The 144179-nt window shown below is 38.6% G+C and overlaps 2 protein-coding genes across 5 annotated transcripts; both read right to left on the reverse strand.

The window, feature by feature from the left end:
- Positions 1-3157: 3157 nt before the first annotated feature.
- On the reverse strand, positions 3158-12132 carry LOC128316350 (NKG2-D type II integral membrane protein-like). The gene is made up of 4 exons (XM_053225824.1): positions 12023-12132; positions 9573-9730; positions 6623-6732; positions 3158-4184 (listed from the first exon to the last, which is right to left on the reverse strand). The coding sequence occupies exons 1-4, from the start codon at positions 12093-12095 to the stop codon at positions 4058-4060; spliced, it is 468 nt and encodes a 155-aa protein (XP_053081799.1). The 5' UTR covers positions 12096-12132; the 3' UTR covers positions 3158-4057.
- Positions 12133-36884: 24752 nt separating this feature from the next.
- On the reverse strand, positions 36885-93341 carry LOC106965723 (NKG2-D type II integral membrane protein-like). Of its 4 annotated transcripts, none has more exons than XM_053225827.1 (7): positions 93141-93341; positions 91248-91388; positions 90887-90970; positions 46453-46560; positions 43989-44146; positions 40390-40499; positions 36885-37935 (listed from the first exon to the last, which is right to left on the reverse strand). In XM_053225827.1, the coding sequence occupies exons 2-7, from the start codon at positions 91279-91281 to the stop codon at positions 37809-37811; spliced, it is 621 nt and encodes a 206-aa protein (XP_053081802.1). In that variant the 5' UTR covers positions 91282-91388; positions 93141-93341; the 3' UTR covers positions 36885-37808. The 4 variants fall into 4 exon arrangements, with proteins under 4 accessions (XP_053081802.1, XP_053081801.1, XP_053081800.1 ...); XM_053225826.1 differs by having other exon boundaries at positions 91248-91347; positions 93141-93340; XM_053225825.1 differs by lacking the exons at positions 90887-90970; positions 91248-91388 and adding exons at positions 51233-51316; positions 51598-51721 and having other exon boundaries at positions 93141-93338.
- Between the last annotated feature and the right edge of the window lie 50838 nt (positions 93342-144179).

Below are 144179 nucleotides of genomic sequence, written 5' to 3' on the forward strand. Positions count from 1 at the left end.
CTAAAAATAACCTATATTTAAAAAAGTAAAATCAGCATGTAACTGACGACCAAAAAGAAAAAAATGTTACTTGGTTTCAGATTTGAATTGATTTAATCTTAGATTACCTTGGAAAATCATAGCCATTTTGAAGCTTCCCATCTACGACCATAGATAGTATAGTTATCAACTTACCTGTCTTAATTTCTGTTATGAGTGTTTCATAATTTTCAGCACATAGATGGTACATACATTTTGGCACATGTACACTATTAATTTAGTGTGATACTGTAACCAAATCAACATGAGTTTGCTCCTTGGTGAGTCACAGAAAGGAACTACACCATGTGAGTTGTCACAAAAAGGAAACTTTATTTGCAGCAAATGAGGAGATCGTGGGAGTAACTTCCAAAGTCATGACTCCCTAAGCAACGGTGAATAGGTTCCTTTTTTCATATGAAAAAAAAAATTTTAAGGTTTACTTATTTTTGAGAGAGAGAGAGAAAGAAGAGTGTGAGCAGGGGCGGGGATGGGCAGAGAGAGAGAGGGAGACACAGAACTCAAAGCGGGCTCTAGGCTCTGAGCTGTCAGCAGAGAGCGCGACTCGGAGCTCGAACTCACAAACCATGAGATCATGACCTGAGCCGAAGTGGGACGCTCAACAGACTGAGCCACCCAGGCGCCCCTCCTTTTTTTTTTGAATTAGGATGAAAAGGAGGATCCACATCACCATAGGTAGAGGAGGGCCTGAGGTCACACATGCACCTTAAGGAAACAGGCCTCCACCCACGCCGTGTGTTGTGTAAATAAGGTTTGTGATAAGGCTCCAGCTCCTCCTTGGGTAGAGATTTTAGAATTATAATGAGGTAAAGGTATCATCAATCACTCTAGAGGTCACTCCATGGTCCATCTGAGCAGGTGTGAGTCAGGATGACACTCAAACTGTCCCCGGGGGATCTGGGCAGGCTGAAGGTTTGGTCAAGACAGTCACTATTGTTTGAGGGATGCTATTGCTTTCCACTTGCCAGAGTTAAGAGAGACACTGGTAAGAGGATTTGCTTAAGGAAAACTGTGGGACGAAGGTGGGTGAGTATAAACTGGTGGGCAGTAAAGGTCACATCTTGGGGTCTAGCAAGTGACAATACTAATGTAAATGATATTTTTGTTTATTTCAATTTCCAATAGCTTATTTTTAGCACATAGACACATTACTGAATTTCACATACTGTCCTATATCTGGAACCAAATTAAACTCACATATTAGTGTTAGGAGGAATGAGGCGAAAAGCTGGGATTTCTATGTTGGCAATTATGTCCTTTGCAAATGGGGGTCGTTCCTTTTTGCATTCCAATCTGTATCCCTTTTTTATTTCTTGCATATCGAACTGAAATGGCCTCCCTTGGGATGGTCAAGAGGGGTGATGAGTCCAGATATCTTTGCTTCTTTACCGGTGTTAAGGGAAAGCACTCAATTTTTCGCTGCTCAGTAGATTACTAACTGGAGGGTTTGTTTCTTTCTAATGTCATTATCATATTGAGGAAAATCACACTTATTCCTACTTTACTTATTCCTAGTTTACTGAGACGATTTATCATGAAATGATGGCGACTTTGGGGTGCTTTACCTGCATCTACTAAGGCTATCATGTGGTTTTCCTCTCTCAGCCTATCATTCAGGTAAATCACCCTAATTCATTAATCTTGCACATGTGGAATAAACCCCACTCCATCATGATGTATAATCTCAATAAATTGCTCCATGCAATTCGATGTGCAACTATTTGTTAGGAATTTTTGCTTGTTTGGTGCACATGGGCTGTGGATTCTTGGCTATCTGGTTTCACTATCCAAGTAACACTGGCCTCACAGAAAAAGTTGGAACATTTTCAATTTTCTTCTGTCTCCTGGAACACATTTTTTTTCCTTTTTAAATTTGACTCTTTATTCAGTGAATATTTACCAGAATTCACCAGAGAACCCATCTGGGGTTCTGTCTGGAATGTTTTAACTACAAATTGAATAACTCATTTTGGATATACAACAAGTTCAAGTTATCAAATTCTTCTTAAGTGTGTTTTGAAAGATCAGTTTTTTCCAGAAATCAATGTCTTTCAGGTTTTAGAATTCATTGGCAAAAAATTCTTCATCGTGTTCCCTTATAATCATCAGTGAATCCTTCAATGTCTGTAATAATGCTGCTCATTCATTCTTCAAATTGGTCATTTAGGCCTATTCTTGATCGGTCCAGCTGGAGGTTTATCACTGGATCTTGTCGACCTTTTCAAAACTCACTGTTATATTTGTTGTATTATTTCTTTTATCTCCAACTTCACTGATTTCTGCTCTTGATTTTGTGATCTCCACCTTTATTTGATTTGGGTTTATTTCGTTTCCTTATTCGACTTTCTCAAGGCAGAAGTTGTGATTCTTGATTGGAAAAGTTGTTGCCATGTAAGCATTTTCCCTGTAAACACTGATTGATCTGCCTCCACATATTTTGATCGCTTGGTGATTTGCTTTCATCCAGTTCAAACTATGCATATTTATCCTTTAAAACAAACAACAGCAAAAACATTTTTTTTAATTTTCTTCATGACTTTCTCTGAGGCGATGAAGAATTTATTCCAACAGTAAACTAAAGGGTTTCAAATGGAGCTTGACCTTGCCACCTCACTTTTAAACTTCGTGCCTACACAACAATGAAAAAATAAATGTATGTTGTTCAAAGACACCCAAGTTGTGGTAGTTGTCATGGCAGCCCAAGGGATCACTACAACACCCTGTAACCAGCACCCAGATTGTTACACTCCATATTATCAGCACCTGAGATGCACCTTGGGCATGGTTTCTTTCCAAGCATAACGTTGCACGATGGTAAAGACTAGTCATTTCCCATTACTATTCGTTTAAGGAATAATCCATATGGCAGGAAATTTTGTCCTCATTTCTAATAGCATAGGTTAGACTTACCTGGTGTAGAACCTTATAAATAACTGGAACGTTATAGGAGGAGCGATTTTGTGTCTGGGCTTTTTTCTTGCTCAAACTTAAGTTTGTGATATTAATCCACAAAGACAAGGACAGAATGAAAAGAAATACCATACACAGATGCTCAGAGATACAAATAACAGGACATCGTAAATTGAAGTGAATCAAATAAACATTTTTTTTAATTGGTGAAGATTTTATTGGCAAAACCAAACAGACTGATAAAACGTTGCGGTGGTTACCAAGGGAGGAAACAGGAATTCTTGAATGCTGCTGACTGCAGATACAGATGTAGAGCATCTATTGTAATATTCAATGTCTATGCAAATTTCATGTGGACACATTTTGACATAGAAATGACACTGCTAGACATTACCCTATGTATATGCTCTATGGCAAGTAATACAGTACTAAGTGCTTTCATTCACACAATTCCAAAATCCTGGAAAAAACCGAAACATCCATTGGAAATAAAACATTTATCAGTGTGACATTTGCAGAAATTTATACAAAGTAATGCAGCTACCTATGTACTGATATGGAACACACGCATGGTACATTTTCAACAGAAACATAAAGGATCGTTACTGTCGTTTGTGGCACATAACATTTTCTTTAGCAGACGGCCTGTGTATACTTGTACTTTACTAGAATACCTCTGGAATACTATATAAAACAGTTACATGTGTGCCTCTGAGGTGGCAACTAGGTGAATAGAGCACAAAATGGGTTGAGAGGATGCGTTCATCATTAAGGACCTCTTACACTGTGAACATTGCAAATGTATTCACTACCTATTTAAATCAAGATCTTTTAGTTATATTTTAAATGTAAAGTCTTACACTGAAACTTTTTTCACATTCTCTGATGGAATGGTTCTTGAAATCTCAAAAAAAAAAAAGAAGCTTCATTTTTGGATGGATGATTTTACTATTTCTAAAACTTACTCTTTTATCCATGCTGAGGGATGTGTGAAAGATCATAATCCTTCATACACCATGCATAGTTGACTAATTTGAGTGAATACCCTGTGTTTTTCCTTACAGCTGTTAAAGAATGAAAATAGTGATCATTTGGTCACAGTGCTTCTTTAATTATCAGGACCAGAGAACTCCTTTTCACAAATGTAACGGAAGCTTTTACTACAATCAGCACTATAAATAGCTGATGGTCTCAGGTGTCCACATTTCACATGAGATAAACTCCGTCGGAAACTCCTGCACCAGAAAATAAATTCATTTTAGAAAGACATTTCTCAGGCAAAATTTATCACAAATTGAAAACATATGTGCAGTTATTTCAATGGCCTTACAAATGTTGAGAGGGTCATATAGCGTGAAGATTAGGAAGCGTAATTGTATCTAAACCTAATGAAATGTTGCCAATGGACCATTGGAACTAGTGAAGAAGTACAAAGGGTAGTGTAGACTGGGAGGTCTAAGGAGTTATACATATAGACTTGAAATATGCTCCTAAGACTCCTGACACGTCTGGGAAGTGATCAAATAAAGAATGTGTATGAAGTGATACAATGCAATTACATATAAACATATTTCCAAGCGCCTATAATTCAGATTGATGTGCCCAGAGCAAGCAATTCCACTGCTAGCCTCACTTTGAGCAAAAAAGGTGTTGATTTGCACTTAAAATAGAGTGCACTTTTTCTCCACTGAGCCTAATGTCTTCCACACCAAACGAAGCATTAGACTTCGGTGAAATTGGGCCATGAGCCTAAGGTACCTGGAATTTAAATGTGAAGGCTGGGCTACACTGTCCAGAAAAAAAACATTTCTTAGTTTTAATTTTCAGAATTTGATGGGAAGTAACCATTTCAAGAAATAAAATGGAGGTGTCCCCAACTTTTTACATTCAGCTGTTGTTTCAGTAGAACTTTTTGTAGGCGGTTCCATTGCCCTTGCTGCCCCTTCATGGGTTTCCTTCTGTCTCTTGGAGCACTTTTCTCGGTGATGTTTTCTGGTTATCCTCTTGTCCCCTTATCTTAACATGACCTTAAATATGAGGGTGTCCAAGGGCTCAGCCCTTAGATTCCCGAGAATCAACCCAGCCTCTCACTTGTCACGCTGTCTATTCACTGCTGCACACAACATTTGCATTCCAGGCACAGATCTCTCACCTGATCGCCATGATCATCTATCACCAGGCCCATGCGACACCCCCATACATACCTAAATGCTTAACAGTTTTACTACCATTGTATCTAAACCTGAATTCCAAATATGCCCTATTAACGTTAATGGGAACGTCATTCTTACCACTCTTGGACCAAAACCTTGACACCATCCCTGATTTGTCCGTCTCACAACACATCTTTGGAACAAGTATAGAATCTGGCCACATGGCCTTTTCAGCTCAACAGACTGTCCAGAGTGCGTCTCCAAAGCAGGAGCCAGCTTTTGTCCCTCCTCCGCTTAAAACCCTCTAATAGCTTCTCATGACCCTCATGAACCAATCCAAGGTGTTACATTTTTCTCATCCCCACATGCTCTCACCGTCATTCCCTCTCTGACCTACTTCTCTCCACCTCGTTCCCCTTGCTCCAGCATCCCAGGCCCTCTTGCTATTTCCTCAGGAATACTAAGGACACTCCTACCTCTGAGTCTGGACCACAGCTGTTGTTACTGCTGGGATGCATTTGTATCAGCTAACCCACATCCCAAGCTCATTCAAGATGCTGTGTGAACTTCATTTCTCAAGGAGTCTGTCCTGACCACTCCACTGAAAGCAGTGAAATCTCTCCTTCTTTCCTTCATACACAAAAGGCACTTTGCACTGTAGCAAAAAGTGAGAGATTTCACATCACTCCATAGCATATATCACCCCCTAATGTGCCATGTAATTCACTTGGCACGTTGAGATTGTCGTCGCTCATCACCAAGAGCTCCAACAAGCCTGCATTGGAATGTACTATCCACAACGGCAGAACTGTAGCGTGTTTAATTCACCAGCTTCAGTGGCTAGAAGCATGCCTGGCACATTGTGGGCCATCAATAAACAGCCTGTTAACTAGCCCATGTTTCCCATACTGTCCCCCATGTTAGCTAGATTTAGTTACAACGGATCACTTTTCTTCATTTTCTAAACTCATTTCGTAGACATCAACTGACAAACCTATGCGATTTATTAATGAAACATGGCTAACAGAAATTCTTGTGGACATGTGTTAGACAATAACATGTATGATATTAAACACCACATTAGAACTGTATGATTACTGAATGACTCCTTTGGAAAAAGCTCTTTGTTGTTGTTGTTCTCGAATGATACCAAGCAAACGGGACAAATTTCACATACAGAGGAGGCTGCCTTAGCCACTTTTCTCTCCTCATTATCTTTTTATCATTCCCTGCAACCATATCTGTGGACGTGCTTGTACCATAGGACATACAAGATACAAAAGCAAAATGCCATTTCACTGCGTTTGGAAGTACTTTCCATTAAAGAACATGGAATAAATCATACTCTTTGGGTCTCTTGAGGTCTCAGATTTGCATTCAGTTGCCTATCTAAGAAATGAAATCAAATGGAATGAAAGATATTCCCTAAGTCCTCAAGGATGTGTTCCTCTTCTTCACCAATAATCTACCAATCCGTTACTGAGCAGGAAAGGAAGCAAGGCCATGAAATGAAAACTTACAGCTGCTGAGATAGGGGTGAGCCATCCAGCCATTTCCAGTGATACCCGCTTTCTTGAACTCTACTTAATCCAATCCAATGATTGTATTTTATTTTTGATTGAATAAGGACCTGTGACAAAATTGGAATTATTAGTATTATTCATAGCGTCAGTGAAAACATCTTACCCACAGAGGACTCATAAATAAAACACTGGACACTTTTATCTTCAAACACTTTTATGATAAATGGAACAGGCAGGCTCATTTCTCCATGGGGTAGAGAAGACACAGGAATGGAAATGCTTTAGTGAAGGACTCACTCAAATCTTTGTGACTGGATCCAAGATATCAGCAAAGGGAAAAAAACAAATCTCCATATATGATAAAGTAGAGAGATAAATGTGATTGCACTAAATCAGGAACTTTTCCTTTTCATAAGACGCCTTACAGCCTGTGAAAAGACAAGCCTCAAGTCTAGAGATATATGCAATAATTACAGAATACGTATTTCTAGAAATACACAAGGAAAAAAAATTATCCAATAAGAAAAAAAAATGGACAACAAATGAGAACTTATTTCAAATATGGGGAGTATAGCCAAGAAATAGAGAGAGAGAGATGCCAAGCTCACTAGAGATCAGGAAAATTCAAATCAAAGCCACCAGGATATATTTTACTAGTAATTAATTGGCAGAAATTAAAAGTAACAGCACCAAGTTTGTGGGATGGTTGATATCAAATCCATCTTTCAAAATGTTGCTAAAATCGTATTGAAATGTAATTTTAAATTATCGCATGAAAATGGACCTTTAGGAACCCTGTCCCCAATGATTTCACTCCTACGATGATTTGTGGTCAAGAGAAGTGAGGACACACAAGACAGTTTTGCACTGAGACACGTCTAAGAATGATTCATGAAGGACTATTCCTAACCACAAAAGGTGGAAACAACCCAAACTTCCATCTTGTAGAGATTCTTAGCCACACTGGGGAATATTATACAGCAGTGAAAATGAAGAGACTATAGCTACAAGCGGTCAAACACTGTATCCCATTAATTTGCTCTACACACCTCAGGAAATAAAACTTCCTTGAGAATTTTCCTTCTGTATGCAGTGGATACCATACAGTCTGTGTTAACAGTGTGGGCACTGAATAATGCATGCAGTGTCTAAAATATCTCTACCATAAAAATTCTGTAAATTCTTTGTAATCATTATTCCAATTGGCATATTGAATGGAAAGTAACAAATTAATGTCCTTTGCTAGAAGCAATGTAATTGAATCTCAGCCTCTCTCTCTCTCTCTAACACAAAGGCACCCAAAAACACACACATGCATCAATATTTCTTCACAGTAATTACATTGTATCAGAAAAATTTGAGGAGTGTATAGTTAGTGCCTAAGGAAAACGAATGGGAATTATAGAATTGCGACCAAAATAGATGTTATCATTTCTAAGTCTCCAAATAAACACTGATGTTCAATGTCCCTTGATTCTTTCACTCACATAATTTTGCTAGATGCTAGGGGTATGCATAGGTATCAAACCCAATTTCAGTTTGCAGTATCAATGGACTTAAGCCCCGCTGTCATTACACTCCTGGGCTTGGTAAAGCAGCAAAACATGGCAAATCCTAAACCATCAGTGTCAAAGTAATGCTGTTCTGTAGCAAAGTCGATCTCCAGTTCGGAGAGTGTATCAGCAGCCCAGTTCAGATACTGACAGCCAAACTCTCATCAAATGAGGTGCTAGACTATGAAACTCAGATTTTGCTCTAAACAATGGCAAAAGTCTCAGGAAATTTCAAAGGCTCTAGATAGTTCCTGGAAAAAGAGGGATAACAAGTATAAGAAGTTTCATTGAAACTCTGAAGTCCAGAAACTTCAATGGCAGGACTGAAACTGAAGAACACTGAATAGGAAATGACTGGGGAAATACGGATTAAAAATAAACTTAATGTGTGAAAGAAGAAAACTCCAACCATTTGGAAGTTGATTGATAACAGGTGAGGTTGAAATTAATCAAAGTATGTATAAGCGGTCCTGGATTTTTAAAATTTGTTTGACCCAATGTGCTAATGTGTACTACAGAATCCATTCTACTGACTTTATATTCCCAAACATTAAAAGTAATGTCAAATGTGATCTAGATTTTCTCTTCTAAAGAAGAGATGCTTTCTCTGTTATTCTGGATTATAAGCAAAAGAAAAAAAATCATTTTCAAAGAATCATTCCAGGGTGCCTGTGTGGCTCCATTGCTTAAGTGTCTGACTTTGGCTCAGGTCATGATCTCACATATGTGAGTTCGAGCTCCACATCGGGCTCTGTGCTGACAGGTAAGAGCCTGGAGCCTCCTTCAGATTCTGTGTCTTCCTCTCTCTCTGCCCCCTCTCACTCGCACTCTGTCTCTCTCTGTCTCTTACAAAGTGAAAAAATGTTTAAAAAAATATTTTTTTAAAAAAAATTCATTCTAGCTACATTCAACCTCTTCATTTTTCAACCTCTTTTCCCATGGCCATGAAGGGGAAGACTGATCTTCCCTTTGAAGTTTAATCCCTCCCATATACTGAGGAAGGAACAACACAACTCAGCACAATGAGAAAGTATCTCTTTAGAAGGCTCATGCCCTTGAAGCAATTGTTCTTTTGCCCTGTATTAGCCCTGAGAAGCTCAATGCTGACCGGTTTGAAGCATACTAAGTGTTAAGATGCAATATATACAATACTAAAGACTGAAAATCATTCCATGGCATGCCCAGAATGGCTGTTTTTCTTGATTTAAATCAATGGTTCTTCTCGGTCACTGTTACACCTATGTCTCTTCCACAGAGAAATCTGCGCCAGTTAACAAAGTGCTTCAAAACAACATGCCAAATAATATTGGAGGAAAGTCGAAACAATTATCTGAACTCCAGACATGCTTTGCATACTCAAAGCGTTTACATCAGGTTTAGGAAAGTAGACATACTTGCTCCTCTTTAGTATCAATCTTCAGGAGACTAGACTGCAGATCTTGGCATGACACCATGCTCCTCTCCCAAGTTTTCTCCTCTTTGGAAAAGTGGTAACAGCTTTTCCCACAGCAGTACCATTTTCCTTGAAATGTGTCATCGTCTTCATTCCATCCTCATGGATTGGAAAACAAACATTGTTAAAATGCTGACACTACCCAAAGCAATCTACACATTCGATGCAATTTCTATCAAAATAATACCAGCATTCTTCACAGAGCTAGAACAAACCCAAAATTTGTACGGAACCACAAAAGACACTGAATAGCCAAAGGAATGTTAAAAAAGGAAACCAAAGCTGGACACATCACAATCCTGGATCAAGCTGTTTTACAAAGCTGTTTGCACCAAAACAGTATGGTACTGGCACAAAAGTAGACACATAGATCAACGGAACAAAACGGAAAACCCAGAAATGGACCCACAATGTACGGCCAGCTAATCTTTGACTAAGCAGGAAAAAATATCCAATGGAAAGAAGACAGTCTTTCAGCAAATGGTGTTGAGAAAACTGGACAGCAACATGTAGAATGAACCTGGACCACATTCTTACATCATACACAAAAACAACTCAAAATGGATGACAGACCTAAACGTCAAAACCATCAAAATCCTAGAGTAGAAAACAGGCAACAACCTCTTTGACCTCATCCACAGGAACTTCTTACTTACATGAAGACATATCTTCAGGGGCAAGGGAAACAGAAGCAAAAACGAACTATTGGGACCTCATCAAGATAAAAAGCTTCTGCACTGCAAAGGAAACAATCAGCAAAACTAAAAGGCAACCGACGGAATGGAAGAAAATATTTGCAAATGACATATCAGATAAAGGATTGGTATCCAAAATCTATAAAGAACTTATGGAACTCAACACTCAGAAGGCAAATAATCCAGTGAAGAAAGGGACAAAAGACATGAACAGACACTTTTCCAAAGAAGACATCCAGATGGCCTACAGACACATGAAAAGATGCTCCACATCACTCATCATCAGGGAAATACAAATCAAAACCACAATGAGATACTACCTCACACCTGTCAGAATAGCTAAAATGAACAATTTGGGCAAGAACAGATGTTGGCAAGGATGTGGAAAAAGGGGAATGTTTTTGCACTGCTGGTGGGAATGCAAGCTGGTGCAGTCACTCTGGAAAACAGCATGGCTGTTTCTCAAAAAATGAAACATAGAGCTACCCTATAATTAGAAACAATAATGGCACTACTAGGCATTTGGCCAAAGGACACACAAATGCTAATTTGAAGTGTCACCTGCACCCCAATGTTTATTGCACCAGTATCAATAATAGCTAAATCATGGAAAGAGCCCAAATGGCCATCACCAATAAATGGGTAAAGACGGTATATTCTACAATGGAATATCACTCAGCCATCAAAAGGAATGAAGTCTTGCATTTGCAACAATGTGGGTGCAAGTAGAGTGTATCGTGCTAAGCAAAATCAGTCAGTCAGAGAAAGAGAAATATAAGATTTCACTCATATGTGGAATTTAAGAAACAATATAGATAAACATAGGGGAAGATAAGGAAAAATAAGCTAAACACATAAAGGGAGGCAAACCATAAGAGGCAAACCAGAAGAGACTCTTCAATACAGAGAACAAACTGAGGGTTGCTGGAGGGCTGTTGAGTGAGGGGAGGGCCAAATGGGTGATGGGCATTAAGGAAGGCATTTTTGGGATGAGCACTACGTGTTGTATGTAAGTGATGAATTCCTAAATTCTACCCCTGAATTTATTACCAGATTATATGTTAACCAGCTGGGATTTAATTTTTTTTTAAAGTAATGTGTCATGATCTTTATCTTGAAAACAAAAGCCACATGATCCTCAACCACAAGACCACTTAGAGACCTATGCTTTCTCTATGTATACATATATGTATATATATATGTATATCTTGCTTACATCAGACTGAATGACTAAAAAATAGGTGGTTCTCCTGTGTCCCAAAAGCCTCATGTTGAGAATAGCTTTGGGGTCAAATTGTGTTGCCAGAGACTGACAGACGTCAGACCATCGTTAAGATGACACTGAGAAATCTTGACTTCCCAAGTACAGGTACACTGCTCCAATGGGAACCAGTTCTCCCTTCGGGAGAAATCCACCTCAATGAATATAAGAGGATGGTATTAATTCCAAGAGATCTAGACTGAGGAAAATTCATCCACAAGCAGAAATTAATCAAGTCAACATGACTTTGTGAAAGTCAAGAGTTCAATTAGCTAGAAGAAAGACAATGGATTTAATTTTAAAAAGTGAGAACAATTAAAGGACTTGACAAAACACAATGTAAAGTTTTAAAATGATATATTAAAATGGAACAGAATGAGATAATTCCATGGAGGAAACATCTGTAAACTATCAGTATAATCCTTCAGTACATACCTGTAGTGGGTAGTAAAATTAAGCGATCTTCAACTTCTGCTAAGGAAGCATTCTTGTCTTCTGGTGCTTTCATATCTTGCCTGATTTCTCCAGACCACCCGTGAGAAACTTGAATTCATATTATAAAAATAAGGTCTTGAATGCTTGCAATAGATCATTTTATTATAATCATTTACTCTAATTCTAAATGGCACTGTGAGTGGCACTGACTACATGAAAGCACGATCAGAGAAAATGCCAGGTTACAATATGTCGAAGTGTCAGAACAGAAAACAAATTTTTAAATAAAATGATAACTTGCTATACATTTTTTTGGAAGTACGTGAGAGAGGAATCAATTTTTATAAAACAGAAATGTAAACAGGAAATGAAATATACTTTTAGTTTCTATGTCACCTACTCTTCAAATAATGATTACAAAGTTAGTGAAATTAGTAGCCAGTATTTTATTTAGCATGTAGTATTTGCACAGGAAGCTAAACACCAGGGATTTGACTCTCCTCTAGTACAAGCTTATAATTAATTCACTGAATATACATAGAGGAAGAGCACACATGGCGACTTCTAATTTGCAAAAAGTAAGTGAAAAATCTCTGAGCAAATTGGCAGTATCTTCTCCAAAATCACAAATGAAAAAGTGTAAAATCACGCAGTATATGGCTCTTTAAGTGTACAAACACGAAAAGAAAGGTCCCTTAATGGTTTGTTAGACAGTTAAGAATCGTCACTTCCAACTCTCTACCACGCATCATTGAACCAAATGCAACGTCTCCTTGTAAAACTGCAACATCAATTTCACAGTCTCCTGATGTACTCCATTGCAATAAATATAACCCCGGTTCAACTAAGTCATCCATTCCAGTCTTCATATACTGGATCTGAATTGAAAAGACACCTTAAGGGGCCCCGGGATAGCTCAGGTGGTTAAGCATCTGACCTGGGCTCAAGTCATGATCTCACATTTCATGACTTCGGCCCCGTGTCTGGCTCACTGTTGACGGCACAGAGGCCACTTTGGATCCTCTGTCCCCCTCTCCCTGTGTCCATCCCCACCTCTCCTGTGCTCTCTTTATCTCTTTCTCTCAACCATAAATAAAAACCATTTAAAAAACCACCCACATTAAGACCTCCTGTACCTAAATACTACCATTTCTTGGGACCAGTCAATTCCCTTGTGCTTTCCTTTTTGTCCATCCAAGGACACGTAGTACAGAACTAATTTTGGCAAGACCTCCAAGAAGCTTGCAGCATAGTCTTTATGCACATCTAAAAACTTCACTGGGGCTCTTGGCTAACTCACTGCATTGAGCAAGCCACTCTTGATCTCAGGGTCGTGAGGTCAGGCCCAAGTTGGGTGGGGAGCCTCCTTGAAAAATTTAAAAAAAATTTTTTTTTAATATGTAAAATAGCCAATTTTGGAGCACACTTTTCATTCACCATCTCATGTTTTGGATCCCCTCCTACTTGTTTAACTAAGCATCATTGCTTGCCACTGTTTACTCATCTTCTACCTACTTCTAAATGTTGATTTACCCTGAGATCCCCCGCCTCACCCTTGTTCTTCTAGCATAGTCTACTCTCCCTGGTTTCACAAGGTAGAGCGTGGTATAGCTTCTGCTTTCCTCTGCTATCTTTTCCCAGACTTGTACATTAATCGGTGAATCCACAATTCATGTCTCTAATCTAGGCGTCTCTCTTGATCTCCAGACTTTTAATTCTACCCTGTACATGCTGATGATCTGTGTCTTCCGCCAAAGCTCACTCTAACAGACACAGACCAATCTCATTCTTTCTGGTCATCTCCACTGATATGTCACAAGCACCTCACTCTTCACCATTATTTGCACGCATGCACCCACACAGTCACACACACACACATACACACACACACACACACACACACACACACACGCATACACATCCCAAATCACAGCCTTCTGTTCTTGTTATTTTCTATAACATTTAATGGAATATATTTGCCAAGATGTATAAACTTCATGTCAAATGGTATCACTGTTTCACTTCTTTCCCTCACACCCTCAATAAAATGTACATCTTAGCAATTCTACATTTTAAATATTTCTCAAGTGTGGTCCCTAACCCTTCATTACTTCTTTCATAGCACTAATTCAGTCATTCTAACTAACTCTTAATCCTGAAACATTCTCCTATTTTGTCCCCCCATGCACTTTCCAGTCGATTCAGATTGACCTTTCCCAAATCCCAAATCTTCCAAGTTTCTTTTGTTTTGAGAACAAATCTAATATATCTTAACATGATATTAATATTATACAGCTTCCCGACAAATAAAATAAGTAGCTAGAAATGGGGTTGACCGTCAAACCCATTTCTAGCTACTTCTTTTATTTGTCCGGAAGCTGTAATTCCCTGGGACATCAATATGGTCTGTGGTTCATGTTGTTTTCTGCCTGGATGAGACTTCTCTACCCTGAGTGTCCTGGTTAAATTCCACCTATCCTTGACCTCATATCAATTATTATCTCCTACAGGAAAGCTCTCTTGACCTCAGCATAGAATATGCCATCCACCTGATACCTTCATGCCCGTATCCCAGCACTAATAATATTTCATTTTAAAACTGCTTCTTATAAAAAAAAATGTCCCCTTTTAACTGAGCTTATAAAGAGCTGACTTTTTAAAATCCCTGTTTCTTGCACCAGAGAAGATACTCAAAATTGTTGCTCACAGAATGAAACAAAGAAAAATAACCATCAGGAAACTGATATTAAAAACAAGTGTTGCATACAAATTTCACATGGATATATAAAAACTGATAGAGAAAACTAATCAGCTTTTTATTCCTCTATATTTTAAGCAGTGTTGTAGTACGATAAGGAATATAAAATTCCAATTAAGATTTTTCCAATTCTCTGTTCGCGTGGAAAAGCTCCCCCTACACAAATTATAAGGAGGAAAATATATATAATATATGTCGGCCTCAAAGTACAAAATTTTGTGCCAATACAGCTATGACATACACTAGTTTGCGTGGTAGAAAGGTTAAGTGATAGCAAAATAATAAAATCACATCGCCAATATTATCATCAACAGCATCATGATTACTACCATTTCTATAGGACTCCATAGTTTCTAAAGTTTCCGTAGAGTCAGTAGCTACAGCATTTCCTTTATCAGTCTGGCTCATTGTTCTTGTGAAATGTGTGTGCCTGATACTCACCCATATATCCTAAGCCTGTGATTGCCAGCAGGAGGAACAAACATAGAAATCCCAGGGTTACTGCAACGATATGCCATGGAAACCCTGTCCAAAATCAGAGAGCAAAATATATAGTAAGCATTGAGCACAGCAAAGCCCTCGGAATTAGAACAAAATGGAACCTCATTCTGGAATTTAAAATGAACCGCGCTATTTATGGTGGTCACAAATCTCATTGCTTATTACATTTAAATACACCCATTGACATATTGAACACCAAACAGAGAGTATCAAATATGTGCAGACACCATTATCAGGATTTCACTATTTTTTACTTGACATCGTAGTGTTTTCAGATATCAGGAAAACAAACTAAAAACCTTTACCTCTCCTTTTAAACATTGGACATCTTTTGTCCTGTTGCCTTGAATGGGCTGATTTCAGCTCTGTGTATATTACTCTCTCCTCGCTCATTTCTGAGGGCTGCAGTCAAACAACACGGCTTGATTCCTACGCAATAGTCCATGGGCATAAAAATGACAGTATTCATCATGAAGTAACAGGGACAGCTAATGAATTAAAGTAAACGTTTATCTGCGAACATTAAGAACAACTTTATTTTCGTTTTTCTTTGTACTACCTTTTAACAGATGGTTACTAATGGTCCACTATGCTTACAAGCTTGTTACGTTAAGCTTTTGCTGTTTGTAAAATAATTGAATCATTGCCAATTTTTAAAAAGGATATATTCCAGACTCACCTAAAAATCTACATTTATATCATCATTTGAAAATTCATGTTTCACCACTTAGTGTCTGGGTTATGCCCAAATCGCAAATATATTGACACCAAATAGACTAAGCCCCTGCTTAGTAAGGACACACACACACCAATTGGACAAAAACCGTGCCTGCCACATTGCTTATGTCAGAGTCTCCTCATTTATTCACATTATCCCTTGAACTTTATAATCGGTGGTTCTTGACTCCTTTTCACAGTGTAAGGAAAATGCGGAGACCATGAGATTCAAGGAAAGGGGGGTTAGGACTACATTAAATGAGGGAGGCATAACTTGTCCTTCTAACAACAGTGCTGCACAGTGATGCTCTTCTTTCTAGATGCGGAAAACTGAGGCTCTGAGAGCATAAACAGTATTCTCAAGGTCAGAAGTCTAGTAAATGGTACTCTTGAGTTAAAATAAATATATATATATATGTAAATATATATACAATATGTTAAATGTAGTCTAGATCAAATATAGATATAAATATAATAACATATTATACATTATATGTAACTATACAATAAATATATATTTAGTTCAAGTATCTCTATTACATGGAACTTATTGATATGGACCCAAAATATGATCCTTCACCTACCCTTTGCTTATATAAATCATACTTTCTAAAAAATACCTAATAATCTCTTTCTCTTAGAAAAATATTTATATACATAGGGATTACAAGTGAGAAAGCGTTTTTCCCAAAAGAATATTTTCATACATGTATAAACAACCAGGTAACTGTTCTTCCTAAACAGATCTGACTCTTGGGTTTTGAAAATATCTTAATATTTCCCCATTTAATTACTTTCAGATGTCAGTGAACCTGAACAATCACCAAATAATGATAAAATGTATAAACATATTGTCATTAGTTTTTCAGAAAAAGATTCTCTCTACCAAAGTGGTAAATTATAAGGGAAATCTTGTCATAAGGTCGTTTTCCAAGCTAACAAATTTTTTGTTTAATTGTATTTTAATTAAATATCTGTATAATAAAATAACAAAGCAATAAATTTATAAATGGAAACCTGGGTTTATTTTGATAGAAAAGTAATCATACTGTCAAAGCATTAAACTTTTTTATGACACTTAATGAAGAAGAGGGACTTGCTAATCAGTTTAGGAAACAAAAGAAAAAACCACACAGATTTATATTGTCTGAAAAAGGATTAAATATTCTTTACAACATCTAAGGATTAAAAAAATCATATCAGCATAGGAAATATTTTGACCCAACACATTCTGATCCACTCGTTTTCTCACTTGCAGAATAAAGTTCACATTCGATATGGATTAACACGGATCCAGGAGTCAGTTGTTGGGACAACAATGCAAAGCCCTCCCAACTTTGTCCACAGCTTTCCCATAGCAAATGCTACTTTATCCCTCTCTGCTGGACAATGTGACAGCACAGGCACGGGTCACCCAACCTCGCTGGCTGCAATACCTCATCGTACCTGGGATTTCACAGCCGGAAAAGAGCTCGGTCAGGATCACAGCTACGATGATGTGCTGGCTCTGCGGGCCTTTCGCCTCTGCCCTGACTCCAGAAGGTACTAGCTGACTTGCTTGACTGACTCTCAGAGAGACCGTGTCAGGAGAAAGATAGCCGATGGCCATGTGACATTAGATACTCCCCCGCATGGTTTCCACTGGCCTCAGGGTCTCCTTTACTCCTGCACTCTGTGTCAGACAGGAGTCCTAGAGACCTCAAATGCTGAAGTTTGCAGACATTCTGTGGATCAGTACAAACCTGAGCTTTAGCAGTTACCTTGAAGCATAAATACAAAAAAGCATTCTCAAAATCTCATGAGGTTAGGTAATGCTTAACAATAAAATTTAAAGATTATAAAAATAAAAGGGAAATATCCATATTCTACCTGGCATGATTTATACGTCTTCTTTTTATAGAATGAAGATAAGTTCCCAATTATAAATACATATATATATATGGCAAAATATATATTTATAGAATGAAGATAAGTTTCCAATTATAAATATATATATATATACATACACACACACACACACACACATATATATATATGGCAAAAGTAGATAAATAACAAGGTGTGCATAAATGTTAGCCTGGTTTTTTTTTCAACAAAATCCTAAGGATATCCAGATTGCTTAATATATTACAAATCCTAAATACCTAAAAATTGAGATGAATGATTTGAAAAATATCACATTTCTACTTATTTCTGTGTTCTCTAAATTGCTTGAAGAAGCAAGCTCTTTGCATAAAAAAAAAAAAACTTAGGAGAAAACAAAGACACATGATTAAAATATTGAATACATTTGACCATACTCCTTTGAAAGCATCAAAACCAAATTCATCTGTTCCACTATTTGTAGCAAATACTATCAGAGCATGTTTGTTTTTTTAAATAATGAGTGTAAGCAATTATATTTATTGTATAAAGGTAGAATTGACATGGTTAACATTAAGAATGTTGTCGAACTTCAACACTTGTAAGACAGTGGCAATATCTACCTTTTGTTACATTTATATGATTTTTAAGTACAAAAGTAAATATACACACAAAGACATGCCCTAAAGCTGAGCAATGAGCTGTTTTTCAGGATAGTTTATGAAATGCTTTTATTTTGTTTCTAAAATATAAAAATATATGGTTATAATATAAAAGTACATATTTTGCATATTATAAAATAGGTTTTATATATGAAAAATTGTATGTAATTTAAAGTTTATAACGTGGGTTACCTTGTATTACCCCTGTTGGATTGTATAATCTGTTTATGCTGTTACACACCAAATACAGATATCTTACCCAGTGTGAATTAGTCTGTTTGCTTGAGGCATCTCAAAGCAGCCATTTAGAATCTAGAGAAAAAAATAAACTCTCTGAAAGCAAGTTTTAAAATACATTATTTGTGGGGTGCCTGGGTGGCTCAGTCGGTTAAGCATCAGACTTCGGCTCAGGTCATGATCTCACAGTTTCTGAGTTCAAACCGCACGTCAGGCTCTGGGCTGACAGGTCAGAGCCTGGAGCCTACTTCAGATTCTGTCTCTCTCTCTCTCTCTCTCTCTCTCTCTCTGCTCTTCCTGTACTTGCTCTCTCTCTTTCTCAAAAACAAATAAACAGTAAAATCCATTATTTGTTCCGTGCAGTGAGCAGTTCTATGCCCTGTTTAACCCTACAAGTATGTGTTAGGCAGGAACAAAAGCAGGAACCATATGATATGGTTTTTTCATATCAACCACATTGATCTGTCCATCTGAAGGGCCCCCAATGCTGTGAAGCTTCAAGAGTCTTCTTAGAAATGTGCACTAATAACAATAAATCCACCTCGATGCCAGCCACACCAGGGGAAGTCTTTTCAAAAGCACTGTGTCCTGGTTGGAGCTCCCTTTTCCATCACTCCCAAACCACAACTGTCTCCTCCTCTTCTAAATACTGGTCAAGTATCCTCTTCTAAAGACATGTCAAGCCTCTAGCTTTCTTTTTTCTGGTTTGCCTTTGGCTCACGCTGTTTCTTTTTAAGATCTAGCTCATTGCTTTCAGGAAGTAGGTTTCTGACACGAATAGAGATGATAAAGAAAGCATTCTACAAATTTCCCATGCGACAGGGCTCTCTCTTAAAGGCAGACACGGTTTTCAAGCATGCCTATGGAATGTGATCTGCCAGGCCCGGGGTGTCATTCCTCTGCACGGCAGCCAGACATCTCTATCTATGGCTTATGTCAAATTCCCCAGTACCAAACGACGTCTTTTTACAGAAATGTATTTCATCATTTCTTTTGCTACCAACTATTATATACCTCACTGGTAAGGAATGATTAAGCCAGCACATGGACTTTGGACGTGTATTTTAGAGGGTGAAGAGTACGACCTCTAAACTCTCAGGGCAGCGCTGTCCTCTGGGTTGTGGGGTGATAAGACCCGCTGCAGTTTACTCCCCTTGTGCTTCTGAAGCAGCAGCTGAGTCAAGTGACTGACTATGGAAGTCCCATGCTCTTCTGCAGCATCCAGCAGACCTTCTATGCAAATGAGTCTGCTGAGAGATGGGGCTTCAGGATCAGAATCTATTAGGTGGTATTGAAAAACAGGTGTGTATGTCAGGAACCAAGCAGAAACTGGACTCTAAAAGGTAGCCCAGGTTCCAGGAATGTGTTGCCTCTAATCTTGTACAAAGCTGTTGTTTGTTTGTTTGTTTAATATTAACAAATCATCTGATACATATCTATGCCTACAAATTTGGAACAAACCACCAATGAAAAGCAATTATTAGCAATTTCATCCTTGGGGCTCTTTAAATAAGATGGCGGCTTTATCCTACCTAACATAGATAGAATAGGTTCTAGAAAACCTTTCAAACTATATAGCTTTAAATATTTTATCGATAGTATTTACAGCAAGTAAAAAAAGACAGACTATTATGGTTAGAATATACGCATATTACTATACTTTTAAGATTGACTTGTTAAATTTTCTATTTTGAGGAATGAGGCTACTTTTAATTAGTTTATGATAAAAACGTTATCCCCAAAGACCTCTGTGTCTTTAAAACACCCACACACTTTTTCACCCCAACATCAATGTATTTTTAGTGCTTCTTAAAATGATTCTTACACCTCTTTTCTACTTAGACTTTTATTTTTCCTGTAAGGTTTCACTGAAACATCACTCATGCGCACTGTCTTTACCTTCTCCAAGCCTCGCCTGCATCCAAGAAAAGTACATACAATCATGACATGGAGCAAAAAAGCATACGGTGGTGGAAACCACGATTTAACCCCAAGATGAAATAATGAGTAAGTAAAGTGAGAGGGAGAGAGAGAGAAGGGATGATGATAACATAAGTCAAGAGAACAAGCAGTGTGGTAGCAGAATCTAACTAAATTCATGTGACCTTTACAACAAAGCAGGCAGACTGCATAAAATTTTGAAATAATATTCCAAGAGCAAAGGTGCAAGAGGAAATAGGTTTTCGTTTGTATTTTTCATATTATGTATTTCTTATCTACCATGCTCACGTATTTCCTCTTGTCTACTAAAATTGGGAAAAGGTGAGAGGGTATGAAGAAACCATGACTGCAGAATTCTTGGCAATGTTACAAGGCAAAACATTGGGACAAGTGATGTACTTTGAAAATAAATAGGAGGGGGAGAGAGGGAAGATGGCGGCGTAGGAGGACGCTGGGCTCACCGCGCGTCCTGCTGATCGCTTAGATTCCACCCACACCTGCCTGAATAACCCAGAAAACCGCCAGAAGACCAGCAGAACGGAGTCTCCGGAGCCAAGCGCAGACGAGAGGCCCACGGAAGAGGGTAGGAAGGGCGGCGAGGCGGTGCGTGCTCCACGGACTGGCGGGAGGGAGCCGGGCGGAGGGGCAGCCTGCCGGCCAAACAGAGCCCCGAGTCTGGCTGGCAAAAGCAGAGGGGCCTGACGGACTGTGTTCCGACAGCAAGCGCGACTTAGCGTCTGGGAGGTCATAAGTGAACAGCTCTGCTCGGAAAGCGGGAAGGCTGGAGGACACAGGGAGGGAGAGCTGCTGAGCCCCCGGACGACAGAGCTCAGTTTGGTGGGGAACAAAGGCGCTCGCCAGCGCCATCTCCCCCGCCCATCCCCCAGCCAAAATCCGAAAGAGAACCAGTTCCTGCCAGGGAACTTGCTGGCTCCGCGCAAACACCCAACTCTGTGCTTCTGTGGAGCCAAACCTCCGACAGTGGCAGCGGATCTGACTCCCTCCCGCTGCCACAGGGCCCCTCCTGAAGTGGATCACCTAAGGAGAAGCGAGCTAAGCCTGCCCCTCCTGCCCCCGTGCACCTTGCCTACCCACCCCAGCTAATACGCCAGATCCCCAGCATCACAAGCCTGGCAGTGTGCAAGTAGCCCAGATGGGCCAGGCCACCCCACAGTGAATCCCGCCCCTAGGAGAGGGGAAGAGAAGGCACACGCCAGTCTGACTGTGGCCCCAGCGGTGGGCTGGGGGCAGACATCAGGTCGGACTGCGGCCCCACCCACCAACTCCAGTTTTACACCACAGCACAGGGGAAGTGCCCTGCAGGTCCGCACCACTCCAGGGACTATCCAAAATGACCAAACGGAAGAATTCCCCTCAGAAGAATCTCCAGGAAATAACAACAGCTAATGATCTGATCAAAAAGGATTTAAATAATATAACAGAGAGTGAATTTAGAATAATAGTCATAAAATTAATCACTGGGCTTGAAAACAGTATAGAGGACAGCAGAGAATCTCTTGCTACAGAGATCAAGGGACTAAGGAGCAGTCACGAGGAGCTGAAAAGCGCTTTAAACGAAATGCAAAACAAAATGGAAACGACGACAGCTTGGATTGAAGAGGCAGAGGAGAGAATAGGTGAACTAGAAGATAAAGTTATGGAAAAAGAGGAAGCTGAGAGAAAGAGAGATAAAAAAAATCCAGGAGTATGAGGGGAAAATTAGAGAACTAAGTGATACACTAAAAAGAAATAATACAGGCATAATTGGTATCCCAGAGGAGGAAGAGAGAGGGAAAGGTGCTGAAGGGGTACTTGAAGAAATTATAGCTGAGAACTTCCCTGAACTGGGGAAGGAAAAGGGCATTGAAATCCAAGAGGCACAGAGAACTCCCTTCAGACGTAACTTGAATCGCTCTTCTGCACAACATATCACAGTGAAACTGGCAAAATACAAGGATAAAGAGAAAATTCTGAAAGCAGCAAGGGGTAAACGTGCCTAACATATAAAGGGAGTCCTATAAGACTCCTGACTGACCTCTCTTTTGAAGCTTGGCAGGCCAGAAAGAATTGGCACGAGATCTTCAGTGTGCTAAACAGAAAAAATATGCAGCCGAGAATCCTTTATCCAGCAAGTCTGTCATTTAGAATAGAAGGAGAGATAAAGGTCTTCCCAAACAAACAAAAACTGAAGGAATTTGTCACCACTAAACCAGCCCTACAAGAGATCCTAAGGGAGACTCTGTGAGACAAAGTACCAGAGACATCACTACAAGCATAAAACATACAGACATCACAATGACTCTAAACCCATATCTTTCTATAATAACACTGAATGTAAATGGATTAAATGTGCCAACCAAAAGACATAGGGTATGAGAATGGATAAAAAAACAAGACCCATCTATTTGCTGTCTACAAGAGACTCATTTTAGACCTGAGGACACCTTTAGATTGAGAGTGAGGGGATGGAGAACTATTTATCATGCTACTGGAAGCCAATAGAAAGCTGGAGTAGCCATACTTGTATCAGACAAACTAGACTTTAAATTAAAGGCTATAACAAGAGATGAAGGAGGGCATTATATAATAATCACAGGGTCTATCCATCAGGAAGAGCTAACAATTATAAATGTCTATGCGCCGAATACCGGAGCCCCCAAATATATAAAACAATTACTCATAAACATAAGCAACCTTATTGATAAAAATGTGGTAATTACAGGGGACTTTAAGACCCCACTTACAGAAATGGATAGATCATCTAGACACACGGTCAATAAAGAAACAAGGGCCCTGAATGAGACATTGGATCAGATGGACTTGACAGATAGATTTAGAACTCTGCATCCCAAAGCAACAGAATATACTTTCTCCTCGAGTGCACATGGAACATTCTCCAAGATAGATCTTATACTGGGTCACAAAACAGCCCTTCATAAGTTTACAAGAATTGAAATTATACCATGCATACTTTCAGACCACAATGTTATGAAGCTTGAAATCAACCACAGGAAAAAGTCTGGAAAACCTCCAAAAGCATGGAGGTTAAAGAACACCCTACTAACGAATGAGTGGGTCAACCAGGCAATTAGAGAAGAAATTAAAAAATGTATGGAAACAAACGAAAATGGAAATACAACAATCCAAACGCTTTGGGACGCAGCGAAGGCAGTCCTGAGAGGAAAATACATTGCAATCCAGGCCTATCTCAAGAAACAAGAAAAATCCCAAATACAAAATCTAACAGCACACCTAAAGGAAATAGAAGCAGAACAGCAAAGGCAGCCTAAACCCAGCAGAAGAAGAGAAATAATAAAGATCAGAGCAGAAATAAACAACATAGAATCTAAAAAAACTGTAGAGCAGATCAACGAAACCAAGAGTTGGTTTTTTGAAAAAATAAACAAAACTGACAAACATCTAGCCAGGCTTCTCAAAAAGAAAAGGGAGATGACCCAAATAGATAAAATCATGAATGAAAATGGAATTATTACAACCAATCCCTCAGAGATACAAACAATTATCGGGAAATACTATGAAAAATTATGTCAACAAATTGGACAACCTGGAAGAAATGGACAAATTCCTAAACACCCACACTCTTCCAAAACTCAATCAGGAGGAAATAGAAAGCTTGAACAGACCCATAACCAGCGAAGAAATTGAAACGGTTATCAAAAATCTCCCAACAAATAAGAGTCCAGGACCAGATGGCTTCCCAGGGGAGTTCGACCAGACGTTTAAAGCAGAGATAATACCTATCCTTCTCAAGCTATTCCAAGAAATAGAAAGGGAAGGAAAACTTCCAGACTCATTCTATGAAGCCAGTATTACTTTGATTCCTAAACCAGACAGAGACACAGTAAAAAAAAAGAACTACTGGCCAATATCCCTGATGAATATGGATGCAAAAATTCTCAATAAGATACTAGCAAATCGCATTCAACGGCATATGAAAAGAATTATTCACCATGATCAAGTGGGATTCATTCCTGGGATGCAGGGCTGGTTCAACATTCGCAAATCAATCAACGTGATACATCACATTCACACACAAAAAAGAGAAGAACCATATGATCCTGTCAATTGATGCAGAAAAGGCCTTTGACAATATCCAGCACCCTTTCTTAATAAAAACCCTTGAGAAAGTTGGGATAGAAGGAACATACTTAAAGATCATAAAAGCCATTTATGAAAAGCGCACAGCTAACATCATCCTCAACGGGGAAAAACTGAGAGCTTTTTCCCTGAGATTAGGAACACGACAGGGATGCCCACTCTCACCACTGTTGTTTAACATAGTGCTGGAAGTTCTAACATCAGCAATCAAACAACAAAAGGAAATCAAAGGCATCAAAATTGGCAAAGATGAACTTAAGCTTTCACTTTTTGCAGATGACATGATATTATACATGGAAAATCCGATAGACTCCACCAAAAGTCTGCTAGAACTGATACATGAATTCAGCAAAGTTGCAGGATACAAAATCAATGTACACAAATCAGTTGCATTCTTATACACTAACAATGAAGCAACAGAAAGACAAATAAAGACACTGATCCCATTCACAATTGCACCAAGAAGCATAAAATACCTAGGAATAAATCTAACCAAAGATGTAAAAGATCTGTATGCTGAAAACTATAGAAAGCTTATGAAGGTAAGTGAAGAAGATTTAAAGAAATGGAAAGACATTCCCTGCTCATGGAATGGAAGAATAAATATTGTCAAAATGTCAATACTACCCAAAGCTATCTACACATTCAATGCAATCCCAATCAAAATTGCACCAGCATTCTTCTCCAAACTAGAACAAACAATCCTAAAATTCATATGGAGCCACAAAAGGCCCCGAATAGCCAAAGTAATTTTGAAGAAGAAGACCAAAGCAGGAGGCATCACAATCCCAGACTTTAGCCTCTACTACAAAGCGGTCATCATCAAGACAGCATGGTATTGGCACAAAAACAGACACATAGACCAATGGACTAGAATAGAAACCCCAGAACTAGACCCACAAACGTATGGCCAACTCATCTTTGACAAAGCAGGAAAGAACATCCAATGGAAAAAAGACAGTGTCTTTAACAAATGGTGCTGGGAGAACTGGACAGCAACATGCAGAAGGTTGAAACTAGACCACTTTCACACACCATTCACAAAAATAAACTCAAAATGGATAAAGGACCTGAATGTGAGACAGGAAACCATCAAAACCTTAGAGGAGAAAGCAGGAAAAGACCTCTCTGACCTCATCCGTAGCAATCTCTTACTCGACACCTCCCAAAGGCAAGGGAATTAAAAGCAAAAGTGAATTACTGGGACCGTATGAAGATAAAAAGCTTCTGCACTGCCAAGGAAACAACCAACAAAACTAAAAGGCAACCAACGGATTGGGAATAGAGATTGGCAAATGACATATCGGACAAAGGGCTAGTAACCAAAATCTATAAAGAGCTCACCAAACTCCACACCCGAAAAACAAATAACCCAGTGAAGAAATGGGCAGAAAACATGAAGAGACACTTCTCTAAAGAAGACATCCGGATGGCCAACAGGCACATGAAAAGATGCTCAACGTCGCTCCTTATCAGGGAAATACAAATTAAAACCACACTCAGATATCACCTCACGCCAGTCAGAGTGGCCAAAATGAACAAATCAGGAGACTATAGATGCTGACGAGGATGTGGAGAAATGCGAACCCTCTTGTACTGTTGGTGGGAATGCAAATTGGTGCAGCCGCTCTGGAAAGCAGTGTGGAGGTTCCTCAGAAAATTAAAAATAGACCTACCCTATGACCCAGCAATAGCACTGCTAGGAATTTATCCAAGGGATACAGGAATACTGATGCATAGGGGCACTTGTACCCCAATGTTTATAGCAGCACTATCAACAATAGCCAAATTATGGAAAGAGCCTAAATGTCCATCAACTGAAGAATGGATAAAGATATTGTGGTTTATATACACAATGGAATACTACGTGGCAATGAGAAAAAATGAAATATGGCCTTTTGTAGCAACGTGGATGGAACTGGAGAGTGTGATGCTAAGTGAAATAAGCCATACAGAGAAAGACAGATACCATATGGTTTCACTCTTATGTGGATCCTGAGAAACTTAACAGAAACCCATGGGGGAGGGGAAGGAAAAAAAAAAAAGAGGTTAGAGTGGGAGAGAGCCAAAGCATAAGAGACTGTTAAAAACTGAGAACAAACTGAGGGTTGATGGGTGGTGGGAGGGAGGGGAGGGTGGGTGATGGGTATTGAGGAGGGCACCTTTTGGGATGAGCACTGGGTGTCGTATGGAAACCAATTTGACAATAAATTTCATATATTAAAAAAAAAGAAAATAAATAGGAGCTTGTGCAAAAAGAAATGAAAGGCATGAATGAGTGTGCTTTATTTCTGAACTTAGAGGCTTTCCATGTGTAATTGTCAAAAACACACATTGGTGCATTACATCTCAAATTATTTGGGAGCACTTCTTTTATACTTGTGCCTTTAGTAGTTAACGATTTTTCCTTCTGCAATCACTGCTTCTCTTGGAATTTTTTCTTACCTTAGTTTCAAGAACAATCTTTAGTTCAGTACAGCTGTCAGTAGAAACAGCACTATCGTATAAAACACAAAGGATCGTTTCCTCTTAATGGGGTTTGTGAGCAAAGGGCTAAGAAAGAACTCTTGAGACATCTTTGGTGCAAAAAAGGTGATTTTATTAAAGCACAGGGACAGGACCTGTGGACAGAGAGAGCTATCCTGGGATTGTGAGAAGTGACTGATTATATACTGTTTAGTTAGTGGGGATTAAGGACAGCTTAAGCCTCGAAGGAATTTGGAAGCAAGGTTTTCAGGGCCATGAGGAGCTAGCCACACTTAAGATAAGGTCATTTTTAGTTTTTTTTTAATTTTTTTTTTAATTTACATCTAAATTAGTCAGCATATGGTGCAACAATGATTTCAGGAGTAGATTCCTTAATGCCCCTTACCCATTTAGCCCAACCCCCTTCCACAACCCCTCCAGTAACCCTCTGTTTGTTCTCCATATTCAAGGGTCTCTTATGTTTAGTCCCCCTCCCTCTTTTTCTATTATTTTGCTTCCCTTCCCTTCTGTTCATCGGTTCTGTGTCTTAAAGTCCTCATATGAGTGAAGTCATATGATACTTGCCTTTCTCTGACTGACTAATTTTGCTTAGGACAATATTCTCTGGCTCCATCCACATAGTTGCACTTGCCAAGGTTTCATTCTTTTGGATTGCCAAGAATTACTCCATTGTGTGTGCGTGTGCGTGTGTGTGTGTGTGTGTGTGTGTGTGTACCACATCTTCTTGATCCATTCATCCATCAAAGGACATTTGGGCTCTTTCCCTACCTTGGCTATTGTTGATAGTGCTGCTATAAACATTGGGGTGCATGTGTCCTTTCAAAACAGCACACCTGTATCCCTTGGATTAATGCCTAGTAGTGCAATTGCTGGGTCGTAGGGTAATTCTATTTCTAATTTTTTGAGGAACCTCCATTACTATTTTCCAGAGTGACTGCACCACTTTGCATTCCCACCAGCAGTGCAAAAGAGATCCTCTTTCTCCTCATCCTCGCCAACATCTATTGTTGCCTGAGATGTTAATGTTTGCCATTCTGACAGGTGTGAGGTGGTTTCTCGTCGTAGTTTTGGTTTGTATTCTGATGATGAGTGACGAGGAGCATCTTTTCATGTGTCGGTTGGCCATCTGGATGTCTTCTTTGGAGAAGTGTCTATTCACGTCTTTTGCCCATTTCTTCGCTGGATTATTTGTTTTCTGGGTGTAGAGTTAGATAAGTTCTTTATAGATTTTGGATACTAACCCTTGTCTAATATGTCATTTGCAAATATGTTCTCCCATTCTGTCGGTTGCCTTTTAGTTTTGGTGATTGTTTCCCTCGCTGTCCAGAAGCTTTTTATTTTGATGAGGTCCCAGTAATTCATTTTTGCTTCTGTTTCCCTTGCCTCCAGAGACGTGTTGAGTAAGACGTTGCTGTGGCCAAGATCAAAGAGGTTTTTGCCTGCTTTCTCCTCGAGGATTTTGATGGCTTCCTGTCTTACGTTGAGGTCTTTCATCCACTTTGAGTTTATTTTTGTGGATGGTGTAAGAAAGTGGTCCAGGTTCATTCTCCTGCATTCCATCTCCAGTGTTCCCAGCACCACTTGCTGAAGAGATTGTCTTTATTCCATTGGATATTGCTTCCTGCTCTGTCAAAGATTAGTTGGCCATACACTTCTGTGTCCATTTCTGGTTTCTCTATTCTGTTCCATTGATCTGAGCGTCTGTTCTTGTGCCAGTACTGTTTTTGTGCCATACTGCCTTGATGATACAGCTTTGCAGTATAGCTTGAAGTCTGGGATTGTGATGCCTCCTGATTTGGTTTTCTTTTTCAAGATTTCTTTGACTATTTGGGGTCTTTCCTGGTTCCATACAAATTTTAGGATTATTTGTTCTAGCTCTGTGAAGAATGCTGGTGTTATTTTGATAGAGATTGCATTGAATATGTAGATTGCTTTGGGTAGTATCGACATTTTAACAATATTTCTTCTTCCTATCCAGGAGCATGGAACCTTTTTCCATTTTTTTGTGTCTTCTTCAATTTCTTTCGTAAGCTTTCTATAGTTTTCAGTGTATAGATTCTGCACCTCTTTGGTTAGATTTATTCCTAGGTATTTTATGGGTTTTGGTGCAACTGTAAATGGGATCTATTCCTTGATTTCCCTTTCTGTCGCTTTATTGTTGGTGTATAGGAATGCAACGGATTTCTCTGCATTGCTTTTCTCTCCTGCAACTTTGCTTAATTCATGAATCACTTCTTGCAGAGTTTTGATGGAACCATTTGGGTTTTCCATAAGGAGTATCATGTCATCTGCGAAGAGTGAAAGTTTGACCTCCTCCTGGACAATTTGGATGCTTTTATTTCGTTGTGTTGTCTGATTGCTGAGGTTAAATCTTCCAATACTATGTTGAATAACAGTGGTGAGAGTGGACATCCCTGTCTTGTTCCTGACCTTAGGGGGAAAGCTCTCCGTTTTTCCCCATTGAGGATGATATTAGCCTTGGGTCATTCACATATGACTTTTTGATCTTGTGGTTTGATCCTTCTATCCCTACTTTCTTGAGGGTTTTTATCAAGAAAGGATGCTGTATTTTGTCAAATGCTTTCTCTGCATCTATTGAGAGGATTATATGGTTCTTGTCCTTTCTTTTATTGATGTGATGAATCATACTGATTGTTTTGCAGATATTGAACCAGCCCTACATCCCAGGTATAAACCCCACTGGGTTGTGGTGAATAATTTTTTTAATGTATTGTTGGAGTCAGTTGGCTAATATCTTGTTGAGGATTTTTGCATCCATGTACATCAGGGAAAGTGGTCTATAGTTCTCCTTTTCAGTGGGGTCTCTGTCTGGTTTTGGAATCAACGTAATGCTGGCTTCATAGAAAGCGTTTGGAAGTTTTCCTTCCATTTCTATTTTTTGGAACAGTTTCAAGAGAATGGGTGTTAACTCTTCCTTACATGTTTGGTAGAATTCCCCTGGAAAGCCATCTGGCACTGGACTCTTGTTTTTTGGCAGAGTTTTGATTACTAATTCGATTTCCTTACTGGTTATGGGTCTGTTCAAATTTTCTATTTCTTCCTGTTTCAGTTTTGGTAGTGTATATATTTCGAGGAATTTGTCCATTTCTTCCAGATTGCCCATTTTATTGACATATAATTGCTCATAATACTCTCTTATGATTGAGTTTCTTTCTGTTGTGTTGGTTGTGACCTCTCCTCTTTCATTCTTTTTTTCATACTTATTTGGGTCCTTTCCGTTTTCTTCTTGATTAAACTGGCTAGTGGTTTATCAATTTTGTTAATTTCTACTCGAATCTTTATTACTTCCTGTCTTCTGCTGGTTTGGGGTTTTATTTGCTGCTCTTTTTCCAGCTCCTTAAGTCGTAAGGTTGTGTACCTGAGATCTTTCTTCCTTCTTTAGGAAGGCCTGGATTGCTACATACTTTCCTCTTATGACTGCCTCTGCTGCGTCTCAGAGTTTTGGGGATGTGGTGCTATCATTTTCATTGACTTGCATATATTTTTCAATTTCCTCTTTAAGCTCTTGGCTAGCCCATTCATTCTTTAGTAGGATGTACTTTAGGTTCCAAGTATTTGTTACCTTTCCAAATTTTTTCCTGTGGTTGATTTCAAGTTTCATAACGTTGTGGTCTGAAAATATGCATGTTACGATCTCGATCTTTTTGCACTTGTTGAGAGCTGATTTGTTTCCCAGTATGTGGTGTATTCTGGAGAATGTTCCACGTGCACCGGCAAAGAATGTATATTCTGCTGCTTTAGGATGAAATGTTCTGAATACACTGATAAACCTCTAGCCAGGCTTTTCAAAAAGAAAAGGGAGATGACCCAAATAGATAAAATCATGAATGAAAGTGGAATTATTGCAACAAATCCCTCAGAAATACAAGCAATTAACGGGGAATACTATGAAGAATTATATGCCGACAAACTGGACAACCTGGAAGAAATAGACAAATTCCTAAACACCCACATACTTCCAAAACTCAACCAGGAAGAAATAGAAAGCTTGAACAGACACATAACCAGCGAAGAAATTGAATCAGTTATCAAACATCTCCCAACAAATAAGAGTCTAGGACCAGATGGCACCCCAGGGGAACTCTATCAGACATTTAAAGCAGAAATAATACCTATCCTTCTCAAGCTGTTCCAAAAAATAGAAAGGTAAGGAAAACTTCCAGACTCATTCTATGAAACCAGCATTACCTTGATTCCTAAATCAGACAGAGGCCCCCAAAAAAAAAAAAAAAAAAAACCTACAGGCCAATATCCCTCATGAATATGGATGCAAAAATCCTCAGTAAGATACTAGCAAATCGATTTAGACAGCAGATAAAAAAAATTATACACCATGATCAAGTGGGATTCATTCCTGGACTGCAGGGCTGGTTCAACATTCACAAATCAATCAATGTGATACATCACATTAATAAAAGAAAAGATAAGAACCATATGATCCTGTCTATTGATGCAGAAAAATCATTCAACCAAATTCAGCATCCTTGCTTAATAAAAACCCTTGAGAAAGTCGGGATAGAAGGAACATACTTAAAGATCATAAAAGCCATTTATGAAAAGCGCACAGCTAATATCATCCTCAATGGAAAAAAAACTGAGAGCTTTCCCCCTGAGACCTGGAACATGACAGGGACGTCCACTCTCCTCGCTGCTGTTTAACATAGTGTTGGAAGTGCTAGCATCAGCAATCAGACAACAAAAGGAAATCAAAGGCATCAAAATTGGCAATGATGATGTCAACCTTTCACTCTGTGCAGATGACATGATATTATAGGTGGAAAACCTGATAGATTCCACCAAAAGTCTGATAGAGCTGTTACATGAATTCAGCAAAGTCGCAGGATACAAAATCAATGTACAAACATCAGTTGCATTCTTATACACTAATAATGAAGCAACAGAAAGACAAATAAAGAAACTGATCCCATTCACAATTGCACCAAGAAGCCTAAAATACCTAGGAATAAACCTAACCAAGGATATAAAAGATGTGTATGCTGAAAACTATAGAATGCTTTTGAAGGATAGTGAAAAAGACATAAAGAAATGGAAAAACATTCCATGCTCATGGATTGGAAGAATAAATATTGTTAAAATGTTAATACTACCCAAAGCTATGTACACATTCCATGCAATCCCAATCAAAATTGCACCAGCATTCTTCTTGAAGCTAGAACAAGCAATCCTAAAATTAGTATGGAACCACAAAAGACCCCGAATAGCCAAAGTAATTTTGAAGAAGAAGACCAAAGCGGGAGGCATCACAGTCCCAGACTTTAACCTCTACTGCAAAGCTGTATTCATCATGACTGCATGGTATTGGCACAAAAAGAGACACATAGACCAATGGAATAGAATAGAAACCCCAGAATTAAACCCACAAAAGTATGGCCAACTTATTTTTGACAAAACAAGAAAGAATATCCTATGGAAAAAAGAGAGTCTCTTTAACAAATGGTGCTGGGAGAACTGGACAGCAACATGCAGAAGGTTGAAACTAGACCACTTTCTTACACCATTCACAAGAACAAACTCAAAATGGATAAAGGACCTGAATGTGAGACAGGAAACCATCAAAACCCTGGAGGAGAAAGCAGGAAAAAACCTCTCTGACCTCAGCCACAGCAATTTCTTACTTGACACATCGCCAAAGGCAAGGGAATTAAAAGCAAAAAGGAACTATTGGGACCTCATGAAGATAAAAAGCTTCTGCACTGCCAAGGAAACAATCAACAAAACTAAAAGGCAACCAACGGAATGGGAATAAAGATTGATTGGCAAATGACATATCAGACAAAGGGCTAGTATCCAAAATCTATAAAGAGCTCACCAAACTCCACACCCGAAAAACAAATAATCCAATGAAGAAATGGGCAGAAAACATGAATAGACACTTCTTTAAAGAAGACGTCCAGATGGCCAACAGGCATGTGAAAAGATGCTCAACATCGCTCCTCATCAGGGAAATACAAATACACACTCAGATATCCCCTCACGCCAGTCAGAGTGGCCAAAATGAACAAATCAGGAGACTATAGATGCTGGCGAGGATGTGGAGAAATGGGAACCCTCTGGCACTGTTGGGGGGAATGCAAACTGGTGTGCCGCTCTGGAAAACAGTGTGGAGGTTCCTCCAAAAATTAAAAATAAAATTACGCTATGACCCAGCAATAGCACTGCTAGGAATTTACCCAAGGGATACGGGAGTGCTGATGCATAGGGGCACTTGTACCCCAATGTTTAGATCAGCACTTTCAACAATAGCCAAATTATGGAAAGAGCCTAAATGTCCATCAACTGAGGAATGGCTAAAGCAATTGTGGTTTATATACACAATGGAATACTACGTGACAATAAGAATGAAATATGGCCTTTTGTAGCAACGTGGATGGAACTGGAGAGTGTTATGCTAAGTGAAATAAGTCATAGAGAGAAAGACAGATACCATATGTTTTCACTCTTATGTGGATCCTGAGAAACTTAACAGAAGACCATGGGGGAGGCGAAGGGGAAAAAAGTTACAGAGAAGGAAGGAGGCAAACCATGTCAGACTCTTAAAAACTGAGAACAAAAAACTGAGGTTTGATGGGGGGTGGCAGGGAGGGGAGAGTGGGTGATGAGTATTGAGGAGAGCACCTCTTGGGATAAGCACTGGGTGTGGTATGGAAACCAGTTTGACAATAAATTTCATATTAAAAAGGGTAATAATAATAAAAATTTCTAGGCTCTAGGAACCGAGCTGTCAGCAGAGAGCCCGACTTGGAGCTCGAACTCACAAACCATGAGATCATGACCTGAGCCGAAGTGGGACGCTCAACAGACTGAGCCACCCAGGCGCCCCTCCTTTTTTTTTGAATTAGAATGAAAAAGAGGATCCACATCACCATAGGTAGAGGAGGGCCTGAGGTCACACATGCACCTCAAGGAAACAGGCCTCCACGTACACCGTGTGTTGTGTAAATAAGGCTTGTGATAAAGCTCGTGCTCCTCCTTGGGTAGAGATTTTAGAATTATAATGAGGTAAAGGTATCATCAATCACTCTAGAGGTCACTCCATGGTCCATCTGAACAGGTGTGAGTCAGGATGACACTCAAACTGTCCCTGGGGGATCTGGGCTGGCTGAAGATTTGGTCAAGACAGTCACTATTGTTTGAGGGATGCTATTGCTTTCCACTTGCCAGAGTCAAGAGAGACACTGGTAGGTAAGAGGATTTGCTTAAGGAAAAATGTGGGACGAAGGTGGGTGAGTATAAACTGGTGGGCAGTAAACGTCACATCTTGGGGTCTAGCAAGTGACAATACTAACATAAATGGTATTTTTGTTTATTTCAATTTCCAATAGCTTATTTTTAGCATATAGACACATTACTGAATTTTAACATACTGTCCTATATTTGGAACCAAATTAAACTCACATATTAGTGTTAGGAGGAATGAGGCGAAACGCTGGGATTTTCTATGTTGGCAATTATATCCTTTGCAAATGGGTGTCGTTCCTTTTTGCATTCCAATCTGTATCCCTTTTTTATTTCTTGCGTATCGAACTGAAATGGCCTCCCTTGGGATGGTCAAGAGGGGTGATGAGTCCAGATATCTTTGCTTCTTTACCGGAGTTAAGGGAAACCACTCAATCTTTCGCTGCTCAGTATATTACTAACTGGAGGGTTTGTTTCTTTCTAATGTCATTATCATATTGAGGAAAATCTCACTTATTCCTACTTTACTTATTCCTAGTTTACTGAGACGATTTATCATGAAATGATGGTGACTTTGGGGTGCTTTACCTGCATCTACTAAGGCTATCATGTGGTTTTCCTTCCTCAGCCTATCATTCAGGTAAATCACCCCAATTCATTAATCTTGCACATGTGGAATAATCCCCACTCCATCATGATGTATAATCTTCTCAATAAATTGCTCCATGCAATTCAATGTGCAACTAACTATTTGTTAGGAATTTTTGCTTGTTTTGTGCACATGAGCTGTGGATTCTTGGCTATCTGGTTTCACTATCCAAGTAACACTGGCCTCACAGAAAAAGTTGGAACATTTTCAATTTTCTTCTGTCTCCTGGATCACGTTTTTTTTCCCCTTTTAAATTTTACTCTTTATGGAGTATTTACTAGAATTCACCAGAGAACCCATCTGGGGTTCTCTCTGGATTGTTTTAACTACAAATTGAATAACTCATTCTGGATATACAATGAGTTCAAGTTACCAAATTCTTTTTAAGTGTGTTTTGAAAGATCAATTGTTTCCAGAAATCAATGTCTTTTAGGTTTTAGAATTCATTGGCAAAAAATTCTTCATCATGTTCCCTCATAATCATCAGTAAATCCTTCAATGTCTGTCCATTCATGCTTCAAATTGTTCATTTAGGCCTATTCTTGATCGGTCCAGCCGGAGGTTTATTACTGGACCTTGTCGGCCTTTTCAAAACTCACTGTCATATTTGTTTTATTATTTCTTTTATCTCCAACATCACTGATTTCTGCTCTTCATTTTGTGATCTCCACCTTTATTTGATTTGGGTTTTATTTCGTTTCCTTATTCGACTTTCTCAAGGCAGAAGTTGTGATTCTTGATTGGAAAAGTCGCTTGCCATGTAAGCGACTTTTGAATTTTCCCTGCAAACACTGATTGAACTGCCTCCACATATTTTGATCTCTTGATGATTTGCTTTCATCCAGTTCAAACTATGCCAAATTTATCCTTTAAAACAAACAACAGCAAAAACATTTTTTTAAATTTTATTCATGACTTTCGCTGAGGTGAAGAAGCATGTATTCCAACACAGTAAACTAAAAAGTTTCAAACAGAGCTTGGCCTTGCCACCACTTTTAAACTTCTCGCTTCCACAACAATGAAAAAATGAATGTATGTTGTTCAAAGACACCCAGGTTGTGGTAGTTGTCATGGCAGCCCAAGGGATCACTACAACACCCTGTAACCAGCACCCAGATTGTTACACTCAGTATTATCAACACCTGAGATGCACCTTGGACATGGTTTCTTTCCATGCATAACGTTGCACGATGGTAAAGACTAGTCATTTCCCATTACTATTCGTTTTAGGAATAAATCCATATGGCAGGAAAGTTTGTCTTCATTTCTAATAGCATAGGTTAGACTTACCTGGTGTAGAACCTTTAAGTAACTGGAACGTTATAGGAGTTGCGATTTTGTGTCTGGGTTTTTTTTTTGCTCAAACTTAAGTTTGTGATATTAATCCACAAAGACACGGACAGACACTTTATTTTTTTTTAATTTTTTTTCAACGTTTATTTATTTTTGAGACAGAGAGAGACAGAGCATGAACAGGGAAGGGGCAGAGAGAGAGGAAGACACAGAATCTGAAACAGGCTGCAGGCTCTAGCGGTCAGCACAGAGTCCGATGCGGGGCTCGAACTCACCGGCCGTGAGATCATGACCTGAGCCGAAGTAGGACGCTTAACCGACCAAGCGACCCAGGAGCCCCTCAGACACTTTAAATGAAAAGAAATACCATAAACAGATGCTCAGAAACACAAATAACAGGACATCGTAAATTGAAGTGAATCAAATAAACATTTTTTTTAATTGGTGAAGATTTTATTGGCAAAGTCAAACAGACTGATAACACGTTGCGCTGGTAACCAAGTGAGGAAGCAGGAATTCTTGAATGCTGCTGACTGCAGATAGAGATGTAGAGCATCTATTGTAAATTCAACGTCTATGCAAATTTCATGTGGACACATTTTGACATAAAAATGACACTGCTAGACATTTACCCTATATATACACTCTATGGCAAGTAATACAGTACTAAGTGCTTTCATTCACACAATTCTAAAATTCTGGGTAAACCTAAACATCCATTGGAAATAAAACATTTATCAGTGTAACATTTGCAGAAATTTATACAAGTAATGCAGCTACCTATGTACTGATGTGGAACACACGCGTGGTACATTTTCAACAGAAACATAAAGAATCGTTACTGTCGTTTGTAGCCACGGAACATTTTGTTTAGCAGACGGCCTGTGTATAGTTGTACTTTATTAGAATACTTCTGGAACACTTTATAAACCAGTTACATGTGTGCCTCTGAGGTGGCAACTAGGTGAATAGAGTACAAAATGGGTTGAGAGGATGTGTTCATCGTTAAGGACCTCTTACACTGTGAACATTGCAAATGTATTCACTACCTATTTAAATCAAGATCTTTTAGTTATATTTTAAATGTAAAGTCTTACACTCAAACTTTTTTCACATTCTCTGATGGATGGGTTCTTGAAATTTCAAAAAAAAAAAGAGCTTCATTTTTGGATGGATGATTTTACTATTTTTAAAACTTACTCTTATCCATGCTGAGGGATGTGTGAAAGATCATAATCCTTCATACACCATGCATAGTTGACTAATTTGAGTGAATACCCTGTGTTTTTCCTTACAGCTGTTAAAGAATGAAAATAGTGATCATTTGGTCACAGTGCTTCTTTAATTATCAGGACCAGAGAACTCCTTTTCACAAATGTAACGGAAGCTTTTACTACAATCAGCACTATAAATATTTGATGGTCTCAGGTGTCCACATTTCACATGAGATAAACTCTGTTGGAAATTCCTGCACCAGAAAATAAATTCATTTTAGAAAGACATTTCTCAGGCAAAATTTATCACAAATTGAAAACATATGTGCACTTATTTCAATGGCCATACAAATGTTGACAGGGACATTGAGCGTTAAGATCAGGAAGCATAATTGTATCTAAACCTAATGAAATGTTGCCAATGGACCATTGGAACTAGTGAAGAAGTACAAAGGGTAGTGTAGACTGGGAGGTCTAGGGAGTTATACATATACACTTGAAATATTCTCCTAAGACTCCTGACACATCTGGGAAGTGATCAAATAAAGAATGTTTATGAAGTGACACACTGCAATTACATATAAACATATTTCCAAGTGCCTATAATTCAGATTGATGTGCCCAGAGCAAGCAATTCCACTGCTAGCCTCACTTTGAGCAAAAAAGGTGCTGATTTGCATTTAAAATAGAGTGCACTTTTTCTCCACTGAGCCTAATGTCTTCCACACCAAACGAAGCATTAGACTTCGGTGAAATTGGGCCATGAGCCTAAGGTACCTGGATTTTAAATATGAAGGCTGGGCTACACTGTCCAGAAAAAAATGTGTCTTGGTTTTAATTTTCACCCAAATCCTCAGGAATCTGATGGGAAGTAACCATTTCAAGAAATAAAATGGAGGTGTCCCCAACTTTTTACATTCAGCTGTTGTTTCAGTAGAACTTTTTGTAGGCGGTTCCATTGCCCTTGCTGCCCCTTCATGGGTTTCCTTCTGTCTCTTGGAGCACTTTTCTCGGTGATGTTTTCTGGTTATCCTCTTCTCCCCTTATCTTAACATGACCTTAAACATGAGAGTGTCCGAGGGCTCAGCCCTTAGATTCCTGAGAATCATCCCAGCCTCTCACTTGTCACACTGTCTATTCATTGCTGCACACAACATTTGCATCCCAGGCACAGACCTCTCACCTGATCAGCATGATCATCTATCACAAGGCCCATGCAACACCCCCGCACATACTTCAAGGCTTAACAGTTTTACTACCATTGTGTCTAAAACTGAATTCCAAATATGCCCTATTAACGTTAATGGGAACGTCATTCTTACCACTCCTGGACCAAAACCTTGACACCATCCCTGATTTGTCCATCTCACACACATCTTTGGAACAAGTGTAGAATCTGGCCACTTGCCATCTCAGCTCAACAGACTGTCCAGAGTGCGTCTCCAAAGCAGGAGCCAGCTTTTGTCCCTCCTCCACTTAAAACCCTCTAATAGCTTCTCATGACCCTCATGAACCAATCTAAGGTCTTACATTTTTCTGATCCCCGCATGCTCTCAGCGTCATTGCCTCTCTGACCTACTTCTCTCCCAACTCGTTCCCCTTGCTCCAGCATCCCAGGCCCTCTTGCTGTTTCCTCAGGAATGCTGAGGACACTCCTACCTCTGAGTCTTGACCACAGCTGTTGTTACTGCTGGGATGCATTTGTATCAGCTAATCCACATGCCCTTCTCATTCAACATGCTGTACGCACTTCATTTCTCAAGGAGTCTGTCCTGACCACTCCACTGAAAGCAGTGAAATCTCTCCCTCTTACCTTCATAAACAAAAGACACTTTGCACTGTAGCAAAAAGGAAGAGATTTCACATTACTCCATAGCATGTATCACCCCCTAATGTGCCATGAAATTCACATGGCACGTTGAGATTGTCATCACTCATCACCAAGAGCTCCATCAAGCCTGCATTGGAATGTACTATCCACAACAGCAGAAGACTGTAGCGTGTTTCATTCACCACTATAGCTTCAGTGGCTAGAAGGGTGCCTGGCACATTGTGGGCCATCAATAAACAGCCTGTTAAGTAGCCCATGTTTCCCATACTGTCCCCCATGTTAGCTAGATTTAGTTACAATGGATCACTTTTCTTCATTTTCTGAACTCATTTCGTAGACATCAACTGACAAACCCATGTGATTTATTAATGAAATAGGGCTACCAGAAATTCTTGTCGACATGTGTTAGACAATAACGTATGATATTAAACACCAAATTAGAGCTGCAAGATTACTAAATGACTCCTTTGGAAAAAGCTCTTTTGTTGTTGTTGTTCTCGAATGATACCAAGCAAACACGTACAAATTTCATGTACAGAGGAGGCTGGCTGTAGCCACGTTTCTCTCCTCATTATCTTTTTACCATTTCCTGCAACCATATCTGTGGAAGTACTTGTATCGTAACATACAAGATACAAAAGCAAAATGTCATTTCACTGGGTTTGGAAGGACCTTCATTAAAGACCATGGAATAAATCATGCTCTTTGGGTCTCTTGAGGTCTCAGATTTGCACTCGGTTGCCGATCTAAGAAGCGAGATCAAATGGAATGAACGATATTCCCTAAGTCCTCAAGGATCTGTTCCTCTTCTTCACCAATAATCTACCAATCCGTTACTGAGCAGGAAAGGGAGCAAGGCCATGAAATGAAAACTTACAGCTTCTGAGATAGGGGTGAGCCATCCAGCCATTGCCAAGGATACCTGCCTTCTTGAACCCTAATTAATCCAATCCAATGATTGTATTTTATTTTTGATTGAATAAGGACCTGTGACAAAATTGGAATTATTAGTATTATTCATAGCGTCAGTGAACACATCTTACCCACAGAGGACTCATCAATAAAATACTGGGCACTTTTATCTTCAAACACTTTTATGATAAATGGAACAGGCAGGCTCATTTCTCCATGGGGTAGAGAAGACACAGGAATGGAAATGCTTCAGTGAAGGAATCACTCAAGTCTCTGTGACTGGATCCAAGATATCAGCAAAGGGGCAGGATGGACTTAGAAAAAAACAAATCTCCCCATAAGATAAAGTAGAGAGATAAATGTGATTGCACTAAATCAGGAAAGTTTCCTCATCCTAAGATGCCTTAAAGCATGTGAAAAGACAAGCCTCAAGTCTGGAGATATATGCAATAAATTAAAGAACAAATACGGGGGTGCCTGGGTGGCTCACTCGGTTAAGCGGCCGACTTTGGCTCAGGTCATGATTTCGCAGTCCGTGAGTTCGAGCCCCGCGTCGGGCTCTGTGCTGACAGCTCAGAGCATGGAGCCTGTTTCAGATTCTGTGTCTCCCTCTCTTTGACCCTCCCCCGTTCATGCTCTGTCTCTCTCTGTCTCAAAAATAAATAAATGTTAAAAAAAAATAATTTAAAGCACAAATACGTATTTCGAGAAATAAACAAGGAAAAAAATTATCCAATAAGAAAAAAAGGGACAACAAATTACAACATATTTCAAATAAATGGGGCGTATAGCCAAGAAATAGAGAAAGATGCCAGGCTCACTAGAGATCAGGAAAATTCAAATCAAAGCCACCGGGATATATTTTACTAGTATTGAATTGGCTGAAATGAAAAATCATGGCACTAAGTTTGTGGGATTTGTAGATATCAAATCCATCTTTAAAAATGTTGCTAAATTCATTTTGAAATGTAATTTTAAATTATCGCATGAAAATGGACCTTTAGGAACCTTGTTACCAATGATTTCACTCCTACGATGATTTGTTATCAAGAGAAGTGAGGACACACAAGACAGTTTTGCACTGAGACACGTCTAAGAATGATTCATGAAGGACTATTCCTAACCACAAAAGGTGGAAACAACCCAAACTTCCATCTTGTAGAGATTCTTAGCCAAACTGGGGAATACTATACAGCAGTGAAAATGTAGAGACTATAGCTATAAGCGTTAAAACACTTTATCCCATTAATGTGCTATACACACCTCAGGAAATAAAACTTCCTTGAGAATTTTCCTTCTGTATGCAGTGGATATCATACAGTCTGTGTTAACAGTGTGGGCACTGAATAATGCATGCAGTGTCTAAAATATCTCTACCATAAAAATTCTGTAAGTTCTTTGTAATCATTATTCCAATTGGCATATTGAATGGAAAGTAACAAATCAATGTCCTTGGCTATAAGCAATATAACTGAATCTCTCTCAGTCTCTCTCTCTCTCTCTCAAACACAAATGTACCCAAAAATACACACATGCAACAATATATCTTCACAGTAATTACATTGTATCAGACAAATTTGAAGAGCGTATATTGAATGCCTAAGGAAAACGGATGGGAATTATAGAAGTGTGGCAAAAATAGATGTTATCATTTCTAAGTCTCCGAATAAACACTGATGTTCAATGTCCCTTGATTCTTTCACTCACATAATTTTGCTAGATGCTAAGGGTATGCATAGGTATCAAACCCAATTTCAGTTTGCAGTATCAATGGACTTAAGCCCCGCTGTCATTACACTCCTGGGCTTGGTAAAGCAGCAAAACATGGCAAATCCTAAACCACCAGTGTCAGAGTAATGCTGTTCTGTAGCAAAGTCGATCTCTGGTTCAGAGAGTGTACCAGCAGCCCAGTTCAGATACTGAGAGCCAAGCCCTCATCAAATGAGGTGCTAGACTATGAAACTCAGATTTTGCTCTGAACAATGGCAAAAGTCTCAGGAAATTTCAAAGGCTCTAGATAGTTCCTGGAAAAACAGGGATAACTGTTCTTATAACTGTATAAGAAGTTTCACTGAAACTCTGAAGTCCAGAAACTTCAATGGCAGGACTGAAACTGAAGAAAACTGAATTGGAAATGACTGGGGAAATACGGATTAAAAATAACTTAATTTGTGAAAGAAGAAAACTCCAGCCATTTGAGTTGATTCATAACAGCTGAGGTTGAAATTAATCAAGGTACTTATTAGGTCCTGGATTATTAGGTCCTGGATTATTAGGTCCTGGATTTTTAAAATTTGTTTGACCCAATGTGCTAATGTGTACTTCATTTGTTTCTCATACTTATGAGTGAATCATTCATATTCAATACATTATTTTAATAAGCATTTTATAAACAAGAAACACAGGACTTTGTTTGTTTGTTTGTTTGTTTGTTTGTTTTAGGTAAGCTTTACATGCAACATGGGATTGAGCTCACAGATCAAGAGGCACATGGCCCACCAACTGGGCCAACCACATGCCCCTGAGTATTGGCCTGGTTTGGGTTTTATTTCGTCTTCTTTTTTGAAAACATAGGGCTTTTAATTCATCCTTCACAAGACACTAATAGAAATATCACTGATAGAACTAGATCGTGTAACTAGAACTCAGTGCCTACATGGAATATTTATGGAATCATTAGAAGGAACCCCACAGAATCCATTCTACTGACTTTATATTGCCAAATATTAAAAGTAATGGCAAATGTGATCTACATTTTCTCTTCTAGAAAAGAGAGGCTTTCTCTGTCATTCTGGATTATAAGCAAAAGAAAAAATCATTTCCAAAGAATCATTCCAGATTGCCTGGGTGACTCCGTCGGTTGGGTGTCTGACTTTGGCTTAGGTCATGATCACAGGGTATGTGAGTTCGAGCCCTGCGTCGGGCTCTGTGCTGACAGGTAAGAGCCTGGAATCTGCTCCAGATTCTGTCTTCCTCTCTCTCTGCCCCAATCCCACTCACACTCTGTCTCTCTGTCTCTTAAAAAAGTGAATAAATGTTAAAAAATAATTAAAAAAAAAAAAAGAATCATTCTAGCTACATTCAACCTCTTCATTTTTCAACCTCTTTTCCCATGGCCATGAAGGGGAAGACTGATCTTCCCTTTGAAGTTTAATCCCTCCCATATACCGATGAAGCAACAACAGAACTCAGTACAATGAGAAATTATCTCTTTAGAATGCTCATACCCTTGAAGCAGTTCTTTTGCCCTGTATTAGCCCTGAGAAGATAATGCTGAGCCATTTGAAGCATACTAAGTGTCAAGATGCAATATATACAATACTAAAGACTTAAAATCATTCCATGGCATGCCCAGAAGAGCTGTTCTTCTTGATTTAAATCAATGGTTCTTCGTGGTCACTGTTACACCTATGTCTCTTCCACAGAGAAATCTGCGCCAGTTAACAAAGTGCTTCAAAACAACATGCCAAATAATATTGGAGGAAAGTCGAAACAATTATCTGAACTCCAGACATGCTTTGCATACTCAAAGTGTTTACATCAGGTTTAGGAAAGTAGACATACTTGCTCCTCTTTAGTATCAATCTTCAGGAGACTAGACTGCAGATCTTGGCATGACACCATGCTCCTCTCCCAAGTTTTCTCCTCTTTGGAAAAGTGGTAACAGCTTTTCCCACAGCAGTACCATTTTCCTTGAAATGTGTCATCGTCTTCATTCCATCCTCATGGATTGGAAAACAAACATTGTTAAAATGCTGACACTACCCAAAGCAATCTACACATTCGATGCAATTTCTATCAAAATAACACCAGCATTCTTCACAGAGCTAGAGCTAGAGCTAGAACAAACCCAAAACCTAGTACGGAACCACAAAAGACACTGAATAGCCAAAGGAATGTTAAAAAAGAAAACCAAAGCTGGACACATCACAATCCTGGATCAAGCTGTTTTACAAAGCTGTTTTCATCAAAACAGTATGGTATTGGTACAAAAGTAAACACACAGATCAACGGAACAGAACGGAGAACCCAGAAATGGACCCACAAATGTGCGGCCAGCTAATCTTTGACCAAGCAGGAAACAATATCCAATGGAAAGAAGACAATCTCTTCAGCAAATGGTGTTGGGAAAACTGGACAGCAACATGTAGAAGAATGAACCTGGACCACATTCTTACGCCATACACAAAAACAACTCAAAATGGATGATAGACCTAAATGTCAAAACCATCAAAATCCTAGAGTAGAAAACAGGCAACAACCTCTTTGACCTCACCTGCAAGACCTTCTTACTCGATATGTCTTCAGGGGCAAGGGAAACAAAAGCAAAAAGGAACTATTGGGACCTCATCAAGATAAAAAGCTTCTGCACCGCAAAGGAAACAATCAAGAAAACTAAAAGGCAACCGACGGAATGGAAGAAAATATTTGCAAATGAAATATCAGATAAAGGATTAGTATCCAGAATCTATAAAGAACTTATGGAACTCAACAGTCAAAAGGCAAATAATCCAGTGAAGAAATGGGTCAAAGACACGAACAGACACTTTTCCAAAGAAAACATCCAGATGGCCTACAGACACATGAAAAGATGCTCCACATCACTCATCATCAGGGAAATACAAATCAAAACCACAGTGAGATACCACCTCACACCTGCCAGAATGGCTAAAATGAACAATTTGGGCAAGAACAGATGTTGGCAAAGATGTGGAAAAAGGGGAACATTTTTGCACTGCTGGTGGGAATGCAAGCTGGTGCAGTCACTCTGGAAAACAGCATGGCTGTTTCTCAAAAAATGAAACATAGAGCTACCCTATAATTAGAAACAATAATGGCACTACTAGGCATTTGGCCAAAGGACACACAAATGCTAATTTGAAGTGTCACCTGCACCCCAATGTTTATTGCAGCAGTATCAATAATACCTAAATCATGGAAAGAGCCCAATGGCCATCACCGATGAATGGGTAAGACGGTATATTCTACAATGGAATATCACTCAGCCACCAAAAGGAATGAAGTCTTGCATTTGCAACAATGAACAAGTAGAGTGTATCGTGGGAAGCAAAATCAGTCAGTCAGAGAAAGAGAAATATAAGATTTCACTCATGTGGAATTTAAGAAACACAATAGATGAACATAGGGGAAGATAAGGAAAAATAAGCTAAAAACATAAAGGGAGGCAAACCAGAAGAGACTCTTCAATACAGAGAACAAACCGAGGGTTGCCGGAGGGCTGTTGGGTGAGGGGAGGGCCAAATGGGTGATGGGCATTAAGGAGGGCACTTGTTGGGATGAGCACTAGGTGTTGTATGTAAGTGATGAATTCCTAAATTCTACTCCTGAATGAATTAACAGACTATATGTTAACCAGATGGGATTTAATAATTTTTTTTTGAAAAAGTAATGTGTCATGGTCTTTATCTTGAAAACAAAGGCCACATGATCCTCAACCACAAGACCACTTAGAGACCTATGCTTTCTTTATGTATATATATGCTTTCTTTATATATATACATGTATGCATACATCTTGCTTACATCAGACTGAATGACTAAAAAATAGGTGGTTCTCCTGTGTCCCAAAAGCCTCATGTTGAGAATAGCTTTGGGGTCAAATTGTGTTGCCAGAGACTGACAGACGTCAGACCATCGTTAAGATGACACTGAGAAATCTTGACTTACCAAGTACAGATACACTGCTCCAATGGGAACCAGTTCTCCCTTCGGGAGAAATCCACCTCAATGAATATAAGAGGATGGTATTAATTCCAAGAGATCTAGACTGAGAAAAATTCATCCACAAGCAGAAATTACTCAATCAAATCAACATGACTTTGTGAAAGTCAAGAGTTCAATTAGCTAGAAGAAAGACAATGGATTTAATTTTAAAAAGTGAGAACAATTAAAGGACTTGACAAAATACAATGTGAAGTTTTAAAACGATACATTAAAATGGAACAGAATGAGATAATTCCATGGAGGAAAAAAACTGTAAACCATCAGTATAATCCTTCAGTACATACCTGTAGTGGGTAGTAAAATTAAGCGATCTTCAACTTCTGCTAAGGAAGCATTCTTGTCTTCTGGCGCTTTCATATCTTGCCTGATTTCTCCAGAACACCTGTGAAAAACTTCAATTCATATTATAAAAATAAGGTCTTGAATGCTTGCAATAGATCATTTTATTATAATCACTTACTCTAATTCTAAATGGCACAGTGAGTGGCGCTGACTAAATGAAAGTACGATCAGAGAAAATGCCAGGTTACAATATGTCTAAGTGTCAGAACATAAAACAGATTTTTAAATAAAATGGTAACTTGCTATACATTATTTTGGAAGTACGTGAGAGAGGAATCAATTTTTATAAAACAGAAATGTAAACAGGAAATGAAATATACTTTTAGTTTCTATCCCACCTACTCTTCAAATAATGATTACAAAGTTGGTGAAATGAAGTAGCCAGTATTTTATTTAGCATGTGGTATTTGCACAGGAAGCTAAACACCAGGGATTTGACTCTCCTCTAGTACAAGCTTATAATTAATTCACTGAATATACATAGAGGAAGAGCACACATGGTGACTTCTAATATGCAAAAAGTAAGTGAAAAATCTCTGAGCAAATTGGCAGTATCTTCTCCAAACTCACAAATAAAAAAGTGTAAAATCACACAGTATATGGCTCTTTAAGTGTACAAACACGAAAAGAAAGGTCCCTTAAGGATTTGTTAGGCAGCTAGGATTCGTCATTTCCAGCTCTCTACCACCCATCACTGAAGAAATGCAACGTCTCCTTGTAAAACTCCAACATCAATTTCACAGTCTCCTGATGTACTCCATTGCAATAAATATAACCCCTGTTCAACTCAGTCATCCATTCCACTGTTCCTATACTGGATCTGAATTGAAAAGACACCTTAAGGGGCCCCTGGATGGCTCAGTTGGTTAAGCATCTGACCTGGGCTCAAGTCATGATCTCACAGTTCATGAGTTGGGCCCCACGTCTGGCTCACTGTTATCGGCACAGAGGCCACTTCAGATCCTCTGTCCCCCTCTCCCTGGGTCCACCCCCCACCCCTCCTGTGCTCTCTCTATCTCTTTCTCTCAACCATAAATAACAACCATTTAAAAAACCACCCACATTAAGACCTCCTGTACCTAAATACTACCATTTCTTGGGACCAGTCAATTCACTTGTCCTTTCCTTTTTGTCCATCCAAGGACACATAGTACAGAACCAATTTTGGCAGGACCTCCAAGAAGCTTGCAGCATAGTCTTTATGCACATCTAAAAACTTCACTGGGGCTCTTGGCTAACTCACTGCATTGAGCAAGCCACTCTTGATCTCAGGGTCGTGAGGTCAGGGCCAAGTTGGGTGGGGAGTCTCCTTGAAAAATTTAAAAAAAAATTTTTTTTAATATGTAAAATAGCCAATTTTGGAGCACACTTGTCATCACCATCTCATCCCCCCTCAAGGTTTTGAAACACAAATGACAAAAACATCACAAAATTGTACACATACAAACTAATGCTGACCAACACTTAGATTTTCTTCACCATTTCACCTCTCAATATAACACAGTATAGTTCTTGAATCACACTCTTTTCTCAATTCAACAGCTATTTCAAGCATTTATACTTTGCCTAAATTATCTGGAGCACCTCCTTGACTCTCCCTCTCTCTGAGCACATGGCCTCATCTGCTCCTTCGCATGGAAACAGTCACCAGCAAGGATACCTTCTCCTCACCTTCCTGCACCTCCTCCTATAGATACACAGGTATCTCTCACTCTACCCCAGAAAAAAAAAATGGGCTTTGCATTGAACAAGTGTGAAATTCTCACCCCTGCTCTGGATTTCATCCCGTATTGAATCTTTGGTGATCTTGATCTCCTACTGTCAACTTCTCTCTTGAACCCTCCACAGTTTCCTTCTCATGGTTCCCTTCTCTTGCATATGATCATCTCAAGTCAGCTTTGCCACAAAGTTCCTGTCCTTTCTTTACATATTGTTTGTAACAGAGTTCTTTTCTTTACTCTCAGATTGGGTGCTAACATAAGATTGTTTACATATCTGCATTCATGAGACACTTACCACATTGCTCTCAGAACTGGTTTTTCTTCCTTAGTTAGCAAGTTGTTAGCTACCCCACATTGTAGCCAGGACCTTCACCATTACATTTATTTACTTTGATAGTCATTTCATCTCATCTCCCTACTTCTCTCACACGATGTAACTAATGCACATTTCAATTACTCCCTTGGTACATTTTATATATAGTGTTATTGCCTCTTTGTGTATTTCCTGAAATATTACTATTTATTGTATTTATTTGCAGTTTCATCTTATAAAAGTGTATCGTGTCATGCACAAACTTTTGTGCTCTTGCTTTGTTTTTGCATTTCATACGCTCCTGCTAAAATTCATGCATATTGTTGGATACCATCGTCGTTGTCTTGACTATCACATAAATTCCATTGGTAAATCAATTGCAGAGATCTCATTTACTCTCCCATTAATGATCATTTGAGTAGTTGTGAGATGTTCGACGTTGTGAATGGCACTGCTACAAACTGTCCTGTAGAAGTTCATTTCTGTGTATGTGCAAGTACGTCTGTTGGATATACACTTAGGGTGAGAATTACTGGATCATGTTGAGCTGTAGAAGACAGTACCAAACTCACTAAGTGTTTGTATCCGGTTATACTGCCTTTAACAACCTTGGAGATCATATAGATCCACATACTTTCAAGGCTTGGTAAATGTTTCGCTTAGCCACAATGAAAATAAATACTTTTCTGTATCCACTGATCTCTGAATTCACTGATCTGTATTCACTGTATTCACCCTCTCTGCTTCCTAATGTTTGAATGAGTTTTAGCCATCACAGTCAGGCTTTGACCATACCCACTATCCCACTGGAGCTACTCTAGAAAATATCATTTCGGCCTCTCTCTTGCCAAATTTAATAAGAATATCTCTAGCCATTATAATACCTGATCCTCCAGTACTAGTTGGAACCCTTGACTACCTTTGCCTTCTCTCCATGATACTATAATGTTTTGGATCTCCTCCTACTTGTTTAACTAAGCATCATTGCTTGCCACTGTTTACTCATCTTCTACCTACTTCTAAATGTTGATTTACCCTGAGAACGCCCGCCTCACCCTTGTTCTTCTAGAATAGTCTACTCTCCCTGGTTTCACAAGGTAGAGCGTGGTATAGCTTCTGCTTTCCTCTGCTATCTTTTCCCAGACTTGTACATTAATCGGTGAATCCACAATTCATGTCTCTAATCTAGGCGTCTCTCTTGATCTCCAGACTTTTAATTCTACCCTGTACATGCTGATGATCTGTGTCTTCCGCCAAAGCTCACTCTAACAGACACAGACCAATCTCATTCTTTCTGGTCATCTCCACTGATATGTCACAGGCACCTCACTCTTCACCATTATTCGCACGCATGCACCCACACAGTCACACACACACACACACACACACACACACACACACGCATACACACCCCAAATCACAGCCTTCTGTTCTTGTTATTGTCTATAACATTTAATGGAATATATTTGCCAAGATGTATAAACTTCATGTCAAATGGTATCACTGATTCACCTGTTTGCCTCACACCCTCAATAAAATGTACATCTTAGCAATTCTACATTTTAAATATTTCTCAAGTGTGGTCCCTAACCCTTCATTACTTCTTTCATAGCACTAATTCAGTCATTCTAACTAACTCTTAATCCTGAAACATTCTCCTATTTTGTCCCCCCATGCACTTTCCAGTCAATTCAGATTGACCTTTCCCAAATCCCAAATCTTCCAAGTTTCTCTTGTTTTGAGAACAAATCTAATATATCTTAACATGATATTAATATTATACAGCTTCCGGACAAATAAAAGAAGTAGCTAGAAATGGGTTTGATGGTCAACCCATTTCTAGCTACTTCCTTTATTTGTCCGGAAGCTGTAATTCCCTGGGACATCAATATGGTCTGTGGTTCATGTTGTTTTCTGCCTGGATGAGACTTCTCTACCCTGAGTGTCCTGGTTAAACTCCACCTATCCTTGACCTCATATCAATTATTATCTCCTACAGGAAAGCTCTCTTGACCTCAGCATAGAATATGCCATGCACCTGATACCTTCACGCCCGTATCCCAGCACTAATAATATTTCATTTTAAAACTGCTTCTTATAAAAAAAAATGTCCCCTTTTAACTGAGCTTATAAAGAGCTGACTTTTTAAAATCCCTGTTTCTTGCACCAGAGAAGATACTCAAAATTGTTGCTCACAGAATGAAACAAAGAAAAATAACCATCAGGAAACTGATATTAAAAACAAGTGTTGCATACAAATTTCACATGGATATATAAAAACTGATAGAGAAAACTAATCAGCTTTTTATTCCTCTATATTTTAAGCAGTGTTGTAGTACGATAAGGAATATAAAATTCCAATTAAGATTTTTCCAATTCTCTGTTCGCGTGGAAAAGCTCCCCCTACACAAATTATAAGGAGGAAAATATATATAATATATGTCGGCCTCAAAGTACAAAATTTTGTGCCAATACAGCTATGACATACACTAGTTTGCGTGGTAGAAAGGTTAAGTGATAGCAAAATAATAAAATCACATCGCCAATATTATCATCAACAGCATCATGATTACTACCATTTCTATAGGACTCCATAGTTTCTAAAGTTTCCGTAGAGTCAGTAGCTACAGCATTTCCTTTATCAGTCTGGCTCATTGTTCTTGTGAAATGTGTGTGCCTGATACTCACCCATATATCCTAAGCCTGTGATTGCCAGCAGGAGGAACAAACATAGAAATCCCAGGGTTACTGCAACGATATGCCATGGAAACCCTGTCCAAAATCAGAGAGCAAAATATATAGTAAGCATTGAGCACAGCAAAGCCCTCGGAATTAGAACAAAATGGAACCTCATTCTGGAATTTAAAATGAATCGCGCTATTTATGGTGGTCACAAATCTCATTGCTTATTACATTTAAATACACCCATTGACATATTGAACACCAAACAGAGAGTATCAAATATGTGCAGGCACCATTATCAGGATTTCACTATTTTTTACTTGACATCGTAGTGTTTTCAGATATCAGGAAAACAAACTAAAAACCTTTACCTCTCCTTTTAAACATTGGACGTCTTTTGTCCTGTTGCCTTGAATGGGCTGATTTTAGCTCTGTGTATATTACTCTCTCCTCGCTCATTTCTGAGGGCTGCAGTCAAACAACACGGCTTGATTCCTACGCAATAGTCCATGGGCATAAAAATGACAGTATTCATCATGAAGTAACAGGGACAGCTAATGAATTAAAGTAAACGTTTATCTGCGAACATTAAGAAAAACTTTATTTTCGTTTTTCTTTGTACTACCTTTTAACAGATGGTTACTAATGGTCCACTATGCTTACAAGCTTGTTACGTTAAGCTTTTGTTGTTTTTAAAATAATTGAATCATTGCCAATTTTTAAAAAGGATATATTCCAGCCTCACCTAAAAATCTACATTTATATCATCATTTGAAAATTCATGTTTCACCACTTAGTGTCTGGGTTATGACCAAATGGCAAATATATTGACACCAAATAGACTAAGCGCCTGCTTAGTAAGGACACACACACACCAATTGGACAAAAACCGTGCCTGCCACATTGCTTATGTCAGAGTCTCCTCATTCATTCACATTATCCCTTGAACTTCATAATCGGTGGTTCTTGATTCCTTTTTACAGTGTAAGGAAAATGCGGAGACCATGAGATTTAAGGAAAGGGAGGTTAGGACTACATTAAATGAGGGAGGCATAACTTGTCCTTCTAAAACCTGTGCTGCACAGTGATGCTCTTATTTGTTGATGTGGAAAACTGAGGCTCTGGGAGCATAAACAGTATTCTCAAGGTCAGAAGTCTAGTAAATGGTACTCTTGAGTTAAAATAAATATATATAAGTAAATACATATACAATATATTAAATGTAGTCTAGATCAAATATAGATATAAATATAATAACATATTATACATTATATGTAACTATACAATAAATATATATTTAGTTCAAGTATCTCTATTACATGGAACTTATTTATATGGACCCAAAATATGATCCTTCACCTACCCTTTGCTTATATAAATCATGCTTTCTAAAAAATACCTAATAATCTCTTTCTCCTAGAAAAATATTTATATACATAGGGATTACAAGTGAGAAAGCGTTTTTCCCAAAAGAATATTTTGATACATGTATAAACAACCAGATAACTGTTCTTCCTAAATAGATCTGACTCTTGGGTTTTGAAAATATCTTAATATTTCCCCATTTAATTACTTTCAAATGTCAGTGAACCTGAACAATCACCAAGTAATGATAAAATGTATAAACATATTGTCATTAGTTTTTCAGAAAAAGATTCTCTCTACCAAATTGGCAAATTATAAGGGAAATCTTGTCATAAGGTCGTTTTCCAAGCGAACACATTTTTGTTTAATTGTATTTTAATTAAATATCTGTATAATAAAATAACAAGAAAATAAATTTATAAATAGAAACCTGGGTTTATTTTGATAGAAAAGTAATCATACTGTCAAAGCATTAAACTTTTTTATGACACTTAATGAAGAAGAGGGACTTGCTAATCAGTTTAGGAAATAAGAGAAAAAAACACAGATTTATATTGTCTGAAAAAGGATTAAATATTCTTTACAACATCTAAGGATTAAAAAAATCATATCAGCATAGGAAATATTTTGAGCCAACACATTCTGATCCACTCGTTTTCTCACTTGCAGAATAAAGTTCACGTTCGATATGGATTAACACGGATCCAGGAGTCAGTTCTTGGGGCAACAATCCAAAGCCCTCCCAACTTTGTCCACAGCTTTCCCATAGCAAATGCTACTTTATCCCTCTCTGCTGGACAATGTGACAGCACAGGCACGGGTCACCCAACCTCGCTGGCTGCAATACCTCATCGTACCTGGGATTTCACAGCCGGAAAAGAGCTCGGTCAGGATCACAGCTACGATGATGTGCTGGCTCTGCGGGCCTTTCGCCTCTGCTTTGACTCCACAAGGTACTAGTTGACGTGCTTGACTGACTCTCAGAGAGACCGTGTCAGGAGAAAGATAGCCAATGGCCATGTGACATTAGATACTCCCCCGCATGGTTTCCACTGGCCTCAGGGTCTCCTTTACTCCTGCACTCTGTGTCAGACAGGAGTCCTAGAGACCTCAAATGCTGAAGTTTTCAGACATTCTGTGGATCAGTACAAACCTGAGCTTTAGCAGTTACCTTGAAGCATAAAAACAAAAAGGCATTCTCAAAATCTCATGAGGTTAGGTAATGCTTAACAATAAAATTTAAAGATTATAAAAATAAAAGGGAAATATCAATATTCTACCTGGCATGATTTATACATCTTCTTTTTATAGAATGAAGCTAAGTTCCCCATTATAAATATATATATATGGCAAAATATATATTTATAGAATGAAGATAAGTTCCCAATTATAAATATATATATACATATATATGAACATATATACATATATATGTATATATATATATATGGCAAAAGTAGATAAATAGCAAAGTGTGCATAAATGTTAGCCTGTTTTTTTTAACAAAATCCTAAGGCTATCCAGATTGCTTAATATATTACAAATCCTAAATACCTAAAAATTGAGGTGAATGATTTGAAAAATATCACATTTCTACTTATTTCTGTGTTTTCTTTAAATTGCTTGAAGAAGCAGACTCTTTACATAAAAAAAAACTTGGGACAAAACAAAGACACATGATTAAAATATTGAATACATTTGACCGTACTCCTTTGAAAGCATCAAAGCCAAATTCATCTGTTCCACTATTTGTAGCAAATACTATCAGAGCATGTTTGTTTTTTTAAATAATGAGTGTAAGCAATTATATTTATTGTATAAAGGTAGAATTGACAAGATTAACATTAAGAATATTGTCGAACTTAAACACTTGTAAGACAGTGGCAATATCTACCTTTTGCTACATTTATATGATTTTTAAGTACAAAAGTAAATATACACACACAGACATGCCCTAAAGCTGAGCAATGAGCTGTTTTTCAGGATAGTTTATGAAATGGTTTTATTTTGTTTCTTAAATATAAAAATATATGGTTATAATATAAAAGTACATATTCTGCATATTATAAAATAGGTTTTATATATGAAAAATTGTATGTAATTTAAATTTTATAATGTGGGTTACCTTATATTATCCCTGTTGGATTGTATAATCTGTTTATGCTGTTACACACCAAATGCAGATATCTTACCCAGTGTGAGTTAGCTTGTTTGCTTGAAGGCAGCTCAAAGCAGCCATTTAGAATCTAGAGAAAAAAATAAACTCTCTGAAAGCAAGTTTTAAAATACATTATTTGTGGGGTGCCTGGGTGGCTCAGTCGGTTAAGCGTCTGACTTCGGCTCAGGTCATGATCTCGCAGTTTCTGAGTTCAAACCGCACCTCGGGCTCTGGGCTGACACCTCAGAGCCTGGATCCTACTTCAGATTCTGTCTCTCTCTCTCTCTCTCTCTGCTCTTCCCGTACTTGCTCTCTCTCTCTCTCTCAAAAACAAATAAACAGTAAAACAGTAAAATAAACAAGTAAAATACATTATTTGTTCCATGCAGTGAGCAGTTCTATGCCCTGTTTAACCCTACAAGTAAGTGTTAGGCAGGAACAAAAGCAGGAACCATATGATATGGTTTTTTCATATCAACCACATTGATCTGTCCATCTGAAGGCCCCCAATGCTGTGAAGCTTCAAGAGTCTTCTTAGAAATGTGCACTAATAACAATAAATCCACCTCAATGCCAGCCACACCAGGGGAAGTCTTTTCAAAAGCACTGTCTCCTGGTTGGAGCTCCCTTTTCCATCACTCCCAAACCACAACTGTCTCATCCTCTTCTAAATACTGGTGGGAACACCTGTGAAGTCTCTAGCTTTCTTTTTTCTGGTTTGCCTTTGGCTCACGCTGTTTCTTTTTAAGATCTAGCTCATTGCTTTCAGGAAGTAGGTTTCTGACACGAATAGAGATAATGAAGAAAACATTCTACAAATTTCCCAGGCGACAGGGCTCTCTCTTAAAGGCAAACATGGTTTTCAAGCATGCCTATGGACTGTGATCTGCCAGGCCCGGGGTGTCATTCCTCTGCACGGCAGCCAGACAGCTCTATCTATGGCTTATGTCAAATTCCCCAGTGCCAAACGATGTCATTTGACAGAAATGTATTTCATCATTTCTTTTGCTACCAACTATTATATACCTCACTGGTAAGGAATGATTAAGCCAGCACATGGACTTTGGACATGTATTTTAGAGGGTGAAGAGTACGACCTCTAAACTCTCAGGACAGCGCTGTCTTCCGGGTTGTGGGGTGATAAGACCCACTGCAGTTTATACCCCTGTGCTTCCAAAGCAGCAGGTGAAGTGACTTCAGCAGCATCCAGCAGACCTTCTATGCAAATGAGTCTGCTGGGAGATGGGGCTTCAGGATCAGAATCTATTAGGTGGTATTGAATAACAGGTGTATATGTCAGGAACCAAGCAGAAAATGGACTCTAAAAGTTAGCACAGGTTACAGGAATGTGTTGCCTCTGATCTTTTACAAAGTTGTAGAGATGACATTTATTTTTGTTTCATATTAACAAATCATCTGATACATCTATATCCCTAAAAATTTGGAACAAACATCCAGTGAGAAGTAATTATTAGCAATTTTTGTTCTTAGGGCTTTTTTTAATATATTTTTTTTCGTTCATTTATTTATTTTTGAGAGACAGAGTGACACAGAGCACTATTGGGGGAGGGGCAGAAGACCAGACACAGAATCTGAAGCAGGCTCCAGGCTTCGTGCAAATGTTCAGCACAGAGCCCGACATGGGGCTCCAACCCACAAACAGTGAGATCATGACCTGAGCCAAAGTCGGTCACTTAACCGACGGCGCCACCCAGGCGCCCCAGTTCTTAGGGCTTTTTAAATAAGATGCCAGCTTTATCATACCTAAAATAGATAGAATATGTTCTAGAATACCTTTCAAACCATATAGCTTTAAATATTTTATCAATAGTATTACAGCAAGTAAAAAGGTAAAGTATTATGGTCAGAATATACGTATATTACTATATTTTTAGGATTGACATTTTAATTTTCTATTTTGAGGGATGAGGCTATTTTTAATAACCTCATTATAAAGACATTATCCCCAAAGGCCTTTCTGTCTTTAAAACACCCACACACTTTTTTACCTCAATGTCAGAGTATTTTTAGTGCTTCTTAAAATGTTTCTTATACCTCTTTTCTACTTCGACTTTTATTTTTCCTATAAGGTTTCACTGAAACATCACTCATGCTCACTGTCTCTACAGTCAGCAAGCCTCTCCTGCATCAAAGAAAAGTACATACAATAGTGGCATTGAGCAAAAAAGAATAAGGTAGTAGAAACCACGATATAACTGCAAGATGAAATAATAAGTAAGTAAAATGAGACGGAGAGAGAAAGAAAGGATGATGATAACATAAGTCAAGAGAACAAGCAGTGTGGTAGCAGAATCTAACTAAATTACTGTGAACTTTATGATAAAGCAGGCAGATTCCATAAAACTTTAAAATAATTTGGGGCACCTGGGTGGCTCAGTCGGTTGAGTGTCCGTCTCCAGCTCAGATCATGATCTCACACTCCGTGAGTTCGAGCCCCACGTGGGGCTCTGTGCTGACAGCTCAGAGCCTGGAGCCCGCTTCAGATTCTGTGTCCCCACCTCTCTCTGCCCCTCCCCTGCTCATGCTCTGTCTCTCTCTGTCTCAAAAATAAATAAATAAAAATTCAAAAAAAAATTTTTGAAATAATATTCCAAGAGCAAAGGTGCAAGAGGAAACAGGTTTCCATTTTTATTTTTCAAAGTATGTGCTTCTTATATACTATTCTCACTTATTTCTTCTTGTATACTAAAATTGGTAAAGGTAAGAGGGATAGGAGTTTGTGTGAACAGAAATGAAAGGCATGAAGGGAGACAGTTTGCTTTATGTCTGAGCTTAGAGTATTTCCATGTGTAATTGTTTTTCAATAACACACATTAATGCATTACATCTCAAATTATTTGGGAGCACTTCTTTTATACTTGTGCCTTTAGTAGTTAACGATTTTTCCTTCTGCAATCACTGCTTCTCTTGGAATTTTTTCTTACCTTAGTTTCAAGCACAGTGTCTAGTTCAGTAAACCGTCAATAGAAACAGAACTATCATTTTAAAAAAGCATGATTTTCGCTTAATGGGGTTTATGAGCAATGGGCAAAGAAGGAATTCTTGAGACACCTGTGATGCAAAAAGGTGATTTTATTAAAGCACGGGGACAGGACCTGTGGGCAGAGAGAGCTATCCTGGGATTGGGAGAAGTGGCTGATTATATATTTTTTAGTTAGTGGGGATTAAGGAGAGCATAAGCCTCTAAAGAATTTGGAAGCAAGGTTTTCAGGGCCATGAGGAGCTAGCCACAGTTAAGATAAGGTTAGTTTTAGTTTTTAAAAAAACAAAAACATGAAGGAAGGCAGCCATGAGTTCCTCAAGGAAGGTCACACTCTGCGTGTCTCAGGAGTCTATCCGTGGGCTGCTAGCTGGAAGGAAATTTAATTTCAACTGTATTACCCCTGCCTTTGTTTCATTCTCATGCTTCCCATTTTTGCTGTTTCCTGTCATATAGCCTATTTCCAACAATTACGAAATAGTATTACGTTATGTTTTTTTACAGGAAAGGTCAAAGTAGACTCCCCGTTTACTAGTCACCTACCTTTAGTGCCATTTTAGTAGAGGCAGCAATGCAAACCAGACCTCTCTAAGAATTTGAGTTACCTAAAAATGTGACAGGGACTGAGTTCATTATCACTTGAGATTTTTAACCAGAAGTAAGATGGGAGGCCAGAGGGAAGCAAAGATGGTGGCACAGTGCCAGGACTCTAGGCTTGTCTGGTCCCCGGAAAACACTAGAGGACTATAAAGTCATTCTGAATTCCCAAGAAATTGACCTGACAACTCACAGAACACCCTCCACCACTAGAGGGAGAGGAGAAGCCACATCAAGGGAGGTAGGAAGTGCAGAAATGTCGTTTGGGGCAGAAGCGGGTCATGGATGCTGTGGAGGGGAGGGGCCCTGGGCACAGAGAGAGGCTAGAGAGAGAAGCACACAGGGGAATGCACAGGAGACACTCCCCCAAAGCCATTACCTGGGAAGAGGAGAGGGACTGATTTTCCTGACTCTTTGGAACCAGCGGGGCCTGAAGACTGGACTTCTAGAGGTCACTGGGCTTGGCTGCGATAGAGCCCAGAGGACACTGCCCACCACAGGTGGCATGATCTGGGGATCGCCTGGAGCACCCGGAGAAAGACAGTTCGCTCTTCTTGAAGCACATCTGTGAGAGGTGACATGGGCAGAGTCGCCTCTCCAGGGACAAAGGGGCCGCCAGGTGCCATTTCCCTCCTGTTCCCCTCAGCACAGTCCCAGAGACACCTGATGAAGGCAGTCAACCCAGACACTGACTGCCCAGCCAGCTGGCTCCTAGCCCCACCCCACTATGCTCTGGTGCCACTGCCCTTCTGAAGAACACCCCGGGCACCTGCCCACACCAGGTCCCTAAGGCGCAGAGTTTTAAGTCAGCAGTCTCAGCTGGGATAGAGCCGGGAGGGCACTGCGCTGCTCCTGGAGAGAAGACAGGCAAACATCCTGGAGGCACACAGCTTGAAACTGTCTTGCCCCGGGGTGGGGATTATTCGGTCTTCTCACAGTGCCTCCCTGAGAGCAGCAAGCACAGAGACCCCTCTCTGGGGACAGGGGAGCTGGTAGCCATGCCCCACCTGCCCCTCAGCCCAAGCAGGGAAGCCCCAGCAGAGCAGTGACGCTGGCTGGCTGACCTCCTGACACCAAACCCCACACCATGTGCCCCCGCAGTGCTGCCCCATAGGGAAACCTCTTCGTGCATATTTATAGCTTATGTGCTTTCCCAGGACAATATGAATATGACGCGGTAACCACATCTCTGGTGTCATCTTCAGAGACAAAAGAGCAGCCAGTTTCCTCAGAAGCGAAAACTTACACTGCGCCTGCCAACCCGACAAAGATAACAAAAAAACAGAATCATCTAAAGAAGGTGAAGTTCACATAGAGGACCTAGGTCACCCGTTCTCCCCTCGGATACCCTGTGTGTACATGAGTCAAGTAACTAAAACAGAAGCCACTGGCTCCAAACTGAGACAGTCAGTTTCGTGAGGTTGCCTGGTCTACACAAAAAGCAGTGTTAAAATCCAAATGCCCGTGGTTATTATACTCCAGAGAATTGAAGTCGTTTGGATGCTATCGTCATACTTTCGTAACTGATTCAAGTATAGAAATCGGTTCTTCTCAATTGGTTTGGAAACAGGATGCCTCCAGATGTACAACTGACGCATTCTGTGACGCTTCCAGGAATAACACTTGATTGACATTATTTGACACATGTTTGGGGTTATAACTTCTTCTGTGTAATAGCTGTGCCTATCCTACTGTGGAAATCAGTAGTGAGGCTCCACTGAGAAAACTGTGGATGTTTGTACATGTATGAAACCATGTGATGTTGCAAACTAATAAATACCTTCTGACGGTCGGTCAAGAAAAGTGATTTGAACAGATACATTTTCGAAGTGTGTTTACGTTCTTAAAACCAATTCCATATATCTAATATTCCACTTTGACTTCCTAAGTTATTGAGATAAATCAAGCAATTTTTTTGTATACGTAGAATAAGACGTGGTAACAGACAAGGTAGTCGAACCCAGGCATGTAACTCTGGGTTCACTGTTGTTTCCAACTGATCAATGTTCTTCTCAATTTATAATTCCCAGTTTGAAGACATTTAAGAGTTAGGGTCTTGAATTTGTGGGATAGTCCCGGTCAAAACACTGCTCTATTTTTTTATGGCTCTTTTTTTTTTAAGTTTATTCATTTATTTTGAGAGAGAGAAAGACAGAGAGGGAGAGGGGCAGAGAGAATCCTAGGCAGGCACACGGTGAGCGCAGAGCACCACATAGGGCTCAAACCCACAAACCCTGAGGTCATGACCTGAACCAAAACCAAGAGTTGGAGAAGGCTTAACTGACTGAGCCACCCAGGTGTCCCAAAACTCTGCTCTTTAATTCAGTGTTTTCTCTGCTGACCTCTTCCGTGTCTCATTTTCTCCCTGGGCAGGGTTTTCAGTGCCATTTGCCTGGTGTTTCATTGTAGTGATTCTTGGAATCTTCTGTTTTCTTTCTCCTTAACAGCTAAAGTCTTGGGATTCACTGGTAAGTTAAACAAGATCTGTGCCCTGAAACAAATATCTCCCTCTTTAGGGATTACCGTTTTCACTTGTCTTTCTTTTCTGCTAGTTCCATAGCTGTGATCTCTAGTTCTACCCAGGAAGCCATGCCACCTTCACCACTAATGTAATTACCTGACCATTTACAAAATTCCTCAGACGTTTCTGATGTCTCCTGTACGTACAAAGCCAGGATCATATTTGAGGTTTTGGATGGTCCAATGAATTGGACCAGGAAAGGATGTATTTGAGGTTTTGTAGACGGTCAATCATGCTGGGTACAGAGTAAATTTCTCTCCCCTCTCTGACACCTCCTTTCAATAAATTGTCCTGTCCTCTTGGGTGTACCTCCATGTCTCCACTCTGCAGCTCATATGAAGTTTTTAAATCGTTCATTCTCAGAAACATTTAATACAATCACCAATACTTTTTCTCCTGTACTATTTCAATCACCTCCTGAAGTCAACAGACTTTCAAACTCCTATTTGAATTGAATTCAACTTCTGCAAATATATCTCTGATCATGTGGCCAAATGCCAAGAAACCATTGATGGTTCTGCCTTCTTTCCTGCATTAAGGTAAAGTTCCACTACTTATATCTGTTTTCATGAATCATAATCTGATTACAACCAAATAATTATAAGCTCAAGAGCCATGGCTCAAGGGCTATAGACTTTCACTGTGCTTATCAAGATCTAATACATTTCCTTAAGTATATATTTCTTAATTTAAGATATGCTCTTAAGACAAGCTCCAAAGACTCTAAATGGTTGATTTTTTTTATAATAGTGGTTTTCTTTAGTTATGATTGTTTTACTGAGGAGCAGTTCTACAGAGATTATTATGTCACGATTCTGCAAGGAAGACTCCTATATGTGCATTTTAATATAGTCTTTCGAGGTGAAAACCTCTACATTCGCTAGCCATGACACTTTCTGGGAGTCTTACACATCATGGATGTTTATCTAGTCTTTTCTGGATTCAACTCTAGCTTACATCTCAATCCTGCATCTGACAAATCACAGCAATGTGAGACAAGAAATTGTGCTATAATTGTGTGAGCTCAATTGTCTAACCTCAAACAGAGGAAGTTGAGGAATAACTTTAGGATGATTCAAGTTACATAATCAGAGTCCCTCACAATGCCCTAATCCAAGTGTTTTATTCCCTATTAATTAATGAGCACCTGGAAGAATTTCCAGGTCATACTTTTTTTCATTATTCTCTCTTCCCGGGCTCTGGGAGATGATTTTCATGTGAAGATTTGTTTTATTTAGTTCTTATTTGCTTATTTAGTTACTTAGTTGTTGTTTTCCTTTCAAGTTTTTATCTAAATACCAGCTGTTAACGTATAGTGTAATTTTAGTTTCAGTAGCACAATTTTGTGATTCATCACTTACATACAACACCCAGTGCTCATCACAACAAGTGCCCTCCTCAATGCCCATTACCTATGTGACCCATCCCCGCGCCACCTTTTCTCTGGTAACCTTCAGTTGGTTCTCTATTGCTAAGAGTCTGTTTCTTGGTTTGCCTCTCTTTTTTGTCCCAGTGTTTACTTGTTTTTCTTCCTAAATTTCACTAGGAGTCAAATCATACAGTGTCTGTCTCTCTCTGGCTGATTTCTTTCACTTAGTGTAATATGCTCTAACTCCTTATCATTGCAAATGGCAAGGTTTCATTCATTTTACAGCTGAGTAGTATCTCATTATATGTATATATACCACTTCTTTATTAATTCATCAGTTGATAGACATTTGTGCTGCATCACAGGAGAGTTCTACTATTGACTTTGTGAGGAACCTCCATACTTTTTCCAGATGGCTTGACCAGTTTGCATTCACACCAACAGTGCAAATCAGATCCCCTTTCTCTGCATCCTCGCTGACACCGGTTGTACCTTGTGTTGATGATTTTAGCCATTCTGACAGGTGGGACGTGATATCTAACTGTAGTTTTGATTTGTATTTCCCTGATGATGAATGATGTTGAGCATCTTTCCATGTGTCTGTTGGCCATCTATGACTTCTATGAACAATGTCTATTCATGTCTCCTGCCCATTTTTGATTGGATTTGATTGGATTATTCACATTCTGGGTGTTCAGTTTTATACGTTCTTTAAATAAATACTAACCCTTAGCAGATATGTCACTTGCAAATATGTCCTCCCGTTCCAAAGGTGGCCATTTAGTTTTTTTGAGGGTTTCCTTCACTGTGTAGAAGCCTTTTATTTTGATGAGGTCCCAATAGTTCACTTTTGCTTTTGTTTTCCTTGCCTCTGGAGACATGTCTAGTAAGAAGTTGTTATAGCCAATGTCAAAGAAGTTACTACCTGTGTTCTCTTCTAGGATTTTGTTGGTGTTCTGTCTTACATTTAAGTCTAATCAATCTTGAAATTGTTTTGTATGGTGTGAAAAAAGTGATCCAGTTTCATTCTTTTGCAAAAAAAATACCATTTATTGAAGAGATATTCTTCTTACCATTGGATATTCTTTCCTGCTTTGTCGAAGATTCATTGACCACATACTTTTTGAGATCATTTCTGAGTTTTCAATGCTGTTCCGTTGATCGATGTGTCTATTTTGGTGCCAGTTACCACACTGTTTTAATTACTTCAACTTTGTGATATAAGTTGAAGTCTGGAATAGTGATACCTCCAGTTCTTCTTTTCTTTTCCAAAGTTGCTTTGGAGTGTTTCATGGCTGTATACAAATTTTAGGATTGTTACTTCTAGCTAACTCTGTGAAAAATGCTGTTGGTATTTTTTTTTATTTTATTTTTTATTTTTTAAAATTTACATCCAAATTAGTTAGCATACAGTGCAACAATGATTTTAGGAGTAGATTCCTTAATGCCCCTTACCCATTTAGCCCATCCCCCCTCCCACAACCCCTCCAGTAACCCTCTGTTTGTTCTCCATGTTTAAGAGTCTCTTACGTTTTGTCCCCCTCCCTGTTGTTTTTATTACTTTTGTTTCCCTTCCCTCATGTTTATCTGTTTTGTCTCTTAAAGTCCTCACATGAGTGAAGTCATATGATATTTGTCTTTCTCCGACTAATTTCGCTTAGCATAATACCCTCCGGTTCCATCCACTTGTTTGCAAATGGCAAGATTTCATTCTTTTTGATTGCCAAGTAATACTCCATTGTGTGTGTGTGTGTGTGTGTGTGTGTGTGTGTGTGTATGTGGTGTGTGTGTGTGTGTGTGTGTATATATATACATATATATATATGTATATATATATATGTATATATATATACCACATCTTCTTTTTCCATTCATCAGTTGATGGACATTTGGGCTCTTTCCATACTTTGGCTATTGCTGATAGTGCTGCTATAAACATGGGAGTGCGGGTGTCCCTTCAAAACAGCACACCTGTATCCCTTGGATAAATGCCTAGTAGTGCAATTGCTGAGTCGTAGGGTAGTTCTAGTTTAGGTCTGCTGCAAATCTGATTTCTCTTCCCTTGTAGGTTAGGGACTCTTTTTCCTTGCTGCTTTCATGATTCTTTCTCTGCCTGAGTATTTTGTGATTTTGACTATGATATGCCCTGTTGATGGTCAGTTTTTGTTGAATCTAATGGGAGTCCTCTGTGCTTTCTGGATTTTTATGTCTGTGTCTTTCCCCAGGTTAGGAAAGTTTTCCGCTATGATTTACTCACATAACCCTTCTACCCCTATTTCTCTCTCTTCCTCCTCTGGGACCCCTATGATTCTGATGTTGTTCCTTTTTAATGAGTCACTGATTTCTCTAATTCTTAAATCGTGCTCTTTTGCCTCAATCTCCCTCTTTTTTTTCTGCTTCATTATTCTCTATAAGTTTGTCCTCTGTGTCGCTGATTCTCTGTTCTGCCTTGTCCATCCTTGCCGCCGCTGCATCCATCCGTGATTGCAGCTCAGTTATAGTATTTTTAATTTCATTCTGGCTATTTTTTACTTCTTTTATATCTGCAGAAAAGGATTCTAATCTATTTTCGACTCCACCTAGTATTCTTATTATCGTGATTCTAAATTCTGGTTCAGACATCTTGCTTGTGTCTGTGGTGGTTAAATCCCTGGCTGTCATTTCTTCGTGTTCTTTCTTTTGGGGTGAATTCCTTTATTTTGTCATTTTGAAGGGAGAAAAGGAATTAGTGAGGTAGAAAAATTGAAATTAAAGAAATTAAAATTTTAAAAATATTAAAATTAAAAATTAAAAAGACACACACAAAAATCGAATAGATGATGCTAGATCCTAGGTGTGTTTTGGTCTGGGTGTACAAAGTGGTTTGACAGATTAGAGAAACAAACAAACAAACAAAAACAAAAACAAAAAAAGAAGAGGAAAGAGCAAAAAAAAAAAGGAAATCGTTTGAGAATTGAAAAAATGAATACACTAAAGTAGACTAATACACACAAAAGTAGAGAATGTAGTAGAAAAAATTATAGAAAAATATTTTTAATAAAAATTAAAAAGAAATATGAATTTTTTTGTTTTTTGTATTTAAGAAAAAAGAAAAGAAACGAAAAAGAGAAAAAAATTTAAAAAAGAAAAGAAAAAAGAAATCGTTTGAAAATTTGAAAAAGTGAATACACTATAGTAGACTGAAATAAAATGATGGGAGTAAGATAAAATTTTTTAAAATTTACATAAAAGCAAAAAATATAGTAATAAAAATTAAATAAAAATAATTTTAAAAGAAATTGAAAGTAAAAATGAAATTTTTCTGCATTCAAGAAAAAGAAAAGAAGTGAAAAAGAGAAAAAAGAAAAAGAAAAAAGGAAATTATTTGAAAATTTAAAAAGGTGAGTACACTGAAGTAGATTAAAATAAAATGATGGAAGTAAAGTAGAATTTGAAAAAATTTACACAAAAGTAAAAAATATAGTAATAAAAATTAAAGATATTTTTAATAAAAATTGAAAATAAAAATGAGTTTTTTCTCTTTCTGTATTCAAGGAAAAGAATTGTAAAAAAGAAAAAGGAAAAAGAGAGGGAAAAAAATTGAATAGATGCACCTGCTAACAGATTGAAGTAGGACTGAAATTGCTTCATTTTCCCCTAGAGGTGAGTCCATGTAGCTCTTTATAGTCCATAAATTAAGCCCGCAGTGAGGTTTGTGTTCTTGAAGAGCGAAGTTGGCCCAGTTGGGCAGGGCTCGGTGTAACAGCTCCGCTCTCCACTAGATGGCGCTGCTAGCCTACTGGGGTGGCTTGTTGCGGTGCTCGTCAGTGCGCATGCACATGACCGTGAAAATTGGCGCCACCCAGCCTGTTCTCCTGGATCAGCAATAGTGCACCCGTCCTCCGTCTTCAGCTCTCATCCACTCCCCGCTTTTCCACTCTCCGTGACCAGGCCCCAGGCAGTACCTCTCTCCCGAGTTTTGCCTCAGATGCGGCTGTTTTCCCAGGCCCCTTCTGAAGGACTGCGGCTTTGACCCACTCCGCCCCTCTGCGGGAGGGTCTCACCGAGCAATGGCCGAATGTTGGCTGCACCCAGGAACTTCTGCTGGACCCTGCTATTGCCAGTGCCCCGAGACTGCGGCCAGGTGCCAGCCTGCCCCAAAAAAGATCACAAGACAGTGTAGCCTTAGCATTTCAGGGACCATGGAAAATCGCAACACACATCTGGCACCAGGCTTCACCCTCAACGACCTTGTTCCAGCACCAGCGAATGTGGCCACCTTCCGGGGTCTGCTGGGACCAGGTGGCTTCAACAGTCTCTACCAAATGTCCTTCCAGCAGTGGAACTGCTTTTCCCCGCGTGGCCCGAGAACCTCCCAGACCCCACTCTGCTCCTGGGGATTCACCTTTCCCACCAGAGCACCGCCAGGTATCGAGCTGCGGAGTTGCAGCCTTTGCGCTCTCCTTATTTACAGTCTTAATGGAATGTAAACCCTCTTGTTTCTCCTTTCTCCCTGTTTAGTTTAGTCCGTGTGGCTGTTTCCAATTTTCCACCTTCTCTCCAGCTGCTTTTGGGGAGGGGTGCTTTTCCCGTATTCTCTGCCCCCCCCCACCCAGTCTCCATCCTCTCTCCGCCCTCAAAGGGGTTCCCTACCTTTCAGGGCGTCTTGCTCCCCAAGTTCAGCTCTTCGTGTCGCGTACCTGCTGAGTTCTGTGGTTCAGGTTGTGCAGACTGTTGTGTTAATCTTCCCATCAGTTTTCTAGGTGTGTAGGATGGTTTAGGGTTGGTCTGGCTGTATTTCATGGACGCGAGACACACAAAAAACTTCCATGCTGTTCCACAGTCTTGGCTCCTCCCCGACAAAATTTTTTTATAAAGAACCAGACTTCTTAAAGTCGTAGAGTCTTCCTCTCTCATTTCAGAATGTCCTTGCTTTTTTATGGGCTGTACCAATATGCCAGCCTCTGGCAGAGATGATGCTGGAATATTGGGTGCACCAGCGTGAGCGACATCAGACCCCTCACCTCTGCCCTGTCACGTGGAGACAGCCACATTATGAGCACAGGTTGGTGGAGTAAGAGAGTATCAGCTCTCCAGATGAGGATTAAGAAGCAAACTTCTCCATACTGTTTCTGCAACTCACACGGATTTAGGAAGACCTGAGTTAAGATCAAGAGCCACACTTAACTGACTGAGGCACCCAGGTGCCCAGCACTATCTCGATCATTGTGTCTTTGTATAAGTCTTCAGGTACGATCATGTGAGTTCTCCTACTTTGTCCTTTCTCAAATTTGTTTTGACAATTTTTTTTGAAGTTCAGTTAGTGGCCATATTTTTATTAGAATTCCAATACCCGCTAAAGGGAATCTGGGCTCCTTGGAGAGATGGTTGATATTAAGTCTGGGGTAGGAAATACACAAGATGAGCCTGGAGCATGTGTACTGCTAGAAAATAGGGGAGTGCTTAAACTAATGGGGTTGTGTCCAAGGGATCGAGGGACCAGGTGAACGAATTCCCAATGGCTAAAGCAACAGCAATTTAAGCAACAAAATAAATGAAGTACTCCTGGACTATAAACCAAAATATAACATAAATATCCATCAGTCCATAATAACATAAAATAATTGATCAAATAAATAAATGGGGGTAATGAGACAAACTTTTCATGCAGAAGAATTCCAAATATAATTCCAAGTATAGTTTTACTCCCGCTTCAAGGAGAAGGGCCTGACTCATCGGTCTGTAAGTATGCATTGCACATCATGATTTCCTTCCAAAAAATCATTATAGAATCGTATGGAAAACAAAGAATAGCTTTACAATGGAACACCTGACAAATATTACCACACTGAACAAAGTTATCAACAGTGACAGGCCATATTCATAGCATGCACTCTCGATACAATGTGATAAAAGTGGCTCTGGAATTGTGTCAGCTTCCGCCCCAAACTTATGGCCCCAGTCTACTCATGAGAAAAATATCAGACTGAGGGATATTTTTTAAATACCCAGAAAGTCCTCCTCAAAACTATCAAGATCGTTAAGAACAAGGAAAATCTGTAACACCAAGGGGGAACTTAAGAAGACAGGGCAGCTAACTGGGATGTGGTAATCTGGATGGGATCCTGGAATAGAAAATCTGAGTAAATTATGCATTTTAAGTAATAAAAAGATATTAGTTTTTGTTTCTTAATTATAACAAATATACAATAGTAATATAGCATGTAAATATAGATTGCGTGCAGAGTATTTGGGAACTCTGTACTGTCTTTGCATTTTTTTCTGTACATTTAAAATGATTCTAAAAACAAAGCATTCTAAAAAGTAAAATCAGTATGTAAGTTTCTCCCAAATAAAATCTTACTGGGTTTCTGATTTGGATTGACTTAAATCGTAGATTAGTTTAGGGAGAAGTGAACTTATAACCATATTGAGACTTCCCATCTAGGAACATAGTATAGTTTTCAATTTCTTTCTTTTTTTTTTTAATGTTTTTAATGTTTATTTATTTTTGAGAGACAGAGACAGAGTGTGAGCAGGGAAGGGTCAGAGAGAGAGAGGGAGACACAGAGTCCAAAGCAGGCTCCAGGGCTATCAGCACAGAGCCTGATGCGGGGCTTGAACTTACGGACTGAGAGATCATGACCTGAGCCAAAGTCAGACACTTAACTGACTGAGCCACCCAGGTGCCTCTATGTGTCTTCTTTAATTTCTCTTATTGGTGTTTTATAATTTTCAGCATATAGATGGTACATATGTTTTGGTATATATGCACTTTACTTTATGTGATACTGTACCCAAACCAAAGTGAGTTTGCTCCTTGTTGAGTCACAGATAGAAACTACACCAAGTGAGTTGTCACACAAAGGAAACTTTATTTGCAGCAAATAAGGACATCATGGGGAGTAACTAAAGTCGTGACATGCAAAGCAATGGAGAATAGGTTCCTTTTTTTTAGAGCTAGGATGAAAAAGAGGATCCACATCACCATATGTAGAGAAGGGCATGAGGTCACACATGCACCTTAAGGAAACAGGCCTCCACACACACTGTGTGTTATGTAAATAAGGCTTGTGCTCCTCCTTGGGGGAAGATTTTAGTATTATGAGGTACAGATATTATCAATCATTCTAGACATCACTCCATGGTCTGTCTGAGCAGGCGTGAGTCAGGTTACACTCAAACTGGTCCAGGTGATCTAGGCAGACTGAAGGTTTTGTCAAGACAGTCGCTATTGCTTGGGGGGTGGTATTGCTTTCCACCTGCCAGAGTTAAGAGAGAAACTGGAAAGAAGATGCCCTTAAGGGAAAATGTGGGACAAAGTTCGGGAAGTATAAGCTGGTGGGCAGTAAAGATCAGATCTTGGGGTCTAGCATGTGACAATACTATTGTAAATGGTATTTTTGTTTATTTCAATTTCCAATCGCTTAATTTTAGCATATGGAAACAAACTGATTTTACATACTGTCCTTGATCTGAAACTGGACTAAACTCACTTATTAGTTTTAGGGGGATATGGGCAAAACTTTAAGGTTTTCTATGTTGGCAATTATGTCATTTTGCATTCCAATCTGTATCCCTTTTTTATTTCTTGCTTTGAACTGAAATGGCCTCCCTTAGGATGGTGAAGAGGGGTGGTGAGTGCAGATATCTTTGCCTCATTACCAGTGTGAAGGGAAAGTACTTAATCTTTCACTGCTAAGTATAATATTACCTGGAGGGTTTGTTTTCTTAAATGTCATGATCATGTTGAGGAAAATCTCACTTATTCCTAGTTTACTGAGATGATGTATCATGAAATGATGGTGAATTTGTGGTGCTTGATCTGCATCTTCTAAGGTTATCCTGTAGTTTTCCTTCCTTAGCCTATCAACCAGGTAAATCACCCCAATTCGTTAATCTTGCATATGCAGAGTAAATCCGACTCCATCACGATGCGTAATCTTTTCAATAAATTGCTCTATGAGAGTCAATGAACTATTTGTTAAGGATTTTTGCCTATGTTTTGTGCATACAGGCTGTGGATTCTTGTCTATTGGGTTTCACTATCCAAGGAACACTGGCCTCACAGAATGAGCTGGAATATTTTCTAATTTTGTCTGTTTCCTGGAAGAGTTTTTTTTTCTTTTTAAATTTTATTTGTATTCCGTAAATATTTCCTGGAATCCACCATTGAAGCCATCTGGGGTTCTCTCTGGAATGTTTTAACTACAAATAGAATAGCTCATTTTAGATATACAATGACATCCAAATTATCAAATTCTTCTTGAGTGTGTTTTGAAACATCAGTTTTTTCAAGAAATCAATGTCTTTTAGGTTTTAGAATTTATTGGCAAAAACTTCTGCATAATATTCTCCTATAATTGTCAGTGAATCCTTCAATGTCTGTAATAATGTCACTCTTATTCCTCGTACTGGTGATTTATGCCTGTTCTTTCTCTTGATCAGCCTGGCTATGGGTTTATCAATTTATGTTTTGGGCCTTTTCAAAGCTTACTGTACATTTGTTTTATTATTTCTTTTATTTCCGACTTCACTGATTCCTGCTCTTCATTTTATGACTTCTTCCCTTCACTTGATTTGGGTTTTATTTCCTTTTCTTATTCTAGGTTTTCAAGGCAGAAGTTGCAATTATTTATTTTTAATGTTTATTTATTCTTGAGAGACAGAGCATGAGCAGGGGAGGGGTAGAGAGAAAGGGAGACGCAGAATCCGAAGCAGGCTCCAGGCTCTGAGCTGTCAGCACAGAGCCCGATGCGGGGCCCAAACCTGCGAACCACGAGATCAAGACCTGAGCCGAAGTGGGACGCTCAACCCACTGAACCACCCAGGTGCCCCCATAGAAGTTGTGATTATATTTGCAGCAACGAGGATGGAACTGGAGGGTATTATGCTAAGTGAAATAAGTCAGTCAGAGAAAGACAGATATATGTTTTCACTTAAATGTGGAACTTGAGGGACTTAACAGAAGACCATGGGGGAAGGGAAGGGGAAAAAAATAGTTAAAAACAGAGGGAGGGAGGAAAACCGTGAAAGACTTTTAAATCCAGAGCACAAACTGAGGGTTGATGGGAGGGGCAGAGGAGAGGAGAAAATGGGTGATGGGCATTGAGGAGGGCACTTGCTGGGATGAGCACTGGGTGTTGAATGCAAGGGATGAATCATGGGCATCTACCCACAAAACCAAGAGCACACTGTATACACTATATATTAGCCAACTTGACAATAAATTATATTTTGAAAATAAAATAAAAGCACCTCGGTAAAAATTAAAAGAAGTTGCAATTATTGATTGATTAGAAAAATTACTTCAAATGTGAGCATTGAATGTTATACATTTCCCTGTAAACGTTGATTTCACTGCATCCCACATATTTTAATATCTTGTTGATTTCTTTTCATCCATTCAAACTATTCAAAATTTTTCCTCTAAAACAAACAAAAAAGATATTGTTTAAATTTTCTTCATGATTTTGTCTGACCTATGCATTATTTCAAAAGGTATTGTTTAATTGTCAAACATTGTGAGACTTTTCAAATATTTTTCTGTTATTGGTTCTAGAATGAATCCACTGAGTGATCTCTAATCTGTGTGACTTCATTTTTTTTAATTTGTTGAGACTACTATTAAGGACTAACCGTGGTTTAAAAATATTTTACTGATTCATAGGGGCACCTGTACCCCAATGTTTATAGCAGCACTCTCAACAATAGCCAAATTATGGAAAGAGCCTAAATGTCCATCAACTGATGAATGGATAAAGAAATTGTGGTTTATATACACAATGGAATACTACGTGGCAATGAGAAAGAATGAAATATGGCCTTTTGTAGCAACGTGGATGGAACTGGAGAGTGTGATGCTAAGTGAAATAAGCCATACAGAGAAAGACAGATACCATATGGTTTCACTTTTATGTGGATCCTAAGAAACTTAACAGAAACCCATGGGGGAAGGGAAGGAAAAAAAAAAAAAGAGGTTAGAGTGGGAGAGAGCCAAAGCATAAGAGACTCTGAAAAACTGAGAACAAACTGAGGGTTGATGGGGGGTGGGAGGGAGGGGAGGGTGGGTGATGGGTATTGAGGAGGGCACCTTTTGGGATGAGCACTGGGTGTTGTATGGAAACCAATTTGACAATAATTTTCATATATTAAAAAAAATAATAATAAAAAAATAAAAAATAAATAAATATTTTAATGTTCTATGTGCTTTCAACAGAATGTGCATTCTTCTTTGGTTGACTGGAGAATTCCATAAATGCCATTCAGGTCAGTTTGGTAGATGACATTATCCAAGTCCTCACTATCCTTACTGGTTTTGTGAATGTAATTATTGAGTATTAAGAAAGGAGTCTTGGGGCGCCTAGGTGGCTCCGTCGGTTAAGCATCTGATTTTGGCTCTGGTCATGATCTCCTGCTTCTTGAGTTTGCCCCACATAGGGCTCTGTGCTGACAGCTCAGAGCCAGGAGGCTTCTTTGTATTTTGTGTGTGTCTCTCTCCCTGCCCATCCTCTGCTCGAGCTCTGTCTGTCTCTCTCTCTCAAAAAAAAAAAAAATAATAATAATAAAATAATAAACATTGAAAAAATTTAAAAAATAAATTTAATTTTTAATTACAGTTTCCAGCTATAATTGTAGATGTATCTATTTTTCCTTTTAATTCTATCAAGGTTATATTTTGTTACTTAAAACTATTTCTAACACAGAGAAGGCATAAAAAGCCATATAACAAACACAGGTACTAACTTTAAACGTGGAATAGATACTGGTACTTTTCCATGTGCTTTAGATCCAGATCTAGTGGGAAGGTCCTTGAACTCCTTCCCAAGCCTATTTCCCTACTTCTATAGGGAAAACCTGCTCTTGAAGTTTATGTGTATCCTTTGTCTTCTTTTTCAAGATTGTTTTGACTACTAATGGTCATACAGATTCTATATGTTATCTTAGAGAAGTTCCATGTGCACTTGAGAAAAATATGGATTCTGTTGTGGGTAGACTGTTGTCTGCAAGACTCCTAGGTGTGTTTGATCGAAGTGTTTTTCAAGACTTCTGTTTCCTTTACTGCTCTTCTGTCTGATTTCTCTGCAAGCCAAGTCTAGTAGTGAAGAACTCCCTTAGGTTTTGTTTGTATGGGAAAGTCTATCTCTCTGTCTCATTTCTTTTTTTTTATTTTTTTAAGTTGATTTATTTACTTTGCTAGAGTGAGAGATCACAAGTGGGAGAGAGAGGAGAAAGAGGGAGAGAGAAAGAATTCCAAGCAGACTTCACACTGTCAGCACAGAGCCTGATATGGGGCTTGAACCCACAAACCTTGAGATCATGACCTGAGCAGATACCAAGAGACAGAGGCTTAACCTTTGTCTATGACAAAGGAAACATACAACAACAACCTCAAAAAGCCATGCACACATTCAGTGTAATCCCTATCAAATTTCTAATGGCATATTCACAGAGATAGAGAAGACAATCCTAAAATGTATTTCAAACAACAAAAGAACTTCAGTAGACAAAGCATTCCTGAGATGAAGAACAAAACTGGAGGCATCCCAATTCCTGATTTTAAACTATACTACAAAGCAATAATAATCAAAATAGAATGGTACTGGCATAAAAATAGACTAATGGAACAGAATCAAGGGCCCCAAAACAAACCCATGCATATAGACCCTACTGATATTAACAAGTAAGCCAAGAAAACTCAGTGGAAAAAGGATAATCTCTTCAGTAAATGGTGTTGGAAAAACTGGACAAACATGCAGAACACTGAAACTGGACCCCTATCTTAAACTCAAAATTGACTCAAAATGAATTAAAGGCCAAAACATAAGACCTGACACCACAAAACTGCATGGAGAAAACCTAGAGTAAAAGCTCCTGGCATTGGTCATGGTAATGACTTTTTTAGATAGGACACCAAAAGCACCAGAAACAAACGTAAAAATAAATATGCTGAAATTCTAGTTCCCACTACCTGTGAGTTTGACCTTATTTGGAAATAAGGTCTTTAGAGACGTAATCAAGTTAAAATGAGGTCATTAGGGAGGAGGCGAATCAAATATGGTGAGTCTCCTTATAAGGAGGAGGTCATGTGAACAGTGACAGAGAAGAAGAATGCCCTGTGATGACAAGGGAAAGATGGGGTGACACAGAGACAAACCAAGAAACACCAAGGATCACCCACAACCACCAAAAGCTGGGAAGAGGCAAGGAAGAATTTACTCCAATGGAGTAAAATAGTCTCAAATGGAGCTTGGCCCTGCCACTGCAATTCTAAACTTCTCACCTCCACAACAATGAAAAACTAAATGCACGTTGTTCAAAGACACCCAGGTTGTGGTAGTTGTCATGGCAGCCCAAGGGATCACTACAACACCCTGTAACCAGTACCCAGATTATTACACTCCATATTATCAGCACCTGAGAAATGCACCTTGGACATGATTTCTTTCCAAGCATAACTCTGCACCATGATAAAGACTAGTCATTCCCCCATTATTATTCTTCTTAGGAATAAATCCATACAGCAGGAATTTTGACCTCATTTCTTTCTTTTTATATATATTTTTAAATATTTATTTATTTTTGAGAGAGAAATGGAGTGTGAGTGGGGGATGGGACAGAGAGTGAGGGAGACACAGAATCGGAAGCAGGCTCCAGGCTCTGAGCTGTCAGCACAGAGCCAAATGCAGGGCTCGAACCCGTGAACCATGAGATCACGACCTGAGCTGAGGTTGGTTGCTTAACTGATGAAGCCACCCAGACGCCTCTGTCCTCATTTCTAATTACATAGATTAGATTTGCCTGGTGAGGAACATTATGAAAAAAGTATAATTTTATAGGATGAACGATTTTATGTCTGGTTTCTTTGCTCAAACTTAGGTTTGTGATATTAATCCACAATGACATGGACAGATAGTTTAAATGAAAAAAATACCCTAAACATATGCTCAGCCTCACAAATACCAGGAAATTATAAATTGAAATGACACAAATAAACCTTTTTTTCAATTGGTGAAGATTTTATTGGGAAAACCAAGCAGATTGATAATACACTATGGTGGGCAAGTGGGGAAGCAGGAATTCTTGGATGTTACTGTCTGCAGATATAGACGTACAGCCTCTATTGAAATATGAATGAAATGGTCTGTTAAAATGTAATGTATACACACTTCGATGCTGAAAGTACACTGCTAGACATTTACCCTATATCTATCCATGATGGTAAATGAGACTGTATTAAGTGCTATTCATTCCACCATTGTGTAACAACTGTAAACTTTTAGGACAAACCTCAATATCCATTGGAAACAACACTGGTAAATAAAGTGTTGGCACATCCATTTGGCGTATCATTTGCTGCAGCTTACAAAAAGTGAGGCACCTTCTTATGTACTGATACGAAATAAACCATGTGACATATTTTTAAGCAAAAACATAAAGAAGCAATACAACGGTTTGTAGTTGTGTAACATTTGTTTTGCCGATAGCATGCCTTTGGTGGTACTTTTCTAGAATATCTCCAGAATACTATCAAAACTAGTTACATTTTTGCCTCTCAGATGGCAACTAGGTGCATAGGGGCCAAGATGGGGTGAGAGAATTTGTTCATCAGTTCGTACCTCTTATGTTTTCAACAATGTGAATGCATTAATCACCGATTTGAATCAAGATCTTTTATTTACTTTTTAAATGTAAAATCTTATACTCAATCAAAATGAATTTGTTTCATATTCTCTGATGACTTGGTTCTTGAAATTTCAAAAAAAAATGTATTTTTAAATGTATAATTTTGCTATTCTTGTATCCTTACTGAGACATGTTTGAAACATCACAATCCTACATAAATCATACATAATTGACTAATCTGAGTGAAAACCCTTTGTTTTTTCTGAATACCTGTTAAAGAATGGAAATGTTAAAACTTTGATCACAGTACTTCTTTTAATTATCAGGGCCAGAGAACTCCTTTTCACAAATGTAATGATAGAGTCTGCTACAATTAGTAGTAAAAATAATTGATGGCTTGAGGCATGCACATTTTACAGTCGGTCCACGGTGTTCTAAATTCCTGCACCAGAAAATAAATTTATTTTAGAAAGACATTTCTCAGGCAAAATTTATCACAAATTGAAAGCATATGTGCACTTATTTCTATGGCCATAGAAATGTTGAGAGGGACATAGAGCGTTAAGATCAGGAAGCGTAATTGTATCTAAACCTAATGAAATGTTACCAATGGACCATTGGAACTAGTGAAGAAGTACAAAGGGTAGTGTAGACTGCGAGGTAGAGGGAGTTATACATATACACTTGAAATATGCTCCTAAGACCCCTGACATGTCTGGGAAGTGATCAAATAAAGAATGTTTATTAAGTGACACACTGCAATTACATATAAACATATTTCTAAGTGCCTATAATTCAGATTGATGTGCCCAGAGCAAGCATCTCCACTGCTAGCCTCACTTTGAGCAAAAAAGGTGCTGATTTGCATTTAAAATAGATAGCACTTTTTCTCCACTGAGCCTAATGTCTTCCACACCAAACGAAGCATTAGACTTCGGTGAAATTGGGTCATGAGCCTAAGGTACCTGGAATTTAAATGTGAAGGCTGGGCTACACTGTCCAGATAAAAACATTTCTTAGTTTTAATTTTCACCCAAATCCTCAGGAATCTGATGGGAAGTAACCATTTCAAGAAATAAAATGGAGGTGTCCCCAACTTTTTACATTCAGCTGTTGTTTCAGTAGAACTTCTTTGTAGGGGGTTCCATTGCCCTCACTGACCCTTCATGGGTTTCCTTCTGTCTCTTGAAGCACTTTTCTCGGTGATGTTTTCTGGTTATCCTCTTGTCCCCTTATCTTAACATGACCTTAAACATGAGGGTGTCCGAGGGCTCAGACCTTAGGTTCCCGAGAATCATCCCAGCCTCGCACTTGTCATACTGTCTATATACACTGCTGCACACAACATTTGCATCCCAGGCACAGACCTCTCACCTGATCGGCATGATCATCTATCACAAGGCCCATACGACACCCCCATACATAGCTAAATGCTTAAACAGTTTTACTACCATTGTATCTAAAACTGAATTCCAAATATGCCTTATTAACGTTAATGGGAACATCATTCTTACCACTCTTGGACCAAAAACCTTGACATCATCCCTGATTTGTCCTTCTCACACACATCTGTGGAACAAGTGTAGAATCTGGCCACTTGGCCATCTCAGCTCAACAGACTGTCCAGAGTGCATCTCCAAAGCAGGAGCCAGCTTTTGTCCCTCCTCCGCTTAAAACCCTCTAATAGCTTCTCATGACCCTCATGAACCAATCCAAGGTCTTACATTTTTCTGATCCCCACATGCTCTCACCGTCATTCCCTCTCTGACCTACTTCTCTCTCACCTCATTCCCCTTGCTCCAGCATCCCAGGCCCTCTCGCTATTTCCTCAGGAATGCTAAGGACACTCCTACCTCTGAGTCTTGACCACAGCTGTTGTTACTGCTGGGATGCATTTGTATCAGCTAATCCACATGCCCTGCTCATTCAAGATACTGAACAACACAGGGGTGCCTGGGTGGCTCAGTGGGTTACACATCTGACTCTTAGTTTTGGCTCAGGTCATGATTTCATGGTTTGTGAGTTTGAGCCCTGTGTTGGGCTCTGCACTGGCAGTGTGGAGTTGACTTGGGATTATTGCTCCCCTCTTTGTCTGCCCCTCCCCTGCTCACTTATGCACGCTCCCTCTCTCTCAAAAATAAAAATAAAAACAGATACTGTACAAACATCGGTTCTCAAGGCGTCTGTCTCTGACCACCGCATTTAAAGCAGTGAAATCTCTTCCTCTTAATTTCGTAGACAAAAGATATCTTGTGATAGAGCTAAAAGTAAGACCTCACACCACCACGTAGCTTTTATCATCCTCTAATGTGCCATGTAATTTACTTGGCATATTGGGATTGTCATCACTCATCACCTAGAGCACTATGATGTTTGCATTGGAATGTAATATCCATAAGGGCAGGACACTGTAGCGTGTTTCATTCACCACTATAGCTTCAGTGGCTAGAAGGGTGCCTCGCACATCGTGGGCCATCAATAAACAGCATGTCAAATAGCCTGTTTCTCATGGTGTCCCCCTGCTACTTAGATTCAGTTAAAACAGATCGCTTTTCTACATTTTCTGAACTCATTTCCTGGACATCAACCAACAAATCTATGTGATTTACTAATGAGACAGAGCTTCCAGAAATTATGTGGACTTCTGCTAAATAATACCATTGAAGATTTTAATGACCACGTTAGAGTGCAACATTATTAGATGACTTATTGGGATAAGCTCTTTTTTTGTTGTTGTTCTTGAATGATACCAAGAAAACAGGTACAGATGTCACTTCCAGAGAGAACTGGCTTTATAAATACAACTTTTCTTTCCTTGTTGTATTTTTAACATTTCCTGCAACCGTACATGTGTACCTGCTAGTACTGTAGAACATACAAGAGAAAGATACAAAAGCAAAATATCATTTTACTGTGTTTGGAAGGACCCTCCATTAAAGAACATGGAATAAATCATGCTCTTTGGGTCTACTGAGGTCTCAGATTTGCATTCAGTTGCCTATCTAAGAAGCGAGATCAAATGGAATTAAAGATATTCCCTAAGTCCCCAAGGATCTGTTCCTCTTGTTCACCAATAATCTACCAATCAGTTACTAAGCAGGAAAGAGGGCAGGAAGATGGTGAAATAAAAACTTACAGACTCTGAGATATGATTGAGCCATCCAGCCACTTTCGGGGATTCTTGGGTCCTACCTTTAATCCAATCCAATAATTGTATGTTATTTTTGATTGAATGAAGATCTGTGTGTAAACCAGAATAATTAGGATTATTCACAACATCAATGAAAATGCCTTACTCACAGAGGACTCCTAAAATACTGAGCATTTAGATCTCCAAATGCCACTATGATAAATGAAGGAGGCGGGCTAATTTCTCCATGGGGCAGAGAAGACATTGAAATGGAAATGCTTCAGTGAAGGAATCACTCAATTCTTGGTGACTGGATGAAAGATATACAGAAAGGGAGACAATGAACTTTAAAAATATCTCCATGTATGATGAAGTAGATAGGTAAATATGACTGCACTAAACCTGGAACTTCTCTTCATAAGACATCTTCTTCTTCCCTTCTCTAAGACACCTTAGAGATTGTATAATACAAGCTTCAAATATGGAGATATCTGCAATAATTTAAAGAACAAATACATGTTTCTAGAAATCAACAAGAAAACAAAATTATCCAATAAGAAAAAATGGACAAAAAAATGAGAACATATTTCAAATAAATAAGGCATCATCTCAGTTGGTTGTGTCCAACTTCGGCTCAGGTCATGATCTCCTGGTTCCTGAGTTCAAGCCCCACCTTGGGCTCTGTGCTGACAGCTCAGAGCCTGGAGTTTGCTTTGAATTCTGTGTGTGTGTGTGTGTGTGTGTGTTTGTGTGTGTCTGCCCCTTCCCCACTCAAACTCTGTGTCTCTCAAAAATAAACTTAAAAAAAGCTGTTCAAGTAAATAAGGAATATAGCCATATGTATAGAAAGGTACCAAGCTCACTAGAGATCAGAAAAGTGCATATCAGAGCACCTGAGTGGCTCAGCTGGTTAAGCATCTGGCTCTTGATTTCAGCTTAGGTCATAGTCTCATGATTTTTGAGATTGAGCCCCACATCAGGCTCTGCGCTGACAGTGCACAGCCTGCTTGAGATTCTCTCTCTCTCTTTCTCTCTCTGACCCTCTCTTAAGCTCTCTCTTTCTCTTTCTCTCTCTCAAAATAAGTAAACATTTTAAAAACGCAATTCAATTCCACAAGGATATATCTTACAACTATTCAAGTGGCAGAAATTAAAATTAACACCAAGTTTGTGTGATGATAGAGATCAAACATATCTTTTAAGCTGTTGCTCAAATCATATTGAAAAATAATTTGGAACTATTGTATAAAATTAAACTGTTACAAACATTGCCCAGTGATTCCACTCCTAGGATGATATGATAAATAGAAGTGAGGACACACAGAACAATTTTTCACAGAAGCGTGCCTAAGCATGTTTAATGAAGGAATATTCATAACAACAAAAGGTGGAAACAACCCAAATTCCCATCATCTAGAGAATGGATGAAGTATATCCACACTGTGGAATATTATATGGCAGTGAAAATGAAGAAACTATACCTACATGTTAACACAGCATTTCCCACTTATTTGCTTTGTGCCCTTAAGCAAATAAAACTTCTTTGAACGTTTTCTTATCTATACAGTGGGAATCCCTATCTCTTTTAAGATTTTGTGGACTGGATAATGTATGCAGTCTCTAAAATATCTTTAACATAAAAATACTGTAACTTATTTGTAATCATTATTCCAATTGACGTATTTTATTTCCTTCAAATGTTTCCTATGGATGCAAATGTGAAGCAACAAATTAATATTCTTTCCTAAAATGAATGTAATCTAATCATCCTCCCTCTTTCTCCTTCTCTCAAACACACACACATACACACACACATACACACACATGCATGCACAGACACACCAATTTTTTTTTCACTGTAACTGTGTAAGAAAAAATTTTAATACAGTATGTTTAAATGCCTAAGGAAAATGGATGGGTATTATATAAACATGACAAATACATGCTTTATCATTTCTAGGTCTCTGAAGAAACACTAAAACTAAATATTCTTTGATTCTTTTACTCACATAATTTTGCTAGATCTTAGGGGTACACAGAAATGTATCAAACGCAATCTCAGTTTTCAGTATCCATGGATTTAAGCCACTGTTTTCATCACACTCTTAGGCTTTACAAAGCAGCGAAACACAGGAAATCCTAAGCTATCAGTGTAAGAGTAATGCCGTTCTATAGCAAAGTCTCTCACAGGTCTGTATAGTATATCAGCAGTCCAGTTCAGACACTGAAAGCCAGGCTATCACAATGAGGCAATAGACTATGAAACTTAGATTTTGCTCTGATCAATGGCAAAAGTCTCAATAAATTTCAAAGGCTGTAGATTAGTTCATGGCAATGCAAGGAGAACAGGTATAAGAAGAAGTTTCAGTGAAACTCTGAAGTCCAGGGGCGCCTGGGTGGCTCAGTCGGTTAAGCCTTCAACTTTGGCTCAGGTCATGATCTCACGGTCCGTGAGTTAAAGCCCCGCGTCGGGCTCTGTGCTGACAGCTTAGAGCCCGGAGCCTGCTTCAGATTCTGTGTCTGTCTCTCTCTCTGACCCTTCCTCGCTTACACTCTATCTCTCTCTCTCCTTCAAAAATAAAACAGTGAAACTCTGAAGTCCAGAAACTTCAGTGGCAGGACTAAAACTGAAGAAAACTGGATTGGAAATTACAAGGGAAATATGGGTAATAAATAAGTTAATTTCTGAGTGAAAAATCTCAGATCATTTAGGAATTGATAGAGAACAACTGAGGTTTAAATTAATCAAGGTACTTATAAGCTGTAGCTGGATATTTTTAATTTGTTTGAATCCATATGCTGTTATCTAACTCACTTGTTTCCAACAGTTAAAAGGTATTCATTCATATTATTATTTTAATAAGAGTTTTATAAATAAGAAAATAGAGAAGTTTTTTTGTTTGTTTTGTTTTGTTTTTTTAAGTAAGGCCTAGACGTGGGGCTTGAACTCACAACCCGAAGATCAAGAGTCAAATACCCTACCAACTGAGGCAGCCAGGCACTCCTGAGTGTTGTCTTTTCTTTAGCATAGGGTTTTTAACTTATCCTTCACAAGATACTAATAGAAATAATATTGCTATGAATAATTAGTGTAACTGGAATCAGTGCCTAAATGGAATCATTAGAAGGAAATCATCAGAATCCATTCGATTGACTTTATATTCCCAAACTACATAAGGAATAGCAATGTGATCTAAATTTTTCTCTTCTAGAGAAGAGATGTTTCCTCTGTCATTCTGGATTATAAGTAAAAGAAAAGGACATTTTTTAAATTTTTTTAGCTTGTATTCATTTTTGAGGGAAAGAGAAAGAGTGTGAGTGGAGGAGGAACAGAGAGAGAGGGAGACACAGAATTTGAAGCAGGCTCCAGGCTCCAAGCTGTCAGCACAGAGCCCGATGAGAGGCTTGAACTCATGAACTGTGGGATCAAGACCTGAGCCAAAGTTGGCCACTTAACCAACTGAGCCATCCAGGCAACCCACCCCCCACAAAAAATACGTTTTTAAACAATCATTGCAACTACATTCAATCTCTTTATTTTTCATCCTTTTTTCTCATGGCTATGAAAATGAGTCTCATCTTGCCTTAAAAGTCTCATCTTGCTGTGCCTGGGTGGCTCAATCGGTTAGTGTCCAACTTCCGCTCAGGTCATGTTCTCTCACTTTGTGAGTTCGAGCCCGGGTCTGGCTCTGTGCTGACAGCGCAGAGCCTGGAGCCTGCTTCAAGTTCTGTGTGTCCCTGTCTCTGCCCCTCTCCCCCCTCTTAAAAATAAATAAACATTAAAAAAAGTTTAAGAAGTGTGATCAGTCCCGAGGCTCCTGGGTGGCTCAATCAGTTAAGCCGACTTCAGCTCAGGTTATAATCTCACACTTGTGAGTTTGAGCCCCTTGGGCTCTGCACCGATGCTGACAGCCTGCTTGGGATTCTCGCTCTCTGCCCCTCCCCCACTCACACCGTCTCTCACTCAAAATAAATAAGCTTAAAAAAAAAAAAGTGTGATCAATCCCAAATACTGATGAAGGAACAGAACCGAGTACAATACAAAATTGTCTCCTTCAGGCTGCTTTTTCTTTCACCCTGTATGAGCTCTGAGAAGCTAAATACTGAACTCTCTGATGTATACTAAAAAGGGAAGATGCGACACCTAGACTAAAAAGACTGAAAAACATCTCACGTCACCATTTCCCTGGCTGAAAACGATGGTTCTTCCAGGTCTCTGTTACACCAGGTCTCTGTCTCCTCCTCGGCAGAGACATCTGCACCAGTTAACAAGTGCTTCCAAACAAAGTGGCCAAATTATACCGGAGGCAATTGTAACAATTATCCTAGCTCAAGGCATACAAATTTCCCAGAAAGCATTTACTCAGGTTTAGTAGAGTAGACGTACTTGCTCCTCTTTAGTATCAATCTTCACGAGACTAGACTGCAGATCCTGGCATGCCACCTTGCTCCTCTCCCAAGTTTCCTCTTCTTTTGAAAAGTGGTAACAGCTTTTTTGACAACAGTACCATTTTCCTTGAAATGTGTCATTGTCTTCATTCCATAATCATGGGTTAGAAAACAATATTGTTAAAATGCCGATACTACCCAAAGCAATCTACATATTCAATGCAATCCCTATCAAAACAACACCAACATTCTTCACAGAGAGAGAACAAGCAATCCTAACATTTGTATGGAACCTGAAAAGACCCAGAATAGTCAAAGGAATATTTAAAAAGAAAACCAAAGCTGGAGGCATCATAATTCCAGACTTCATGCTGTATTACAAAGTTGTTTTCATCAAACATTACAGTACTGACACAAAAACAGACACATAGATCAATGGAACAGAACAGAGAACCCAGAAATGGACCCACAAATGTATGACCAACTCATCTTGGACAAAGCAGGCATAGAAACTACAGTGGAAAAAGACAGTCTCATCAGCAAATGGTGTTGGGAAAACTGGACAGCGACATGCAGAATGAACCTGGACCACTTTTTGACACCATACATAAAAATGAACTCAAATGGATGAGATGCGTAAGACAGGAAACCATAAAAATCCTCGAGGAGAAAACAGGCAACAACCTCTCTGACTTCGGCCATAGAAGCTTCTTACTAGACATGTCTCCAGAAGCAAGGGAAATAAAAGCAAAAATGCACTATTGGGACCTCATCAAGGTAAAAAGATTCTGCACAGTGAAGGAAAGCATCCTCAAAACGAAAAGGCAACCGACAGAATGGGAGAAGATACTGGCAAATGACATATCAGATAAGGGGCTAGTAGCCAAAGTCTATAAAAAACTTATCAAACTCAACACCCAAAAAAACAAATAATCCAGTGAAGAAATGGACAAAAGGTGTGAACACACACTTTTCCAAAGAAGACATCAGATGACTGACAGTCACATGAAAAGATGCTCCACATCACTCATCATCAGGGAAATACAAATCAAAACCACAATGAAATAGCACCTCACACCTGTCAGAATGGCTAAAATGAGCAATTCAGGCAACAACAGATGTTGGCAATAATGTGGAAAAAGGGGAACCCTTTTGCACTGCTGGTGGGAATGCACACTGGGGCAGCCACTGGAGAACAGTATGGAGGTTCCTCAAAAAAATTAAAAATAGAACTACCTTATGACCCAGCAACTGCACTACTAGGTGTTTATCCGAAGGAAACAAAAATGCTGAAGGGGAACGTGCACCCAATGTTTATAGCAGCACTATCAACAATAGCCAAATTGTGGAAATGGACCAAATGTCCATCGATGAATGGATAAAGATGTGGTGTGTGTATATATCTATATCTATATCTATATATATATATATATATATATATATATATATGTATATATATATGTGTGTGTGTGTGTGTGTGGATAGATAGATAGATAGATATACACACACACATATATAATGAAATATTAGCCATCAAAAAGAATTAAATCTTGCTATTTGCAGCAATGTGGATGGAGCTAGAGTGTATTATGCTAAGCAAAATAAGTCAATCAAAGACAAGTATATGATTTCACTCAATGTGGAATTTAAGAAACACAACAGATGAACATAGGGGAAGAGAAGAAAAATAAGATAAAAAGAGAGGGAGGCAAACCATAAGAGATATTTCAATGCAGAGAACAAACTGAGGCTCACCGGAGGGGTTTGGGTGGGGAGATGGGCTAAATTGGTGAATGGCATTAAGGAGGGCACTTAGGATGTGCACTGGGTGTTACATATGTACATGATGAATCACTAAATTCTGTTCCTGAAACCATTACTACACTGTATGTTAACTAGCTTGGATTTAAATAAAAGAAAAAAGAAAACAACAACAACAAAAAGGAATGCGTCATGGTCTTTATGTTGAAACAAAAGCCGCATGATCCTCAACCAGGAGACAACTTAGAGACCTTTCCTTTCCCTGTATTTCTTCCTTACTTCGCACGGAATGATGACAAAATAGGTGGTTTTCCTGTATCCCAAAAGTGTGTTGGGAATAGCTTTTGGCCAAACTGTGGGGCCAGAGATCATGTCTCAGACCTCAGACCATTCCTCGGATGACACTGAGAAATCTTGACTCCCCAAGTACAGATACACTGCTCCAATCAGAACCAGTTCTCTCCCTTCGGGAGAAATCCACCAAAGTGAATATGAGAGAATGGCATTAATTCCAAGGGGTCTATATTGGAGAAAATTCATCACAGGCATAAATCACTCAATCAAATCGAAATGACTTCATGAAAGGCAACAGTTCAATTAGCTATAATAAAGAAAATGGATTTGATTTTTTGAAACGGTCAGCAAAATTAAAGAACCTAAGTTCAATGTAAAGTTTTAAAGTTATATATCAAAATGGGATCATTTTGACATATGGGGTCGCTCCATGGAAAAAAATCTGTAAACTACTAGTATAATTATTCAGTACATACCTGTACTGAATTGATTACAGTGAATTGAGTGATCTCCAACTTCTGCTGAGGAAGCAATTTTTTTCTTCTGTTTTTTTCATATCTTGCCTGGTGGCACCAGAATACCTATGAAAAACTTCAATTCATATTATAAAATCAAGGTCTTGAATGCTTGTAATAGATCACTTTATTATAATCACTCTAATTCTAAATGGCATAGTGAATGTTGCTGATTAAATGAAAGTACAATCAGAGAAAATGTTAGGTTAAAATATGTTGAAGTGTCAATGGGGCGCCTGGGTGGCTCAGTCGGTTAAGTGTCCAACTTCGGCTCAGGTCATGATCTCACGATCCATGAGTTCGAGCCCCGCATCGGGCTCTGTGCTGACAGCCCAAAGCCTTCTTTGGATCCTCTTGCCCCCCCTCTCGTTCTGCCCACCCCCACTCTCCTGTGTTCTCTCTATCTCTCTCTCAAAAATAAAGACATTCAAAAAAAAAAAAAACAAAAAGAGAGAAAGAGAGAGATTAAGACCTCAAGTACCTAAATACTACCATTTCTTGTGACTAACCAATTCCCTTGTCCTTTCCTTTTTGTCTATCCAAGGACACATGGTATAGAACTAATTTTGGCAGGACCTCTAAGAAGATTGCAACATGGTATTTATGCACCTCTAAAAATAGTCAACTTCACTGGGGCTCCTGGCTGGCTCAGTCCATAGAGCAAGCCACTCTTGATCTCAGGGTCATGGGGGTTGGGTGTGGGGCCTCCTTGAAAAATAAAAACAAAAATTTTAAATATACAGAAATGGCCAATTTTGGAACACAAGTTTCTGCAACTCAAATGATAAAATATCACAAAACTGTACACATACAAACTAATGCTGGCCAACACTTACGGTTTTCTTCACCATTTCACCGCTCAATATTACTCAGTATAGTTCCTGAGTCACACTCTTTTCTCAATTCAACAGCTATTTCAAGTATTTATACTTTGTCTAAATTATCTGGTGCACCTCCTTGCCCCTTCCTCTCAGAACATGGCCTCATCTGCTCCTTTGCATGGAAACAGTCACCAGCATGGATACCTTCTCCTCACCTTCCTGCACCTCCTCCTATAGATACACAGGTATCTCTCACTCTACCCCAGAAAAAAATGTGCTTTGCATTGAACAAGTATGAAACTCTCACCCCTGCTCTGGATTTCATCCCCTATTGAATCTTCGGTGATCTTGATCTCCTACTGTCATTTTCTCTCTTGAACCCTCCACAGTTTCCTTCTCATGGTTCCCTTCTCTTGCATATGATCATCTCAAGTCAGCTTTCCCATGAAGTTCCTGTCCTTTCTTTTTCATATTTTTTGTAACAGAGTTCTTTACTGTCAGATTGGGTGTTAACATAAGATTATTCACATTCCTCCATTCATAAGACATTTACCACATTGCTCTCGAACTGGTTTTTCTTCCTTAGTTAGCAAGTTGTTAGCTACCCCACATTGTAGCCAGGACCTTCACCATTACATTTATTTACTTTGATAGTCATTTCATCTCATCTCCCTACTTCTCTCACATGCTGTAACTAATGCACATTTCAATTACTCCCTTCATACATTTTACATACAGTGTTATTCCTTCTTTATGTATTGATTCATTTTTAACTATTTCAGCTGATAAAAATGTATCAGGACATACACACATGTTTGTGCTCTTGCCTTTTTTTTCCATTTCATATGCTCTTGCTAAAATTCATGCATATTGTTGGATACCATTGTCGTTTTGTGAATATTTTTTTAAAATTTTTTTTAACGTTTATTTATTTTTGAGACAGAGAGAGACAGAGCATGAACGGGGGAGGGTCAGAGAGAGAGGGAGACACAGAATCAGAGGCAGGCTCCAGGCTCTGAGCCATTAGCACAGAGCCTGAGGCGGGGCTTGAACTCACGAACCACGAGATCATGACCTGAGCCTAAGTCGGACGCTTAACCCACTGAGCCACCCAGGCGCCCCCCATTGTTGTTGTTTTGACTGTCACCTAAATTCCATTGATAAATCAATTGCAGAGATCTCATTTACTCTCCCATTAATGATCTTTTGAGTAGTTGTGAGATGTTCGATGTTGTGAATGGCACTGCTACAAACTGTTCTGTAGATGTTCATTTCTGTGTATGTGCAAGTTTATCCGTTGGATATACACTTAGGATGAGAATTACTGAATCATGTTGAGTTTTAGAAGATAGTACCGAACTGACAAAGTGCTTGTATCAGGTTATACTCCCTTTAACAATGTTCGAGATCGTATAGATCCACTTATTTACAAGGCTTGGTAAATGTTTCACTTAGTCATAATTGAAAAAATACTTTTCTGTATTCACTGTCTCTGCTTCCTAATGTTTGAATGAGTTTAGCGATTACAGTCAGGCTTTGACCATACCCACTATCCCACTGGAGCTACTCTAGAAAATATCATTTCGGCCTCTCTCTTGCCAAATTTAATAAGCTTACTTCTAGCCATTATAATACCTGATCCTCATGTACTATTTGGAACCCTTGACTATCTTTGCCTTCTCTCCATGATAGCATAATGTTTTGGACTCCCACCTACTTGTTTAACCAAGCATCATGGTTTTTCACTGTTTTTACTCATCTTTTACCTCCAGCTAAATGTTGATTTATCCTACGATCCCCCGCCTCACCCTTGTTCTTCTAGCCTAATCTACTCTCCCTGGTTTCACAAGGTAGAGCATGGTCCAGCTTCTGCTTTCCTCTATGATATCTTCCAGTATCTTTCATCCAGGCATCTGCCTTGATCTCCAGACTTTTAATTTTTTTTTAATGTTTATTTATTTTTGAGACAGAGAGAGACAGAGCATGAACAGGGGAGGGTCAGAGAGAGGGAGACACAGAATCCAAAACAGGCTCCAGGCTCTGAGCTCTCAGCACAGAGCCTGACGCGGGGCTCGAACCCACGGACCGCGAGATCATGACCTGTACCGAAGTCGGCCGCTCAACCGACTGAGCCACCCAGGCACCCCGATCTCCAGACTTTTAATACTACCGTGTACGTGCTGATGGTCTGTGTCTGCTGTTAAAACCCACTCTAACAGACACAGACCAATCTCATTCTTTGTGGTCATCTCCACTGATATATCCAAGCACCTCACTCCTTACCATTATTAGCACACCTACGCAAACATCAAACCATACTTAGTGTTCTTCTTGTGTTCTCTGTAATATTTAGTATTATTTAGTAATATTTAGTAATATTTAATTTTAGTAATTAAAATTTAGTAATATTTAATATTTGGAAGACATTCACCAAGGTGTGTAAGCCTCATGTCAAATGGTATCACTGATTCAATTGTCTCCTTCACGCACTCATGTTCTAGCAATTCTTCTCATTGAAGATTTCTCATTTATGGTGCCTACCCTTCATTACTTCTTCATAACACTAATTCAGTCATTCTAACTAACCCTGATTCCTGAAACATCCTGTTATCTTCTCCCCCCACCTACTTGCCGATCTGTTGAGATTGACCTTTCCCAAATCCCTATCGGCTCATGGGACAGGAGTCATGTTTTCCCTCACATAACACCTTTCAGTGGTTTCTTTTGTTTTTAGAACAAATCTAAAATTTCTTAAGACATTAAAATTATCAAAACATGCATACCTAGGCAAACCTATTTATAGCTACTTCTTAATTCTCCTAAAACATCCAGTTCTTTGGTTCTTGTTTTCTATGCCTGGATAAGTAGTCTCTCTACCCCAAGCTTCCTGATTGAGTCCTACCTATCCTTTACATCATATCAATTATTATCTCCTGGAGGAAAGTTTTCTGGACCTCAGCATGAAATATTCTATTCAGCTGATATCTTGAAGCCATTACCCCAGCACTAATATTATTTTATTTTAAAAACTGCTTTGTTTACGGGGCACCTGGATGGCTGTCAGTTGAGTGTCTGACTTCGACTCAGGTCTTGATCTTAGGGTTCATGATTTCCAGCTGCTCATCAGGCTCCCTGCTGTCAGCCCAGAGCCCACTTAGGATCTTCTGCCTTCTTCTCTTTCTGCCCCCGACCCCAGCTCATGCTCTCTCTCTCTCTCTCTCTCTCTCTCTCTCTCTCTCAAAAATAAATATAACATTAAAAATAAATAGGAGTGCCTCGGTGGCTCAGTCAGTTAAACATATGACTTCTGCTCAGGTCACAATCTCACGGTTGATGAGTTTGAGCTCAGCACCGGGTTCTGCATTGGTGGTGAGGAGCCTGCTTGGGATTTTCTCTCTCCCCATCTCTCTCTGCCCCTCTCCCATTTGCGTGCTCCCTCTCTCTCTCTCAAAAGTAAATAAATAAATAAATAAATAAACCTCATCTTTAAAAAATATATAACTGTTTCATTTAAAAAAAAATCTTCCCCTTTAAACTGAGCTCATTAAGTGCTGACTTTTTAAAATTGCTGTACCTTTAGTATCTATCATATATAGGCCCTGACCCAGAAAGATCCTCGAAATTGTTGCTGAATTCATGAGCCAAAGGATTAAAAAATCAGGAAGAAGGTATTTAAAAAGGATTGTATATAAATTTTTAACGATCGATGTGAAAAATATAAAAAGTGTTATAAAAATAGATCAACCTTATATTCCTCTGTGATTTAAGCAGTGTTGCAGTATGATAAGGAGTGTAATACTCAAAGAAAGATTTTTCCAATTCTCTGGTCATATGGAAAACTTCCTCCTTCACAAAATATAAAGATGAATATATATGTAAACCTCACTGTACATTTCAGCAAAATTTTGTGCCATTACAGCCATGACATACACTATTTCGTGCGGTATAAAAGCTAAGTGATGGCAAAATAGCAAAATCATCGTCATCGATATTATAAACACCATCATGATTACTAACATTTCTATAGGACTCTATAGTTTACAAAGGCTCAGCAGAAGTTCAATTATGGTATCTCATTTTTCACGCTGCTCCTTGTTCTCATAAAAAAAAAACATGTGTGTGCCTGATACTCACGCATATATCTCAAGCCTGTGCTTGCCAGCAGGAGGAAAAAACATGGAACTCCCAGGGTTAATGCAACCTTACGCCGCGGAAATTCTGTACAGATTCAGAAAGCAAAATATATAGTAAGCATTGAGCTTAGGAAAGCCCTCAGAGTTGGAACAAAATGGAAATTCATTCTGGAATTGGAAATGAATATCCCTTTTTACTGTGATTACAAATATCCTTGAATTTTACATTTACATATACCCCCTGATCTATGAAGAACCGGACAAATAACGTCAAATATACAGAAACCCAATTATCATGATTTCACTTCTTCTTACTTGAAATCACATTTTCACAAAATAGGAAAGCAAACAAAAAACTTTACCTCTCCTTTCATCCTTTGAACATCTTTCGTCCATCTGTCTCCTTGAAAGGGGTGATATCAGATTCGTGCACGTCGCTCTCTACTCGCTCATTTTTGAGGACTGTAGGCAAAGAACACAGTTCGAATCCTGTGCAATGTGGCCTGAGGCATTAAAATGGCAAAATTTATCATTACGTAACAGGGACAGCTAAATGAATGATAAGCATGATCATCTGAAATAAACAGGTTAAAGCAAGTATCTGGGAATATTAGGGAAAATTTTTTTTCATCTTTGTAATGCCTTACAACAGAGATTCTACACAATTAAATAATGGTCCATGACCATTTATGGGCATCTTATGTTAAGCATTCAGTTCTTTCAAAATCATTGAATTCATGGCCAAAATTTAATAATTGATATATTCCATACTCACCTAAACCTCTAGGCTTATATCACCTTTTGAAAATTATGTTTGATCACTTAGTGCCTGTGTTATGCCCAAATGGCAATTATATTGACACCAAATAGAGTAAGCCCTTCTTACTAAGGACACACACACACCAATTTGACCAACAATGTGCCTGCCACATAGCTTATGTCAGACCCTGCTCATTCATTCATATTATCCCTTGAACTTTAGAGTCAGTGGATCATGACTCCTTTTTCAAGTATGAGGAAAATATGAAAATCATGAGATTCAAGGAAAGGGAGTTTAGGAAGTAACATTAAATGAGGGAAGCATGACTTATAATTCGTGGTGATTGATTTCTTCTGTTTATGGATGAGGAAAACTGAGCTTAAAGGAATATATATAGTATTCCCAATGTCAGACTGTAAATGATACTCTTTAGTTAAAATAAACTTATATTATAAATATATATAAATAAACATGCATAAAATATTTTAAATGATAGTCTAGTTCAAGTAAATATATGTCAAAATATTATGTTATATTTAAAAGGGAAATATATACTCAGTTCAAGTATATATGTCATAAAAATAGCTTATTTATATTTATCCAAAAATATGATCCTTCACCTACACTTGGCTTATAGAAAATATTTTCACAAAAAATACATAATAATCTCTCTCCCCTAGAAATAAAATACACAGTGATTAAAGAGGAGAAAACATTTTCCCCTAAAGAATATTTTTGGTAACTGTAGAAAGAATCAGATAACTGTTTTTTCTCAATAGATATGGTTTTTGGATTTTTAAAATATCTTAATATTTCACCATTTAATTACATTATACTGTCAGGAAACTTGAACAATCATCAAATAATGATAAAATGTATACACATTGTCATTTGTTTTTCAAGAAATATTCCCTCTACAAAAGTGCCAAATTATATATCTTGTCTAAAGGTCGTGTATTCCTAGCTAACCGGTTTTTGTTTAGTAGTATTTTAATTGACTATCTGTATAACAAAATAATAAGAAACTAAATTTGGAAATATAAAGCTGGATTTATTTTGCTAGAAAAATACTCCTATTGTCAAAGCATCAAACTTTTTTATTACACTTAACTGAAAGAAGAGAGAATTCAACCTTTGGATAGTTCATCGCTAACCAGTTAGGTAGCACCCATAGAGATAAGAGGGGAAAAATCACAGATTTATACTGTCTAAAAAAGAATCACATACTTCTTAAAACACCTCAGGATTAAAAAAAATCATATTCTGCATCAGAAATATTCTGATCCACTCCTTTTCTCATTTGCAGAATAAAGTTAACGTTCGATATGGATTAACACGGATCCAGGAGTCAGTTCTTGGGGCAACAATGCAAAGCCCTCCCAACTTTGTCCACAGCTTTCCCATAGCAAATACTACTTTATCCTTCTCTGCTGGACAATGTGACACCACAGGCACAGGTCACCCAACCTCGCTGGCTGCAATACCTCATCCGTACCTGGGATTTCACAGCCGGAAAAGAGCTTGGTCAGGATCACAGCTACGATGATGTGCTGGCTCTGGGGGCCTTTCACCTCTGCTTTGACTCCACAAGGTACTAGTTGACGTGCTTGACTGACTCTCAGAGAGACCGTGTCAGGAGAAAGATAGCCAATGGCCATGTGACATTAGATACTCCCCCGCATGGTTTCCACTGGCCTCAGGGTCTCCTTTACTCCTGCACTCTGTGTCAGACAGGAGTCCTAGAGACCTCAAATGCTGAAGTTTTCAGACATTCTGTGGATCAGTACAAACCTGAGCTTTAGCAGTTACCTTGAAGCATAAAAACAAAAAGGCACTGTCAAAGTCTCATGAGGTTCGGAAATGCTTAACAATAAATGTAAAAATTTATAAAAATAAAAAGGGAAATATCCACATTCAACTTGACATAATTTTTTTCTTTTTACAAAATGAAGGTAAATTACCAATTATTTTTACTATTTATATATATAAATAAATATTATAAATTGTGTATACACTTTGGACTCTGTTTTTAACAAACATCCTAAGGATAGCCATATTGCTTAATATATTTTAGTAAATCTAAATACATAAAAATTGAGATAAATGATTTGAATATAGCACATACTTATTTGAATAATAGTACTTACTTGTTGTGTCCTTTTTAAACTGCCTGAAGAAACAGAGTCTTTACATAATAAAAATTAGGAGAGAAAGAAAGAGACATGTTTAAAACACTAAATAGGTTTGACTGTGCTCCTTTTAGAGCATTAAAGTCAAATTTATCTATTCGACCTCTTGTAGCAAAAACTATCAAAGCATTTTTAAAACTATATTATGTGTTTAATTCAGTGAGCAGCTCTATGCCCTTTTTAACCCTACAAGTAAGTGTTAGGCAGGAACAAAAGCAGGAACCATATGATATGGTTTTTTCATATCAACCACATTGATCTGTCCATCTGAAGGGCCCCCAATGCTGTGAAGCTTCAAGAGTCTTCTTAGAAATGTGCACTAATAACAATAAATCCACCTCGATGCCAGCCACACCAGGGGAAGTCTTTTCAAAAGCACTGTCTCCTGGTTGGAGCTCCCTTTTCCATCACTCCCAAACCACAACTGTCTCATCCTCTTCTAAATACTGGTGGGAACACCTGTGAAGTCTCTAGCTTTCTTTTTTCTGGTTTGCCTTTGGCTCACGCTGTTTCTTTTTAAGATCTAGCTCATTGCTTTCAGGAAGTAGGTTTCTGACACGAATAGAGATAATGAAGAAAACATTCTACAAATTTCCCAGGCGATAGGGCTCTCTCTTAAAGGCAAACACGGTTTTCAAGCATGCCTATGGACTGTGATCTGCCAGGCCCGGGGTGTCATTCCTCTGCACGGCAGCCAGACAGTTCTATCTATGGCTTATGTCAAATTCCCCAGTGCCAAACGACGTCATTTAACAGAAATGTATTTCATCATTTCTTTTGCTACCAACTATTATATACCTCACTGGTAAGGAATGATTAAGCCAGCACATGGACTTTGGACGTGTATTTTAGAGGGTGAAGAGTACGACCTCTAAACTCTCAGGGCAGCGCTGTCTTCCGGGTTGTGGGGTGATAAGACCGACTGCTTCCCGTGTGCTTCCGAAGCAGCAGCTGAGTGAAGTGACTGACTTTGGAAGTCCCATCCTCTTCAGCAGCATCTAGAATATCTTCAGTGCAAATGAAGAGATTGGGCTTTATTAGGCAGTATTGAATAACATTTGTGTATATAAGGAACCAAGTGGAAAATGGACTCTAAAAGTTAGCATAGGTTGGGGGTGCCTGGGTGGCTGACACATAAGCACCCAACTTCGGCTCAAGGTCATGAACTCATGGTTTGTGGGTTCCGGCCCAGCCTCTGGCTCTGTGCTCTTAGCTCAGAGCCTGGAGCCTGCTTGGGATTCTGTGTCTCCCTCTCTCTCTGCTCCTCCACCTCTCATGCTCTGTCTCTCTCCCTCTCTCAAAAATAAATAAACATTACAAAAAATTTTTTAAGGTTTAAGTTACTGTAAGTTTATAGGAATGCATTGCCTCTTTTTTAATCTTTTTAAAAACTATATTATTTGTTTAATTCAGTAAACCGCTCTATGCCCTATTTGACCTAGAAGTTAAGTGTTAGGCAGAAACAAAAGCAATTTTGTTTTGTTTTTTCATATCAACCACATTAATCTGTCCTTTTTAAAAGTTGTATAGATTACTTATCATTGTTTAATATTAACAGATCAATTGATACATATGTATTTCTAAAAATTTGGGGCAAACAACCAATGAACAGCAATTTTTATTTCTTTATTTTTTTCTTTGTTTCTTTGTTACTTTATTTCTTTTTTTTTAAGTTTATGTATTTTGAGAGAGACAGCAGAAATGGGGAAGGACAGAAGACAAAGAAGTAGAGAGAGAGAGAATCTCAAGTGGGGCTCAAACTCTCAAACTGTGAGATCATGACCTGAACCAGAGTCAGATGCTTAACCAACTGAGCCACCCAGATACCTCAGCAATTTTAGTTCTTAGGGCCTTAAATAAGATCCCAGATTTATCATAACTAAAATAGATAAAATAGGTTCTAGAAAAGCTATCAAACTATATAGCTTTAATATTTTATCAACAATATTTACAATAAATAAAAATGTAAAGTATTAATGTCAGACTATGGGTGTATGACTATTTTTTAGGATTTACTTTTAATTTTTCTAACTATTTGAGGAATGAAGCTATCATTAATTAGCCGTTTATAAAGACATTATCCACAAAGATCTTTCTGTCCTTAAAACCTTCACACACTTTTGTACCCCAATGGCAATGCATTTTTAGTGCTTTTTAAAATATTTCCTGTACCTCTTTTTACTTCATCATTTATCTATCCTGTAAGGTGCCAGTAAAATATTACTCATGTTCACTATTTTTTCATTCACCAAGTCTCGCCTGTGTCAAAGAAAAGTAAAAACTCTAATGATATTAGGTGAAAAGAATGATAAGGTAGTAGAAACCAAGATTTAATACCAAGATGAGGGGTGCCTAGGTGGCTCAGCCAGTTAAGTAAACGACTTCAGTTCAGGTCATGATCTCAGTTTTTGAGTTCGAGCCCCGCATCGGGCTCTGTGCTGACAGCTCAGAGCTTGGAGCCTGCTTTGGATTCTGTGTCCCCCTCTCTCTGTGCCCCTCCTCCACTCATGCTCTGTCTCTGTCTCTCAAAAAAAAAAAAAATAAATGTTAAAAAAAATACCCAAGATGAAATCATAAATAAATACAATGAGAAAGAGATCTTTCTGATGACATAGTAGGACAGAACAAAGCAGAATCTTTGTAGTAGCAGGGTCTATAACTAAATTTCTGTGAACTTAATAATAAAGCAGGCAGACTGCATAAAATTTGGTGATAATATTCCAAAAGCAAAGGTCCATAGAAAATAGGTTTTCATTTTTATTTTTCATATTATTTTTCTTATATATTCTTTCCACTTCGTTTGTATAATGAAAATGATAAAAGTTAAGTGAGTGTGAAGAAATTATGAGTCCAAAATTCTTGGTAATGTTACCAGGCGAGGAATAAGGACATGTGATTTATCTCGAAAACAAATAGCTTATGTGAACAGGAATGAAAATGATGAAGGGAGACAGTTTGCTTTATTTGTGATCCTTAGACTATTTCCACGTGTAATTTTTGTTCAATAACATACATTGGTACATTAAATCTCACATTATTTGGAGCATTTCTGTTACACTTTTGCCTTTAGTAGCTAAAGATTTAGGCCTTTATTTGCCCTCTCTAGTCACAACTTCTCTTGCATTCTTCTTACCTTAGTTTCAAAAAGAGTCATTAAAGCTCTTCATTAAAGACTTCAGCATTCACTAAATCTGTCAGCAGAAACAGAACTACCATAAAATAAGAGTTGTTTCCTCTCATGCTTTCCATTTTTTCTTGTTTCCCCATTATATACCCTATCTCAAACAGAAATTATGAAATAATATTCAGTTGAATTGTGTTTTTATAGAAATGTCAAAATAGACTCTTTTGTTTCCTAAGTCACCTATCTTTAATGCCATTTTGGTACAGGCAACTATGCAAAACAAACCTTTCTAAAATTTGAGTTGCCCAAAAGTGTGAAAGATACTGAGTTCATTATCACTTGAGATTTTAAACAGAAGTAAGATCGCCATAGTTTAAAATCTTGTGGAAGGAACATCCACACTAATGGTATTTTCCATTCATAATGTACAAAATTTTATTATATACAATGGAAAACTCTCTTTGAACCTATTTTGTAAGAATAAGATAAATGGTTATAGTGTGTGTGTGTGTATATATATATATATATATATATATACATATATATGGAATATATATATATATATATAAATGGAATTTATATAAGAAGATAATATTAACTAGATCTGGCTGTCAAAGTAGGCTTAAAAGAGCTGTTGGTAAAATGGATCTTTGAGAAGATCAATAATATTGACAAACACTTAGCTAGACTGATATGAAAAAAAAAGAAAAGACACAAATTATCAAATCAAGAATGAAATTACCTCATTAATGATTCTACAATATTAAAAGATAAGAGAATATTATGAACCATTTGATACCAATAAATTTCACCAATTAAGTGAAATAGGCAAAAATCTTTAGAAGTCACAAACCACCAAAGGTCAATCAAAAAAAAGTAGATAACCTAAATAATCTCTATGTCTATTTAAAAATATGATATTCTACTTAAAAACTCTTACATACACTCACACACACACACATACACACACACACACACACACACACACACACACACATACACTCTAAGACTAGACAGATTCACCAGAGAATTCTACTAAACATTAAAAGAAGAAATATTACCAGTTCTACACAAAGTCTTCCAGAAAATTTTAAAATAAAGAAAACATTTCCCAATTCATTCTATGACTTAAGAATAATCAATAACCTCAGATGGGAGGTGGGAACAGGGAGGATGAGTTAAATAAGTGATGGGATTAAGGAAAGCACTTGTGATGAGCACAGGGTGATGTATGGAAATGTTGAATCACTATTTTGTATACCTGAAACTAATACTATTCTGTGTGTTAACTAACTAGAATTTAAATTAAAAAAAAAAAATTAAAAAAAAATCAGTAACCTAAAAAAAAACCACAGTAAAACACTATTAAAAAATAAAATGACATGGGGCGCCTGGGTGGCTCAGTTGGTTGAGCGTCCGACTTCGGCTCAGGTCATGATCTCACAGTTCGTGAGTTTGAGCCCCGCGACGAGCCCCGCGTCGGGCTCTGTGTTGACAGCTCAGAGCCTGGAGCCTGCTTCACATTCTGTGTCTCCCTCTCTCTCTGCCCCTTCCCTGCTCATGCTCTGTCTCTCTCTGTCTCAAAAATAAATAAACATTTAAAAAAATAATAAAATAAAAATAAAATGACACTCCTTGTACCCAATAGGATGCCTACTACACAAAATAATAAATGTATGCAAGGAGGTGAAGAATTTGCATTTTTTGTGCACTATTGATGGAAATGTGTAATGGTGCAGCTATTTTATTATTTATGCAGGTCATAAATAACCTGACAGTCTCTGTGTCCCCAGAAGGAGACCCTAATATCCTGCAGCCACAAGACCGAGATTGCTGAAAACCAAATGCAGAATCTCATCCTGCTTCTAGTTGGTCACAAGGCAAATTGAACCCTCCACCTCATGAGATATCTAGTGTTAAAGTGAGGGCATTGATTAGAAGAGAATGAGATCCTGTGGGTTGGAATGGAGTGGAGTGGAAACATACAGGAAGAACCCTATGAAGCTGAAGACACTGAACACAGAAATCCTGATGAAGCGTCCCCTCTCCAGGAGAAGTGTCCTCTCTGATCCCGTGGTAGTACCTTCTCCACTTTCACTGATAACAGCTTGTCCATCCCTGTCTGAGAGGATCAACCCTGTGCTACCTCAGTATAATATAATGGCCTACCCTGGAGCAGTAGCCATGCAAGACAAGATTGATTCCCCTCAGGACACATCCCCAAAACCCCCCTTTGCTTCCACATCTATAACTATACTCCTGTCCCAGTGGGCCCTTCAGGGTGTAATTAAGACAAGAAAGCCTGTACTCCAAAAGAATACCTGAGTATTTATATGCACACAAATGTGTATACACAGAAATCCGGAAAACATATGTAAGAATGGATATTAAGATTGTGGAACAATGGTGGAAGGAATATAAAGTTGGATGAGGCGGATTACAAACCTTCTTCAACTCATAACGGGGGTATGTTCTGATAAACCCATTGTAAGTTGAAAATATCTCAAGTCCGAAATGCATTTAATACACCTAACCTCCCCCAAATCCTAATCCTTTTACCTAGCCTAATTTAAACATGCTCAGAACTTTTAATTAGCCTACACTTGGGCAAAATCATCTAACACAAAACCTGTTTTATATAAATGCTGGCTATTTCATATAATGTGATGACCCTGCACTGAAAGTGAAAAACAGAGTAGTTCTTTGGGTACAGAAGATGTCTCTAAGTATATTGGTTGTTTACCCTTATGATTGTGTGGCTCACTGGGACCTATAGCTCACTGCCTCTGCCTGGCATCTTGAGAGATTATCATGTCACAAAGCATTAGCCCAGAAAAAGATCAAAGTTCAAAATTTAAAGTATGGTTTCTACTGAATATGCATTGTTTTTGCACCATTGCAGAGTGGAAAAATCAAAAGTCAAGTTTTCTGAGTTAGGGACCATCTGCATAATGATAGGAGCTCACAAAGAATATCACAATTAAGTGACATTCTTCACTTAATGTTACTGATCACGGAGTTAGGAGTAATGCTAACAATTTGATTAGTTGGTTGGCTGAAGCATGAGCCAAAAGGTGGCCCATAGTGAGAAGATTAGACATGCTACACCTGCCTTGATTTAATGTAGAGGAAGAGATTCAAAGGCCTATGGAAATTGGAATGTTAGAGTGGATTTGTCTTTGAAGACATACTCAAACACACAGACAGGGTAGAAAAGACACACCTTTTACCACTACTTTGAGAAACAAATTTATGAGATGAGCCCAAGCATTCTTGCAGACCTCTGTGATAACTGTTCTCTGTAGGCCAGACCTTACAATGGGCACTATAGACATTGAATTGTGAAACCCAGATGCAATGAAAGTGATTGGATCCCAAGGTGCAAGGGACAAGTGGTGGCCATCAGTGGCCAAATGCAAGGTGGGTGCAGTTCCCACAATGGAGAGCAGAGTCAAAGCAGCAGTCAGAATAATCTGGCTTGTGCAGATCTATGGCATTGGCTGGTAGATCTAGGGTGTTCCTAGAAGTGAAATAGAGGGGAAGCCTAAAACATTCTTACTTGATTTGTATCAATAGAAAAGCTCTAGGTCAAGTGAACAAATGTCTAACCTGAATAATAAAAACAGACACCTATGGCTGCTCAATCAATTCCCAGATTTGAGCCAGTTTATAGACCCAAGTCCCTGAATAAAGAAGAGACCAAATCCTCTTGAGGAATTACCCTGGAACACCACCTTTTAGGAGGGAAACTGCACTGAGGAAAAGAAAATAATCACACCTTTTGGGAACTACTGGACATTGGTTCTGAACTGACACTTAAATTCTAGAAGAACCCAAATATCATGATGGTCCAGAAGTCAGACTAGGGCCTTTATAGAGGTCATGTGATCAATACAGTTTTAGCTAAGGTTTGTCTCAGTGTGAGCCCAGAAGTCCCCTCAACCCATCAGCTTCAGAATGTATGATTGGAATAGATACACTCATCAGTAGAATTGCCATATTGGTTCCTTGAACTATAGAGTGGGAACTATAGAGTGGGTCCCTTTCCCACTATGGTGGGAAAGACCAAGTGAAAACCACTAAAACTACCTCTACCTAAGAAAATAGTAAAACAAAAACAGTACTACATCCCTGGAAGAATTGCAAAGGTTAACGCCACCATCAAGGACTTGAAGGATACAGAGGTGATGATTCCCACCACATCCTCATTCAACTTGCCTATTTGGCCTGTGCAGAAGATGGGTGGATCTTGGAGACTGGAAAGAATTATTGTACATTTAATTGGGTGGTAACTACAATTGTAAATACTGTACCAGATACTATTTCATCACTTGAGCAATGGCCCTCTTTTCTAAATACCACGGGTTCTTTAACTGTCGATTACATCTAACATAGGTTTTTTGTGTGTGGATTCACTAGGATTTTCCATATATAAGACCATGTAATCAACAAATAGAGACATTAGTACTTCTTTTCCAATTCTGATGTTATTTCTTTTTCTTGCCTGATTGATCTGGCTAGGGTTACCAGTATTCTGCTGAATAAGGAGTGGTGAAAGTGGACACTCATGTCTTCTTTCTGATCTTAGAGGAAAACCTCTCAATCTTTTATCTTGAGATGCTGGTGGCTAGTGCTTGTAAATATATGGTCTTGATTATGTTCCAATATGTTCCTTCTGTATCCAGTATGCTGTGAGTTTTTACTGTAAAAGAATGTTGTATGTTATTAAATGCTTTTTTTTGCATCTTTATGATGATCATGTGATTTTTACCTTTCACCGTATTCATGTGATGAACACGTTTATTGACTTGTGTATGTTGGCTCATCCTTACATCTTGGATATAACTCACATTTGATCGTGGGATATAATCTTTTTAGGTGCTATTGAATTTGCTTTGCTAGTATTTCGTGGAGAATTTTTCCATCTGTATTTGTCATGGATATTGACCTGTAGTTTTCCTTTCTTGTGGGATCTTTATGTGGCTTTGGTAATGGGGTTATGCTGGCCTTGTAAAATTAGCTTCAGAGTGTTTCTTCCTCTTCGCTTTTTTGGAAGAGTTGAGGATAGACTTTAAATCTTTGACTTCACCAATGAAATCACCTGGTCCTGGACTTTTCTTCATTTTGATCACTGATTTGATTTCCTTACATGTTATTGGTCTGTTCAAATTTCTTTTTCTTTATAGTTCAATCTTGGTAGGTTTTATATTTCTAAAAATGTGTCCATTTCTCTAGGTCATTCAGTTTGTTGGCATGTACTTGTTCATAGTATTCTCTTATGTCCATTGTATTTCTGTGACATCACTTGCAATGTCTCCATTTTTATTTTTAATATTTCTATTGGGCTCTCTCTTTCATGGTTGGTCTAACTAAAGGTTTGTCAGTTTTATCTCTTTTCAAAGAACCAACTTTTAATTTTGTTAATTTTTCTATTGTTTACCTGTTCTCTATTTCATTTGTTTCTGCTCTAATCTTTATTATTTCCTTCCTTCTGCTAACTTTGACTTATTTTTTACTCCTTTTCTAGTTCCTTCAGGTCTAAAGTCAGATTGTTTATTTGGGAACTATCTTTTTTCTTGATCTATGCTTTCATCACTATGAACCTCCCTCTTACAAGTGCTTTTGCTGTATCGTGTAAGTTTCAGGATTTTGTATTTCCATTTTTGTTTGTATTATACATTTTTTTTAGTTCCTTTTTGATTTTGTGTTCCATTGATCGTTCAGCAGTGTGGTATTTGATTTCTACATATCTTTCCTTATTGATTTTCCAGTTAACCTCCTGTTTTTGGTTTGCACTTTTTTACCATGGTCGTCAGAAGATAATTGGTATGATTTCAAGCTTTTTCAAATTTCCTAAGAACTGTTTGTGGCCTACCATATGGTCTGTCCTAGAAATTTTTCTATGTGCACTTGAGAGAAATGTGTATCATGATGTTGGACGGCATACTTTGTATATATTTATTAGGTCCATTTGGTCTATGATATTGTCAAATCTAGTTTCCTTTTTTTTATAGTTTATTTATTTATTTTGAGAGAGAGACGATGGGAGGGGCAGAGAGAGAGAATCCCAAGCAAGCTCCACACTGTCAGCACAGAGCCTGATACAAGACTCGAACTCACAAACCGTGAGATCATGACCTGAGCCAAAATCAGGAGTTGGTCACTTAACCAACTGAGCCACCTGGGCACCCCTTTATTGATTCTCTTCAGAGACGACCTATCAATTGTTAACAGTGGGACATTAAGGAATCCAATTTTAATTGTATTGCTGATTATTTACCCTTTTAGTTCTGTTAGTATTTGCATTATATAGTTATGTGTTCTAATATTGAGTGCACAAATATATACAATTGTATCATCTTGATGGGTTGGCCCATTTCTCATTATATGATCTTCTTTATCTGTTTTGGCCATTTTTAACTTAAAGTCTATTTAGTTTGATAAACGTATGTCTACTTTTCGGGTTTTTAGTTCCAATATGCTTGAAATAAACTTTTTCATCCTTTTACTCAGTGTATGTGTATCTTTAAACCTAAAGTGAGTCTCTTGTAGACAGCATATTGTTGGAAATTGTTTTTCATCCACTCACTCAAGCTATGTCCTTTGATTGGAGAATTCCATCCACTTACATTCGTAGCAATTATTCATAGGGAAGGGCTTACTGTTGCCATTTGTTCACTGTTTTCTGACTATTTTGTAGGTCCTTAGTTACTAGATTATCTTACTGTCTCATTTGTGATTTAATAACTTTGTAGAGTGATATGCTTTGACTTTTTTATCATAATCTTTTATGTATCTACTAAAGGTTTTCCCTTTGTAATTACCACTATGCTTAGATAAAATTTATTTATAACATCCTACTTTAGGCTGATAACAACTTAATTTCAACAGCATGCAGAAAATTTGCACTTTTATTTTTCCCCACCCATCACATCTTAGGTTACTGATGTTACAGCTTTTATCCATTTAAAAATTATTAGAGTTATGGTTATTTTTAATACGTTTGTTTTTTAACTTCAACCTAGAGTCATAAGTGAATTATGAATTACCATTACTAGCTTTTTAGAAAACTGACTTTGACTATACAGTCATTACCAGTGAGTTTTACACATACATTCATACGCCTTTGGGATACTAATTAGCATCTTTTTATTTCCCTTGGAAGATGCCTTTTAGCATTTCTTGTAAGGCAGAGCTAGTCTTTAATCTTCTCTTTGTCCAAGACTGTCTTTACCTCTCCTCAATTTCTGTAAGACGGCTTTGCCATGCATAGTATTCTTGGTGGACTGAGGGGTTTTGTTCAATATTTTGAATCTATCATCCCGCTCTTTCCTGGCCTGTAATGTTTCTGTTGAGAAATCTGCCTATAGTCTTATTGGGGGAAGGGGTGTTCTTTGTATGCGATGTGTTGGTTTTTCTTGCTTCTTTCAAAATTCTTTTTTTATCTTTGACTTTTGACAATTTAATTACAATGTGTCTTGGTGTAGCCTTTTTCAGGTTCAACTTATTTGGGGTCTTTTGGTCATCCTAAATATGGATATCCCCCATATATAGATGTGGGAAATAAGTTTAGGAATTCCCTGAGCTTGCATCAATGGGTTAACAAGGCATAAAGAATTAGAAAGCCACAGGATGTACACACCCAAGTTTGGGTAAACAAGATTAGGTAAATAAGATTAGGTAAATGGGGCAAAGACCCCCAGTATAGGACAAAGGTGTAGGAATAGGGGAATCTCAGGATGAAAATATCCAAGATGAGGTAAAAAAGATTGGGTATTTGGGGCAGAAATGCCCCCCCCCCAACTTAGTACAATAGCAGAAAGCTGCTTTCACAGGAAGGAAGAACCAAATGAGGTAAAAAGGTAAATAGGGCTATAGACTAAAGGAGGGTGAAGTTGCCCAGAGCAGAGCTGATTAGCAAAAGAAAGGTGCCTTGTTGACCCTGAGGTAGCCTGCTCTGTCTTTCTTGTTCCCTAGACCAGTTTAGGTAAACAGAGGTGGTGCCTCATGTCCAGCTGTAAACAACCTTCTGCCCGGTTCCAGGATTTTGTTCTGTATTGACCCAAATCCCTAACACCGTATATCTTCAAAACCCCCTTTCCCTCATGCCCATTAGTTAACATTCATGATTTCATCATCTCTTTGTGCACATCCATCACATTTGTAAGCCTTCTGATCCTAATAAAAACAGAAAAAGAACCCTTACTCAGGGCTCTTATCTCCTCCTGGACATTAGCCTCTCTCTCATTTTTAATCCCATGTCTCTCTTTCTTGCTGGACAAGAAGGACTCCAGAACCAGAGTCTATGACATATAAAGATCTTCTGTCTATATATATCTATAGATCTAACAATCTATGGATATCTTCTATCTATATCTATCTATCTATCTATCTATCTATCTATCTATATCTTCTTTATCCACTTATTAGTTGACGGTTTGGACTCTCTGTAATTTGACTATCGTTGATAATGCTGCTTTAAACATTGGGGTGCATGTTTCCTTCAAGTCAGTATTTTTGTATCCTATGGGTAAATACCTACTAGTGCAATTGCTGGGTCATAGAGTAGTTCTATTTTTAACTTTCTGAGGAACCTCCATACTATTCTCCACAATAGCTGTACTAGTTTGCATTCCCACCAATAGTGTAAAAGGGTTCCCCTTTCTCTGCATCATCACCAACATCTGTTGTGTCTTATGTGGTTCATTTTAGCCATTCAGACAGTCATGAGGTGGTATCTTATTGCAGTTTTGGTTTATATTTCCCTGATATAAGTGATGTTGAGCATCTTTTTATGTGTCTATGTGTCTATTATGTGTCTATTAGCTATTAGCAGTTTTGGTTTATATTTCCCTGATATAAGTGATGTTGAGCATCTTTTTATGTGTCTATTAGCTATTTGGATATCCTTGGGAAAATGTCTGTTCATGTTTTCTGCCCATTTCTTAACTGGATTATTTATTTCTTGGTGTTGAGTTTGATAAATTTTTTATAGATTTTCAATACAAACCCCTTATCAGATAAGTCATTTATGATTATCTTCTCCCATTCCATGGGCTGCCTTTTAGTTTTATTGGTTGTTTCCTTCACTGTGAGGAAGATTTTCACCTTGATGAGGTCCCAATAGGTCCTTTTGCTTTCATTGCCCTTGTATCTGGAAATGTATGTAGTAAGAAGTTGCTGTGGCTAAAGTCAGAGAGGTTGCTTCCTGTTTTCTCCTCTAGGATTTTGATGGTTTCCTGTCTTACATTTAGGTCTTTTATCCATTTTTGAATTAATTTTTATGTATGGTATAACAAAGTGGTCCAGGTTCATTGTTCTGCATATCACTGTCCAGTTTTCCCAACACCATCTGCTGAAGACTGTTTTCCATTGCATATTCTTTCTGGCTTTGTTGAAGATGAGTTTACCATATAGTCATGGGTCCATTTCTGGGTTTTCTATCTGTCCAGTTTGTCTATGTGACTGTTTTTGTGCCAGAACCATACTATCTTGATGACTACAGATTTGTAATGTAGCTTGAAGTCTAGAATTATGATACCTCCAGCTTTACGGTTTTATTTTGTTTTTCAGGATTGCTTTGGCTATTGAGTGTCTTTTGTGGTTCCATACAGAGTTTAGGATGGTTTGTTATAGCTCTGTGAAAAATGCTAGTGGTATTTTGATAGGGATTGCATTAGATGTGTAGATTCCTTTGGGTAGGATAGACATTTTAACTATATTTTTTATTTAAATCTACGAACATGGAATGTTTTTCCATTTCTTTGTGGCATATTCACTTCATCCATAAGTGTTTTATATTTTTCAGAGAACAGAATTTTACTTCTTTGATTAGGTTTACTCCTAGGTATCTTATGGTTTTGGTACAATTGTAAATGGGATCAACTCCTTGATTTCTTTTTCTGCTGTTTCATTATTGGTGTGTAGAAATGCAACATCTTTCTGTATGTTGATTTTATATTTACAACTTTGCCAAGCTCATATTTCAGTTACAGCAATTTTTTTGGTTGAGTCTTTTGGGTTTTCTACATAGAGTATCATGTCTGCAAATAGTGAAAGCTTAACTTCTTCCTTGTCAATTTGTTTGTCTTTTATTTCTTTTTGTTGTCTGATTGCTGAGGCTAGGACTTCCAGTACTACGTTAAGTAACAATGATGAGAGTGGACATCCCTGTCTTATTCCTGACCATAGAGGAAAAGCTCTCAGTTTTTCTGCAGTGAGGATAATATTAGCTGTGGGTCTTTCATATATGAACTTTTGAAATTGAGATATATTCCCTCTATCCTTACTTTATTGAGGGTTTTTATCAAGAATAGATGCTGTATTTTGTCAAATGCTCATTCTGCATCTATTCAGAAAATCATATGTTCTTATCCTTTCTTTATTAATGTAGTGTATCACATTGTTTGATTTGTGGATATTGAACCAGCCCTATAGCATATGAATAAATCTCACTTTATCATGGTGAATAATTCTGTCAATGTACTGTTGGATTCGATTTACTAGTATCTCGTTGACAATTTTTGCATCCATGTTCATTGGGGATATTGGCCTGTAATTCCCCTTTTTAGTGTACTCCGGCTTGTTTTGGAATCAAAGTAATGCTAGCCTCAGAATGAGTTTGGAAGTTCTTCCATTTCTGTTTTTTGGCACATTTTGAGAATATGTATTAACTATTTGAATGTTTGGTAGAATTCCCCTGGGAAGCCATCTGGCCCTGGACTTTTGTTTGTTGGAAGATTTTGACTACTGATTCAGTTTCTTTGCTAGTTATGGGTCAGTTCAAATTTTCTATTTCTTCCTATTTTAGTTTTGGTAGTTTATATGTTTCTAGGAACTTACCCATTTCTTCCAGATAGCCCAATTTGTTGACATATAACTTTTCTTAATATTCTCTTATAATTGTTTGTATTTCTGCAGTATTGGTTATGATCTATCCTCTTTTATTACTGGTTTTATTTATTTTGGTTCTCTCTCTCTCTTTTATATGTCTGGCTAGGAATTTATCAATTTTATTAATTCTTTCAAAGAACCAGTTCTTAATTTCATTGATATACTGGGTTTTTGGTTTGTTTCTATATCATATATTTCCCTTCTAATATTTATTATTTCCCTTCCTCTGCTGGCTTTGGGCTTTATTGGCTGTTTTTTGTTTGTTTGTTTGTTTGTTTGTTTAGTGCTTTTAGGTATAAGGTTAGGTTAGTATTTGAGACTTTTCTTGCTTGTTATTGTAAACCTGTATTACTATATAGTTTCCTCTTAGAATCGCTTTTGCTGCACCCCAAAGTCTTGGACTATCATGTTTTCATTTTCGTTTGCTTCCATGTATTTTTTTTTAATTTCTTCTTTAATTTCCAGGTTAATTCATGCATTCTTTAGTAGAATGTTCTTTAACCTCCATGTGGTTGTGGTCTTTCCAAATTTTTTCTTGTGGTTAACTTCAGGTTTCGTAGCATTGTGGTCAGAAAATACGAACGATATGATCTCAGTCTTTTTGTACTTGTTGAGGGCTGATTTGTAACCCAGTATGTGATCTATTTTGGAGACTGTTCCCTGTGCACTTGAAAATAATGTATCTTCTCCTGATTTAGGTTCAAATGTTCTGAATATATTTGTTAAGTCTATCTGGTCCAGTGTGTCATTCAAAACCATTGTTTTCTTGTTGACTTTCTGCTTAGATGGTCTGTCCATTGCCGTAAGTGGGGTTTTAAAGTCTTTTACTAATATTGTATTGTTATCAATGAATTTCTTTATGTTTGTTTTTAATCGATTTATATGTTTGGGTTCTTTCAAGTTGGGGGCATAAATATTTACATTTGTTATGTCTTCTTGTTAGATAGACCTCTTTAGTATGATAGTGCTTTTCTTCATTTCTTGTTACAGTCTTTGGCTTAAAATCTAGTTTGTCTGATATAAGTATGGCTTCTCTTTCTTTTGACCTCTGTTAGAATGATATATGGTTCTCCATCCCTTCACTTTCAATCTGCTGGTGTCTTTAGGTCTAAAATGAGTCTCTTGTAGGAAGCACATAGATGGGACTTTTTTTTTTTAATCCATTCTGATATCCTATGTCTTTTGATTGGAGAATTTGGTCCATTTACATCCAGAGTGATTATTGATATATATGAATACAGTGCCATTGTATTACCTGTAAAGTTGGTGTTTCTGGAGATTTTCTCTGTTCCTGTCTAGTCTTTGTTGCCTTGATCCTTCTTTCCCACCCAAAAAGCCCCTTTTAATATTTCTTGCTGGGCTGGTTTAGTGGTCACAAACTCCTTTAGTTTTTGTTTTTCTGGGAAACTCTTCATCTCTCCTTTATTCTGAATGACAGCCTTGTTGGATAAAGGATTCTTGGCTGAATATTTTTTGCCATTCAGCATGTTGAATACATCCTGCCCCTCCCTTCTGGCCTGCCAATTTTCTGTGGACAGATCTGCTGCAAACCTGATCTATCTTCCATCCTAGGTTAAGGACTTTTTTCCCTTGCTGCTTTCCAGGATTCTTTCCTTATCTCTGTACTTTGCAAGTTTTACTACAATATGGCTTGGTATTGGCCTGTTTGTGTAGATTTTGATGGGAGTTCTCTGTGCCTCCTGGATTTGGATGTCTGTTTCCTTCCAAATATTAGAGATGTTCACGGCTATAATTTGCTTAAATAAACTTTCTGCTGGGGGTGGACTCAACATGGTGGAGAAATAAGGGGACCAGAATTTCCTTTGTCCCTCAAACACAGAAGTATTGAAGCCAGAAGACTTGGAATTCCAGGAATCTGGGTTACAGAGTGACAGAAATATCTCCAGGGGCCCACAGGAACAACTTGGCAGGCCATAGGTACATGGCTGTGAACTGGGAGAGATAAAATAGGTGGCATAGGCATGAGGGGGGATCCCCCTCTGTTGAGAGACAAAAGGAAGAGAAAGAAAGGCTGTGGAAGTGTAGGATAGAATTTGGACAAGAGAAAAGCCATGGACCAGGGAACAGAAAAAAATGGAGAAAGAATCAATTTCTTCCTCATTCTAGGATTGCACGGCTTTCTCTGAACTGGGGCTTCCCTGTGTGCACACCTGGAGAGGAGGGGAGCCAGTGCCTGGCTCAGTAGCCAGCTCAGAAGTGCAGTCAGAATGAGAAATCCTCTCCTTTGAGTGCTGTGGGAAGAAGGCAAATAGTTTCCAAGGACAAAAGACTTTGCAGGCACCTGCCAGCCAGAGGCCCTTTGTCCACTAGCTGGTGGAGTCATTCTACCCTGATCATGACCTGAGCTGAAGACACGTGAAGCAGGATCCTTTAAGGATTGGGGTGGCGTGGAAGACTTTGGAGTGGGACAAATCAGCACACTCATGCCCATGCAGCACTGTGACAAACCAGAGGACCTTTGTCAGCTGACTGGGTGGAGTGACACTTCGCTGGAATCAAAACCAAGGTGTGCCGAGTGGGATCCTTTAAGACATCCAATACACCAGCCTCTCATGCCCTCTTGGCACTGTGAGGAGCCAGAGACCCTTTGTCAGCTGGTTGGGCAGAGTGGCACTTCCCCAGAACTGTGGCACACAGAGGGGGACCCTTTAAGACATCCGGGTTTGACTCCCAGCCTAGAACCTGGAAGGTGCAGGGGACTGTGGAACCGAACAGACCAGCGCACTCGCACTGTGCAGGGCACTGTGAGCATGGCTTGACCAGAGTGGTTTGGGATACCTGGTCTGGATGGGAGAGACTGGGGTGTTGCCATTTTTCTCCCCATCACCAACATGGTGGGACTTCAGGGAACAGTCAACAGGCCCAGAGTGGAGGCGGGACCCGCCTACACCAAACCAGGACCCTCCACACTTGGTAACTGCATATCTACCAGATCAAGATTGACACTGGCAGAACCAGACAGCCCCTCCTCCAGACCAGGACAACCACCAGTTCCAAAGCACCATCAGATATCAGTCCAGCAGTTTTACATTTTCTGACTTGATTCTTCGTCAATTCTTATTAAATATATATATATATATATATATATATATATATTTCTTCTTCTTCTTCTTCTTCTTCTTCTTCTTCTTCTTCTTCTTCTTCCCTCCTTCCTTCCTTCCTTTTCTTCTGCTTATTCCTTCCCTTCTCTATTCTGGCTATCCTGGTTGTTGGTTTGTTTAAGCAGACATTTTTAATCCATTCTTTTTACACCTCTTCTGTATCTCCCTCGTCTTCATTTTCCTCTCTGTCTGGATTAAACCATATCGTTTCTCTGATTCTCTGCTTGGTCATTTTTTTTTCATTTCTTTTTCCTCATGCCTGTCATGTCTCTCTTTGTAGGGGATAAGGCTTCTTCCACCACCACCACCCCTTTTTTTAAAAATTTTTCCAGGATTACATCAATGAACAAATCAAAGCAGACCTGGTGGAAGGCCCAAACCACCAATACGAGTAAGGAAATAAAGCAACCAGGGTCACAACAACCAGAGACCACACAACACACTCCAAAAACACTTCCTGAAGGTCCATACCCTGGACAGTGTATGACCCTGTTTTAATATAATAGTGCTCACAGGTGCAGGACCCATAATAAGCTATTAAAACACATAAGGAACACAAAATTAGCCAAAATGATGAAATGGAAGAATTCTCCTCAAAATAAATTCCAAGAAGAAATGACAGCTAGAGAATTGCTCAAAACAGGTATCAGCAATATAACGGAACACGAATTTGGGATAATAGTCATAAGATTAATAGCTGGGCTTGAAAAAAAGCAGAGAAGACAGGAGAGAATCTATTGCTGCAGAGATCAAGGAACTAAGAAATAGTAACAATGAATTAAGAAATGTTATAAATGAGGTGCAAAATAAACTAGATGTAGTGACAGCAAGGATGGAGAAGGCAGAGGGGAGATTAAGTGAAATAGGAAATATATGGAAGCAAAGGAAAATGAAAACATGACAGTCCAAACCCTTTGGGATGCAGCAAAGGCAGTTCTAAAAGGAAAATACATTGCAATCCAGGCCTATCTCCAGAAACAAGAAAACTCCCAAACTCAAAACCTAATAGCACACCTAAAGGAACTAGAATCAGAACAGCAAAGAAATCCTAATGCCAGCAGAAGAAGAGAAATAATAAAGATTAAAGCATAAATATACAATGTTGAATCAAAAAAAGCCAGTAGAACAGATCAATGAATCTAAGAGCTAGTTTTCTTTAAAAAAAATTAACAAAACTCATAAACCCTTAGTCAGACATCTCAAAAAGAAAAGGGAGAGATATGAAAAATTATGTGTCAACAAACTGGACAACGTAGAAGAAATGGACAAATTCCTAGACACCCATACACTACCAAAATTGAAACAAGAATAACAGACCCACAACCAGCGAAGAAATTGAATCAGCTCTCAAATATCTAGAAAAAAATAAGAGTCCTGGGCCAAATTCTATCAGACATTTAAGGCAGAGTTAATACCTATCTTTCTCAAGCTGTTCCAAAAAGTTGAAACAGAGGGAAAGCTTCCAGACTCATTCTATGAAGGCAGCATTACCTTGATTCCCAAACCAGACAGAGACCCCACAAAAAAAAGGAGAATTATAGGCCAATATCTCTGATAAACATGGATGCAAAAATTCTCAACAAGATACTAGCAGATCAAATTCAACAGTATATTAAAAGAATTATTCACCATGATCAAGTGGGATTCATTCCTGGGCTGCAGGGATGGTTTAATATTTCTAAATCAATCACTATGGTACATCATGTTAATAGAAGAAAGGATAAGAACCATTTGATCCTGTCAATAGAAGCAGGAAAAGCATGTGACAAAATACAGCATCTTTTCTTAATAAAAACCCTCAAGAAAATCAGGATAGAAGGAACATACCTTAACATCATAAAAGCCATATATGAAAGGCCCACAGCTATTATATCCTCAATGGGGGAAAACTGAGAGCTTTCCCCCTGAGATCAGGAGGTGTCCTGACAGGGACAGGGATGCCCACTGTTGTTTAACATAGTGTTGGAAGTACTAGTCTCAGCAATCAGACAACAAAATGAAATAAAAGGCATCCAAATTGGCAAACAGGAAGTCAAATTTTCATTTTTTGCAGATGACCTGATACTCTACATGAAAACCCGAAATACTCCACCAAAAAGTGGCGCAGTCGGTTAAGCGTCCAACTTCGGCCAGGTCACGATCTCGCGGTCCGTGAGTTCGAGCCCCGAGTCAGGCTCTGGGCTGATGGCTCGGAGCCTGGAGCCTGTTTCCGATTCTGTGTCTCCCTCTCTCTCTGCCCCTCCCCCGTTCATGCTCTGTCTCTCTCTGTCCCAAAAATAAATAAAAAACGTTGAAAAAAAATTTAAAAAAAAAGTTGCTAGAACTGACCCATAAATTAAGCAAAATCGCAGGATACAAAACCAATGTACAGAAATTGGTTGCAGTTGTATACACAAATAATGAAGCAACAGAAAGAGAAATCGAGAAATTGATCCCAAATACCGAAAACCATAAAATACCTAGGAATAAACCTAACCTAAGATGTAAAATATCTGTATACTGAAAACTAGAGAAAACTTATGAAAGAAATTGAAGAAGACACAAAGAAATGGAAAAACATCCCATGCTCATGGATTGAAAGAACAATTATTGTTAAAATGTCAATACTTCCCAAAGTGATCTATATGTTCAATGCAATCCCAGTTCAAATTGCACTGGCATTCTTCTCAAAGCTATAACAAACAATCCTAAAATTTGTATGGAACCACAAAAGACTCCGAATAGCCAAAATAATGTTGAAAAAGAAAACCAAAGTGAGAGGCATCACAATCCCGGACTTTAGCCTCTACTAAAAAGCTGTAATCATCAGGACAGTATGGTATTGGCACAAAAACAGACGCATAGACTAATGGAATAGAATAGAGAACCCAGAACTGGACCCAAAAATGTGTGGCCAACTAATCTTTGACAAGGCAGGAAAGAAAAAAGGTAGGCTCTTTAGCAAATGATGCTGGGAGAACTGTACAGCAACATGCAGAAGGAAACTGGACCACTTTCCTCCACCATACACAAAATAAACTCAAAATGGGTGAAAGACCTGAATGTGAGATAGGAAACCATCAAAACCCTAGAGGAGAACAGGCAACAACCTCTTTGACCTCACCCGCAGGAACTTCTTACTAGACATGTCCCTAGGGGCAAGGGAAACGAAAGCAAAAAACAAAAAACAAAAAAAAACAACTATTGGGACCTCATCAAGATAAAAAGCTTCTGCAGTGCAAAAGAAACAATCAACAAAACTAAAAGGCAACCTATGGGATGGGAGAAGTTATTTGCAAATGACATACTTGATAAAGGGTTAGTATCCAAAATCTATAAAGAACTGACCAAACTCAACACCTGAAAAACAAATAATCCAGTGAAGAAATGGGCAGAAGACATGAATAGATACTTTTCCAAAGAAGACATCCAGATGGCCAACAGACACATGAACAGATGCTCAACATCACTCATCATCAGGGAAATACAAATCAAAACCACACTGAGATACCACCTCACACCAGAGTGGCTAAAATTAACAACTCAAGAAACAACAAATGTTGGTGAGAATGTGGAGAAAGGAGAACCCTCTTGCACTGTTGGTGGGAATGCAAACTGGTGCAGCCACTCTGAAAAACAGTGTGGAGGTTCCTCAAAAAAACCTACTAGGTTAGCACTACTAGGAATTTATCCAAAGGATAAAGGATACAGGAGTGCTGATTCATAAGTGCACTTGTACCCCGATGTTTATAGCAGCACTTTCAACAATAGCCAAATTATGGAAAGACCCCAAATATCCATCAACTGATGAATGGATAAAGAAGATGTGGTTTATATATATGTACATACAGTGGAATACTACTTAACAATGAGAAAGAATGAAATCCGTCATTTGCAACAACATGGATGGAACTAAGGGTATTTTGCTAAGTGAAATAATTCAGTCAGAGAAAGACAGATATCACATGTTTTCACTCATATGTGAAACTTGAGAAACTTAACAGAAGACCATGGGGGAAAGGAAAGAGAAAAAAATAGTTTCAGAGAGGGAGGCAAACCCATAATAGACTCTTAAGTATAGAGAACAAGCTGAAGGCTGTTCGGAGTGTGGGATTGGGGGAGTGGAGAAAATGGGTGATAGGCATTGAAGAGGGCACTTCTTGAGATGAGGGCTGGATATTGTATGTAAGCAATAAATTGTGGGAATCTACCCCGAAAACCAAGAGCTCACTGTGTACACTGTATGTTAGCTAACTTGACAATAAATTATATTTTTTTTAAATTAAGGAAGAGAGAAGGAAAGAAAGGAAGGAAGGAAGGAAGGAAGGAAGGAAGGAAGGAAGGAAGGAGAAAGAAAGAAAGAAAGAAAGAAAGAAAGAAAGAAAGAAGGAAGGAAGGAAGGAAGGAAGGAAGGAAGGAAGGAAGGAAGGAAGAAAGAAAGAAAGAAAGAAAGAAAGAAAGAAAGAAAGAAAGAAAGAAAGAAAGAAAAGAAGGAAGAAAGAAAAAAATTATTTTAAATACCTCAAAAAATAAATAAATAAACCTTCTGTCCCTTTTTCCCCTCTCCTGATACTCCTATAATATGAATGTTATCATGCTTTATGGGCTGCTGAGTTCCCCAAGTCTACATTCATGATTCAATATTTTTCTTTCCCTCTACTTTTCAGCTCCTTATTTTCCATAATTTTATCTTATAAATTGCTTATTCATTCCTCTGTTTCTTCCATCCTTGTAATCATTATGTAAATTCAGTCAGTTTGACTTCCCAACTATAGCATTTTTTTCTTTTTATTTCTGCCTGACTAGTTTTTAGGTCTTTTATCTCTGTGGTAAGGGACTCTCGGGGATCATCTATGCTTTTCTCAGGCCCAACTAGTATCCTTATGATTGTTGTTTTAAATTCTGGTCCAGGCATACTACTTATACCCAGCCACAAACTTATTTTGAGATGAACTCCTCCATCTTGGCATTTTGTCTAGGTCTCTGTCTTCTCTGTGTTAGGAAATACTGTTATGTATCCTGCTCCTGAGAGTAATGGTTATATTAAGAAGAACTAATCTACCGTCCAGGGCCTTGCACTTTGGCAAGTGTTTCTGGTCTAACCTGTGTGCACTCTGCTGTTTTGTTTTGTCTGCTCTTTTCCTCAGATCAGTCCTTTGCAGAGTCTCTCCTTGCCTGCGGTGGGGAGTGTTGGGACTTAGTCTATTGTGTGGAGAGTTTTAACTAAATGTGCTTTGGCCTGCTTGCTAGAAGAAGCTAGATCCTACATCAGCTTGAGCTGAAGCTTTGCTGCCCTCTGTGGTCAGTGGACTTGGTGCATGGGAGGGTTTGTGCTGGTCCTTCTGGGAGAGGGGCCTGCTTCTACCCTGACTCTCAGGCACACTTGCCTTAGTAAAAAAGCACCTGCAGTACACAGTGGGGCAGAGCTTGGTGTAAGCGGCTCAAGCCTCCACTCTGGGCCCCGTTTTGTTCACTGAAGTCTGTCTGTGCTGATGAGGAGGGGTAAAAATGGTGTCATCTGGCTTTTTCAGCCCCAGAGAGGGGAGTTCAAGCCCACTGCTATTCAGGAAGCCTTCACAGAAGAGCGAACAATCAATCTCCTTTTGTTTGTCTCAGGCTTCCCTCAGATCCCTGCCTTCACCTTGTCTGTGTCCCAGCCGTCTGCCCACCTGGCGGTGCAGCGCTCCTGTGTTTTATTTCAGGTGAACTGGATGGGTTTCAGGACTCCAAATTTTAGGGACCCGGCATGACACAGACCTGCCCTGATACGCTGGGGGATGATCTCGCTGTGTCGGGGCCGGCGCAGGTTAGTCCCAGAAGGGCACCAACATGCAGGAGCTTAGAGTTTATGGTGAAGTGTGGCCAAAAGCCAGCACCCAGGTTAGCTGCCCTCAGCCGGTGTCTCTACTTTATGCTAATGAACAGGGCAGTTCAACTGTCTCTCTGTCTCCCTCAGTGGGACCCAGGGGATCCTCAGAACACGCGGTCTGCTCCTGGGCCTCTGCCCTCTTCTCCACAGGAGCAACTCTATGCCCACCATGCTGCAATCCAGTGATGACCTCAATTTCTAAACTTCAGACTTTCCGTTCTGCTGCTTGTAAAAACTTGTTATTATCAGCCCCTCTCATTTTCCCTGTCAATGGTTTTGGAGAAGTGTTTTTTCTTATGCAATGCCCTGTGCCCTGCTCTCTCTCTCTCTCTCTCTCTCTCTCTCTCTCTCTCTCTCATTCCTTGATCAAGGCTCACTCCCCTCTGCAGTACTGGCAATTCTTTTCTCCCCCCAAATCACGTCTCCACACCTCCTACCTTCCACAACGTGGCCTCTTTTCTCCCCCTAGTTGTGCAGTTTGTTCTCTCAATCCGTAGATCAATTTTCTGGGTGTTCAGAATGATCTGATAATTATTTAGCTTTGTTTGAGGGATGAGGCAAGCATAGGGTCCTCCTACGACTGCACCGTCTTAACTCCCAATCCCATCCAAATCCATATTTAGATTAAATTCAATTCCTATCAGGGTTCCAATGATACTCTTCACAGAAATAGGATAGACAATCTTAAAACATTTATAGAGCCACAAAAGACCCTAAAGAGTCAGAGAAATCCTGGGAAAGAAAAAAAGCTGGAAGCAACACACTTTCTGATTTCAAACCACATTACACAACTGTACTAATCAAAACAGTGTGGTGTTGGCATAAAAACAGATACATAGATCAATGGAAGAGAACAGAGAGCCCAGAAACGAATTCACACATATACAATCAATTAATCTGAAAAGTCACTGAAAACACACAGAAGGGAAATCGTAGTCGCTTCAACAAATGGTGCTGGGAAAACTGATATCCACATGCAAAAGAACAAAATTGAACCCCTATCTTACACACAAAACTCACAAAAACTAATTTGAAAGGGATGGAAGACTTGGGGCGGCTGGGTGACTCAATCAGTTAAACATCTGACTCTTGATTTTCATTGAGGTCGTAATCTCACAGTCATGAGATCCAACCCTGCATCAGGCTCTGCTCTAAGGGTGGATCCTGCTTGGGATTCTCTCTCCCTCTCTCTCTGACCCTACCGCACTCACGCTCTCTCTACCAAAATACATTAAATGAAATTAAATAATAAGAAATGGATGAAAGACTTAAATGTAAGATCTGAAATCATAAAATGCCTCAAAGACAACATAGAGGAAAGCTCCTTGACATTATCTCGGCAATGATTTGTTTTTAGATATGACAACAAAGCACAGGGGAAAAAAAGGAAACTAAAATAAACAATGCACCTCACACTACAAAGCTTTAGCACCATAAAAGAAACAACAAAATGAAAAGGAAGCCTAAGAATGGGAGAAAGTAATTGAAAACCATATATCTTTTAAGGGGTCAATATCCAAAATATATAGGAATTCATATAACTCAACATCAATATAATAATAATAATAAGCCCATTCAAAAATGAGCAAAGGACTTGAACAGACATTTTTCAAAAGAAGATATTCAAATGACCCACAGGTACCTGAAAATATGGTCAACATCATTTATCATCTTGGAAATGCCAGTCAAAACCATGAGATATCACTTCACATGTGTTATTATGGCTATCATCAAAAAGGCAGGAAATAAGAAACAGAGAAAGACAAATGCTATTTGGTATCACCTACATGTAGAATCTTTAGATGAATGAATGAATTAATGAATGAATGAATGAATGAATGAAATAGCCAAACTCATAGAAACAGAAAGTACAATGCTGGTTACCACAGGTTGGGGGAGGTAGGGGAAATAAGGATGTTGGTCAAGGGTACAAACTTTCAGTTTCACGATGAATACGTTCTGAGCATCTAATGTAGAGCGTGGTGACTACAGCAAATAACACTAATACTGTATTGTATTTTTGAAATTTGCTAACAGAATAGATCTTAAGCCTTCTCACCTCCTCCACCTGCCAAAAAAGTAACTGTGACATAATGGATGTGTTAATTAACTATTTCACAATTTATATGTCTATAAAATCATCACATTGTACATTTTAAATGTATACAATTTTGTCAGTTATATTGAATAAAGCTGAGACATATTTTTTAAAAAGATAAAATAAATTAAAACACCCTTAAAAGGGTAAAAGTCTAACAATTTCAACACACTTTTAAAATAATGTTTTCTCTTAACCATAACAGATAAAATCTAGGAAATAATGTCTTATTTTGAGGAAGTATTCATTTGAAGTAGTACTTCTTTAGTTTAATTTTCAATCTGTTATTTTCTGAGATCTTGCTAAAATAAAATGTAATACTGTTTTAAAATTCAAGCAAGTAGAGTGATCTTATTTTGCTAAAAACACTTGTATCTTCTATGCATCTACCCACTTATCTACCTATGTATCCTACTGTTATATGTTTACAAAGTGTATACACACAATGATTATTCTAGGTGATATAAAATATTCTGTATTTTTTAAGACGTTCTTCTTTGTACTTATGTGAAATTTTAAGCGTCTGTGAATATTGGGGAATAATAAAAAGATGTGCCTTGACTTCACTGGCTCATGAGATGGACCCAAGCACTCAGAGGCTCTTCACCCCATTCCTTGTCCTTGGAATGTGGGTTCTGCTTGCCTTTCCTGCTCCCAGGGGCTGTGCCAAGGCCACAGCTTTGAGCTTTGAGCTTTGAGCTAGTGATGTGATATTGAGAACACCTATACCAGTTAAGGCCTCTTTTTAAACTTTTAAGATTTAGCAGGTGGGTGCAGGAATGCATCCACTTTGCTGCTGCCCAAGACAAGCCTCATAAGTTCCCTTTGCTTATTAAACCTGCCACCTACCAATCTGGAGTGGCCTGCTTCTTTCTTTAATCTCACTCTGACCTCTGAGTACAGGTGCCAATTTCAGATCACACCAGGAAAATTCCAGAGAGGGCTGCAAACCAGCAGTAAAGAATATATATAAAGAACTATTCAACTACTATGAGTTGACCACACAAGAAAACAAACAATGACTAGAAGGGAGTTTAAACAAATTTTGAGTGATTATTGATGGTGAAATTTTTCCTTTGTAATTTTATGCAGTATACCAATTTCTAAAAACTTTTAACTCTGTCCTCCCAGATGTTTTAGCTGCATAATTTCCTGTATTTAAGAATGTTGGGCCAAAATTTTTAATTTCACATGTCATATTTGTGATCATGTAGACACAATAGAAAAACATTTACAAAAGCTGGAAAATATCAAGAAGCTACAGAAATGTACTCATTAAGTATAGCAAAAATATATATTTTTTAACTCTTGATGATTAGGAGATAAACAAGAACTGTACATGTGTCCCAAAGATCACCAATTCTGTATCATATTTGATTATAGCTTAAAAATAAAGTCTATGACACATATATGTTAAACACACTTGATAGACATATATTAAAATGGTATACATTTAAATATATGTTTCATTTGTATATACATGCTTAACATTTTTTAAATTTATGCCATTTTAATTAATTAGAAAATGACATATAGGGAGGGGAACTAATGTCTTAAAGAGTGGTGGTTAGCATTAAGTGAAGTCACACAGAACTCATATTTGCTGAACGAAGAAAAAATATATGACGGAACTGATGTATACATGAATGAATATATAAATACAGAGAGACAGAATTACAAGGCTATTCCCCCAGCTGTTTTCTTGTTCTCTGAGTTTTTCCCTCCCTGTCACTCATACCCTGAAAGCCACTCTTTCTCACCCAGCCTGGGACAAAGCTGAAACTAATTTACAAAGAAAGTACTCTAAGAGAAGGAAGAAGTGCACTTGTTGAACCTGATGTTTTCCCACAGGCACTTGGGAAGGGAAAGGCAGAAAGAACAGCACAAGATGATGGGGAGATGGATGCCAACAAGAGAACTTTTGAACAAAATGGGACAGAAAGCAAGAAATAACCCAGTTGTCCTGGATCATGCATTTTCTACCACCTCTCTGTCATCTTTGGGTGATTTACTATCTCAACAGTTCTGGACACTTTCAAGCTCTCCTCAACAGAAGGTAGGAAACTTGAACGTTCTATTGAGGGTGGGGGCGGGGGGGTTGGAACCACAAAGGGATAATCTTGGCCGCTGACCAAAATAAAACTGAACTGAACCTATTCATAAATGGGATTCCCTTAAGAACAAGCAAAGCAGAGATCTTCTGCTACAGAAAGGAGGAGTGAACCTTAACAAGGTAAAAATGTAAACCTTCGTTCTGAGAGCAGATTCTATTGGGGAGATAACATTTAAGCAGAAAATATGGCTCTGAAATAGCAACGCTAATTGAGAATGTTTGAAGAAATCAATAGCAGTTTATCTTGTCAGAGAAAGCCATTTCAAGGAAGAAATTCTGATTCAGCATATGGTATTAGGAAACATAAGAAATGCTTTCATTGTGAAATGATGAAAAATAAACAAGATCAGAAGGTCTGGAAGTGTGGCCTGGGACCCAGAGCATAAGCATTACCTGAGAACTATTTAAAACGCATTCTTGGGATATGGCTTGAAATCTGGAATGTCATGCCTCCAGATTTGCTTTTCTTTGTCAAGATTGCTTTGGTTATTCAGGGATTTTTTGTGGTTCCATAAAAAGATCTATGATTTCTTGTTCCAGCTTTGTGAAAAATGCTAATGGTATTTTGATAGGGGTTGCATTAAATGTGTAGATTACTTTGAGTAGTATAAACATTTTAACATTATTTGTTCTTTCAATCCATGAGCATGAAAGGTTTTTCCATTTCTTTGTGTCTTCTTCAATTTCTTTCATAAGTGTTTTATAGTTTTCAGAGAACAGATTTTTTGCTTCATTGGTTAGATTTATTCCTGGGTATCTTACGGTTTTGGTGCAATTGTAAATGGGATCAACTCTTTAATTTCTCTTTCTGCTGCTTCATTATCGGTGTATGGAAATGCAACATATGGAAAAGCTTTCCATGTGTTGACTTTATATCCTGTGACTTTGCTGAATTCATGTTTCAGTTCTAGCAATATTTTGGTGGAGTCTTTCAGGTTTCCTACACAGAGAACCTTGTCGCCTGCATATAGTGAAAGTTTGACTTTGTCCTTGCCAATTTGTATGCCTTTTATTTCTTTTTGTTATCTGAATGCTGAGGCTAGGACTTCCAGTACTATGTTGAACAACAGTGGTGAGAGTGGACATCCCTGTCATGTTCCCGACCTTAGGGGGAAAGCTCTCAGTTTTTCCCCACTGAGGATGATATTAGCTGTGGGTATTTCTTATATGCCCTTCATGATATTGAGTTATGTTCCCTCTACCCTTATTTTGTTGAGGGTTATTATCAAGAATGGATGCTGTATTTTGCCAAATGCTTTTTCGGCATCTATTTAGAAGATCATATGGCTCTTATCCTTTCTTTTATTAATGTGGTGTATCACGCTGATTGATTTACAGATATTAAACCACCCCTACAGCCCACTTGATTGTGGTGAATAATTCTTTTAATGTACTGTCGGATTCAATTTGCTAGTATCTTATTGAGAATTTTTGCATCCATGTTCATCTGGGCCATTGGCCTGTAATTCTCCTTTTTAGTGGGGTCTTTCTCTCATTTTGGAATCAAGGTAATGCTGTAGTCATCAAGATAATATGGTATTGGCACAAAAACAGACACATAGACCAATGGAACAGAACAGAGAACCCAGAAATGGACCACAACTATATAGTCAACTCATCTTCAACAAAGCAGGAAAGAATATCCAATAGAAACCAGACAGCCTTTTCAACAAATGGTGCTGGGAAAACTGGACAACAACATGCAGAAGAATGAAACTGACCACTTTCTTACACCATACATAAAACTAAATCCGAAATAATGCAAGACCTAAATGTGAGACAGGACATCGTCAAAATCTTAGAGGAGAAAACAGGCAGCAACCTCTCTGACCTTACCCTGAGCAACTTCTTACTAAACCCATCTCCAGACACGAGGACAACAAAAGCAAGAAGTGAACTATTGGGACTCCATCAAGGTGAAACGCTTCTGCACAGTGAAGGAAACAATCAACAAAACTAAAAAGCAGCCTATGGAATGGGAGAAGCTATTTGTAAATGACATATCTGATGAAGGGTTTGTATCCAAAATCAATAAAGAACTTACCAAACTCAACACCCAAAACCTAAATAATCCAGTTAAGAAATGGGCAGAAGACATGAATAGGCATTTTTCCCAAAGAAGATATCCAGATGATCTGACAGACACATGAACAGATGATCCACATCAATCATCAGCAGGGAAATACAAATCAAAACCACAAGGAAATACCACCTCACACCTGTCTGCATGGCTAAAATGAACAACACAGGAAATAACAGATGTTTGTGAGGATGTAGAGAAAGAGGAACCCTCTTACACTGTTCGTGGGAATGCAGAGTGGTGCAGCCACTCTGGAGGTTGCTCCAAAACTTAAAAATAGAACTACCCTAAGACCCAGCAAGTGCACTACTAGGTGTTTACCCAAAGGATACAGTACTGATTTGAAGGAACACACGCATCCCAATGTTTATAGCATTATCAACAATAGCCAAGTTACAGAAAGAGAGCCAATGCCAATCAACTGATGAATGGATAAAGAAAATGTGATATATATATATATATATATATATATATATATATATATATATATATATATATCTCCACATACATACAGGGGTTCAATTCAAACCTACACAGAGATATATAGCTCTGAACTCAACTTTCAGTGTTACATCTCAAAGACTTCTCCACTTAGTGGATTTACACTTGTGTTTTTTCATGCTCACCTAGTTTCCTACCAGCACCTCACCTTCTTAATCCACCTTCACTAATTACCAGTTGGTTAAAGCTCAGAAAAATATCATCATTTGATATTGTTTTGCCAAAGTGTACCCAAACCAATAGTAAAATATAAAATATAGTTAAGTGACACATAAATGCGTGTTAGATCACCTACTTTTCTATGCCAACTCCACCATCCATCATCATGAAAATAACTAAAAGTCCATTATCAAAGATACTATAAAATACCCTATGAAAATAAAACATAAAAATAGACTCAGACACTTCCTGAGAGGTTACCAACATATCTAGCCCAGCAACTGGAGCTAAAACCACACAGGAAGTCTCAAACTCAAGGAGCTCACTGTGTACCTCAAAGCGCTGTGCAGGAACATTTCACTGTGTGAGACAAGGTGACCCCAACAAGGGCCTCCTATCTTCCCTCATTTTCATACAAGGTCTAGAAACAAGGTAAAAGGTAGATTTTTTAAATAACATTGATTCAAAATTTACATTTGAAATCTTGGCTTAGTTTAAATTTAGCCTCTTCAGTATGGATCCTTCCAGTATGGTCTGTAACGAACTTTCACATGAGAATCTGATATTGTACTAAAGTGGCTACTGCTTGAAATTGTAATGTTTGGTCCTAGAAGTTGCTTTTTCCTTGTTGTTGTTGTTGTTGTTGCTGTTCCGGTATTTTTTGTTCCTCTTCAAACATGAGTAAGAATGAGCTAATTCTGTGTGCTGCCATCTATATTTCATTGGTTACCAGCTGAAGAAAATGAACTTTTAGGTAATTTTTGTGCCAGCCATATTTTTTTTAGGTTTAGGGAGATTTGTGTTATTATTTCAGTTCTGCATAAATCACCTCAGCTAATCCTTACACATATACTATGTTGTGTTAAAACACCGAGTTCCAGAGAAGAGGGAAAATCTTGTAGAAATCTGTATCAGAAAACCTAATTTCAGTCTCACAATCCAAATGTTGGTAAACTCAAACAACCAAGACTTTTCAGTAAGTGTTCTATGTTGTAATATACCTGAGGGACAGTATCAATAATGTATTTCTCACAGGTAGATAATATCTCTTCCAGTAGGTAAATACTTGCAAAGATTATTTACTCATGCATCCTGTCTGCTCTTGGAAACCTTTGAACAATGAAAACTTTATACAAAGTTCAGTATGTCACACTCATAAATTGAATATTTGACAGTTCAAATTCAGAGAATTGAGACTATAAGATGAGATAAAGAAAACCCATTATTAGTCTTTAACACTGCATCTATCACATAGCTTTCAGAATATCTGCTTCTCTCTCTCTCTCTCCACCACGTGTTCACTAAGGGCAGAAATTGTGTCTTACACACAGTGCAATATCTGGCATATAAAAAACACTAGATAATTATTGAGTAAATGAACCTGTTAAAATTTTTAAACATTGATTCATTTTTGAGAAACAGAAAGAGACAGCGTGTGAGTGGAGGAGGGGAAGAGAACGAGGGAGGCACAGAATCCGAACCTGGCTCCAGCCCAGAGCCCCACGTGGGGCTCGAACTCACAAACCAGGAGATCATGACCTGAGCCGAAGTCGGAGGCTTAATTGACTGAGCCACTCAGGTGCCCCGAATAAATGAATTGTTTATGGCTTAACGTAGTAGAGGACAAAGAATCTTAAATTGTGGTAAGTACAAAAAACTTCTATTCCATTGCTTTGTTGTCCTCACACTGACTTCTTAATGACATGCAATGCTATTTCTAGCTAGTCATTGTCAAAAAGCAGAACAATAAGGAAAATATGAAGGAAAAAAACTTAAAATTGCCTTATAAAATTATGTCAATATATTTCTGTCCCATATTCTCTATCTGGTACATGATACGGACCTCACATTATTTTACAATCCAATTGTTTTCAATTAGCATTATGTCAGAAGCATTTATCATATCATGGAATATTTCATCAAAATCATTTTAAAGTTTTCATAGCCTTCAACTGGATGGTTGCATCATATATATTCGACCTTCCCACTATTGTCGGACATGTGATCTTCCCTGGAATTTGGCAATTCAAATAGCGCTGAGGTAAAAAATCTAAGCGTGCGGCAGTTTGTAGCAGATGGAGTTCTGCAAGTAGAGTCATGAGGTCAAAAAGTACTACCAGTTTTAACACTCAAATATATTTTGCTAACTTTACTTACAGTAGTGGTTTCCTAACATTCCCAGTAGCAGTTTATGAGAATATACATTACTTCATTCTTAAGAGCAAGATCTCTCTAAATTTAGGAGCCTTGATTTTAGAGCTTCGTCGGTGTGGTGATGCCATCTGGTGGTGATAGGACAAAATTACAAAATCAGAAATGAAAAAGATCGTTTAAAAACTGTAGCAAGCAGAATCGAATTTATAAAGTGGCGGCAGACAGTACAGGTCTTACAAGTTTTCAAAAAGAATTCTTGCCATTTGGATTTTTAAAAATAATCAGTAACCAGATAAAATAAAGCTTACACGAAATTAGAGAAAGACAAATATCTTATGACTTCACTCATACGAGAACTTTAAGAGACAAAACATAAGGGAAGGGAAGCAAAACTAATATAAAAACAGGGAGGGGGACAAAACATAAGAGACTCTTAAATATGGAGAACAAACAGAGGGTTACTGGAGGGGGTGTGGGAGGGGAGGTGGGCTAAACGGGTAAGGGGCATTGAGGAATCAACTCCTGAAATCGTTGTTGCACTACATGCTAATTAATTTAGATGTAAACGAAAAAATAAATTAAATAAAAATTTAAAAAAAACCAGAAAGTAAAATAAAGCCTACCAACTGTTTCAAATGATACTCCTTAATTCAGCCTGAATGTCTGCGGCACTGCTCGCAAGGTGGCTACTCTATCAAGTGCTAAAGAAGACATGAGTCACAATGCATGACCTCGAAGAGTTTACAGTTTAATCAGGATACGTGAAAGCAAACTGACCATCACAAACTTGATCCTAGGCATTTGCAGACAGAAGATAATATTTATACTTTGAATTGTATAAAATGGCCTCCAAATCACCTCCCCTACCTCCTAGTACTCACGCCATCGCCTAATCCTTTCCTCAGGAGTGTGAGCTGGTTTCCATAACTCTCCCCCCATCTCCTCCCCACCTCCACAAGAGCAAACTGCTATCCTGTGAGTAGCCCTACGGAGGGACCCATGGAGCAAGAAATTGGGGTCTCCAGGCAGTAGCCAGGAAGGTCCGAAGGAGGCCAGCCAACAGCCATGTCCGTGAGCTCAGAAGAGGATCCTTCCTAATCAAGCCTCCAGTTGAGACCCCAACTGTGGCCCACACCCTGGGGGTAGTTTTGTGAGCCATGCCTCGCTGCTGGTGCACGAGAACTGGGAGATCAGTTGTAGGGTGATGTATTACACAGAAATACCTAAATCACTAATGGAGGGAATTCGAAACCTGTTTCAACATTTAAACATCAATTTCCATTTAGTTACTGAAGTCCTATACAAAATGTAAAATGCAGTTAAAGAATCTAACTCTAAATAAATAAATAAATAAATAAATAATAAAAATAAGCAAAGGGTCGAACTTTCTGAACACCTGAAATGCCTTACGTAGCAAACGTACTCAAATAAGACTGTTTCAAATCTATTGTTCTTCTTAAACTCAACCTGAAACTAGCAGTAGTTTTAAAGCTTCATTTTGCTTATTATTCCTTTAATTTTTTTATACTCTTCCAAGGCTATGATTGTACTTTCCAGTAGGTGCGTTACTATGTCCTCTGATACCTTCCTGGTCTTATGGTAATCTCCCTAGGTCATAAAAGCCAAAGTATTTCAGGAAATGTTTTATCAAATAACTGATTTTTAGCCAGAGTTTGGGACCTGTTTCCTTTTCCCACTGTGATCTAACTGAAACTACAGACCGTTAAGTTACTTCTTGTTTTAGAGATAAACGCCATGTGTTACAAAAACAGCACATTTTAATTTCTTACCTTGCACACGGGTTTTGGATTTTTACGACCTGTGTTATAAAATCTTTACTATCAATGATATAACTTTCATGTCTCATTTAGCCAACATTTCCTTGATTTTATGATATGATATGATATGATATGATATGATATGATATACTATGATATTATTATTGATATTATGTGTAACACTATTACAAATTATGTCCAGGCATACCTCAGAGATTTTGTGGGTGCAGTTGCAGACCACCTCAAGAAAGCAAAGATCATAAGAAAGCAAGTAAATGAATATTTTGGTTTCCCAGCACATAGAAAAGTTATGTTTAAACTATACTATAACCTATTAAGTGTCTAATACCATCATGTCTTTTAAAAAAAATGTGCATACTTTTTTTAATAAATTTTACTTAATTATTTTGAGACAGGGAGAGAGAGAGGGAGGGGCAGAGAGAGGGGGAAAAAGAGAATCCCAAGCAGCTCCACACTGTCACTGCAGAGCCCGACACAGGGCTAGAACTCATGAAACTCGAGATCGTGACCTGACACAAATCAAGAGTCAGACACTTAACCCACTGAGCCACCCAGGTGCCCCTATAAAGTGCATACTTTAATTTAAAAATAGCTTGTTGCTGGGGCGCCTGGGTGGCTCAGTTGGTTAAGCATCCAACTTCAGCTCAGGTCATGATCTCGCAGGTCAGTTCAAGCCTCGTGTGGGGCTCTGTGCTCACAGCTCGGAGACTGGAACCTGCTTCAGATTCTGTGTCTCCCTCTCTCTCTGCCCCTCCCCTGCTTGCACGCGCTCGCTTTCTCTCTCTGTCTCTCTCTCTCTCTCAAAAGAAAATGAATAAACATTAAAAAAAATACTTTGTTGCTTGCTAAACAGTGTTAATCATTATGTGAGCTTTCAATGAGTCATCATCTTTTTGCTGGTGGAGGGTCTCACCCCGATGTTGATGACTGCTGACTGACCAGGGTGGCGGTTGCTGAAGGCTGGGGTGGCTGTGGCAACTTCTCAAACTAAGACAATGAAGTTTGCTGTGTAAGTTAACTTTTCTTTTCACTGGAACTCAAATCTCTGATATTAGTATTCATCTCCCTAAATGATTTTTAAAAAACCTTAAATAGCAAACATACGCTGACCCAATGTCAAATAAAAGAAGATAATCTTTCCTGAATTTTCTAGGAGCGGTTAAAGTCTGTGATTGACTCTTGGGGAAAAAGGAGTTAGATTTCCCCGGAGGTGTTGGAACATGGTAGATCACCACTTAGCAGGGACTTTTAGACGTAAAGACCCTGTTCAAACTTTATGATTCTGTTAAAAATAAATGCTCACTAGAATCATATTTCCTGTCAGAAGTTCTGGGTTGTATTTTCTTCCTTTTGCCATGAGATTTCACATTATGTAAATATCCCCCTCGGTCATTTCTGGGAGGAGAGAAACCTATTGTCAGGAGATTTCGCATTATGTAAATATCCTCCTGGTTCAAGAAAAAAAAGTCATTATGTACAATTCATACATCCCATATGACATATGGGATTTAGTTGTCAGTAAAAAAATAATATATGAGGGGGCACCTGGGTGGCTCAGTCCGTTGAGCATCCAACTTTTGATTTTGGCTCAGGTCATGATCCCAGGGTAGTGTGTTTGAATCCCACATTGAGCTCTGTGCAGACAGTGTACAGCCTGCTTGGGATTCATTCTCTCTCTGTCTCTCTGTCTCTCTGTCTCTTTCTCTCTCTCTCCCTCTCTCCCCTTCTCTCTCTCTCTCTCCAGATAAATAAATAAACTTAAAAAAAATAATATATGAGTAGCTTTTCTTCCTTTTTATGACTGTTCCTTTGAACTTTGCATTTCTAAATAAAGCTTATCTTGGGTTTTCCCATTTGTGATCTTCTGTAGTTTGAGAGATGCTGCTGTGTGAATGAAGGATGGAGAAAGTGTTAAATCTGAGGGGGGCAAAACTATCAGGTGTTAAGACATTTTGAAGAGGCTCCCTTCTTACTATAATCAGAAAAATAAAATAAAATAACAGGTCAAGGAATAACATACATAAAAGCAGAGCTGTCAGAGAAAAGGCAGCTTGGACTGCCTGTGAGAATTAAGGTCCTTTTATTTTCAAAAACTTTTTTTTAACGTTGATTTATTTTTCTGAGAGACAGAGACAGAGTGCAAGCAGGGGAGGGGCAGAGAGAGAGGGAGACACAGAAGCCAAAGCAGGCTCCAGGCTCCGAGCTGTCAGCACTGAACCCGACGCGGGGCTTGAACCCATGAACCCTGAGATCACGACCTGAACTGAAGTCAGAGGCTTAACCGACTGAGCCACCCCAGTGCCCCATAAGGCCCTTCGATTTTTAAACCACGAATCACAAGGAGTTTCCATGTGCTTCGCCTTGTTTTGTTTTTAATCTTAAACCATCTTGTTTGGTAGCACAGCACATCCTATGTGTACTGTAATATCAGATAAGAACACAGCTTATTGCTACAGTAATAACAAATACAGAATCGTTCTGATTCCTCCATCTTGTTTTCCCCATTTGTCAAAGCATCTGTTTATATTTTTAATTCAGTGTGAGTTCCCTCTCCTGTGTGATGAGGAACCAACTGAAATTGACAACCGTGGACAGGTGGTTCTTAGACATGCATCTGGACACATATAACAAAGAAATCTAGAGATCAAGGGACTGAGCACTGGTCCAACAGCTCAACATCATCAATGCCACCGGCTCTCAAAATCTTTCTAATCTGTCTTTGCATTTGTTGACAACCTCATTGCTACAATATAGCTGCCACGGCTCCAGGTAACTGTCAGTGTTCTGGCAAACAAAAGAGAACAGAGGCAATGCAAGCCATTCCAGAAATCTTCTAGCGAAATTTGCCTTAAGTTTTAATGGCCAAATGTGAGCTGCATGGCCACTCTCACTGCATGGGGAGCCAGGAAAGTGAGTAACTTGTGGGACTAGCAGGGGAAAAGGTGATTTGGAATGGCTCATGGGTTGGCCAACAGTCTCTGTCACCCTAGGCTAAGGCTAACACAAGATTTAACCAGATGTCAACAAATTTTTGAGGAGTTACTACTTATACCCCCAAATAAGTGTAGGAGTAATGGAGCCACGAGGGCATTTTTACTTCTCAGAAAAAAGAACCGGGAACTATATGCCACAGACTACAGTGAGTAAAAAAAAAATCTTGTACTGTGTTACTTGTTTGGTATTGTTATCCTCTGCTAGTTTATCTGTAGAAATCATCAGTGAAAATAAGCAAACTGATAAGGGAATGAATAAATAAATCTTAAAAGCAAAGGAATCTAAACAATTGCCTTTGAGGAAATCAACACAATAGACTTAGAAACCTTCCGCCCGAAGTATGTGTCCAAGTTGGTGGTGATAGGTAGTGAAACCTTTAATGCAAAGGAAAGAGAGATGAGTTTCTGGGACCTGCATCAAAGAAGAAAAGAGAAACAGTTTGGGCCTCAGCAGGAATCTTCAGACGTTTTTCGATGTCTCTTTAATAGTCCTTCTCACATCCATAAATAGCTGCCCCTTATTTGCCTGCTCTGGCTGAACACCATACCGGTTTGTCCCAATTCACAGCTTCTCTCCAGCAATGTCCTACATCCTACCTTTCAGCAGTTCAACAGTCATGGAAAGCTGTGCATTTGGCCTGTAAATCACTCTGAGTGAAATGCCATTCTCCTGTCTTGTCCACCTGGCAAAATACATAGTTGTCTTGTAAAAACAATTGAATGGATTTCTTTGAAGAAGTCCTCTCTGTGCCTGAGCGGAGTTAATTCTATCCTCCCTATGAGTTCTCAGAGCACCTTAATTATGACCCAATTACTCATGCTTTCACATTGAGTTTCAATTATTTGTGGAGATTTCTCCCTGAGGAGGTTTGAGCACTCTAAGGGGAAGGTCTGTGATTTAATTACCATTATTATTTCAGTATTAAGGACAATGCCTTACACATAGTCAGTGTTAAACAACTTTTGGAGGTGCCTGGGTGGCTAAGTCAAGCCTCCCGACTCTTGATTTCAGCTAGAGTCATGATCTCATGGTCCTCAGATCAGGTCCTGACTCAGACTCTGAGTTGGGCATGGTGCCTGCTTGAGATTCTCTCTCTCTCTCTCTCTCTCTCTCTCTCTCTCTCTCTCCCCCCCCCCTCTGCCCTATCCTTCTTGCACGCATGTGCGCATGTGCACTCGCTCTCTCTCTATTAAAAAACAAATTTTTGAAACAAGTGAATAAAGGAACAAATGAATGCCCTTTTAGAAGAGACAATTATAAACAAATCTAAAAAGAAGGAGCCGTTGGTTCTGTTTTCTGGTATCTAAGAAAGAATAATTTGATGCTCTCAAATGGGTTTGTTTCAATTAAAACGCAAAGGGCTCATATCCAAAAAGTTTTCAATGTATAAGGAAAAAAGAAATCTCATATAGTTGTCTACATGCCTCCAGAGAATACAACATGCCCTATCTGGATTATCGTTTATAACTAATAATTAAGGCTAACTAAAAAAGATGATTAAAAAAATTTACAAAAATAGTATTTCTAAAGAAGGAGGAAAGTAAACTTCTATCTTCACTTTTCTCAGTCTTTGAAATTCACTTCCAAAAGAAACTCTGGAGGACCCAGCACTGTTCCGTTACCAGAATACCAATTTTTCTACTCAATGATCTTCTTTTAATTTAATACAATTCTATCTGAAAATCCAGGAGGTGTACTCCCCTTCCCCAAAGTTTTATTGTTATGAGTTTATTCTCCTGTTGTTTTTGAATTTCAAATATCAATCTCCATCAGACAGAATTAAGGATATTAACACAATATCTAGAAACAGTAGCTGATAACATCTTTGACCTTACTGGAATGTGCCATTTACAGCTTGGTCAGATACAGAGGTGACAGGGGATCACCTTCCCTAACACAGGCTGAACAGAAAGAAAAGACCTGATGGGCAGAACAACTGAAAATATTCCCAGCACTAGAAGAAGGGATCTTGACCTTTCAGACACATTCTGAAAGTTTCTGTTCTGGTCATAATTCTTACATATGTTTGCATTTTTCTTGAAAGACATTTGCTCCTCTCATCACCCAGGGGAGAGAGCCCAAAACAAGTATCTGCAAAGTAACTATTTTTGACCGATGAGTGGAGGAAAAAATAATAACATAGATGACTAATGAAAGAAAGGAAGGGAGGAAAGAATGGAGAGAGAGAAAAAAAAGAAAAGAGAGGGAAATGGGAAATAATTTGGTCAAAATTGTGAGCTGGTTAGCTAAATCTCTGTAATCATTTTGCATGTAGTTTCCATACAGGGCTCTCATCTTTCCCTGATGTTTGCATGATGGCAGAGGAAATCCAAGAAGAACTAAGAGAGGATACAGAATGTTCTGTCTGATAGCACCTCCCACATCGGGGCAGACAGAGCAAAAGAAGAAAATACACAAGAGAATTCTCCGCTTAGAAAAATACTACAAATTCAAGCTGTGGGAAAATGGGAGAGAAGAAAAGTGATCTCTTAATTAGCCAGAGGAAAGATTACAAATAATGAAATATTGTCATTGTCTAATTGCTCTTATGTTTTACTTTGTTAAACTGTTGGCTAGAAAACAGCACAACCTTCTTTTCTTCCAAGGAAAGAATAAAAGAATAATGGTCAAATATTTAAATTATATTATAAGGTATGTGTTATATTATACATATATATTATACATATACATTATATTATACATATACATATATAACGTATATTATACATATGTTACCACCACGTGTGGAAACATAAGCAAAGTTATATATTTGTGCTTCTAGCACAAATATGACACTACTTGATATGTTCACTGTGTGTGTGGTTCCTCGTCAACAATGTATTATGCAAAATGGGAATCAGTGCAGCACATTAATGTAACATTGACATCAGTCCCTAAACATGTTTCTGTGAAGAGTTGCCTCTGATTCTCAGTGTATACACCCGCACCGTTAGCAAACCCCGTAAGGAATCAAGTGGGTTAATGTGGAAAACGTAAGAGCAGATAGTATCTATATTCCCAGGCTTTAGCTGCCCTGTACTTAATATATGTTATTTATCGTCTGAATCTTTCCCTAGTTACAATATTTGTTTCTCATTAACAAGTTATTTGCTGTCATAGATACTTGTCTTTTAATTAATAATCGCTTTGCCATCAGCCTAGATGTTAGGCAATGGCCATGCCCGTATGCACGTTGAATATCTAGTACTTACCACAGTTTTCTATACACAGTAGTTGCTTAATTAACATTTCTCGACTGAAACTGAACTCTAAACACGTCCTTATTATTTAGCTTTGAAGTGCATTTTGCCTGTTGGACCCTCAAAGTACACACTGTCCTCCAGAGCCTGATCTCTCCCGACAGTGTTACCATGATAAATATTCTGAGAGATTTTTCAAGCGAGGTGTTAGAGCTATACCACTACTCAGCTTATACTTTCGGCCACTGGAAAATAGTTTTCTTCATATTCAACCAAAGAAATTTCTTCTCCTTTTCTTTTAAATGCTTGCTTCTCTTTTAAGGCATCTCTAGGAAAGCCACTGATGTGTCTTGTTTTTGTATTGCTTTCATGACAAAAGCAAACTGCTACTAAGTGAGGAAAGAAACTTGTTTAAAATTAACAGACGGGCGGCTGGGTGGCTCAGTCGGTTAAGCCTCCCACTTCGGCTCAGGTCATGATCTCGAGGTCAACGAGTTTGAGCCCCACGTCGGGCTCTGTGCTGACAGCTCAGAGCCTGGAGCCCGCTTCGGATTCTGTGTCCCCCACTTTCGCTCAGTCTCTCTCAAAAAATAAACATAAAAAAATAATGAAATAAATAAACATTAAAAATTAAATCAAATTAAATTAATAGAAATCACAAAACGTTAAAAAAAAAATCCTTCCCAACGCAATTATGAACATTTACTCAATGTAATCCGAAATGACATCGTAGAAGACAAGAGTTTCCTAGAGCAGGAAAGTGGCAGTTAATTCTGACTGCACTGGAACGTGAGCAACTGTACAAAGGTCCCACCTGAGCTGATTCCTGAGAGAAAACTGGGAAGGGAACAAGCACACGAGGCCAAATGAAACTCAAGCCCAGAGCAAGTAGGGGTGATACGACCAGCATTAAGCATAGAGAATTCAAAGTACAATAACCACTTGAGGGGCACCTGGGTGGCTCGGTCGGTTGGACAGCCAACTCCTGATTTTGGCTTAGGTCACGTTCTCACCATTTGTGGGATTGAGCCCTGCATCGGGCTCCACATTGGGCTTGAAGTCTGCTTGGGATCTCTCTCTTCTTCTCCCTCACCTTCTGCCCCTCCCCAGCTCTCACTCTCAAAAGAAAAGCAAGAAAAGACAAAAAAAGACAAGAAAAGACAAGAGAAGACAAGACAAGAAAAGAAAAGAGAAAAGAAAAAGGAAAAAAAAAGACAAAGAACAATAACCACTTAAGATGCCTGAATTACCTTAGGGATTTTGGGGTAGAATATCTAGATTCTACTTTGAGATGCTAGCAAACACATGGCGGATAAAATCAAAGAAGGAAAAAATTGAAAACAGCTCTATTCCACACTTGATTTCCTATATTCTTCTCTTTACATCATGAGTCAGCATCTACCAAGGGAACTTAGTATCACGTTCAACTGTTGTTTTTGTTTTGTTTTTTATGTTTTGTTTTGTTTTCTTTTATCAGATCCAGTTTGTATCTATACTTGGTCTTACTGCTACTGTCACAGACTGAAAGGCCTATTTTATTTATTTGTTTTAATTTTTTTATTTTGTTAAATTTACATCCAAATTAGTTAGCATACAGTGCAACAATGATTTCAGGAGTAGATTCCTCAATGCCCCTTGCCCATTTAGCCCACCACCGCCCCACAACCCCTTCAGTAACCCTCTGTTTGTTCTCCATATGTAAGAGTCTGTTATGTTTTGTCCCCCTCCCTGTTTTTATATTATTTTTGCTTCCCTTCCCTTATGTTCATCTGTTTTGTCTCTTAAAGTCCTCATATGAGTGAAGTCATATGATTTTTGTCTTTCTCTGACTAATTTCACTTAGCATAATACCCTCCAGTTCCATCCACATAGTTACAAATGGCAAGATTTCATTCTTTTTGATTGCCGAATAATACTCCATTGTGTGTATATATACATCGTCTTTATCCATTCATCCATTGATGGACATTTGGGCTCTTTCCATACTTTGGCTATTGTTGATCATGCTGCTATAAACATGGGGGGGTGTGTGTCCCTTTGAAAACAGCACACCTGTATCCCTTGGATAAATGCCTAGTAGTGCAACTGCTGGGTCATAGGGTAGTTCTATTTTTAGTTTTTTGAGGAACCTCCATCCTGTTTTCCAGAGTGGCTGCACCAGCTTGCATTCCCACTGAAAAGCCTATTTTAAATAATTGGCATAATAACTTGCCTGAAAGCATTGCACCTACCATTTTTAAATGCCAATCAGAACATACACATCTGCCTTTGTACCCAAGAAAATATCCTTTATTATCATTAATTATTTTTATCAATCATTATTCTCAGCCTATTAAGATAATGCAAAGATATCCAAGATGAAGATCAGAGCTATATCATTGTCAGAGTGGAGGCAAGCAGCCAGGGTTCAAAGACCCAATTCCAACTATTAATTAATTGACGAATCTTCCTAATCTTCAGTTTCCCCATCTATAAAATGGGTATTACTTCATAATAATACAGTAATACAATAATACAATAATATAATAAAACACAGGATAATTACAATGGTAAAATGAGAAAATATAAGTGGGTCCGCAAGAGTTAGCAAAGAAACAGAAACATCTGAGTATCGAAAGCGAAGGTAATTTCATTCAGGGAATTAAGACAGTGGCAAAGATGCTCAGAAACCAGCCAGCAATCAATAAGGAAACTCAGAGTTTAACACTACCTGGAAGCCACTAGCACCGGTAAACTAGGGACAAAAGAAGGCGGTGGCTGGGTCATTTGGCGGAAGCGAGCAGCACAGACGAGGTGTCCAACCAGAGGTAGAAAAACATAAATGTAATGTAGCTGTGGCTAGAGGTACAACTTCAAGGAGAGAAGGCTTAAAACCACCCTGCCTCCTCCCTTGCTCCTATCCCCCAACTTCCTATCAACATCCCCTCTTGACAAACCCCACCTTGAATCCTGGAGCCTGGTTGTACAAAGCGCATCTTACGTACCTTCTCAGATTCTCAGCCTCAGCTTCGGACGTCTCTCAGGGTCTTAGCCCCTACTTTTACACGGTTGCCCCTGCAATGATCACCTATAAGTGAGGCCTATAGGTCTCCACTGTCTGAAGTCAACAACTGAACTGTCTAGCTCTGAATGCCATTTCCAGGCTCTGATAAGCACCACACCACAGGATATAAGAGCTGGCTTCACCAGCAGCTGTATGTACCACGAGTGCAGGTTGCTTGTGTTTGCTTGGGATGAACTACAATCAATGATAGATGAGATGGAAAGGAACTGACACATAAATTCTCTCTCCACTCCTCCCTTCCGTGGACTGTTTACACATACGATGTTCTGTGCAGCTGTGTTCCCCATGGTCAAGTGGCCAGCTTTGTTTCTTCATGAAACTGTGGCCAGCTCAGTGATGTGTCCCCTTGTTCATAATTCCCATCCTCTCTCTCCCCACTTCTCTTTTCCCTCATTTCCACTACCCTGTAAAGCAGTGGAGCACTGAAATTTTGCCCCAGGCTTTGCTTGGTTAAGACACTGGGACATGCAGCCCAGAGGGGTTAGTTCCCCTGCAGTGCAAAGCTGAGTAGGAGAGAGGCAAAGAGTAGATCTGAGTGCAAACAGGCCCAGAAGTCATTGCCATCATTATATTCATATTTAAATCTTATTTAACAACTTCATGCTTCATCCTAAGATGAGGCGACTCTCTGCTATGCCAATAAAGAGCCTCTCACCCTCTCCCTAGTCTCCCTAGAGACACAAAACCCCATTAGGCATCGCGTCCACCTCAAACATCGTGTCTCCGAATGACATGCAGTCCTCCCCATCAGCTCTAGATGTGGCCCCTCATAATTCAGAAATCTGTGTTCCATTGATAAATTCTATCAACACTCCCTATACAAAATGGCAGTGGAAAGGAAAGAAAAAAATATACAATTGCTTATCACATAGGCATGACAAAAATAGCTACCAACATCCTCATTTCTGTAATAGGTCATGAAGCTATAGTTGATAGTTACCACTTTCTACCCCCACCACTCATTCATTTTCCTTATGAGGCTAATGCCTCAACTAGTTGGGATTCTTTATCTAGTGTAATGGCCCCTCTCGACTCTTCCTCTCCTGTTCTACATACAAGTTTTATTTGATTGGACTGTCTTCATTATGTCCTCCTTTATCTTGGACTCTCTGGGTTATTGCACTAATAAAATTGCCCATTAACTAATCCTGCCATAGCAGATACTCTAGGGATTTAGGACTCAGCTGCACTGAGGAACATCCCCATCACAGATGCCCCGTCTCTGTGCAACTCCTCCATCTTATGCCTTCTTCACGATTTAGTTTAGGAGGTCATTTGTGAGACTTAGCCCCTTAGCTTCAGACAACGGTCAATGACCAAGCTTCTTGACCTGACCTTGACTTTATCTCTTTCCCTTATATAAAAAACATTGTCGTTTACATCTTCTAGACATCCAGTATCTATTCACGGTAGAGAGGATCTGCTTTCTATGTTCATCTGATGGTTATATATTGATGTGGGAAACAAAGGCAGAAATAATGTAGATAAAATTAAATGTCCCTATGACCTGCAGCCTATTAACAAATAGGAAAAATAGGCCATCCCTAATGAAGGGGACACTGACTCTCTCACTCTTCCTTCTTCTCATAGATGTGGGAGTTTCTCTCTCATTCATTTCCTGGATTAATGGCTAAAATTGGAGTTAACTATGGTTAATCTACCTCAGGATGGGGACTTTAAAGAATATTCCCAAGCAGCTGCCAAAACTCCCTTTGTTTCAGGGAAATTCCCTATCTTCTCCGGCCCAACACAGACTGCATTTTTCCACTTTGGTGGGGAAAACAAAAACAAAAACAAAAACAAAAACAAAAACATGGTGGCTGCTCATCAGCCCAGCTGATGAGGTTTAGAACCAGGAACTTTCTTTCTCTGCCTTCCAACAGGACCTCACCTCTTCTGCCTCCACCTGCCTCTCCTCCTGTTTCTGTGCCGCTTTGAGCGCAGCCTGTATATACCATCCTCAGTGTCTCCAGCATCCTGGGGTCCTCCTCCTACCTTCACTGTCAAGAAGCAAAGAGCGCCCTGTTAAGTTTGTTGGTTTAATTAAAATAGACATGCCTCTAGAGTTATCAGCATTAAATATGAAACTTTTATTATATCTAGGTTTGCTGAAGGTCAAATAAGCTCATGTTCTCTCTCTGCTGTCATTTAGCAGCCAAAAGATGACTTAAAATGATGGTTAATTTTGTCTGTCTCGACCTTTTCATGGGTAACTGTTAAGATAGATTTCACTTTGGTAACCTGGAACTTTAAAGTTTTGTTTGTATGATAAATGGGATTGAATCCATTGGACATATAAGTCTTTCTCAACTGAGATAAAATGCTAAAGCATTGATTGCTCAATGTAGGTTTGTGCTTTGACTTCTTATTGCAGAGAAACTAAGAATACTTGGGTCTATTGGAACACATGTTTTGTACTTAACTGATTCATGAATTTGCCATCTAAAGAATTCTGGGATAACATTTTACAATTGGCTACTACTTAGTTGTCACTGGAGACTAAAGTTTCTAAGAGTTAAAATTCTGCTAAATGTAATTAAGACTAATGGAAATAAGAGAAGGAATTCTGAATTTAAAAAGTTGTTGCAGGGGCACCTGGATGGCTCAGTCTGTGAAGCACTCAACTCTTGATTTTGGCTCAGGTCATGATCTCGAGATTCATGGGATCTAGCCTGACATCAGGCTCTGCACTGACAGCACGGAGGCTTTTTGGGATTCTCTTTCTCCCTCTCTTTCTGCCCCTCCCCCTGCTCGCTCTCTCTCTCTCTCTCTCTCTCTCTCTCTCTTTCTCTCAATAAATATGAAGGGAAATCTCTGGAAAGGAATTTTATATGTGGTCAGGTAGACTAAAGTTGAAATGAATGGATTTTTAAAGCATACTGATATAAGATTGAAATTTTACTTTTCTTTCTGTTTAAAAAAATAAAGGTTTTCTGAAATTGTTGGTATGTTCTTGATAAGAAAATATAAACAAAGTTTTTTTTTTTCCTCTTTTATCTACCTGGAAAACCAAAGCTTATGCTTTGTCTTTGTCAGGTTTTTGATTACTTAATTAACACTTCTCAATATTAAAGGAACTAAGTTTTGCTAACAACTATATAACCTTACATGTTTACCTTTGGAATCTCTTATTGCTACCTTGGTTAAATAAATAATCAAGTTTTATAATGATCTGTAATCCTATTTAGACATGTGTTTTATAACTTTCTGATATTTTTAAACAAACTTCTCAAGATTTAAATTGTAGATGAAATCTTTTTGACCAATTAGGCTTGTTTGTTTGGTATGTTAAGTTACTCTGGTGGGGCATCTGGGTGGCTCAGTCAGTTAAGCATCCAACTTTGGCTCAGGTCATGATCTCAGAGTTCATGTGTTCAAGTCCCAGGTCATGCTCTGTGCTGACAGCTCAGATTCTGAGATCTGAATCAGCTTCAGATTCTGTGTCTCCCTCTCTCTCTGCCCCTCCCAACTTGTGCTCTGTCTCTCTCTCTCTCTCAAAAATAAATATTCAAAAAAAAATTTTTTAATTACTCTGGAAGCTCTGTTAAACAAATAATAAGGCTTACATTTGGATAAATGGTATAACTATTCTAAGGATATGCTATGCAATTCCTAACATTTTAATATGTTCTGGTATAAGGTCATCACTTGATATTCTGACTATTGAAGTGTTGTGTGTCACAGAAATAACCAGATTTCCTTGCCAGCTACATTATAATGAAACCTCATCAGATCTTTAACCATGTCCACTTTTGAGTCTTTTGTTATTTATACTAATTGTTCTTATTCTCTTACAAAATGTATTTCATCTTCAAGAAGATTTACAAGAAGGACATTTAGAACAAATACAGGTACTATATCTTTAAGATCATAAAACTGAAATGGGTAAAAATTTTCAGAACTCACTAAAAAGCTATTTTCAAACTCTTGAGAAGTAAGGGAGATGATTCATTTTCAGAAGTGCCAAACAAAAGCTGTGCTGTCCAGTTAACAGTACATTTACAACCTATTGGAAATATGTATGAACTCCCCACCACAATGGAGTCCCAAACCCTCAGGCACTTCACTTCCTGGTTCTTCTTCCGCTCTCCATTTCTCGGGCTTATTTTCCTGGGCTTTGCAATGAGCATGCGCCAAAGAACAGGGGGAAGAGGGACCGAAAGTCTCTGGGTCACCTCAGGGAATGTACGTTTGCTCCAGCCAGACTATTTTTTGCCTTACGTGGGCATAGGCAGTATCCAGGTAAGGCTATAACCTCTGTAGTACTCAGCCAATTAGGAACCAGGAGAGGGACTTGCATGCTAGAAACTAAATTGTCTGCTGTAACTGCCCCAAGTGTGCCTGTCCATCAGACACCCACTCTTACAAGAATTTTAATTAAAGCTTCGCTTCACTGTGCAAGTCTCTGCATCCCTCCTTTCATTGGGTCGATGGGCTTATTCCTCACAAACTGAACAAAATTAGTAACATGGGACTAAATGAACTGAAGATGATTATAGTTTTTGGAACTCTTGCTTGAAATACTGCTGGTTCTCTAATGTTTGCTTTTCCAGATTAAAGAAACTGTAAGATATCCATGATATACAGAAGTAAGATAAAATACTCCTTTGTGAACAAATTGAAGTATTTGACTTTTCTCTCTACCTGAACCCTCTGAAATTCAAAAACTCTCAAAGTATTCTTTCTTTCATGACAATCATAGTTATTTGCATAAATCCAGTAAGATTCCATTCTCCTTAGGGGCGCCTGGGCAGCTTAGTCAGTTAAGTGTCTGACTTCGGCTCAGGTCATGATCTCATGGCTCGTGGGTTGGAGCCCCACTTTGGGCTCTGTGCTGACAGCTCAGAGCCTGGAGCCTGCTTCAGATTCTGTCTCCCTCTCTCTCTCTGCCCCTCCCCTGCTTGTGCTCTCTCTCTCTCTCTCTCTCTCTCTCTCTCTCTCTGTCTCTCTGTCTCTCCCTCTCTCAAAAATAAATAAACTTTAAAAATTATTTAAAAAATAAAAAGATTCCACTCTCCTTGTAATAGGACACCATTGGAAACACCCGTTATCTTACCAAGCCTCTGACTAGAATGTCATATCTGAGAGAGATATGTATAGACACAGATATGAGCAGACAGCGTTAAGAAACTAAGGGTGACTTTATGAAGCAGGAAGCCAATAAAGCCCCTTGGAAATGTTGGCCTGATACCTTGCTTACAGAATTCCCAGCAGCCTTATCAGATGAATAAAGAATGTCAATTCCTGGCAGGTGGCAAGAGCCGCAGGATATTTGGGGGATGTTGAGAAGAGGAATTCACCCCAGTCTACAGGTATTGCAGGCATATATGATGGCAAGCACTTGTCTTGGCTTCTGGCCTGGAGAAACTTCTAAAAGTTCAATCAAGATTCCTTATAAAAAGTTCCAGCAAAGCAAATTTTTAAAGATCTATATAAACAGTCACTATTGTTTCTGAGTTTCTGTAAATAATTAGGCCAAGTCTGTTAATACTGGACTTGTTTTACAAACGAATTAATCTTGATTGGCTATCTTTAGAAATGAGGGTTATGATAGAAAAAATTATGTTTCAAGGACACATCTTTGTAGATAAGATTTAAGCACTTGAGACTTAAGACACTGGGTTTCTAATTTGCTCCAACCATTAACCTAGATTTTTTTTTTTTTGCTTCCATAAATGTGCCTCTTCTTAATTACCTGATTGGTTGCTAAACCAAACAGAATATATGCTAGCTAACACCACTTGTTATTTAATTAAGGCCTTGAATGTCTCTCAAAATGGCATGCAATGTTTTAACGGCTGCACAAGGTGAAACACACTAGCATAAAAACAGAATGTTGGGGATATATTGCAGATAACACAAAACAGTAGCAGGATTGCTAAAAGATATAAATATTCTCATCTGCACTTTAAATGATCTCTCTTTCCTTTAGTTGGTTACATTGGTTACATGCCTGGACGGGAGGAAAATTTTGGTCATCTGTCAAAGGTCTTTTATTCAGACCTCTCTTTCTCATAACATTAAGCTTACTTTGTTGTCTTTTCTGATGTCTGATTTTCTGGTGCCAAGACTCCACTGCCATAACTTCCAGCTGACAAACGATCCTTTCTACTCCAGGAGGTTCATATATGTTGTCTACCTTGGGCTGGATGTCTCTGCCTTTGGTAAATCCTATATATAAAGTTCCCCAATTGACCAATGTTGACTCATAAGGAGGGACATCTCTACGCCCCTATTCAGTAGAAAGAATTTACAGAAGACCTTCCCCCCTCAGCAACCCTAAAGATTTAAGGGTCAAAACTGTTCAGAGAGAATGACATAGGGAGCGAAGGCAGAGAGAGATGTAGATAAAATTAAATCTCCTTATAACCTGCAGCCCATTGACAAATACTTGAGGTAGGCAGAGTGTGACATTCTTTCAGGAACTCCCAACTGTCTTAATGATAATGCTTTGCTAGAAGTAAAAACATCCTTAGCTTGACAACAGCTAGGACTCCAGGATCCAATGAGTCTTATTTAACAAATGAAAGTCCTTTTGGAAACTTCCCCTTATCTTTACTGCCCCCAACTCCCAAGTATATAATCAGTCCCTCCTCGCAATCTCAGTGCAGCTCTTTCTGCTGATGGTCCTGTACCCCTGCTTTAATTAAGCCACCTTTTTGCACTGAAGACGTCTCAAGAATTCCTTCTTGGCTGTCGGCTCCAAACCCCAACATTTCTACATCACATATTGTCTCAGCCTTTGAGTCTGGAGTTCTCTCTTGTCCAACAAGAGAGCAGATGCAGAATTAAATGTGAGAGGCTAATGTCCAGGAGGAGACAAGAGCCCTGTTTGTAGGAGACTTTGCTCCGTTTTTATTAGGATCCAAAGGCTTACAAACATGATGGATGTGCAACAAGAGACAATGAAATGGTGAACATTAATTCATGTGTGTGAGAGAAAGGCGGTTTCAAAGATATGCGGTGTTCGGGGTTTGGGTCAATACAAAAAAAAAATCACAGCATCAAGCAGGTGCCCCATCTGATTATCTTAGCTTGCCTAGGGGATAAGACAGATAGAGCATACTACCTCAGGGTCCACAAGGCACCTTTCTTTTGCTAATTGCTCTGCCCTGGGCAATTTCACCCTGCTGCGGAGGTCTATAACCCTGTTTACTTGTTTACCTATTCTGGACCTTCCTTCCTCTGAAAGCAGC

This window comes from Acinonyx jubatus, chromosome B4, assembly GCF_027475565.1.
Source record: "Acinonyx jubatus isolate Ajub_Pintada_27869175 chromosome B4, VMU_Ajub_asm_v1.0, whole genome shotgun sequence".
NCBI lineage: Eukaryota > Metazoa > Chordata > Mammalia > Carnivora > Felidae > Acinonyx > Acinonyx jubatus.

What these genes read in the sequence shown, in the direction of transcription:
- LOC106965723 (XM_053225825.1), bottom strand. Translation starts at nt 51,685, where the DNA reads ATGAGCGAGGAGAGAGTAATATACACAGAGCTAAAATCAGCCCATTCA. An exon ending in TCCAATGTTTAAAAGGAGAG is followed by an intron (nt 51,317 to 51,597) that starts GTAAAGGTTTTT and finishes GATTTTGGACAG; the next exon opens with GGTTTCCATGGCATATCGTT. An exon ending in TTGATACTAAAGAGGAGCAA is followed by an intron (nt 40,500 to 43,988) that starts GTATGTCTACTT and finishes ATTTTGTCACAG; the next exon opens with GTCCTTATTCAATCAAAAAT.
- LOC128316350 (XM_053225824.1), bottom strand. Translation starts at nt 12,095, where the DNA reads ATGAAAGCACCAGAAGACAAGAATGCTTCCTTAGCAGAAGTTGAAGAT. An exon ending in AATTTTACTACCCACTACAG is followed by an intron (nt 9,731 to 12,022) that starts GTATGTACTGAA and finishes CCAATCCATGAG; the next exon opens with GATGGAATGAAGACGATGAC. An exon ending in TCACCCCTATCTCAGCAGCT is followed by an intron (nt 4,185 to 6,622) that starts GTAAGTTTTCAT and finishes TTTCTGGTGCAG; the next exon opens with GAGTTTCCGACGGAGTTTAT.